This window comes from Salmo salar, chromosome ssa29 (genome assembly GCF_905237065.1).
Source record: "Salmo salar chromosome ssa29, Ssal_v3.1, whole genome shotgun sequence".
Lineage (NCBI taxonomy): Eukaryota > Metazoa > Chordata > Actinopteri > Salmoniformes > Salmonidae > Salmo > Salmo salar.
In genome coordinates, this window is record NC_059470.1 from 35,368,761 (window position 1) to 35,512,939 (window position 144,179).

At 43.0% G+C, this 144,179-nt stretch overlaps 3 protein-coding genes and 1 long non-coding RNA gene across 4 annotated transcripts; 2 read left to right on the plus strand and 2 right to left on the minus strand.

Annotated features, from left to right (window-relative positions):
* The first annotated feature begins 3,538 nt into the window (after positions 1-3,538).
* Positions 3,539-98,468, plus strand: LOC106590647 (ATP-binding cassette sub-family D member 3). The gene is made up of 20 exons (XM_045710587.1): positions 3,539-3,826; positions 5,221-5,257; positions 5,358-5,459; positions 78,476-78,564; positions 81,123-81,192; positions 81,712-81,809; positions 88,865-88,988; positions 89,413-89,469; positions 89,649-89,791; positions 89,929-89,998; positions 90,124-90,193; positions 91,054-91,243; positions 91,477-91,641; positions 91,806-91,869; positions 92,189-92,266; positions 92,406-92,471; positions 94,091-94,300; positions 96,081-96,185; positions 96,357-96,413; positions 96,744-98,468. The coding sequence occupies exons 1-20, from the start codon at positions 3,720-3,722 to the stop codon at positions 96,819-96,821; spliced, it is 1,980 nt and encodes a 659-aa protein (XP_045566543.1). The 5' UTR covers positions 3,539-3,719; the 3' UTR covers positions 96,822-98,468.
* Positions 98,469-101,739: 3,271 nt separating this feature from the next.
* Positions 101,740-106,194, plus strand: LOC106590648 (tartrate-resistant acid phosphatase type 5). Its single transcript, XM_014181784.2, has 6 exons — positions 101,740-102,037; positions 102,247-102,437; positions 103,465-103,592; positions 103,837-104,028; positions 105,290-105,437; positions 105,574-106,194. Exons 1-6 carry the CDS (start codon positions 101,965-101,967, stop codon positions 105,811-105,813), a joined length of 972 nt encoding a protein of 323 aa, XP_014037259.2. The 5' UTR covers positions 101,740-101,964; the 3' UTR covers positions 105,814-106,194.
* On the minus strand, positions 106,120-108,055 carry LOC123731553 (uncharacterized). Its single transcript, XR_006762719.1, has 2 exons — positions 107,807-108,055; positions 106,120-107,663 (listed from the first exon to the last, which is right to left on the minus strand). It is a non-coding gene; the product is annotated as an uncharacterized lncRNA (long non-coding RNA).
* A 5,385-nt stretch (positions 108,056-113,440) lies between these two features.
* LOC106590649 (tissue factor) lies at positions 113,441-131,721 on the minus strand. Its single transcript, XM_014181785.2, has 6 exons — positions 131,523-131,721; positions 129,082-129,190; positions 116,479-116,672; positions 116,063-116,247; positions 114,934-115,108; positions 113,441-113,628 (listed from the first exon to the last, which is right to left on the minus strand). The coding sequence occupies exons 1-6, from the start codon at positions 131,593-131,595 to the stop codon at positions 113,483-113,485; spliced, it is 882 nt and encodes a 293-aa protein (XP_014037260.1). The 5' UTR covers positions 131,596-131,721; the 3' UTR covers positions 113,441-113,482.
* Between the last annotated feature and the right edge of the window lie 12,458 nt (positions 131,722-144,179).

The window sequence follows — 144,179 nt, forward strand, 5'->3', positions numbered from 1 at the left end:
CTGACTGATCTACAAATAATAATGAGCAGTTATTTATGATGCAAGGTTCTTTGTAGATCTGTCAGTCGGCTGTCGCCTGCACTTTCGGCTGCAATGTCGAACAAACCCAATATTTAACATTTAAATAGGCCTGTGTGACGTGTGTTGAAGAGTGCCCATTACCTCAGACAGTTCACTCCTTTATTTTCATGGAACAACAAAAATATGAGGGCGCGTTGGAGCGGATCACTTTTGTCAAGTCAGTGACCATCATTGATCACCGCTTGTCAGTGTGTTGCATTATGGGGATTTATACTTGAAAAAAAAAAAAAGAATGGTCCCACATATCGATTGCATGAACTTTGCAACAACCATGTGATTAAAGGTCATGACGTTTTGACTGTAGTCGATTTACATTTTCTGCAGTATGTTGCGTTTCATATGGCATGTATTAATTTGTCATAGGTTACAAATTTCCAAAACGTATATGTTACGAATTCTAGCTAGCTTGCTAACGTTAGCTAGGCTAGGGGTTAGGGATTAGGGTTAAGTTTAGGCGTTAGGTTAAAGGGTTATGGTTAGGGGTATTTTTCTAATGTCTATTTGTTGAATGTTTATGTGAATTATGTTGAAGGGTAGGCCTATTACTGTACATACAGTTCTGGCCAGTAATATGATAACTATTTAGAAATATTGATTATAGAGGGGGGATATTCATATTAATTAAATACCTGTTTATGTTCATTTTTGGGCTGTCTGTTCATGAACGCTGAACTCAGACCCCTTCAAAGGAGCCCCGAACTGAGACCATCTCCAGAGGTGGTCTGAGTTCGGTTTGCTTGAATTCCGCCGGTCCAGTTCCCTTTTTTTAAGGGCAATGTTCAAGTGGATTTTTCCCCAGTCGTATGTGATAAATTCCCACTTGGTTACGAACGTAGCATTACATGTGGTCCCAGAGCTCTCTTTAAATGAAATAAACTGTGTGAATTGTTCAAAGTTAGGAGCCCATTGAATCGTCAGTTATTGGCTATTTGGATGAATGTTTTTGAAGTGTAAATCAGCTGTGTAGTAGTGTTAGGGAAACAACCAAAACCGTGCAGCATTACACAGCTGATTCCAATAACCAACTCTTTATGAAGCTTTGTTTCAGCTGTGGGGTGCTAGGGCAAAACGTGCAGAATTACACAGCTGATTCCAATAACCAACTCAGTATGAAGCTTTTATTCAGCTGTGGGGTGCTAGGGAAAACCGTGCAGAATTACACAGCTGATTCAAATAACCAACTCATTATGAAGCTTTTATTCAGCTGTGGGGTGCTAGGGAAAACCGTGCAGAATTACACAGCTGATTCCAATAACCAATTCATTATCAAGCGTTGATGATTTGATTCCGCTGTGGGGTGCTAGGGAAAAACGTGCGGGGCTCCAGGACAGAGTTTGTTTACGTATCTTAATAATTAGAGAAATTGCTCAGAAAACCAGGTGTTTTAATCAGCATATGCTTACTTCGATTTTGACCTTACACCGATTAAGATAATGTATTTAAATGACTATTTCCATAAATCAGTTTAATATTTAATAATATTGTTTCATTATTAGTGTTCGTGTAAACGTACTCACTAAAGCATGGTTACATCTATTGCCACTTGCGGTATCAGTTCGAGTCGCAAAACAAATCTTTGAAATGTGGACTCACATTTATTGCGGTATTCTGTTGGGAAGTAAAGTGCAATCATCACCTTAAATTAAGATTAGAGGCTCAAATCCATCCAACCCTCATTAGTGTGTACGCAGTAGGTATTTTTTTCCCCCCAATGATCAAATGAACACAGATTGGTATTGAGTAGCCTACTGAATGTAAACGTACAAATACAACCAGCGCGACCCCTCTCACAGGTAAATTTATCCGCATGTGGGATTAGAATTATTGAACTAAAAATTAAACTGTTTTAGCGGACTGCGCCGCCAATCAGTCGTAACAGATAAACAATACAAGTAGTTGACATGATCATCATAGTTATCTAATGCTTGTTACGATGGATGTAGCTATACAAATACATGAGTCACACTAAAATATATATAAATATATATATATATCCCAGTAATGTATTGGGTAAACATTCAGGGTGACCCTGAAGAAAGCACAGTGATGCGAAAACGTAGTCTACATGTTTTTTTTCTTCTTCGTAAAAACACATAGATGTGAAGCAAATAAACGGTAAGCAAATACGATACATTTGGTCATATGCAGAAATGTGCCTTACTTTTGAATGTAGGGGTCGGTAAGGAGTCTAGTAAGCATCACGCAAAATATACTGAGTGTACAAAACATTAAGAACACCTTCCTAATATTGAGTTTGCCTCAGGACAGCCAATTCGTCGGAGCGTGGACTGACTACATGGTCTCAAAAGCGTTCCACAGGTATACTTGGCCCATGTTGACTCCAATAGTTCCCACAGTTGGGTCAAATTGGCTGGATGTCCTTTGGGTGGTGGTGGAGCATTCTTGATAAACACGGGAAACTGTTGAGCGTGGTTGACACAAACCGGTCCGCCTGGCACCTACCATACCCTGTTCAAAGGCACTTAAATATTTTGTCTTCCCCATTCACCCTCTGAATGACACACACACAATCCATGTCTGAAGTCTTTAAAAAAATCCTTATTTAACCTGTCTCCTCCCTTTCATCTACACTGAATAAAGTGGATTTATTAACAAGTGACATCAATAAGGGATAATAGTTTTCACCTGGTCAAGTCTGTCATGGAAAGAGCACGTGTTCCTAATGTTTTGTTAAACTCAGTTTATATTGGCACACTCCACTTAGCAAAACCATTGTGAAATAATAAACCGTGCAGTAATCTTTGAGATGGTACCACGCACCAGCACATCTAGAGGTGAGTGTACTGCATACCGAACCCCGTCCTAGAGATGACGTAGCAGCAGGCACCCCATATCACGATTTCAATGGTGGAGTTGAACCACTTGGGGCAAAAATAGCTCGATTTACTACTGAATGACCAAAATCACTCTTGTAACGGAGCTGTCAAAATGAAGACGAGACTTGACGTGTTTCACTATAACTAAGCCTAAAATTATGGTTTACGATAAATAAAATAAAAAAACATGTTTCTCCATGAAAGTGACTCTTTCGTTCTCCAAAGGGGTAGGCTAGAGAGACCAATAACCCAACCAATCCAGAAAAAAAGTGTTTTCTGTGGATGATTTTCGGCGATATGTCATGCCATTGTTTATTTCTATGTCCTTGCTATAACCGAGCCTATATCAAAGGAGCACTCCCACTTGCAATACAGCTTGTTCATTTTAATATCGTCATGTCATATAATTATCCATGGGTTTTAGAATAGGCTACATAGCCGGGATAAAGGGATTATTCTGAGGTGTTCTGCATTTTTCTAAGCCATAGCAGTTATTTGAACCATCCCCTCTATCCTACTAACCTATGCTCCCACTCGTCCGCGGTGAGGGACTCCTCTCATTTGTTCCCTTCCCACTACCCAGCATGCTAGTCGGTGCGTGGTGAGGGACTCCTCTCATTTGTTCCCTTCCCACTACCCAGCATGCTAGTCGGTGCGCGGTGAGGGACTCCTCTCATTTGTTCCCTTCCCACTACCCAGCATGCTAGTCGGTGCGCGGTGAGGGACTCCTCTCATTTGTTCCCTTCACACTACCCAGCATGCTAGTCGGTGCGCACTTGGTCCACTGATACTGTAGGTAATATGGCGGCGGTCAGTAAATACTTGACAGCTAAAAACTCTTCGATAGCTGGTGGAGTCCTACTCGTTTTATACATCCTGAAGCAACGAAGAAGAGGCAAGTCAAGCGGGTATGTTGCTGAAAACAAAACTGGAATCGAGTCTCTGTTGTACTTTAATTATGCGTAGCTAGACTGCCCATGCTATGGGTTACTGTTTCACAGAACTTGTGGCCAGCAAGCCAAGAAACCTTGTCCCATTTGACGGGTGTAAAGTCTGAAAGTCAGTGAGATATTGTAGTTGTTTTATATCGCAGGTATCTATAAGAAACAGGAGTTGATGGCTGTGCATATCGCATGTTGTAACAATAAGTTTGTGTTGTTATATCTCTGTCAATGTAAATTTCCAGCCTCATTAGCAAACAATAGAGGTCTTTATGCCCCGGTGCAGCGGGAATAGTCGCAATGATGTGTATAAACCCTGAATAGCTAGTTTTACTTCATATTAATGAGGCGTTGATGCCACCTGCAGCCATATTGGTACTCCTCAGAAGGAGCAGTCCTTCCAATGAGCTCTGTCTTATATCAGAGTTAGACGTTCATCCATCTTTCTCAAACGTCGAAGTGTTTTATGGGTAAGTTTAGGTAGGCATTAACTCTGAAATCGTACAGTTAGGCATTAACTCTGAATGGTTAATGTTTGGGATAGGCTTAAAACAAAAATCTCAAAAACAACTTTCTAACACTGGATTTGAACTTGCAGCCTTTGGAGTCAGAGACAGATGCTTACTCCCATCCCCATATCGAATACTGCCTTGTATCACAGGTGACCTGGCTGGTCCTCCATTGGATAATTTTTTTTTGAATTCTACAGTATTTCAATGAAAATGTTTTAAGAACAAAATGACATGCATTTAAGTATGTCTTTGTTGTAGTGTGGATAGTAACATAGTACTTTAACAAATGTTTTTATATATATTTTTGTATGTTCTGTTCACATAATATAACTTAAGTATGTAATAAGATGTAATATATAACTGTAATATATAATATACTTTTCAAAAATGAATATAGATGTTGATAAATGCATTTCTATAATTTTCAGATTTTTTTTTTTTACAAAGGAGGGAGGAGTACCAAAATGGCTGTGTGGCGGTTTCAATACCGCCCCCCCAGTCAGTCATCTAGGGTTAAACCTCGATATATCATTGGCTAATCAGGGCTAATATTGCAACAATGTAACAGACGTCACTATTTCTTATTAGCAGCTTGCTGCCCTTTTGATGCAATTTTTGAAAAGGTTCTTGGGACAGTTTAAAAATAGCACATTCCTTAGAAGTGAAATGCTATGCCAAGACTACATGTGATCTCTTTTTACATTCAACCTACACACCATACACTCGATTTTATGACGATAATGAAACTAAATCAATTTTGCCTTTGGTATTGTGTTCATTGCATGACGTTGCACTTGTTCTAATTGGAACATTGTACCTGACTATGTGCCGTTTGTATATCGTTTACAGTAAAAAAGGGGGCTCTGAACTGGTGTTGAGAAATGACGTAAGTATACAAGCACATACATCCAACAAATGTATAAAATGTCCAACTACATGCCACATTTATCCCCTGACGCCTGCATTTGGCTCTGTTATTTGTGCAGGACAAAGCAGCTAAGAAAGACCGTGCGGCGGTGGACTATGTCTTCTTCCTCAGAATCAGCAAGATCATCCGGATCATGGTGCCTCGATGGTTCTGCAAAGAGGTGGGCCTTGTGGTTGGGTTGTTGTTGTTGTTTACAGACCAATATTGTCACATATTGAGCAAAAAAAACAAAAAAAAAACAAGCTCAGAGTAGTTCCCAGTGGCATTTTATAAGTCTGTTATTATGTAATGTGAATAATATTATTAAAGGGGAAGTTCCCCTATTTTTACATGTGGCCTTATTTTCATTCTGTGCTCGTAGCAGATCCCCCCCCACCCATTTAGAATTTTTTTTAATGTATGTTTTGTTACATCGGAAATTGGTTGTCACATTTTGCTGAGTCATCAGTTGCGATTGACTACAATGCATTATGAAAATGTGTCTAAGCATGTTATAAAACACTCTAAACCAACTCCTATTACATCAGAATCTCATTCTGGATAATGTCTCTGCACAAAATGTTAGAATTTTTTTTTTTCCCCTCCTGTGCCATAAATCCATGTTTGAATGATGCTGTTTACAACAACAAAAAAAAATCTGGATTTATGAGACAGAGGAATTTCTTTTCAAGAATTGAGTGCAGAGACATTATCCAGAATGAGATTCTGATGTAATATAAGTTGGTTTGGAGTGTTTTATAACATGCTTAGATACATTTTCATAATGCATTGCAGTCAATCGCAAGTGAGGACTCTAACAAAACAAAATATATTTATAAAATAATAACGGTTTGGGGATCAACTACATGCACAGAAAGAGTGCAAATAAGGCCACATGTAAAACTGGATGAACTTCCCTGGTAAGTAGATGTCTAGGACGATAAGTTGTGTTCTGTAGCACCACATGATAAGCATTAAACCTTGAAGTAATTAGTCTCTGTGGTAATCGGCCATGGCCTTTGTGTTCCTTCATTGCGTCACTTTTATGGCCACAACTTATCTCTTCCTCTATGCACGTGTGTGTCTCTCAACAGATATTTAGTTCGTTAAGTGTGATCATTGACAATTTTAATTTGCGAAGGTTGTTCTAGTTTACATGTTCTATAATATTGCCTGAGTTTGTGTGTTGTATAAAAACCAAACCAGCCACAGAGCCCAAGCAGACCTGTCATACTGATCAGTTTGTTTGATAAGCCAAGGTCTCGATGACATGAAGTCTGTTGGTGTAACAGAGTTCATCCTCTACTGAGTTAACTCTAAAATGACTGAATTAACTCTAAAATGACGAGTTGTTAGTTAAGGACAGGTCTATTCTACTGGTCATGTTGTTAGTTAAGGACAGGTCTATTCTACCGGTCATGTTGTTAGTTATTAAGGACAGGTCTATTCTACTGGTCATGTTGTTAGTTATTAAGGACAGGTCTATTCTACTGGTCATGTTGTTAGTTAAGGACAGGTCTATTCTACCGGTCATGTTGTTAGTTAAGGACAGGTCTATTCTACCGGTCATGTTGTTGGTTATTAAGGACAGGTCTATTCTACCGGTCATGTTAGTTAAGGACAGGTCTATTCTACCGGTCATGTTGTTAGTTATTAAGGACAGGTCTATTCTACCGGTCATGTTGTTAGTTATTAAGGACAGGTCTATTCTACCGGTCATGTTAGTTAAGGACAGGTCTATTCTACCGGTCATGTTGTTAGTTATTAAGGACAGGTCTATTCTACCGGTCATGTTAGTTAAGGACAGGTCTATTCTACCGGTCATGTTGTTGGTTATTAAGGACAGGTCTATTCTACCGGTCATGTTGTTAGTTATTAAGGACAGGTCTATTCTACCGGTCATGTTGTTAGTTATTAAGGACAGGTCTATTCTACCGGTCATGTTGTTAGTTAAGGACAGGTCTATTCTACCGGTCATGTTAGTTAAGGACAGGTCTATTCTACCGGTCATGTTGTTAGTTATTAAGGACAGGTCTATTCTACCGGTCATGTTAGTTAAGGACAGGTCTATTCTACCGGTCATGTTAGTTAAGGACAGGTCTATTCTACCGGTCATGTTAGTTAAGGACAGGTCTATTCTACCGGTCATGTTGCTAGTTAAGGGACAGGTCTATTCTACCGGTCATGTTGTTAGTTATTAAGGACAGGTCTATTCTACCGGTCATGTTGTTAGTATTAAGGACAGGTCTATTCTACCGGTCATGTTGCTAGTTAAGGACAGGTCTATTCTACCGGTCATGTTGTTAGTTAAGGACAGGTATATTCTACCGGTCATGTTGTTAGTTAAGGACAGGTCTATTCTACTGTTCATGTTGTTAGTTATTAAGGACAGGTCTATTCTACCGGTCATGTTGTTAGTTATTAAGGACAGGTCTATTCTACCGGTCATGTTGTTAGTTATTAAGGACAGGTCTATTCTACCGGTCATGTTGCTAGTTAAGGACAGGTCTATTCTACCGGTCATGTTAGTTAAGGACAGGTCTATTCTACCGGTCATGTTAGTTAAGGACAGGTCTATTCTACCGGTCATGTTGTTAGTTATTAAGGACAGGTCTATTCTACCGGTCATGTTGTTAGTTATTAAGGACAGGTCTATTCTACCGGTCATGTTGTTAGTTAAGGACAGGTCTATTCTACCGGTCATGTTGTTAGTTATTAAGGACAGGTCTATTCTACCGGTCATGTTAGTTAGTTAAGGACAGGTCTATTCTACCGGTCATGTTAGTTATTAAGGACAGGTCTATTCTACCGGTCATGTTAGTTAAGGACAGGTCTATTCTACCGGTCATGTTGTTAGTTAAGGACAGGTCTATTCTACCGGTCATGTTAGTTAAGGACAGGTCTATTCTACCGGTCATGTTAGTTAAGGACAGGTCTATTCTACCGGTCATGTTGCTAGTTAAGGACAGGTCTATTCTACCGGTCATGTTGTTAGTTAAGGACAGGTCTATTCTACCGGTCATGTTGTTGGTTATTAAGGACAGGTCTATTCTACCGGTCATGTTAGTTAAGGACAGGTCTATTCTACCGGTCATGTTGTTAGTTATTAAGGACAGGTCTATTCTACCGGTCATGTCGTTAGTTATTAAGGACATGTCTATTCTACTGGTCATGTTGTTAGTTATTAAGGACAGGTCTATTCTACCGGTCATGTTAGTTAAGGACAGGTCTATTCTACCGGTCATGTTGTTGGTTATTAAGGACAGGTCTATTCTACCGGTCATGTTGTTAGTTATTAAGGACAGGTCTATTCTACCGGTCATGTTAGTTAAGGACAGGTCTATTCTACCGGTCATGTTGTTGGTTATTAAGGACAGGTCTATTCTACCGGTCATGTTGTTAGTTAAGGACAGGTCTATTCTACTGGTCATGTTGTTAGTTATTAAGGACAGGTCTATTCTACCGGTCATGTTAGTTAAGGACAGGTCTATTCTACCGGTCATGTTGTTAGTTATTAAGGACAGGTCTATTCTACCGGTCATGTTGTTAGTTAAGGACAGGTCTATTCTACCGGTCATGTTGTTAGTTAAGGACAGGTCTATTCTACCGGTCATGTTGTTGGTTATTAAGGACAGGTCTATTCTACCGGTCATGTTAGTTAAGGACAGGTCTATTCTACCGGTCATGTTGTTGGTTATTAAGGACAGGTCTATTCTACCGGTCATGTTAGTTAAGGACAGGTCTATTCTACCGGTCATGTTGTTAGTTATTAAGGACAGGTCTATTCTACCGGTCATGTTGTTAGTTATTAAGGACATGTCTATTCTACTGGTCATGTTGTTAGTTAAGGACAGGTCTATTCTACCGGTCATGTTAGTTAAGGACAGGTCTATTCTACCGGTCATGTTAGTTAAGGACAGGTCTATTCTACCGGTCATGTTGTTAGTTAAGGACAGGTCTATTCTACCGGTCATGTTGTTAGTTATTAAGGACAGGTCTATTCTACTGGTCATGTTGTTAGTTATTAAGGACAGGTCTATTCTACCGGTCATGTTGTTAGTTATTAAGGACAGGTCTATTCTACTGGTCATGTTGTTAGTTATTAAGGACAGGTCTATTCTACCGGTCATGTTAGTTAAGGACAGATCTATTCTACCGGTCATGTTGTTAGTTATTAAGGACAGGTCTATTCTACCGGTCATGTTAGTTAAGGACAGGTCTATTCTACCGGTCATGTTGTTAGTTAAGGACAGGTCTATTCTACCGGTCATGTTGTTAGTTAAGGACAGGTCTATTCTACCGGTCATGTTGTTAGTTAAGGACAGGTCTATTCTACCGGTCATGTTGTTAGTTAAGGACAGGTCTATTCTACCGGTCATGTTGTTAGTTAAGGACAGGTCTATTCTACCGGTCATGTTGTTAGTTAAGGACAGGTCTATTCTACCGGTCATGTTGTTAGTTAAGGACAGGTCTATTCTACCGGTCATGTTGTTAGTTAAGGACAGGTCTATTCTACCGGTCATGTTGTTAGTTAAGGACAGGTCTATTCTACCGGTCATGTTGTTGGTTATTAAGGACAGGTCTTTTCTACCGGTCATGTTGTTAGTTATTAAGGACATGTCTATTCTACCGGTCATGTTAGTTAAGGACAGGTCTATTCTACCGGTCATGTTGTTAGTTAAGGACAGGTCTATTCTACCGGTCATGTTGTTGGTTATTAAGGACAGGTCTATTCTACCGGTCATGTTAGTTAAGGACAGGTCTATTCTACCGGTCATGTTGTTGGTTATTAAGGACAGGTCTATTCTACCGGTCATGTTAGTTAAGGACAGGTCTATTCTACCGGTCATGTTGTTAGTTATTAAGGACAGGTCTATTCTACCGGTCATGTTGTTAGTTATTAAGGACAGGTCTATTCTACTGGTCATGTTGTTAGTTAAGGACAGGTCTATTCTACTGGTCATGTTGTTAGTTATTAAGGACAGGTCTATTCTACCGGTCATGTTAGTTAAGGACAGGTCTATTCTACCGGTCATGTTGTTAGTTATTAAGGACAGGTCTATTCTACCGGTCATGTTAGTTAAGGACAGGTCTATTCTACCGGTCATGTTGTTAGTTAAGGACAGGTCTATTCTACTGGTCATGTTGTTAGTTAAGGACAGGTCTATTCTACCGGTCATGTTGTTAGTTAAGGACAGGTCTATTCTACCGGTCATGTTGTTAGTTAAGGACAGGTCTATTCTACCGGTCATGTTGTTAGTTAAGGACAGGTCTATTCTACCGGTCATGTTGTTAGTTAAGGACAGGTCTATTCTACCGGTCATGTTGTTAGTTAAGGACAGGTCTATTCTACCGGTCATGTTGTTAGTTAAGGACAGGTCTATTCTACCGGTCATGTTGTTGGTTATTAAGGACAGGTCTTTTCTACCGGTCATGTTGTTAGTTATTAAGGACAGGTCTATTCTACTGGTCATGTTGTTAGTTAAGGACAGGTCTATTCTACCGGTCATGTTGTTAGTTAAGGACAGGTCTTTTCTACCGGTCATGTTGTTAGTTATTAAGGACATGTCTATTCTACTGGTCATGTTGTTAGTTAAGGACAGGTCTATTCTACCGGTCATGTTGTTAGTTATTAAGGACAGGTCTATTCTACCGGTCATGTTGTTAGTTAAGGACAGGTCTATTCTACCGGTCATGTTGTTAGTTATTAAGGACAGGTCTATTCTACCGGTCATGTTGTTAGTTAAGGACAGGTCTATTCTACTGGTCATGTTGTTAGTTATTAAGGACAGGTCTATTCTACCGGTCATGTTGTTAGTTAAGGACAGGTCTATTCTACCGGTCATGTGTTAGTTAAGGACAGGTCTATTCTACCGGTCATGTTAGTTAAGGACAGGTCTATTCTACCGGTCATGTTAGTTAAGGACAGGTCTATTCTACCGGTCATGTTGCTAGTTAAGGACAGGTCTATTCTACCGGTCATGTTGTTAGTTATTAAGGACAGGTCTATTCTACCGGTCATGTTGTTAGTTATTAAGGACAGGTCTATTCTACCGGTCATGTTGTTAGTTAAGGACAGGTCTATTCTACCGGTCATGTTGTTAGTTATTAAGGACAGGTCTATTCTACCGGTCATGTTAGTTAGTTAAGGACAGGTCTATTCTACCGGTCATGTTAGTTATTAAGGACAGGTCTATTCTACCGGTCATGTTAGTTAAGGACAGGTCTATTCTACCGGTCATGTTGTTAGTTAAGGACAGGTCTATTCTACCGGTCATGTTAGTTAAGGACAGGTCTATTCTACCGGTCATGTTAGTTAAGGACAGGTCTATTCTACCGGTCATGTTGCTAGTTAAGGACAGGTCTATTCTACCGGTCATGTTGTTAGTTAAGGACAGGTCTATTCTACCGGTCATGTTGTTGGTTATTAAGGACAGGTCTATTCTACCGGTCATGTTAGTTAAGGACAGGTCTATTCTACCGGTCATGTTGTTAGTTATTAAGGACAGGTCTATTCTACCGGTCATGTCGTTAGTTATTAAGGACAGGTCTATTCTACTGGTCATGTTGTTAGTTAAGGACAGGTCTATTCTACTGGTCATGTTGTTAGTTATTAAGGACAGGTCTATTCTACCGGTCATGTTAGTTAAGGACAGGTCTATTCTACCGGTCATGTTGTTAGTTATTAAGGACAGGTCTATTCTACCGGTCATGTTGTTAGTTAAGGACAGGTCTATTCTACCGGTCATGTTGTTAGTTATTAAGGACAGGTCTATTCTACCGGTCATGTTGTTAGTTATTAAGGACAGGTCTATTCTACCGGTCATGTTGTTAGTTATTAAGGACAGGTCTATTCTACCGGTCATGTTGTTAGTTATTAAGGACAGGTCTATTCTACCGGTCATGTTGTTAGTTACGGACAGGTCTATTCTACCGGTCATGTTAGTTAAGGACAGGTCTATTCTACCGGTCATGTTGTTAGTTATTAAGGACAGGTCTATTCTACCGGTCATGTTAGTGAAGGACAGGTCTATTCTACCGGTCATGTTGTTAGTTATTAAGGACAGGTCTATTCTACCGGTCATGTTGCTAGTTAAGGACAGGTCTATTCTACCGGTCATGTTGTTAGTTAAGGACAGGTCTATTCTACCGGTCATGTTGTTAGTTAAGGACAGGTCTATTCTACCGGTCATGTTAGTTAAGGACAGGTCTGTTCTACCGGTCATGTGTTAGTTAAGGACAGGTCTGTTCTACCGGTCATGTTAGTTAAGGACAGGTCTGTTCTACCGGTCATTGTTAGTTAAGGACAGGTCTATTCTACCGGTCATGTTGTTAGTTAAGGACAGGTCTATTCTACCGGTCATGTTGTTAGTTAAGGACAGGTCTGTTCTACCGGTCATGTTAGTTAAGGACAGGTCTGTTCTACCGGTCATGTTAGTTAAGGACAGGTCTGTTCTACCGGTCATGTTAGTTAAGGACAGGTCTATTCTACCGGTCATGTTGTTAGTTAAGGACAGGTCTATTCTACCGGTCATGTTGTTAGTTAAGGACAGGTCTATTCTACCGGTCATGTTGTTAGTTAAGGACAGGTCTATTCTACCGGTCATGTTAGTTAAGGACAGGTCTATTCTACCGGTCATGTTGTTAGTTATTAAGGACAGGTCTATTCTACCGGTCATGTTAGTTAAGGACAGGTCTATTCTACCGGTCATGTTGTTAGTTAAGGACAGGTCTATTCTACTGGTCATGTTGTTAGTTAAGGACAGGTCTATTCTACCGGTCATGTTGTTAGTTAAGGACAGGTCTATTCTACCGGTCATGTTGTTACTTAAGGACAGGTCTATTCTACCGGTCATGTTGTTAGTTAAGGACAGGTCTATTCTACCGGTCATGTTGTTAGTTAAGGACAGGTCTATTCTACCGGTCATGTTGTTAGTTAAGGACAGGTCTATTCTACCGGTCATGTTGTTAGTTAAGGACAGGTCTATTCTACCGGTCATGTTGTTAGTTATTAAGGACAGGTCTATTCTACCGGTCATGTTAGTTAGTTAAGGACAGGTCTATTCTACCGGTCATGTTAGTTAAGGACAGGTCTATTCTACCGGTCATGTTGTTAGTTAAGGACAGGTCTATTCTACCGGTCATGTTAGTTAAGGACAGGTCTATTCTACCGGTCATGTTAGTTAAGGACAGGTCTATTCTACCGGTCATGTTGTTGGTTATTAAGGACAGGTCTATTCTACCGGTCATGTTAGTTAAGGACAGGTCTATTCTACCGGTCATGTCGTTAGTTATTAAGGACAGGTCTATTCTACTGGTCATGTTGTTAGTTAAGGACAGGTCTATTCTACTGGTCATGTTGTTAGTTATTAAGGACAGGTCTATTCTACCGGTCATGTTAGTTAAGGACAGGTCTATTCTACCGGTCATGTTGTTAGTTATTAAGGACAGGTCTATTCTACCGGTCATGTTGTTAGTTAAGGACAGGTCTATTCTACCGGTCATGTTGTTAGTTATTAAGGACAGGTCTATTCTACCGGTCATGTTGTTAGTTATTAAGGACAGGTCTATTCTACCGGTCATGTTGTTAGTTACGGACAGGTCTATTCTACCGGTCATGTTAGTTAAGGACAGGTCTATTCTACCGGTCATGTTGTTAGTTATTAAGGACAGGTCTATTCTACCGGTCATGTTAGTGAAGGACAGGTCTATTCTAACGGTCATGTTGTTAGTTATTAAGGACAGGTCTATTCTACCGGTCATGTTAGTTAAGGACAGGTCTATTCTACTGGTCATGTTGTTAGTTACGGACAGGTCTATTCTACCGGTCATGTTAGTTAAGGACAGGTCTATTCTACCGGTCATGTTGCTAGTTAAGGACAGGTCTATTCTACTGGTCATGTTGTTAGTTATTAAGGACAGGTCTATTCTACCGGTCATGTTGTTAGTTATTAAGGACAGGTCTATTCTACCGGTCATGTTGTTAGTTAAGGACAGGTCTATTCTACCGGTCATGTTGTTAGTTAAGGACAGGTCTATTCTACCGGTCATGTTGTTAGTTAAGGACAGGTCTATTCTACCGGTCATGTTAGTTAAGGACAGGTCTGTTCTACCGGTCATGTTAGTTAAGGACAGGTCTGTTCTACCGGTCATGTTAGTTAAGGACAGGTCTGTTCTACCGGTCATGTTAGTTAAGGACAGGTCTATTCTACCGGTCATGTTGTTAGTTATTAAGGACAGGTCTATTCTACTGGTCATGTTGTTAGTTATTAAGGACAGGTCTATTCTACCGGTCATGTTAGTTAAGGACAGATCTATTCTACCGGTCATGTTGTTAGTTATTAAGGACAGGTCTATTCTACCGGTCATGTTAGTTAAGGACAGGTCTATTCTACCGGTCATGTTGTTAGTTAAGGACAGGTCTGTTCTACCGGTCATGTTGTTAGTTATTAAGGACAGGTCTATTCTACCGGTCATGTTAGTTAAGGACAGGTCTATTCTACCGGTCATGTTGTTAGTTATTAAGGACAGGTCTATTCTACCGGTCATGTTAGTTAAGGACAGGTCTATTCTACCGGTCATGTTGTTGGTTATTAAGGACAGGTCTATTCTACCGGTCATGTTGTTAGTTATTAAGGACAGGTCTATTCTACCGGTCATGTTGTTAGTTATTAAGGACATGTCTATTCTACCGGTCATGTTGTTAGTTAAGGACAGGTCTATTCTACCGGTCATGTTAGTTAAGGACAGGTCTATTCTACCGGTCATGTTGTTAGTTATTAAGGACAGGTCTATTCTACCGGTCATGTTAGTTAAGGACAGGTCTATTCTACCGGTCATGTTAGTTAAGGACAGGTCTATTCTACCGGTCATGTTAGTTAAGGACAGGTCTATTCTACCGGTCATGTTGCTAGTTAAGGACAGGTCTATTCTACCGGTCATGTTGTTAGTTATTAAGGACAGGTCTATTCTACCGGTCATGTTGTTAGTTATTAAGGACAGGTCTATTCTACCGGTCATGTTGCTAGTTAAGGACAGGTCTATTCTACCGGTCATGTTGTTAGTTAAGGACAGGTCTATTCTACCGGTCATGTTGTTAGTTAAGGACAGGTCTATTCTACCGGTCATGTTGTTAGTTAAGGACAGGTCTATTCTACCGGTCATGTTGTTAGTTAAGGACAGGTCTATTCTACCGGTCATGTTGTTACTTAAGGACAGGTCTATTCTACCGGTCATGTTGTTAGTTAAGGACAGGTCTATTCTACCGGTCATGTTGTTACTTAAGGACAGGTCTATTCTACCGGTCATGTTGTTAGTTAAGGACAGGTCTATTCTACCGGTCATGTTGTTGGTTATTAAGGACAGGTCTATTCTACCGGTCATGTTGTTAGTTAAGGACAGGTCTATTCTACCGGCCATGTTGTTAGTTATTAAGGACAGGTCTATTCTACCGGTCATGTTGTTAGTTAAGGACAGGTCTATTCTACTGGTCATGTTGTTAGTTATTAAGGACAGGTCTATTCTACCGGTCATGTTGTTAGTTAAGGACAGGTCTATTCTACCGGTCATGTCGTTAGTAAAGGACAGGTCTATTCTACCGGTCATGTTAGTTAAGGACAGGTCTGTTCTACCGGTCATGTTAGTTAAGGACAGGTCTATTCTACCGGTCATGTTAGTTAAGGACAGGTCTGTTCTACCGGTCATGTTAGTTAAGGACAGGTCTATTCTACCGGTCATGTTGTTAGTTATTAAGGACAGGTCTATTCTACTGGTCATGTTGTTAGTTATTAAGGACAGGTCTATTCTACCGGTCATGTTAGTTAAGGACAGGTCTATTCTACCGGTCATGTTGTTAGTTATTAAGGACAGGTCTATTCTACCGGTCATGTTAGTTAAGGACAGGTCTATTCTACCGGTCATGTTGTTAGTTAAGGACAGGTCTATTCTACCGGTCATGTTGTTAGTTAAGGACAGGTCTATTCTACCGGTCATGTTAGTTAAGGACAGGTCTATTCTACCGGTCATGTTGTTAGTTAAGGACAGGTCTATTCTACCGGTCATGTTAGTTAAGGACAGGTCTATTCTACCGGTCATGTTGTTAGTTAAGGACAGGTCTATTCTACCGGTCATGTTGTTAGTTATTAAGGACAGGTCTATTCTACCGGTCATGTTGTTAGATTAAGGACATGTCTATTCTACCGGTCATGTTGTTAGTTAAGGACAGGTCTATTCTACCGGTCATGTTAGTTAAGGACAGGTCTATTCTACCGGTCATGTTGTTAGTTATTAAGGACAGGTCTATTCTACCGGTCATGTGTTAGTTAAGGACAGGTCTATTCTACCGGTCATGTTGTTAGTTAAGGACAGGTCTATTCTACCGGTCAGTGTTAGTTAAGGACAGGTCTATTCTACCGGTCATGTTGTTAGTTAAGGACAGGTCTATTCTACCGGTCATGTTGTTAGTTAAGGACAGGTCTATTCTACCGGTCATGTTGTTAGTTAAGGACAGGTCTATTCTACCGGTCATGTTGTTAGTTAAGGACAGGTCTATTCTACCGGTCATGTTGTTAGTTAAGGACAGGTCTATTCTACCGGTCATGTTGTTAGTTAAGGACAGGTCTATTCTACCGGTCATGTTGTTAGTTAAGGACAGGTCTATTCTACCGGTCATGTTGTTAGTTAAGGACAGGTCTATTCTACCGGTCATGTTGTTAGTTAAGGACAGGTCTATTCTACCGGTCATGTTGTTAGTTAAGGACAGGTCTATTCTACCGGTCATGTTGTTAGTTAAGGACAGGTCTATTCTACCGGTCATGTTGTTAGTTAAGGACAGGTCTATTCTACCGGTCATGTTGTTAGTTAAGGACAGGTCTATTCTACCGGTCATGTTGTTAGATTAAGGACAGGTCTATTCTACCGGTCATGTTGTTAGTTAAGGACAGGTCTATTCTACCGGTCATGTGTTAGTTAAGGACAGGTCTATTCTACCGGTCATGTTGTTAGTTAAGGACAGGTCTATTCTACCGGTCATGTTGTTAGTTAAGGACAGGTCTATTCTACCGGTCATGTTGTTAGTTAAGGACAGGTCTATTCTACCGGTCATGTTGTTAGTTAAGGACAGGTCTATTCTACCGGTCATGTTGTTAGTTAAGGACAGGTCTATTCTACCGGTCATGTTGTTAGTTAAGGACAGGTCTATTCTACCGGTCATGTTGTTAGTTACGGACAGGTCTATTCTACCGGTCATGTTGTTAGTTAAGGACAGGTCTATTCTACCGGTCATGTTGTTAGTTAAGGACAGGTCTATTCTACCGGTCATTGTTAGTTATTAAGGACAGGTCTATTCTACCGGTCATGTTGTTAGTTAAGGACAGGTCTATTCTACCGGTCATGTTAGTTAAGGACAGGTCTATTCTACCGGTCATGTTGTTAGTTAAGGACAGGTCTATTCTACCGGTCATGTTGTTAGTTAAGGACAGGTCTATTCTACCGGTCATGTTGTTAGTTATTAAGGACAGGTCTATTCTACCGGTCATGTTGTTAGATTAAGGACAGGTCTATTCTACCGGTCATGTTGTTAGTTAAGGACAGGTCTATTCTACCGGTCATGTTAGTTAAGGACAGGTCTATTCTACCGGTCATGTTGTTAGTTAAGGACAGGTCTATTCTACCGGTCATGTTGTTAGTTAAGGACAGGTCTATTCTACCGGTCATGTTGTTAGTTAAGGACAGGTCTATTCTACCGGTCATGTGTTAGTTAAGGACAGGTCTATTCTACCGGTCATGTTGTTAGTTAAGGACAGGTCTATTCTACCGGTCATGTTGTTAGTTAAGGACAGGTCTATTCTACCGGTCATGTTGTTAGTTAAGGACAGGTCTATTCTACCGGTCATGTGTTAGTTAAGGACAGGTCTATTCTACCGGTCATGTTGTTAGTTAAGGACAGGTCTATTCTACCGGTCATGTTGTTAGTATTAAGGACAGGTCTATTCTACCGGTCATGTTGTTAGTTAAGGACAGGTCTATTCTACCGGTCATGTTGTTAGTTAAGGACAGGTCTATTCTACCGGTCATGTTGTTAGTTAAGGACAGGTCTATTCTACCGGTCATGTTAGTTAAGGACAGGTCTATTCTACCGGTCATGTTGTTAGTTAAGGACAGGTCTATTCTACCGGTCATGTTGTTAGTTATTAAGGACAGGTCTATTCTACCGGTCATGTTGTTAGTTAAGGACAGGTCTATTCTACCGGTCATGTTGTTAGTTAAGGACAGGTCTATTCTACCGGTCATGTTGTTAGTTAAGGACAGGTCTATTCTACCGGTCATGTTGTTAGTTAAGGACAGGTCTATTCTACCGGTCATGTTGTTAGTTAAGGACAGGTCTATTCTACCGGTCATGTTGTTAGTTAAGGACAGGTCTATTCTACCGGTCATGTTGTTAGTTAAGGACAGGTCTATTCTACCGGTCATGTTGTTAGTTAAGGACAGGTCTATTCTACCGGTCATGTTGTTAGTTAAGGACAGGTCTATTCTACCGGTCATGTGTTAGTTAAGGACAGGTCTATTCTACCGGTCATGTTGTTAGTTAAGGACAGGTCTATTCTACCGGTCATGTTGTTAGTTAAGGACAGGTCTATTCTACCGGTCATGTTGTTAGTTAAGGACAGGTCTATTCTACCGGTCATGTTGTTAGTTAAGGACAGGTCTATTCTACCGGTCATGTTGTTAGTTAAGGACAGGTCTATTCTACCGGTCATGTTGTTAGTTAAGGACAGGTCTATTCTACCGGTCATGTTGTTAGTTAAGGACAGGTCTATTCTACCGGTCATGTTAGTTAAGGACAGGTCTATTCTACCGGTCATGTTGTTAGTTAAGGACAGGTCTATTCTACCGGTCATGTGTTAGTTAAGGACAGGTCTATTCTACCGGTCATGTTGTTAGTTAAGGACAGGTCTATTCTACCGGTCATGTGTTAGTTAAGGACAGGTCTATTCTACCGGTCATGTTGTTAGTTGAGGACAGGTCTATTCTACCGGTCATTGTTAGTTAAGGACAGGTCTATTCTACCGGTCATGTTGTTAGTTAAGGACAGGTCTATTCTACCGGTCATTGTTAGTTAAGGACAGGTCTATTCTACCGGTCATGTTGTTAGTTAGGGACAGGTCTATTCTACCGGTCATGTTGTTAGTTAAGGACAGGTCTATTCTACCGGTCATGTTGTTAGTTAAGGACAGGTCTATTCTACCGGTCATGTTGTTAGTTAAGGACAGGTCTATTCTACCGGTCATGTTGTTAGTTAAGGACAGGTCTATTCTACCGGTCATGTTGTTAGTTAAGGACAGGTCTATTCTACCGGTCATGTTGTTAGTTAAGGACAGGTCTATTCTACCGGTCATGTTGTTAGTTAAGGACAGGTCTATTCTACCGGTCATGTTGTTAGTTAAGGACAGGTCTATTCTACCGGTCATGTTGTTAAGGACAGGTCTATTCTACCGGTCATGTTGTTAGTTAAGGACAGGTCTATTCTACCGGTCATGTTGTTAGTTAAGGACAGGTCTATTCTACCGGTCATGTTGTTAGTTAAGGACAGGTCTATTCTACCGGTCATGTTGTTAGTTAAGGACAGGTCTATTCTACCGGTCATGTTGTTAGTTAAGGACAGGTCTATTCTACCGGTCATGTTGTTAGTTAAGGACAGGTCTATTCTACCGGTCATGTTGTTAGTTAAGGACAGGTCTATTCTACCGGTCATGTTAGTTAAGGACAGGTCTATTCTACCGGTCATGTTGTTAGTTAAGGACAGGTCTATTCTACCGGTCATGTTGTTAGTTATTAAGGACAGGTCTATTCTACCGGTCATGTTGTTAGTTAAGGACAGGTCTATTCTACCGGTCAGTTGTTAGTTAAGGACAGGTCTATTCTACCGGTCATGTTGTTAGTTAAGGACAGGTCTATTCTACCGGTCATGTTGTTAGTTAAGGACAGGTCTATTCTACCGGTCATGTTGTTAGTTAAGGACAGGTCTATTCTACCGGTCATGTTGTTAGTTAAGGACAGGTCTATTCTACCGGTCATGTTGTTAGTTAAGGACAGGTCTATTCTACCGGTCATGTTGTTAGTTAAGGACAGGTCTATTCTACCGGTCATGTTGTTAATTAAGGACAGGTCTATTCTACCGGTCATGTTGTTAGTTAAGGACAGGTCTATTCTACCGGTCATGTTAGTTAAGGACAGGTCTATTCTACCGGTCATGTTGTTAGTTAAGGACAGGTCTATTCTACCGGTCATGTTAGTTAAGGACAGGTCTATTCTACCGGTCATGTTGTTAGTTAAGGACAGGTCTATTCTACCGGTCATGTTGTTAGTTAAGGACAGGTCTATTCTACCGGTCATGTTGTTAGTTAAGGACAGGTCTATTCTACCGGTCATGTTGTTAGTTAAGGACAGGTCTATTCTACCGGTCATGTTGTTAGTTAAGGACAGGTCTATTCTACCGGTCATGTTGTTAGTTAAGGACAGGTCTATTCTACCGGTCATGTTGTTAGTTAAGGACAGGTCTATTCTACCGGTCATGTTGTTAGTTAAGGACAGGTCTATTCTACCGGTCATGTTGTTAGTTAAGGACAGGTCTATTCTACCGGTCATGTTGTTAGTTAAGGACAGGTCTATTCTACCGGTCATGTGTTAGTTAAGGACAGGTCTATTCTACCGGTCATGTTGTTAGTTAAGGACAGGTCTATTCTACCGGTCATGTTGTTAGTTAAGGACAGGTCTATTCTACCGGTCATGTTGTTAGTTAAGGACAGGTCTATTCTACCGGTCATGTTGAGTTAAGGACAGGTCTATTCTACCGGTCATGTTAGTTAAGGACAGGTCTATTCTACCGGTCATGTTGTTAGTTAAGGACAGGTCTATTCTACCGGTCATGTTGTTAGTTAAGGACAGGTCTATTCTACCGGTCATGTTGTTAGTTAAGGACAGGTCTATTCTACCGGTCATGTTGTTAGTTAAGGACAGGTCTATTCTACCGGTCATGTGTTAGTTAAGGACAGGTCTATTCTACCGGTCATGTTGTTAGTTAAGGACAGGTCTATTCTACCGGTCATGTTGTTAGTGTTAAGGACAGGTCTATTCTACCGGTCATGTTGTTAGTTAAGGACAGGTCTATTCTACCGGTCATGTTGTTAGTTAAGGACAGGTCTATTCTACCGGTCATGTTGTTAGTTAAGGACAGGTCTATTCTACCGGTCATGTTGTTAGTTAAGGACAGGTCTATTCTACCGGTCATGTTGTTAGTTAAGGACAGGTCTATTCTACCGGTCATGTTGTTAGTTAAGGACAGGTCTATTCTACCGGTCATGTTAGTTAAGGACAGGTCTATTCTACCGGTCATGTTGTTAGTTAAGGACAGGTCTATTCTACCGGTCATGTTAGTTAAGGACAGGTCTATTCTACCGGTCATGTTGTTAGTTAAGGACAGGTCTATTCTACCGGTCATGTTGTTAGTTAAGGACAGGTCTATTCTACCGGTCATGTTGTTAGTTAAGGACAGGTCTATTCTACCGGTCATGTTGTTAGTTATAGGACAGGTCTATTCTACCGGTCATTGTTAGTTAAGGACAGGTCTATTCTACGGTCATGTTGTTAGTTAAGGACAGGTCTATTCTACCGGTCATGTTAGTTAAGGACAGGTCTATTCTACCGGTCATGTTGTTAGTTAAGGACAGGTCTATTCTACCGGTCATGTTGTTAGTTTAAGGACAGGTCTATTCTACCGGTCATGTTGTTAGTTAAGGACAGGTCTATTCTACCGGTCATGTTGTTAGTTAAGGACAGGTCTATTCTACCGGTCAGTTGTTAGTTAAGGACAGGTCTATTCTACCGGTCATGTTGTTAGTTAAGGACAGGTCTATTCTACCGGTCATGTTGTTAGTTAAGGACAGGTCTATTCTACCGGTCATGTTGTTAGTTAAGGACAGGTCTATTCTACCGGTCATGTTGTTAGTTAAGGACAGGTCTATTCTACCGGTCATGTTGTTAGTTAAGGACAGGTCTATTCTACCGGTCATGTTGTTAGTTAAGGACAGGTCTATTCTACCGGTCATGTTAGTTAAGGACAGGTCTATTCTACCGGTCATGTTGTTAGTTAAGGACAGGTCTATTCTACCGGTCATGTTGTTAGTTAAGGACAGGTCTATTCTACCGGTCATGTTGTTAGTTAAGGACAGGTCTATTCTACCGGTCATGTTGTTAGTTAAGGACAGGTCTATTCTACCGGTCATGTTGTTAGTTAAGGACAGGTCTATTCTACCGGTCATGTTGTTAGTTAAGGACAGGTCTATTCTACCGGTCATGTTGTTAGTGGGACAGGTCTATTCTACCGGTCATGTTGTTAGTTAAGGACAGGTCTATTCTACCGGTCATGTTGTTAGTTAAGGACAGGTCTATTCTACCGGTCATGTTGTTAGTTAAGGACAGGTCTATTCTACCGGTCATGTTAGTTAAGGACAGGTCTATTCTACCGGTCATGTTGCTAGTTAAGGACAGGTCTATTCTACCGGTCATGTTGTTAGTTAAGGACAGGTCTATTCTACCGGTCATGTTGTTAGTTAAGGACAGGTCTATTCTACCGGTCATGTTGTTAGTTAAGGACAGGTCTATTCTACCGGTCATGTTGTTAGTTAGGACAGGTCTATTCTACCGGTCATGTTAGTTAAGGACAGGTCTATTCTACCGGTCATGTTGTTAGTTAAGGACAGGTCTATTCTACCGGTCATTTGTTAGTTAAGGACAGGTCTATTCTACCGGTCATGTTAGTTAAGGACAGGTCTATTCTACTGGTCATGTTGTTAGTTAAGGACAGGTCTATTCTACCGGTCATGTTGTTAGTTAAGGACAGGTCTATTCTACCGGTCATGTTGTTAGATTAAGGACAGGTCTATTCTACCGGTCATGTTGTTAGTTAAGGACAGGTCTATTCTACCGGTCATGTTGTTAGTTAAGGACAGGTCTATTCTACCGGTCATGTTAGTTAAGGACAGGTCTATTCTACCGGTCATGTTGTTAGTTAAGGACAGGTCTATTCTACCGGTCAGTTGTTAGTTAAGGACAGGTCTATTCTACCGGTCATGTTGTTAGTTAAGGACAGGTCTATTCTACCGGTCATTGTTAGTTAAGGACAGGTCTATTCTACCGGTCATGTTGTTAGTTAAGGACAGGTCTATTCTACCGGTCATGTTGTTAGTTAAGGACAGGTCTATTCTACCGGTCATTGTTAGTTAAGGACAGGTCTATTCTACCGGTCATGTTGTTAGTTAAGGACAGGTCTATTCTACCGGTCATGTTAGTTAAGGACAGGTCTATTCTACCGGTCAGTTGTTAGTTAAGGACAGGTCTATTCTACCGGTCATGTTGTTAGTTAAGGACAGGTCTATTCTACCGGTCATGTGTTAGTTAAGGACAGGTCTATTCTACCGGTCATGTTGTTAGTTAAGGACAGGTCTATTCTACCGGTCATGTTAGTTAAGGACAGGTCTATTCTACCGGTCATGTTGTTAGTAAGGACAGGTCTATTCTACCGGTCATGTTAGTTAAGGACAGGTCTATTCTACCGGTCATGTTGTTAGTTAAGGACAGGTCTATTCTACCGGTCATGTGTTAGTTAAGGACAGGTCTATTCTACCGGTCATGTTGTTAGTTACGGACAGGTCTATTCTACCGGTCATGTTGTTAGTTAAGGACAGGTCTATTCTACCGGTCATGTTGTTAGTTAAGGACAGGTCTATTCTACCGGTCATGTTGTTAGTTAAGGACAGGTCTATTCTACCGGTCATGTTAGTTAAGGACAGGTCTATTCTACCGGTCATGTTGTTAGTTAAGGACAGGTCTATTCTACCGGTCATGTTGTTAGTTAAGGACAGGTCTATTCTACCGGTCATTGTTAGTTAAGGACAGGTCTATTCTACCGGTCATTGTTAGTTAAGGACAGGTCTATTCTACCGGTCAGTTGTTAGTTAAGGACAGGTCTATTCTACGGTCAGTTGTTAGTTAAGGACAGGTCTATTCTACCGGTCATGTTGTTAGTTAAGGACAGGTCTATTCTACCGGTCATGTTGTTAGTTAAGGACAGGTCTATTCTACCGGTCATGTTGTTAGTTGGACAGGTCTATTCTACCGGTCATGTTAGTTAAGGACAGGTCTATTCTACCGGTCATGTTGTTAGTTAAGGACAGGTCTATTCTACCGGTCATGTTGAGTTAAGGACAGGTCTATTCTACCGGTCATGTTAGTTAAGGACAGGTCTATTCTACCGGTCATTGTTAGTTAAGGACAGGTCTATTCTACCGGTCAGTGTTAGTTAAGGACAGGTCTATTCTACCGGTCATGTTAGTTAGGACAGGTCTATTCTACCGGTCATGTTGTTAGTTAAGGACAGGTCTATTCTACCGGTCATGTTAGTTAAGGACAGGTCTATTCTACCGGTCATGTGTTAGTTAAGGACAGGTCTATTCTACCGGTCATGTTAGTTAAGGACAGGTCTATTCTACCGGTCATGTTAGTTGTTAAGGACAGGTCTATTCTACCGGTCATGTTGTTAGTTAAGGACAGGTCTATTCTACCGGTCATTGTTAGTTAAGGACAGGTCTATTCTACCGGTCATGTTGTTAGTTAAGGACAGGTCTATTCTACCGGTCATGTTGTTAGTTAAGGACAGGTCTATTCTACCGGTCATGTGTTAGTTAGAGGACAGGTCTATTCTACCGGTCATGTTGTTAGTTAAGGACAGGTCTATTCTACCGGTCATGTTAGTTAAGGACAGGTCTATTCTACCGGTCATGTTGTTAGTTAAGGACAGGTCTATTCTACCGGTCATGTTGTTAGTTAAGGACAGGTCTATTCTACCGGTCATGTTGTTAGTTAAGGACAGGTCTATTCTACCGGTCATGTTGTTAGTTAAGGACAGGTCTATTCTACCGGTCATGTTGTTAGTTAAGGACAGGTCTATTCTACCGGTCATGTTGTTAGTTAAGGACAGGTCTATTCTACCGGTCATGTTGTTAGTTAAGGACAGGTCTATTCTACCGGTCATGTTGTTAGTTAAGGACAGGTCTATTCTACCGGTCATGTTGTTAGTTAAGGACAGGTCTATTCTACCGGTCATGTTGTTAGTTAAGGACAGGTCTATTCTACCGGTCATGTTGTTAGTTAAGGACAGGTCTATTCTACCGGTCATGTTGTTAGTTAAGGACAGGTCTATTCTACCGGTCATGTTGTTAGTTATGGGACAGGTCTATTCTACCGGTCATGTTAGTTAGGGACAGGTCTATTCTACCGGTCATGTTGCTAGTTAAGGACAGGTCTATTCTACCGGTCATGTTAGTTGAGGACAGGTCTATTCTACCGGTCATGTTGTTAGATTAAGGACAGGTCTATTCTACCGGTCATGTTAGTTAAGGACAGGTCTATTCTACCGGTCATGTTGTTAGTTACGGACAGGTCTATTCTACCGGTCATGTTGTTAGTTAAGGACAGGTCTATTCTACCGGTCATGTTGTTAGTTACGGACAGGTCTATTCTACCGGTCATGTTGTTAGTTAAGGACAGGTCTATTCTACCGGTCATGTTAGTTAAGGACAGGTCTATTCTACCGGTCATGTTGTTAGTTAAGGACAGGTCTATTCTACCGGTCATGTTAGTTAAGGACAGGTCTATTCTACTGGTCATGTTGTTAGTTAAGGACAGGTCTATTCTACCGGTCATGTTAGTTATTAAGGACAGGTCTATTCTACCGGTCATTGTTAGTTAAGGACAGGTCTATTCTACCGGTCATTGTTAGTTAAGGACAGGTCTATTCTACTGGTCATGTTGTTAGTTAAGGACGGGTCTATTCTACCGGTCATGTTAGTTAAGGACAGGTCTATTCTACCGGTCATGTTGTTAGTTAAGGACAGGTCTATTCTACCGGTCATGTTTGTTAAGGACAGGTCTATTCTACCGGTCATGTTAGTTAAGGACAGGTCTATTCTACCGGTCATGTTGTTAGTTAAGGACAGGTCTATTCTACCGGTCATGTTGTTAGTTATGGACAGGTCTATTCTACCGGTCATGTTAGTTAAGGACAGGTCTATTCTACCGGTCAGTGTTAGTTAAGGACAGGTCTATTCTACCGGTCATGTTAGTTAAGGACAGGTCTATTCTACCGGTCATGTTAGTTAAGGACAGGTCTATTCTACCGGTCATGTTGTTAGTTGAGGACAGGTCTATTCTACCGGTCATGTTAGTTGTTAAGGACAGGTCTATTCTACTGGTCATGTTGTTAGTTAAGGACAGGTCTATTCTACCGGTCATGTGTTAGTTAAGGACAGGTCTATTCTACGGTCATGTTGTTAGTTAAGGACAGGTCTATTCTACCGGTCATGTTAGTTAAGGACAGGTCTATTCTACCGGTCATGTTGTTAGTTAAGGACAGGTCTATTCTACCGGTCATGTTGTTAGTTAAGGACAGGTCTATTCTACCGGTCATGTTGTTAGTTGAGGACAGGTCTATTCTACCGGTCATGTTAGTTAAGGACAGGTCTATTCTACCGGTCATGTTAGTTAAGGACAGGTCTATTCTACCGGTCATGTTGTTAGTTAAGGACAGGTCTATTCTACCGGTCATGTTAGTTGGGGACAGGTCTATTCTACCGGTCATGTTGTTAGTTAAGGACAGGTCTATTCTACCGGTCATGTTGTTAGTTAAGGACAGGTCTATTCTACCGGTCATGTTGTTAGTTAAGGACAGGTCTATTCTACCGGTCATGTGTTAGATTAAGGACAGGTCTATTCTACGGTCATGTTAGTTAAGGACAGGTCTATTCTACCGGTCATGTTGTTAGTTAAGGACAGGTCTATTCTACCGGTCATGTTGTTAGTTAAGGACAGGTCTATTCTACCGGTCATGTTAGTTAAGGACAGGTCTATTCTACCGGTCATGTTGTTAGTTAAGGACAGGTCTATTCTACCGGTCATGTTAGTTAAGGACAGGTCTATTCTACCGGTCATGTTGTTAGTTAAGGACAGGTCTATTCTACCGGTCATGTGTTAGTTAAGGACAGGTCTATTCTACCGGTCATGTTAGTTAAGGACAGGTCTATTCTACCGGTCATGTTAGTTGAGGACAGGTCTATTCTACCGGTCATGTTGTTAGTTAAGGACAGGTCTATTCTACCGGTCATGTTAGTTAAGGACAGGTCTATTCTACCGGTCATGTTGTTAGTTAAGGACAGGTCTATTCTACCGGTCATGTGTTAGTTAAGGACAGGTCTATTCTACCGGTCATGTTGTTAGTTAAGGACAGGTCTATTCTACCGGTCATGTTGTTAGTTAAGGACAGGTCTATTCTACCGGTCATGTTGTTAGTTAAGGACAGGTCTATTCTACCGGTCATGTTGTTAGTTAAGGACAGGTCTATTCTACCGGTCATTGTTAGTTAAGGACAGGTCTATTCTACCGGTCATGTTGTTAGTTATAAGGACAGGTCTATTCTACCGGTCATGTTAGTTGAAGGACAGGTCTATTCTACCGGTCATGTTGTTAGTTAAGGACAGGTCTATTCTACCGGTCATGTTAGTTAAGGACAGGTCTATTCTACTGGTCATGTTGTTAGTTACGGACAGGTCTATTCTACCGGTCATGTTAGTTAAGGACAGGTCTATTCTACCGGTCATGTTAGTTAAGGACAGGTCTATTCTACCGGTCATGTTGTTAGTTAAGGACAGGTCTATTCTACCGGTCATGTGTTAGTTAAGGACAGGTCTATTCTACCGGTCATGTTGTTAGTTAAGGACAGGTCTATTCTACCGGTCATGTTGTTAGTTAAGGACAGGTCTATTCTACCGGTCATGTTGTTAGTTAAGGACAGGTCTATTCTACCGGTCATTGTTAGTTAAGGACAGGTCTATTCTACCGGTCATGTTGTTAGTTAAGGACAGGTCTATTCTACCGGTCATGTTAGTTAAGGACAGGTCTATTCTACCGGTCATGTTGTTAGTTAAGGACAGGTCTATTCTACCGGTCATGTTAGTTAAGGACAGGTCTATTCTACCGGTCATGTTGTTAGTTAAGGACAGGTCTATTCTACCGGTCATGTTAGTTAAGGACAGGTCTATTCTACCGGTCATGTTAGTTAAGGACAGGTCTATTCTACCGGTCATGTTGTTAGTTAAGGACAGGTCTATTCTACCGGTCATTTGTTAGTTATGGGACAGGTCTATTCTACCGGTCATGTTAGTTAAGGACAGGTCTATTCTACCGGTCATGTGTTAGTTAAGGACAGGTCTATTCTACCGGTCATGTTGTTAGTTAAGGACAGGTCTATTCTACCGGTCATGTTAGTTAAGGACAGGTCTATTCTACTGGTCATGTTGTTAGTTAAGGACAGGTCTATTCTACCGGTCATGTTGTTAGTTAAGGACAGGTCTATTCTACCGGTCATGTTAGTTAAGGACAGGTCTATTCTACCGGTCATGGTTAGTTAAGGACAGGTCTATTCTACCGGTCATGTTAGTTAAGGACAGGTCTATTCTACCGGTCATGTTGTTAGTTAAGGACAGGTCTATTCTACTGGTCATGTTGTTAGTTAAGGACAGGTCTATTCTACCGGTCATGTTGTTAGTTAAGGACAGGTCTATTCTACCGGTCATGTTGTTAGTTAAGGACAGGTCTATTCTACCGGTCATGTGTTAGTTGAGGACAGGTCTATTCTACCGGTCATGTTGTTAGTTAAGGACAGGTCTATTCTACCGGTCATGTTGTTAGTTAAGGACAGGTCTATTCTACCGGTCATGTTGTTAGTTAAGGACAGGTCTATTCTACCGGTCAGTGTTAGTTAAGGACAGGTCTATTCTACCGGTCATGTTGTTAGTTAAGGACAGGTCTATTCTACCGGTCATGTTAGTTAAGGACAGGTCTATTCTACCGGTCATGTTGTTAGTTAAGGACAGGTCTATTCTACCGGTCATGTTAGTTAAGGACAGGTCTATTCTACCGGTCATGTTGTTAGTTAAGGACAGGTCTATTCTACCGGTCATGTTAGTTAAGGACAGGTCTATTCTACCGGTCATGTTGTTAGTTAAGGACAGGTCTATTCTACCGGTCATGTTAGTTAAGGACAGGTCTATTCTACCGGTCATGTTGTTAGTTAAGGACAGGTCTATTCTACCGGTCATGTTAGTTAAGGACAGGTCTATTCTACCGGTCATGTTGTTAGTTACGGACAGGTCTATTCTACTGGTCATGTTGGTTAAGGACAGGTCTATTCTACCGGTCATGTTGTTAGTTAAGGACAGGTCTATTCTACCGGTCATGTTGTTAGTTAAGGACAGGTCTATTCTACCGGTCATGTTAGTTGAGGACAGGTCTATTCTACCGGTCATGTTGTTAGTTAAGGACAGGTCTATTCTACCGGTCATGTTAGTTAAGGACAGGTCTATTCTACCGGTCATGTTGTTAGTTAAGGACAGGTCTATTCTACCGGTCATGTTAGTTAAGGACAGGTCTATTCTACCGGTCATGTTGTTAGTTAAGGACAGGTCTATTCTACCGGTCATGTTAGTTAAGGACAGGTCTATTCTACCGGTCATGTTGTTAGTTAAGGACAGGTCTATTCTACCGGTCATGTTAGTTAAGGACAGGTCTATTCTACCGGTCATGTTGTTAGTTACGGACAGGTCTATTCTACTGGTCATGTTGTTAGTTAAGGACAGGTCTATTCTACCGGTCATGTTGTTAGTTAAGGACAGGTCTATTCTACTGGTCATGTTGTTAGTTAAGGACAGGTCTATTCTACCGGTCATGTTAGTTAAGGACAGGTCTATTCTACCGGTCATGTTAGTTAAGGACAGGTCTATTCTACCGGTCATTGTTAGTTAAGGACAGGTCTATTCTACCGGTCATGTTGTTAGTTAGGACAGGTCTATTCTACCGGTCATTGTTAGTTAAGGACAGGTCTATTCTACCGGTCATGTTAGTTAAGGACAGGTCTATTCTACTGGTCATGTTGTTAGTTAAGGACAGGTCTATTCTACCGGTCATGTTAGTTGGGACAGGTCTATTCTACCGGTCATGTTGTTAGTTAAGGACAGGTCTATTCTACCGGTCATGTTAGTTAAGGACAGGTCTATTCTACCGGTCATGTTGTTAGTTAAGGACAGGTCTATTCTACCGGTCATGTGTTAGTTAAGGACAGGTCTATTCTACCGGTCATGTTGTTAGTTAAGGACAGGTCTATTCTACCGGTCATGTTAGTTAAGGACAGGTCTATTCTACCGGTCATGTTGTTAGTTAAGGACAGGTCTATTCTACCGGTCATGTTAGTTAAGGACAGGTCTATTCTACCGGTCATGTTGTTAGTTAAGGACAGGTCTATTCTACCGGTCATGTTGTTAATTAAGGACAGGTCTATTCTACCGGTCATGTTGTTAGTTAAGGACAGGTCTATTCTACCGGTCATGTTGTTAGTTAAGGACAGGTCTATTCTACCGGTCATGTTAGTTAAGGACAGGTCTATTCTACCGGTCATGTTGTTAGTTAAGGACAGGTCTATTCTACCGGTCATGTTGTTAGTTAAGGACAGGTCTATTCTACCGGTCATGTTAGTTAAGGACAGGTCTATTCTACCGGTCATTGTTAGTTAAGGACAGGTCTATTCTACTGGTCATGTTGTTAGTTAAGGACAGGTCTATTCTACCGGTCATGTTAGTTAAGGACAGGTCTATTCTACCGGTCATGTTAGTTAAGCGACAGGTCTATTCTACCGGTCATGTTGTTAGTTAAGGACAGGTCTATTCTACCGGTCATGTTGTTACTTAAGGACAGGTCTATTCTACCGGTCATGTTGTTAGTTAAGGACAGGTCTATTCTACCGGTCATGTTGTTAGTTAGGACAGGTCTATTCTACCGGTCATGTGTTAGTTGAGGACAGGTCTATTCTACCGGTCATGTTGTTAGTTAAGGACAGGTCTATTCTACCGGTCATGTTGTTAGTTAAGGACAGGTCTATTCTACCGGTCATGTTAGTTAAGGACAGGTCTATTCTACCGGTCATGTTGTTAGTTAAGGACAGGTCTATTCTACCGGTCATGTTGTTAGTTAAGGACAGGTCTATTCTACCGGTCATGTTGTTAGTTAAGGACAGGTCTATTCTACCGGTCATGTGTTAGTTAAGGACAGGTCTATTCTACCGGTCATGTTGTTAGTTATAAGGACAGGTCTATTCTACCGGTCATGTTAGTTAAGGACAGGTCTATTCTACCGGTCATGTTGTTAGTTAAGGACAGGTCTATTCTACCGGTCATGTTAGTTAAGGACAGGTCTATTCTACTGGTCAAGTTGTTAGTTACGGACAGGTCTATTCTACCGGTCATGTTAGTTAAGGACAGGTCTATTCTACCGGTCATGTTAGTTGAGGACAGGTCTATTCTACCGGTCATGTTGGTTAAGGACAGGTCTATTCTACCGGTCATGTTAGTTAAGGACAGGTCTATTCTACCGGTCATGTTGTTAGTTAAGGACAGGTCTATTCTACCGGTCATGTTAGTTAAGGACAGGTCTATTCTACCGGTCATGTTGTTAGTTTTAAGGACAGGTCTATTCTACCGGTCATGTTAGTTAAGGACAGGTCTATTCTACCGGTCATGTTGTTAGTTAAGGACAGGTCTATTCTACCGGTCATGTTAGTTAAGGACAGGTCTATTCTACCGGTCATGTTGTTAGTTAAGGACAGGTCTATTCTACCGGTCATGTTGTTAGTTAAGGACAGGTCTATTCTACCGGTCATGTTAGTTAAGGACAGGTCTATTCTACCGGTCATTGTTAGTTGAGGACAGGTCTATTCTACCGGTCATGTTAGTTAAGGACAGGTCTATTCTACTGGTCATGTTGTTAGTTAAGGACAGGTCTATTCTACCGGTCATGTTAGTTAAGGACAGGTCTATTCTACCGGTCATGTTAGTTAAGGACAGGTCTATTCTACCGGTCATGTTGTAGTTAAGGACAGGTCTATTCTACCGGTCATGTGTTAGTTAAGGACAGGTCTATTCTACTGGTCATGTTGTTAGTTAAGGACAGGTCTATTCTACTGGTCATGTGTTAGTTAAGGACAGGTCTATTCTACCGGTCATGTTAGTTAAGGACAGGTCTATTCTACCGGTCATGTTAGTTAAGGACAGGTCTATTCTACCGGTCATGTTAGTTAAGGACAGGTCTATTCTACTGGTCATGTTAGTTAAGGACAGGTCTATTCTACCGGTCATGTTGTTAGTTAAGGACAGGTCTATTCTACTGGTCATGTTGTTAGTTAAGGACAGGTCTATTCTACCGGTCATGTTAGTTAAGGACAGGTCTATTCTACCGGTCAGTGTTAGTTAGGGACAGGTCTATTCTACCGGTCATGTTGTTAGTTAAGGACAGGTCTATTCTACCGGTCATGTTAGTTAAGGACAGGTCTATTCTACCGGTCATGTTGTTAGTTAAGGGACAGGTCTATTCTACCGGTCATGTGTTAGTTAAGGACAGGTCTATTCTACCGGTCATGTTGTTAGTTAAGGACAGGTCTATTCTACCGGTCAGTGTTAGTTAAGGACAGGTCTATTCTACCGGTCATGTTGTTAGTTAAGGACAGGTCTATTCTACCGGTCATGTTAGTTAAGGACAGGTCTATTCTACTGGTCATGTTGTTAGTTACGGACAGGTCTATTCTACCGGTCATGTTAGTTAAGGACAGGTCTATTCTACCGGTCATGTTAGTTAAGGACAGGTCTATTCTACCGGTCATGTTGTTAGTATTAAGGACAGGTCTATTCTACCGGTCATGTGTTAGTTAAGGACAGGTCTATTCTACCGGTCATGTTGTTAGTTAAGGACAGGTCTATTCTACCGGTCATGTTAGTTAAGGACAGGTCTATTCTACCGGTCATGTTGTTAGTTAAGGACAGGTCTATTCTACCGGTCATGTTGTTAGTTAAGGACAGGTCTATTCTACCGGTCATGTTGTTAGTTAAGGACAGGTCTATTCTACCGGTCATGTTGTTAGTTAAGGACAGGTCTATTCTACCGGTCATGTTAGTTAAGGACAGGTCTATTCTACCGGTCATGTTGTTAGTTAAGGACAGGTCTATTCTACCGGTCATGTTGTTAGTTAAGGACAGGTCTATTCTACCGGTCATGTTGTTAGTTAAGGACAGGTCTATTCTACCGGTCATGTTAGTTAAGGACAGGTCTATTCTACCGGTCATGTTGTTAGTTAGGACAGGTCTATTCTACCGGTCATGTTAGTTAAGGACAGGTCTATTCTACTGGTCATGTTGTTAGTTAAGGACAGGTCTATTCTACCGGTCATGTTAGTTAAGGACAGGTCTATTCTACCGGTCATGTTAGTTAAGGACAGGTCTATTCTACCGGTCATGTTGTTAGTTAAGGACAGGTCTATTCTACCGGTCATGTTAGTTATTAAGGACAGGTCTATTCTACCGGTCATGTTAGTTAAGGACAGGTCTATTCTACCGGTCATGTTAGTTTTAAGGACAGGTCTATTCTACCGGTCATGTTAGTTGAGGACAGGTCTATTCTACCGGTCATGTTGTTAGTTACGGACAGGTCTATTCTACCGGTCATGTTAGTTAAGGACAGGTCTATTCTACTGGTCATGTTGTTAGTTAAGGACAGGTCTATTCTACCGGTCATGTGTTAGTTAAGGACAGGTCTATTCTACCGGTCATGTTAGTTAAGGACAGGTCTATTCTACCGGTCATGTTGTTAGTTAAGGACAGGTCTATTCTACCGGTCATGTTGTTAGTTATAGGACAGGTCTATTCTACCGGTCATGTTGTTAGTTAAGGACAGGTCTATTCTACCGGTCATGTTAGTTAAGGACAGGTCTATTCTACCGGTCATGTTGTTAGTTAAGGACAGGTCTATTCTACCGGTCATGTTAGTTAAGGACAGGTCTATTCTACCGGTCATGTTAGTTAAGGACAGGTCTATTCTACCGGTCATGTTAGTTAAGGACAGGTCTATTCTACTGGTCATGTTAGTTAAGGACAGGTCTATTCTACCGGTCATGTTAGTTAAGGACAGGTCTATTCTACTGGTCATGTTGTTAGTTAAGGACAGGTCTATTCTACCGGTCATGTTAGTTTGTTATTAAGGACAGGTCTATTCTACTGGTCATGTTGTTAGTTAAGGACAGGTCTATTCTACCGGTCATGTTAGTTAAGGACAGGTCTATTCTACCCGGTCATGTTGTTAGTTAAGGACAGGTCTATTCTACCGGTCATGTTGTTAGTTAAGGACAGGTCTATTCTACCGGTCATGTTAGTTAAGGACAGGTCTATTCTACCGGTCATGTTAGTTAAGGACAGGTCTATTCTACTGGTCATGTTGTTAGTTAAGGACAGGTCTATTCTACCGGTCATGTTAGTTAAGGACAGGTCTATTCTACTGGTCATGTTGTTAGTTACGGACAGGTCTATTCTACCGGTCATGTTAGTTAAGGACAGGTCTATTCTACCGGTCATGTTGTTAGTTAAGGACAGGTCTATTCTACCGGTCATGTTAGTTAAGGACAGGTCTATTCTACCGGTCATGTTGTTAGTTATTAAGGACAGGTCTATTCTACCGGTCATGTTAGTGAAGGACAGGTCTATTCTCCCGGTCATGTTGTTAGTGAAGGACAGGTCTATTCTACCGGTCATGTTAGTTAAGGACAGGTCTATTCTACTGGTCAAGTTGTTAGTTACGGACAGGTCTATTCTACTGGTCATGTTAGTTAAGGACAGGTCTATTCTACCGGTCATGTTAGTTAAGGACAGGTCTATTCTACTGGTCATGTTGTTAGTTAAGGACAGGTCTATTCTACCGGTCATGTTCGTTAAGGACAGGTCTATTCTACCGGTCATGTTGCTAGTTAAGGACAGGTCTATTCTACCGGTCATGTTGTTAGTTAAGGACAGGTCTATTCTACCGGTCATGTTGTTAGTTTTAAGGACAGGTCTATTCTACCGGTCATTGTTAGTTAAGGACAGGTCTATTCTACCGGTCATGTTGTTAGTTAAGGACAGGTCTATTCTACCGGTCATGTTAGTTAAGGACAGGTCTATTCTACTGGTCAAGTTGTTAGTTATGGACAGGTCTATTCTACTGGTCATGTTAGTTAAGGACAGGTCTATTCTACCGGTCATGTTGTTAGTTAAGGACAGGTCTATTCTACCGGTCATTTGTTAGTTAAGGACAGGTCTATTCTACTGGTCAGTGTTAGTTAAGGACAGGTCTATTCTACCGGTCATGTTGTTAGTTAAGGACAGGTCTATTCTACCGGTCATGTTAGTTAAGGACAGGTCTATTCTACTGGTCATGTTGTTAGTTAAGGACAGGTCTATTCTACCGGTCATGTGTTAGTTAAGGACAGGTCTATTCTACCGGTCATGTTAGTTAAGGACAGGTCTATTCTACCGGTCAGTGTTAGTTAAGGACAGGTCTATTCTACCGGTCATGTTAGTTAAGGACAGGTCTATTCTACCGGTCATGTTAGTTAAGGACAGGTCTATTCTACCGGTCATGTTAGTTTGTTAAGGACAGGTCTATTCTACTGGTCATGTTGTTAGTTAAGGACAGGTCTATTCTACTGGTCATGTTAGTTAAGGACAGGTCTATTCTACCGGTCATGTTAGTTAAGGACAGGTCTATTCTACCGGTCATGTTAGTTAAGGACAGGTCTATTCTACTGGTCATGTTAGTTAAGGACAGGTCTATTCTACTGGTCATGTTAGTTAAGGACAGGTCTATTCTACCGGTCATGTTAGTTAGTTATTAAGGACAGGTCTATTCTACTGGTCATGTTAGTTAAGGACAGGTCTATTCTACCGGTCATGTTAGTTAAGGACAGTTCTATTCTACTGGTCATGTTGTTAGTTAAGGACAGGTCTATTCTACCGGTCATGTTAGTTAAGGACAGGTCTATTCTACTGGTCATGTTGTTAGTTAAGGACAGGTCTATTCTACCGGTCATGTTGCTAGTTAAGGACAGGTCTATTCAACCGGTCATGTTAGTTAAGGACAGGTCTATTCTACCGGTCATGTTAGTTAAGGACAGGTCTATTCTACTGGTCATGTTGTTAGTTATTAAGGACAGGTCTATTCTACCGGTCATGTTGTTAGTTAAGGACAGGTCTATTCTACCGGTCATGTTGTTAGTTATTAAGGACAGGTCTATTCTACCGGTCATGTTAGTGAAGGACAGGTCTATTCTCCCGGTCATGTTGTTAGTGAAGGACAGGTCTATTCTACCGGTCATGTTAGTTAAGGACAGGTCTATTCTACTGGTCATGTTGTTAGTTAAGGACAGGTCTATTCTACCGGTCATGTTAGTTAAGGACAGGTCTATTCTACCGGTCATGTTGTTAGTTACGGACAGGTCTATTCTACCGGTCATGTTAGTTAAGGACAGGTCTATTCTACCGGTCATGTTGTTAGTTAAGGACAGGTCTATTCTACCGGTCATGTTAGTTAAGGACAGGTCTATTCTACTGGTCATGTTGTTAGTTAAGGACAGGTCTATTCTACCGGTCATGTTAGTTAAGGACAGGTCTATTCTACCGGTCATGTTAGTTAAGGACAGGTCTATTCTACTGGTCAAGTTGTTAGTTACGGACAGGTCTATTCTACTGGTCATGTTAGTTAAGGACAGGTCTATTCTACCGGTCATGTTAGTTAAGGACAGGTCTATTCTACTGGTCATGTTGTTAGTTAAGGACAGGTCTATTCTACCGGTCATGTTGGTTAAGGACAGGTCTATTCTACCGGTCATGTTGTTAGTATTAAGGACAGGTCTATTCTACCGGTCATGTTAGTTAAGGACAGGTCTATTCTACCGGTCATGTTGCTAGTTAAGGACAGGTCTATTCAACCGGTCATGTTAGTTAAGGACAGGTCTATTCTACCGGTCATGTTGTTAGTTATTAAGGACAGGTCTATTCTACCGGTCATGTTAGTGAAGGACAGGTCTATTCTACCGGTCATGTTGTTAGTTATTAAGGACAGGTCTATTCTACCGGTCATGTTAGTTAAGGACAGGTCTATTCTACTGGTCAAGTTGTTAGTTACGGACAGGTCTATTCTACTGGTCATGTTAGTTAAGGACAGGTCTATTCTACCGGTCATGTTAGTTAAGGACAGGTCTATTCTACTGGTCATGTTGTTAGTTAAGGACAGGTCTATTCTACCGGTCATGTTAGTTAAGGACAGGTCTATTCTACTGGTCATGTTGTTAGTTACGGACAGGTCTATTCTACCGGTCATGTTGTTAGTTATTAAGGACAGGTCTATTCTACCGGTCATGTTAGTTAAGGACAGGTCTATTCTACCGGTCATGTTAGTTAAGGACAGGTCTATTCTACTGGTCATGTTGTTAGTTAAGGACGGGTCTATTCTACCGGTCATGTTAGTTAAGGACAGGTCTATTCTACCGGTCATGTTAGTTAAGGACAGGTCTATTCTACCGGTCATGTTAGTTAAGGACAGGTCTATTCTACTGGTCATGTTAGTTAAGGACAGGTCTATTCTACCGGTCATGTTAGTTAAGGACAGGTCTATTCTACCGGTCATGTTAGTTAAGGACAGGTCTATTCTACCGGTCATGTTAGTGATTAAGGACAGGTCTATTCTACTGGTCATGTTGTTAGTTAAGGACAGGTCTATTCTACTGGTCATGTTAGTTTGTAAGGACAGGTCTATTCTACTGGTCATGTGTTAGTTAAGGACAGGTCTATTCTACCGGTCATGTTAGTTAAGGACAGGTCTATTCTACTGGTCATGTTAGTTAAGGACAGGTCTATTCTACTGGTCATGTGTTAGTTAAGGACAGGTCTATTCTACCGGTCATGTTAGTTAGTTATTAAGGACAGGTCTATTCTACCGGTCATGTTAGTTAAGGACAGGTCTATTCTACTGGTCATGTTGTTAGTTAAGGACAGGTCTATTCTACCGGTCATGTTAGTTAAGGACAGGTCTATTCTACTGGTCATGTTGTTAGTTAAGGACAGGTCTATTCTACCGGTCATGTTGCTAGTTAAGGACAGGTCTATTCAACCGGTCATTGTTAGTTAAGGACAGGTCTATTCTACCGGTCATGTTAGTTAAGGACAGGTCTATTCTACTGGTCATGTTGTTAGTTATTAAGGACAGGTCTATTCTACCGGTCATGTTGTTAGTTAAGGACAGGTCTATTCTACCGGTCATGTTGTTAGTTATTAAGGACAGGTCTATTCTATCGGTCATGTTAGTGAAGGACAGGTCTATTCTACCGGTCATGTTGTTAGTGAAGGACAGGTCTATTCTACCGGTCATGTTAGTTAAGGACAGGTCTATTCTACTGGTCATGTTGTTAGTTAAGGACAGGTCTATTCTACCGGTCATGTTAGTTAAGGACAGGTCTATTCTACCGGTCATGTTGTTAGTTAAGGACAGGTCTATTCTACCGGTCATGTTAGTTAAGGACAGGTCTATTCTACCGGTCATGTTGTTAGTTATTAAGGACAGGTCTATTCTACCGGTCATGTTAGTGAAGGACAGGTCTATTCTCCCGGTCATGTTGTTAGTGAAGGACAGGTCTATTCTACCGGTCATGTTAGTTAAGGACAGGTCTATTCTACTGGTCAAGTTGTTAGTTACGGACAGGTCTATTCTACTGGTCATGTTAGTTAAGGACAGGTCTATTCTACCGGTCATGTTAGTTAAGGACAGGTCTATTCTACCGGTCATGTTGTTAGTTAAGGACAGGTCTATTCTACCGGTCATGTTCGTTAAGGACAGGTCTATTCTACCGGTCATGTTGTTAGTATTAAGGACAGGTCTATTCTACCGGTCATGTTAGTTAAGGACAGGTCTATTCTACCGGTCATGTTAGTTAAGGACAGGTCTATTCTACCGGTCATGTTAGTTAAGGACAGGTCTATTCTACCGGTCATGTTGTTAGTTATTAAGGACAGGTCTATTCTACCGGTCATGTTAGTGAAGGACAGGTCTATTGTCCCGGTCATGTTGTTAGTTACGGACAGGTCTATTCTACCGGTCATGTTAGTTAAGGACAGGTCTATTCTACTGGTCAAGTTGTTAGTTACGGACAGGTCTATTCTACTGGTCATGTTAGTTAAGGACAGGTCTATTCTACCGGTCATGTTAGTTAAGGACAGGTCTATTCTACTGGTCATGTTGTTAGTTACGGACAGGTCTATTCTACCGGTCATGTTGTTAGTTATTAAGGACAGGTCTATTCTACCGGTCATGTTAGTTAAGGACAGGTCTATTCTACCGGTCATGTTAGTTAAGGACAGGTCTATTCTACTGGTCATGTTGTTAGTTAAGGACAGGTCTATTCTACCGGTCATGTTAGTTAAGGACAGGTCTATTCTACCGGTCATGTTAGTTAAGGACAGGTCTATTCTACCGGTCATGTTAGTTAAGGACAGGTCTATTCTACCGGTCATGTTAGTTAAGGACAGGTCTATTCTACCGGTCATGTTAGTTAAGGACAGGTCTATTCTACCGGTCATGTTAGTTAAGGACAGGTCTATTCTACCGGTCATGTTAGTTGTTATTAAGGACAGGTCTATTCTACCGGTCATGTTAGTTAAGGACAGGTCTATTCTACCGGTCATGTTAGTTAAGGACAGGTCTATTCTACCGGTCATGTTAGTTAAGGACAGGTCTATTCTACTGGTCATGTGTTAGTTAAGGACAGGTCTATTCTACCGGTCATGTTAGTTAAGGACAGGTCTATTCTACCGGTCATGTTGTTAGTTAAGGACAGGTCTATTCTACCGGTCATGTTAGTTAAGGACAGGTCTATTCTACCGGTCATGTTAGTTGAGGACAGGTCTATTCTACTGGTCATGTTGTTAGTTAAGGACAGGTCTATTCTACCGGTCATGTTAGTTAAGGACAGGTCTATTCTACCGGTCATGTTAGTTAAGGACAGGTCTATTCTACCGGTCATGTTAGTTAAGGACAGGTCTATTCTACCGGTCATGTTAGTTAAGGACAGGTCTATTCTACCGGTCATGTTAGTTAAGGACAGGTCTATTCTACCGGTCATGTTGTTAGTTAAGGACAGGTCTATTCTACCGGTCATGTTAGTTAAGGACAGGTCTATTCTACCGGTCATGTTGTTAGTTAAGGACAGGTCTATTCTACCGGTCATGTTAGTTAAGGACAGGTCTATTCTACCGGTCATGTTGTTAGTTAAGGACAGGTCTATTCTACCGGTCATGTTGTTAGTTAAGGACAGGTCTATTCTACCGGTCATGTTGTTAGTTAAGGACAGGTCTATTCTACCGGTCATGTTGTTAGTTAAGGACAGGTCTATTCTACCGGTCATGTTAGTTAAGGACAGGTCTATTCTACCGGTCATGTTGTTAGTTAAGGACAGGTCTATTCTACCGGTCATGTTAGTTAAGGACAGGTCTATTCTACCGGTCATGTTAGTTAAGGACAGGTCTATTCTACCGGTCATGTTAGTTAAGGACAGGTCTATTCTACCGGTCATGTTAGTTAAGGACAGGTCTATTCTACCGGTCATGTTAGTTAAGGACAGGTCTATTCTACCGGTCATGTTAGTTAAGGACAGGTCTATTCTACCGGTCATGTGTTAGTTAAGGACAGGTCTATTCTACCGGTCATGTTAGTTAAGGACAGGTCTATTCTACTGGTCATGTTGTTAGTTAAGGACAGGTCTATTCTACCGGTCATGTTGTTAGTTAAGGACAGGTCTATTCTACCGGTCATGTTAGTTAAGGACAGGTCTATTCTACCGGTCATGTTAGTTAAGGACAGGTCTATTCTACTGGTCATGTTGTTAGTTAAGGACAGGTCTATTCTACCGGTCATGTTGTTAGTTAAGGACAGGTCTATTCTACCGGTCATGTTGTTAGTTAAGACAGGTCTATTCTACCGGTCATGTTAGTTAAGGACAGGTCTATTCTACCGGTCATGTTGTTAGTTAAGGACAGGTCTATTCTACCGGTCATGTTAGTTAAGGACAGGTCTATTCTACTGGTCATGTTGTTAGTTAAGGACAGGTCTATTCTACCGGTCATGTTAGTTAAGGACAGGTCTATTCTACCGGTCATGTTGTTAGTTACGGACAGGTCTATTCTACCGGTCATGTTAGTTAAGGACAGGTCTATTCTACCGGTCATGTTGTTAGTTAAGGACAGGTCTATTCTACCGGTCATGTTAGTTAAGGACAGGTCTATTCTACCGGTCATGTTGTTAGTTAAGGACAGGTCTATTCTACCGGTCATGTTAGTTAAGGACAGGTCTATTCTACCGGTCATGTTAGTTAAGGACAGGTCTATTCTACTGGTCATGTTGTTAGTTAAGGACAGGTCTATTCTACCGGTCATGTTAGTTAAGGACAGGTCTATTCTACCGGTCAGTGTTAGTTAAGGACAGGTCTATTCTACTGGTCATGTTGTTAGTTAAGGACAGGTCTATTCTACCGGTCATGTTAGTTAAGGACAGGTCTATTCTACCGGTCATGTTGTTAGTTAAGGACAGGTCTATTCTACCGGTCATGTTAGTTAAGGACAGGTCTATTCTACCGGTCATGTTGTTAGTTAAGGACAGGTCTATTCTACCGGTCATGTTAGTTAAGGACAGGTCTATTCTACCGGTCATGTTGTTAGTTATTAAGGACAGGTCTATTCTACCGGTCATGTTAGTGAAGGACAGGTCTATTGTCCCGGTCATGTTGTTAGTTACGGACAGGTCTATTCTACCGGTCATGTTAGTTAAGGACAGGTCTATTCTACTGGTCAAGTTGTTAGTTAAGGACAGGTCTATTCTACTGGTCATGTTAGTTAAGGACAGGTCTATTCTACCGGTCATGTTAGTTAAGGACAGGTCTATTCTACTGGTCATGTTGTTAGTTAAGGACAGGTCTATTCTACCGGTCATGTTAGTTAAGGACAGGTCTATTCTACTGGTCATGTTGTTAGTTAAGGACAGGTCTATTCTACCGGTCATGTTGTTAGTTAAGGACAGGTCTATTCTACCGGTCATGTTAGTTAAGGACAGGTCTATTCTACCGGTCATGTTAGTTAAGGACAGGTCTATTCTACCGGTCATGTTGTTAGTTAAGGACGGGTCTATTCTACCGGTCATGTTGTTAGTTAAGGACAGGTCTATTCTACCGGTCATGTTAGTTAAGGACAGGTCTATTCTACCGGTCATGTTAGTTAAGGACAGGTCTATTCTACCGGTCATGTTAGTTAAGGACAGGTCTATTCTACCGGTCATGTTAGTTAAGGACAGGTCTATTCTACCGGTCATGTTAGTTAAGGACAGGTCTATTCTACCGGTCATGTTAGTTGATTAAGGACAGGTCTATTCTACTGGTCATGTTGTTAGTTAAGGACAGGTCTATTCTACTGGTCATGTTAGTTAAGGACAGGTCTATTCTACCGGTCATGTTAGTTAAGGACAGGTCTATTCTACCGGTCAGTGTTAGTTAAGGACAGGTCTATTCTACCGGTCATGTTGTTAGTTAAGGACAGGTCTATTCTACCGGTCATGTTAGTTAAGGACAGGTCTATTCTACTGGTCATGTTGTTAGTTAAGGACAGGTCTATTCTACCGGTCATGTTAGTTAAGGACAGGTCTATTCTACTGGTCATGTTGTTAGTTACGGACAGGTCTATTCTACCGGTCATGTTGTTAGTTAAGGACAGGTCTATTCTACCGGTCATGTTGTTAGTTAAGGACAGGTCTATTCTACCGGTCATGTTAGTTAAGGACAGGTCTATTCTACCGGTCATGTTGTTAGTTATTAAGGACAGGTCTATTCTACCGGTCATGTTGTTAGTTAAGGACAGGTCTATTCTACCGGTCATGTTGTTAGTTATTAAGGACAGGTCTATTCTACCGGTCATGTTAGTTGAAGGACAGGTCTATTCTACCGGTCATGTTGTTAGTTAAGGACAGGTCTATTCTACCGGTCATGTTAGTTAAGGACAGGTCTATTCTACCGGTCATGTTGTTAGTTAAGGACAGGTCTATTCTACCGGTCATGTTAGTTAAGGACAGGTCTATTCTACCGGTCATGTTGTTAGTTAAGGACAGGTCTATTCTACCGGTCATGTTAGTTAAGGACAGGTCTATTCTACCGGTCATGTTGTTAGTTAAGGACAGGTCTATTCTACCGGTCATGTTAGTTAAGGACAGGTCTATTCTACTGGTCATGTTGTTAGTTAAGGACAGGTCTATTCTACCGGTCATGTTAGTTAAGGACAGGTCTATTCTACTGGTCAAGTTGTTAGTTACGGACAGGTCTATTCTACTGGTCATGTTAGTTAAGGACAGGTCTATTCTACCGGTCATGTTAGTTAAGGACAGGTCTATTCTACTGGTCATGTTGTTAGTTAAGGACAGGTCTATTCTACCGGTCATGTTAGTTAAGGACAGGTCTATTCTACTGGTCATGTTGTTAGTTACGGACAGGTCTATTCTACCGGTCATGTTAGTTAAGGACAGGTCTATTCTACCGGTCATGTTGTTAGTTAAGGACAGGTCTATTCTACCGGTCATGTTAGTTAAGGACAGGTCTATTCTACCGGTCATGTTGTTAGTTATTAAGGACAGGTCTATTCTACCGGTCATGTTAGTTAAGGACAGGTCTATTCTACCGGTCATGTTGTTAGTTAAGGACAGGTCTATTCTACCGGTCATGTTAGTTAAGGACAGGTCTATTCTACTGGTCAAGTTGTTAGTTAAGGACAGGTCTATTCTACTGGTCATGTTAGTTAAGGACAGGTCTATTCTACCGGTCATGTTAGTTAAGGACAGGTCTATTCTACTGGTCATGTTGTTAGTTAAGGACAGGTCTATTCTACCGGTCATGTTGTTAGTTAAGGACAGGTCTATTCTACCGGTCATGTTAGTTAAGGACAGGTCTATTCTACCGGTCATGTTAGTTAAGGACAGGTCTATTCTACTGGTCATGTTGTTAGTTAAGGACAGGTCTATTCTACCGGTCATGTTAGTTAAGGACAGGTCTATTCTACCGGTCATGTGTTAGTTAAGGACAGGTCTATTCTACCGGTCATGTTGTTAGTTAAGGACAGGTCTATTCTACTGGTCAGTTGTTAGTTAAGGACAGGTCTATTCTACCGGTCATTGTTAGTTAAGGACAGGTCTATTCTACCGGTCATGTTAGTTAAGGACAGGTCTATTCTACCGGTCATGTTAGTTGTTAAGGACAGGTCTATTCTACCGGTCATGTTGTTAGTTAAGGACAGGTCTATTCTACCGGTCATGTTAGTTAAGGACAGGTCTATTCTACTGGTCATGTTGTTAGTTAAGGACAGGTCTATTCTACCGGTCAGTGTTAGTTAAGGACAGGTCTATTCTACCGGTCATGTTAGTTAAGGACAGGTCTATTCTACCGGTCATGTTGTTAGTTAAGGACAGGTCTATTCTACCGGTCATGTGTTAGTTAAGGACAGGTCTATTCTACCGGTCAGTGTTAGTTAAGGACAGGTCTATTCTACCGGTCATGTTAGTTAAGGACAGGTCTATTCTACCGGTCATGTTAGTTAAGGACAGGTCTATTCTACCGGTCATGTTAGTTAAGGACAGGTCTATTCTACGGTCATGTTTTAGTTAAGGACAGGTCTATTCTACCGGTCATGTTGTTAGTTAAGGACAGGTCTATTCTACCGGTCATGTTAGTTAAGGACAGGTCTATTCTACTGGTCATGTTGTTAGTTAAGGACAGGTCTATTCTACCGGTCATGTTAGTTAAGGACAGGTCTATTCTACCGGTCATGTTGTTAGTTAAGGACAGGTCTATTCTACCGGTCATGTGTTAGTTAAGGACAGGTCTATTCTACCGGTCATGTTAGTTAAGGACAGGTCTATTCTACCGGTCATGTTAGTTAAGGACAGGTCTATTCTACCGGTCATGTTGTTAGTTAAGGACAGGTCTATTCTACCGGTCATGTGTTAGTTAAGGACAGGTCTATTCTACCGGTCATGTTGTTAGTTAAGGACAGGTCTATTCTACCGGTCATGTTAGTTAAGGACAGGTCTATTCTACCGGTCATGTTGTTAGTTAAGGACAGGTCTATTCTACCGGTCATGTTGTTAGTTAAGGACAGGTCTATTCTACTGGTCATTGTTAGTTAAGGACAGGTCTATTCTACCGGTCATGTTAGTTAAGGACAGGTCTATTCTACTGGTCATGTTAGTTAAGGACAGGTCTATTCTACCGGTCATGTTAGTTAAGGACAGGTCTATTCTACTGGTCATGTTAGTTGAGGACAGGTCTATTCTACCGGTCATGTTAGTTAAGGACAGGTCTATTCTACCGGTCATGTGTTAGTTAAGGACAGGTCTATTCTACCGGTCATGTTAGTTAAGGACAGGTCTATTCTACTGGTCATGTTGTTAGTTAAGGACAGGTCTATTCTACCGGTCATGTTGTTAGTTAAGGACAGGTCTATTCTACTGGTCATGTTAGTTAAGGACAGGTCTATTCTACCGGTCATGTGTTAGTTAAGGACAGGTCTATTCTACCGGTCATGTTAGTTAAGGACAGGTCTATTCTACTGGTCATGTTGTTAGTTAAGGACAGGTCTATTCTACCGGTCATGTTAGTTAAGGACAGGTCTATTCTACCGGTCATGTTGTTAGTTAAGGACAGGTCTATTCTACCGGTCATGTTAGTTAAGGACAGGTCTATTCTACCGGTCATGTTGTTAGATTAAGGACAGGTCTATTCTACCGGTCATGTTAGTTAAGGACAGGTCTATTCTACCGGTCATGTTGTTAGTGAAGGACAGGTCTATTCTACCGGTCATGTTAGTTAAGGACAGGTCTATTCTACTGGTCATGTTGTTAGTTAAGGACAGGTCTATTCTACCGGTCATGTTAGTTAAGGACAGGTCTATTCTACCGGTCAGTGTTAGTTAAGGACAGGTCTATTCTACCGGTCATGTTGTTAGTTAAGGACAGGTCTATTCTACCGGTCATGTTGGTTAAGGACAGGTCTATTCTACCGGTCATGTTGTTAGTTAAGGACAGGTCTATTCTACCGGTCATGTTGTTGGTAAGGACAGGTCTATTCTACCGGTCAGTTGTTAGTTAAGGACAGGTCTATTCTACCGGTCATGTTAGTTAAGGACAGGTCTATTCTACCGGTCATTGTTAGTTAAGGACAGGTCTATTCTACTGGTCATGTTGTTAGTTAAGGACAGGTCTATTCTACCGGTCATGTTAGTTAAGGACAGGTCTATTCTACCGGTCATGTTGTTAGTTAAGGACAGGTCTATTCTACCGGTCATGTTAGTTAAGGACAGGTCTATTCTACCGGTCATGTTGTTAGTTAAGGACAGGTCTATTCTACCGGTCATGTTAGTTAAGGACAGGTCTATTCTACCGGTCATGTTGTTAGTTATTAAGGACAGGTCTATTCTACCGGTCATGTTAGTGAAGGACAGGTCTATTCTACCGGTCATGTTGTTAGTGAAGGACAGGTCTATTCTACCGGTCATGTTAGTTAAGGACAGGTCTATTCTACTGGTCAAGTTGTTAGTTACGGACAGGTCTATTCTACTGGTCATGTTAGTTAAGGACAGGTCTATTCTACCGGTCATGTTAGTTAAGGACAGGTCTATTCTACTGGTCATGTTGTTAGTTAAGGACAGGTCTATTCTACCGGTCATGTTGTTAGTTAAGGACAGGTCTATTCTACCGGTCATGTTGTTAGTTAAGGACAGGTCTATTCTACCGGTCATGTTAGTTAAGGACAGGTCTATTCTACCGGTCATGTTGTTAGTTAAGGACAGGTCTATTCTACCGGTCATGTTAGTTAAGGACAGGTCTATTCTACCGGTCAGTTGTTAGTTAAGGACAGGTCTATTCTACCGGTCATGTTAGTTAAGGACAGGTCTATTCTACTGGTCATGTTAGTTAAGGACAGGTCTATTCTACCGGTCATGTTAGTTAAGGACAGGTCTATTCTACTGGTCATGTTAGTTAAGGACAGGTCTATTCTACCGGTCATGTTAGTTTGTTATTAAGGACAGGTCTATTCTACTGGTCATGTTGTTAGTTAAGGACAGGTCTATTCTACCGGTCATGTTAGTTAAGGACAGGTCTATTCTACTGGTCATGTTGTTAGTTAAGGACAGGTCTATTCTACCGGTCATGTTAGTTAAGGACAGGTCTATTCTACCGGTCATGTTAGTTAAGGACAGGTCTATTCTACCGGTCATGTTGTTAGTTAAGGACAGGTCTATTCTACTGGTCATGTTGTTAGTTAAGGACGGGTCTATTCTACCGGTCATGTTAGTTAAGGACAGGTCTATTCTACCGGTCATGTGTTAGTTAAGGACAGGTCTATTCTACCGGTCATGTTAGTTAAGGACAGGTCTATTCTACCGGTCATGTTAGTTAAGGACAGGTCTATTCTACCGGTCATGTTAGTTAAGGACAGGTCTATTCTACCGGTCATGTTAGTTTGTTATTAAGGACAGGTCTATTCTACTGGTCATGTTGTTAGTTAAGGACAGGTCTATTCTACTGGTCATGTTAGTTAAGGACAGGTCTATTCTACTGGTCATGTTAGTTAAGGACAGGTCTATTCTACCGGTCATGTTAGTTAAGGACAGGTCTATTCTACTGGTCATGTTAGTTAAGGACAGGTCTATTCTACTGGTCATGTTAGTTAAGGACAGGTCTATTCTACCGGTCATGTTAGTTAGTTATTAAGGACAGGTCTATTCTACTGGTCATGTTAGTTAAGGACAGGTCTATTCTACCGGTCATGTTAGTTAAGGACAGGTCTATTCTACTGGTCATGTTGTTAGTTAAGGACAGGTCTATTCTACCGGTCATGTTAGTTAAGGACAGGTCTATTCTACTGGTCATGTTGTTAGTTAAGGACAGGTCTATTCTACCGGTCATGTTGTTAGTTAAGGACAGGTCTATTCTACCGGTCATGTTAGTTAAGGACAGGTCTATTCTACCGGTCATGTTAGTTAAGGACAGGTCTATTCTACTGGTCATGTTGTTTGTTATTAAGGACAGGTCTATTCTACCGGTCATGTTGTTAGTTAAGGACAGGTCTATTCTACCGGTCATGTTGTTAGTTATTAAGGACAGGTCTATTCTACCGGTCATGTTAGTGAAGGACAGGTCTATTCTCCCGGTCATGTTGTTAGTGAAGGACAGGTCTATTCTACCGGTCATGTTAGTTAAGGACAGGTCTATTCTACTGGTCATGTTGTTAGTTAAGGACAGGTCTATTCTACCGGTCATGTTAGTTAAGGACAGGTCTATTCTACTGGTCATGTTGTTAGTTACGGACAGGTCTATTCTACCGGTCATGTTAGTTAAGGACAGGTCTATTCTACCGGTCATGTTGTTAGTTAAGGACAGGTCTATTCTACCGGTCATGTTAGTTAAGGACAGGTCTATTCTACTGGTCAAGTTGTTAGTTAAGGACAGGTCTATTCTACTGGTCATGTTAGTTAAGGACAGGTCTATTCTACCGGTCATGTTAGTTAAGGACAGGTCTATTCTACTGGTCAAGTTGTTAGTTACGGACAGGTCTATTCTACTGGTCATGTTAGTTAAGGACAGGTCTATTCTACCGGTCATGTTAGTTAAGGACAGGTCTATTCTACTGGTCATGTTGTTAGTTAAGGACAGGTCTATTCTACCGGTCATGTTCGTTAAGGACAGGTCTATTCTACCGGTCATGTTGTTAGTTATTAAGGACAGGTCTATTCTACCGGTCATGTTAGTTAAGGACAGGTCTATTCTACCGGTCATGTTGCTAGTTAAGGACAGGTCTATTCAACCGGTCATGTTAGTTAAGGACAGGTCTATTCTACCGGTCATGTTGTTAGTTATTAAGGACAGGTCTATTCTACCGGTCATGTTAGTGAAGGACAGGTCTATTGTCCCGGTCATGTTGTTAGTTACGGACAGGTCTATTCTACCGGTCATGTTAGTTAAGGACAGGTCTATTCTACTGGTCAAGTTGTTAGTTACGGACAGGTCTATTCTACTGGTCATGTTAGTTAAGGACAGGTCTATTCTACCGGTCATGTTAGTTAAGGACAGGTCTATTCTACTGGTCATGTTGTTAGTTAAGGACAGGTCTATTCTACCGGTCATGTTAGTTAAGGACAGGTCTATTCTACTGGTCATGTTGTTAGTTACGGACAGGTCTATTCTACCGGTCATGTTGTTAGTTATTAAGGACAGGTCTATTCTACCGGTCATGTTAGTTAAGGACAGGTCTATTCTACCGGTCATGTTAGTTAAGGACAGGTCTATTCTACTGGTCATGTTGTTAGTTAAGGACGGGTCTATTCTACCGGTCATGTTAGTTAAGGACAGGTCTATTCTACCGGTCATGTTAGTTAAGGACAGGTCTATTCTACCGGTCATGTTAGTTAAGGACAGGTCTATTCTACTGGTCATGTTAGTTAAGGACAGGTCTATTCTACCGGTCATGTTAGTTAAGGACAGGTCTATTCTACCGGTCATGTTAGTTAAGGACAGGTCTATTCTACCGGTCATGTTAGTTTGTTATTAAGGACAGGTCTATTCTACTGGTCATGTTGTTAGTTAAGGACAGGTCTATTCTACTGGTCATGTTAGTTAAGGACAGGTCTATTCTACTGGTCATGTTAGTTAAGGACAGGTCTATTCTACCGGTCATGTTAGTTAAGGACAGGTCTATTCTACTGGTCATGTTAGTTAAGGACAGGTCTATTCTACTGGTCATGTTAGTTAAGGACAGGTCTATTCTACCGGTCATGTTAGTTAGTTATTAAGGACAGGTCTATTCTACCGGTCATGTTAGTTAAGGACAGTTCTATTCTACTGGTCATGTTGTTAGTTAAGGACAGGTCTATTCTACCGGTCATGTTAGTTAAGGACAGGTCTATTCTACTGGTCATGTTGTTAGTTAAGGACAGGTCTATTCTACCGGTCATGTTGCTAGTTAAGGACAGGTCTATTCAACCGGTCATGTTAGTTAAGGACAGGTCTATTCTACCGGTCATGTTAGTTAAGGACAGGTCTATTCTACTGGTCATGTTGTTAGTTATTAAGGACAGGTCTATTCTACCGGTCATGTTGTTAGTTAAGGACAGGTCTATTCTACCGGTCATGTTGTTAGTTATTAAGGACAGGTCTATTCTATCGGTCATGTTAGTGAAGGACAGGTCTATTCTCCCGGTCATGTTGTTAGTGAAGGACAGGTCTATTCTACCGGTCATGTTAGTTAAGGACAGGTCTATTCTACTGGTCATGTTGTTAGTTAAGGACAGGTCTATTCTACCGGTCATGTTAGTTAAGGACAGGTCTATTCTACCGGTCATGTTGTTAGTTAAGGACAGGTCTATTCTACCGGTCATGTTAGTTAAGGACAGGTCTATTCTACCGGTCATGTTGTTAGTTATTAAGGACAGGTCTATTCTACCGGTCATGTTAGTGAAGGACAGGTCTATTCTACCGGTCATGTTGTTAGTGAAGGACAGGTCTATTCTACCGGTCATGTTAGTTAAGGACAGGTCTATTCTACTGGTCAAGTTGTTAGTTACGGACAGGTCTATTCTACTGGTCATGTTAGTTAAGGACAGGTCTATTCTACCGGTCATGTTAGTTAAGGACAGGTCTATTCTACTGGTCATGTTGTTAGTTAAGGACAGGTCTATTCTACCGGTCATGTTCGTTAAGGACAGGTCTATTCTACCGGTCATGTTGTTAGTTATTAAGGACAGGTCTATTCTACCGGTCATGTTAGTTAAGGACAGGTCTATTCTACCGGTCATGTTGCTAGTTAAGGACAGGTCTATTCAACCGGTCATGTTAGTTAAGGACAGGTCTATTCTACCGGTCATGTTGTTAGTTATTAAGGACAGGTCTATTCTACCGGTCATGTTAGTGAAGGACAGGTCTATTGTCCCGGTCATGTTGTTAGTTAAGGACAGGTCTATTCTACCGGTCATGTTAGTTAAGGACAGGTCTATTCTACTGGTCAAGTTGTTAGTTACGGACAGGTCTATTCTACTGGTCATGTTAGTTAAGGACAGGTCTATTCTACCGGTCATGTTAGTTAAGGACAGGTCTATTCTACTGGTCATGTTGTTAGTTACGGACAGGTCTATTCTACCGGTCATGTTGTTAGTTATTAAGGACAGGTCTATTCTACCGGTCATGTTAGTTAAGGACAGGTCTATTCTACCGGTCATGTTAGTTAAGGACAGGTCTATTCTACTGGTCATGTTGTTAGTTAAGGACGGGTCTATTCTACCGGTCATGTTAGTTAAGGACAGGTCTATTCTACCGGTCATGTTAGTTAAGGACAGGTCTATTCTACCGGTCATGTTAGTTAAGGACAGGTCTATTCTACTGGTCATGTTAGTTAAGGACAGGTCTATTCTACCGGTCATGTTAGTTAAGGACAGGTCTATTCTACCGGTCATGTTAGTTAAGGACAGGTCTATTCTACCGGTCATGTTAGTTTGTTATTAAGGACAGGTCTATTCTACTGGTCATGTTGTTAGTTAAGGACAGGTCTATTCTACCGGTCATGTTAGTTAAGGACAGGTCTATTCTACCGGTCATGTTAGTTAAGGACAGGTCTATTCTACCGGTCATGTTAGTTAAGGACAGGTCTATTCTACTGGTCATGTTAGTTAAGGACAGGTCTATTCTACTGGTCATGTTGTTAGTTAAGGACAGGTCTATTCTACCGGTCATGTTAGTTAAGGACAGGTCTATTCTACTGGTCATGTTAGTTAAGGACAGGTCTATTCTACTGGTCATGTGTTAGTTAAGGACAGGTCTATTCTACCGGTCATGTTAGTTAAGGACAGGTCTATTCTACTGGTCATGTTAGTTAAGGACAGGTCTATTCTACCGGTCATGTTAGTTATGGACAGGTCTATTCTACCGGTCATGTGTTAGTTAAGGACAGGTCTATTCTACCGGTCATGTTAGTTAAGGACAGGTCTATTCTACTGGTCATGTTAGTTAAGGACAGGTCTATTCTACCGGTCATGTTAGTTAAGGACAGGTCTATTCTACCGGTCATGTTGTTAGTTAAGGACAGGTCTATTCTACCGGTCATGTTGTTAGTTAAGGACAGGTCTATTCTACCGGTCATGTTGCTAGTTAAGGACAGGTCTATTCTACCGGTCATGTTAGTTAAGGACAGGTCTATTCTACCGGTCATGTTGTTAGTTAAGGACAGGTCTATTCTACCGGTCATGTTGTTAGTTAAGGACAGGTCTATTCTACCGGTCATGTTGCTAGTTAAGGACAGGTCTATTCTACTGGTCATGTTAGTTAAGGACAGGTCTATTCTACCGGTCATGTTAGTTAGTTAAGGACAGGTCTATTCTACTGGTCATGTTAGTTAGTTATTAAGGACAGGTCTATTCTACTGGTCATGTTAGTTAAGGACAGGTCTATTCTACTGGTCATGTTAGTTAAGGACAGGTCTATTCTACTGGTCATGTTAGTTAAGGACAGGTCTATTCTACCGGTCATGTTAGTTAAGGACAGGTCTATTCTACTGGTCATGTTAGTTAAGGACAGGTCTATTCTACCGGTCATGTTAGTTAAGGACAGGTCTATTCTACTGGTCATGTTAGTTAAGGACAGGTCTATTCTACCGGTCATGTTAGTTAAGGACAGGTCTATTCTACTGGTCATGTTAAGGACAGGTCTATTCTACTGGTCATGTTAGTTAAGGACAGGTCTATTCTACCGGTCATGTTAGTTAGTTATTAAGGACAGGTCTATTCTACTGGTCATGTTAGTTATTAAGGACAGGTCTATTCTACAGGTCATGTTAGTTAAGGACAGGTCTATTCTACTGGTCATGTTAGTTAAGGACATGTCTATTCTACCGGTCATGTTGCTAGTTAAGGACAGGTCTATTCTACCGGTCATGTTAGTTAAGGACAGGTCTATTCTACCGGTCATGTTGTTAGTTAAGGACAGGTCTATTCTACCGGTCATGTTAGTTAAGGACAGGTCTATTCTACCGGTCATGTTGTTAGTTATTAAGGACAGGTCTATTCTACCGGTCATGTTAGTTAAGGACAGGTCTATTCTACCGGTCATGTTGTTAGTTAAGGACAGGTCTATTCTACCGGTCATGTTAGTTAAGGACAGGTCTATTCTACTGGTCAAGTTGTTAGTTACGGACAGGTCTATTCTACTGGTCATGTTAGTTAAGGACAGGTCTATTCTACCGGTCATGTTGTTAGTTAAGGACAGGTCTATTCTACCGGTCATGTGTTAGTTAAGGACAGGTCTATTCTACCGGTCATGTTAGTTAAGGACAGGTCTATTCTACTGGTCATGTTGTTAGTTAAGGACAGGTCTATTCTACCGGTCATGTTAGTTAGTTATTAAGGACAGGTCTATTCTACTGGTCATGTTAGTTAGTTATTAAGGACAGGTCTATTCTACTGGTCATGTTAGTTAAGGACAGGTCTATTCTACTGGTCATGTTAGTTAAGGACAGGTCTATTCTACTGGTCATGTTAGTTAAGGACAGGTCTATTCTACTGGTCATGTTAGTTTGTTATTAAGGACAGGTCTATTCTACTGGTCATGTTGTTAGTTAAGGACAGGTCTATTCTACCGGTCATGTTAGTTAAGGACAGGTCTATTCTACCGGTCATGTTAGTTAAGGACAGGTCTATTCTACTGGTCATGTTGTTAGTTAAGGACAGGTCTATTCTACCGGTCATGTTAGTTAAGGACAGGTCTATTCTACTGGTCATGTTGTTAGTTACGGACAGGTCTATTCTACCGGTCATGTTAGTTAAGGACAGGTCTATTCTACCGGTCATGTTGTTAGTTAAGGACAGGTCTATTCTACCGGTCATGTTAGTTAAGGACAGGTCTATTCTACCGGTCATGTTGTTAGTTATTAAGGACAGGTCTATTCTACCGGTCATGTTAGTGAAGGACAGGTCTATTCTACCGGTCATGTTGTTAGTTAAGGACAGGTCTATTCTACCGGTCATGTTAGTTAAGGACAGGTCTATTCTACTGGTCATGTTGTTAGTTAAGGACAGGTCTATTCTACTGGTCATGTTAGTTAAGGACAGGTCTATTCTACCGGTCATGTTAGTTAAGGACAGGTCTATTCTACTGGTCATGTTGTTAGTTAAGGACAGGTCTATTCTACCGGTCATGTTCGTTAAGGACAGGTCTATTCTACCGGTCATGTTGTTAGTTAAGGACAGGTCTATTCTACCGGTCATGTTAGTTGAAGGACAGGTCTATTCTACCGGTCATGTTGTTAGTTAAGGACAGGTCTATTCTACCGGTCATGTTAGTTAAGGACAGGTCTATTCTACTGGTCAAGTTGTTAGTTAAGGACAGGTCTATTCTACTGGTCATGTTAGTTAAGGACAGGTCTATTCTACCGGTCATGTTAGTTAAGGACAGGTCTATTCTACTGGTCATGTTGTTAGTTAAGGACAGGTCTATTCTACCGGTCATGTTAGTTAAGGACAGGTCTATTCTACTGGTCATGTTGTTAGTTAAGGACAGGTCTATTCTACTGGTCATGTTGTTAGTTAAGGACAGGTCTATTCTACCGGTCATGTTAGTTAAGGACAGGTCTATTCTACCGGTCATGTTAGTTAAGGACAGGTCTATTCTACTGGTCATGTTGTTAGTTAAGGACGGGTCTATTCTACCGGTCATGTTAGTTAAGGACAGGTCTATTCTACCGGTCATGTTAGTTAAGGACAGGTCTATTCTACCGGTCATGTGTTAGTTAAGGACAGGTCTATTCTACCGGTCATGTTAGTTAAGGACAGGTCTATTCTACCGGTCATGTTAGTTAAGGACAGGTCTATTCTACCGGTCATGTTAGTTTGTTAAGGACAGGTCTATTCTACTGGTCATGTTGTTAGTTAAGGACAGGTCTATTCTACTGGTCATGTTGTTAGTTAAGGACAGGTCTATTCTACTGGTCATGTTAGTTAAGGACAGGTCTATTCTACCGGTCATGTTAGTTAAGGACAGGTCTATTCTACCGGTCATGTTAGTTAAGGACAGGTCTATTCTACCGGTCATGTTGTTAGTTATTAAGGACAGGTCTATTCTACCGGTCATGTTAGTGAAGGACAGGTCTATTCTCCCGGTCATGTTGTTAGTGAAGGACAGGTCTATTCTACCGGTCATGTTAGTTAAGGACAGGTCTATTCTACTGGTCAAGTTGTTAGTTACGGACAGGTCTATTCTACTGGTCATGTTAGTTAAGGACAGGTCTATTCTACCGGTCATGTTAGTTAAGGACAGGTCTATTCTACTGGTCATGTTGTTAGTTAAGGACAGGTCTATTCTACCGGTCATGTTCGTTAAGGACAGGTCTATTCTACCGGTCATGTTGCTAGTTAAGGACAGGTCTATTCAACCGGTCATGTTAGTTAAGGACAGGTCTATTCTACCGGTCATGTTGTTAGTTATTAAGGACAGGTCTATTCTACCGGTCATGTTAGTGAAGGACAGGTCTATTGTCCCGGTCATGTTGTTAGTTACGGACAGGTCTATTCTACCGGTCATGTTAGTTAAGGACAGGTCTATTCTACTGGTCAAGTTGTTAGTTATGGACAGGTCTATTCTACTGGTCATGTTAGTTAAGGACAGGTCTATTCTACCGGTCATGTTAGTTAAGGACAGGTCTATTCTACTGGTCATGTTGTTAGTTAAGGACAGGTCTATTCTACCGGTCATGTTAGTTAAGGACAGGTCTATTCTACTGGTCATGTTGTTAGTTAAGGACAGGTCTATTCTACCGGTCATGTTGTTAGTATTAAGGACAGGTCTATTCTACCGGTCATGTTAGTTAAGGACAGGTCTATTCTACCGGTCATGTTAGTTAAGGACAGGTCTATTCTACTGGTCATGTTGTTAGTTAAGGACGGGTCTATTCTACCGGTCATGTTAGTTAAGGACAGGTCTATTCTACCGGTCATGTTAGTTAAGGACAGGTCTATTCTACCGGTCATGTTAGTTAAGGACAGGTCTATTCTACCGGTCATGTTAGTTAAGGACAGGTCTATTCTACCGGTCATGTTAGTTAAGGACAGGTCTATTCTACCGGTCATGTTAGTTTGTTATTAAGGACAGGTCTATTCTACTGGTCATGTTGTTAGTTAAGGACAGGTCTATTCTACTGGTCATGTTAGTTAAGGACAGGTCTATTCTACTGGTCATGTTAGTTAAGGACAGGTCTATTCTACCGGTCATGTTAGTTAAGGACAGGTCTATTCTACTGGTCATGTTAGTTAAGGACAGGTCTATTCTACTGGTCATGTTAGTTAAGGACAGGTCTATTCTACCGGTCATGTTAGTTAGTTATTAAGGACAGGTCTATTCTACTGGTCATGTTAGTTAAGGACAGGTCTATTCTACCGGTCATGTTAGTTAAGGACAGGTCTATTCTACTGGTCATGTTGTTAGTTAAGGACAGGTCTATTCTACCGGTCATGTTAGTTAAGGACAGGTCTATTCTACTGGTCATGTTGTTAGTTAAGGACATGTCTATTCTACCGGTCATGTTGCTAGTTAAGGACAGGTCTATTCAACCGGTCATGTTAGTTAAGGACAGGTCTATTCTACCGGTCATGTTAGTTAAGGACAGGTCTATTCTACTGGTCATGTTGTTAGTTATTAAGGACAGGTCTATTCTACCGGTCATGTTGTTAGTTAAGGACAGGTCTATTCTACCGGTCATGTTGTTAGTTATTAAGGACAGGTCTATTCTACCGGTCATGTTAGTGAAGGACAGGTCTATTCTCCCGGTCATGTTGTTAGTGAAGGACAGGTCTATTCTACCGGTCATGTTAGTTAAGGACAGGTCTATTCTACTGGTCATGTTGTTAGTTAAGGACAGGTCTATTCTACCGGTCATGTTAGTTAAGGACAGGTCTATTCTACTGGTCATGTTGTTAGTTACGGACAGGTCTATTCTACCGGTCATGTTAGTTAAGGACAGGTCTATTCTACCGGTCATGTTGTTAGTTAAGGACAGGTCTATTCTACCGGTCATGTTAGTTAAGGACAGGTCTATTCTACTGGTCAAGTTGTTAGTTACGGACAGGTCTATTCTACTGGTCATGTTAGTTAAGGACAGGTCTATTCTACCGGTCATGTTAGTTAAGGACAGGTCTATTCTACTGGTCAAGTTGTTAGTTACGGACAGGTCTATTCTACTGGTCATGTTAGTTAAGGACAGGTCTATTCTACCGGTCATGTTAGTTAAGGACAGGTCTATTCTACTGGTCATGTTGTTAGTTAAGGACAGGTCTATTCTACCGGTCATGTTCGTTAAGGACAGGTCTATTCTACCGGTCATGTTGTTAGTTATTAAGGACAGGTCTATTCTACCGGTCATGTTAGTTAAGGACAGGTCTATTCTACCGGTCATGTTGCTAGTTAAGGACAGGTCTATTCAACCGGTCATGTTAGTTAAGGACAGGTCTATTCTACCGGTCATGTTGTTAGTTATTAAGGACAGGTCTATTCTACCGGTCATGTTAGTGAAGGACAGGTCTATTGTCCCGGTCATGTTGTTAGTTACGGACAGGTCTATTCTACCGGTCATGTTAGTTAAGGACAGGTCTATTCTACTGGTCAAGTTGTTAGTTACGGACAGGTCTATTCTACTGGTCATGTTAGTTAAGGACAGGTCTATTCTACCGGTCATGTTAGTTAAGGACAGGTCTATTCTACTGGTCATGTTGTTAGTTAAGGACAGGTCTATTCTACCGGTCATGTTAGTTAAGGACAGGTCTATTCTACTGGTCATGTTGTTAGTTACGGACAGGTCTATTCTACCGGTCATGTTGTTAGTTATTAAGGACAGGTCTATTCTACCGGTCATGTTAGTTAAGGACAGGTCTATTCTACCGGTCATGTTAGTTAAGGACAGGTCTATTCTACTGGTCATGTTGTTAGTTAAGGACGGGTCTATTCTACCGGTCATGTTAGTTAAGGACAGGTCTATTCTACCGGTCATGTTAGTTAAGGACAGGTCTATTCTACCGGTCATGTTAGTTAAGGACAGGTCTATTCTACTGGTCATGTTAGTTAAGGACAGGTCTATTCTACCGGTCATGTTAGTTAAGGACAGGTCTATTCTACCGGTCATGTTAGTTAAGGACAGGTCTATTCTACCGGTCATGTTAGTTTGTTATTAAGGACAGGTCTATTCTACTGGTCATGTTGTTAGTTAAGGACAGGTCTATTCTACTGGTCATGTTAGTTAAGGACAGGTCTATTCTACTGGTCATGTTAGTTAAGGACAGGTCTATTCTACCGGTCATGTTAGTTAAGGACAGGTCTATTCTACTGGTCATGTTAGTTAAGGACAGGTCTATTCTACTGGTCATGTTAGTTAAGGACAGGTCTATTCTACCGGTCATGTTAGTTAGTTATTAAGGACAGGTCTATTCTACCGGTCATGTTAGTTAAGGACAGTTCTATTCTACTGGTCATGTTGTTAGTTAAGGACAGGTCTATTCTACCGGTCATGTTAGTTAAGGACAGGTCTATTCTACTGGTCATGTTGTTAGTTAAGGACAGGTCTATTCTACCGGTCATGTTGCTAGTTAAGGACAGGTCTATTCAACCGGTCATGTTAGTTAAGGACAGGTCTATTCTACCGGTCATGTTAGTTAAGGACAGGTCTATTCTACTGGTCATGTTGTTAGTTATTAAGGACAGGTCTATTCTACCGGTCATGTTGTTAGTTAAGGACAGGTCTATTCTACCGGTCATGTTGTTAGTTATTAAGGACAGGTCTATTCTATCGGTCATGTTAGTGAAGGACAGGTCTATTCTCCCGGTCATGTTGTTAGTGAAGGACAGGTCTATTCTACCGGTCATGTTAGTTAAGGACAGGTCTATTCTACTGGTCATGTTGTTAGTTAAGGACAGGTCTATTCTACCGGTCATGTTAGTTAAGGACAGGTCTATTCTACCGGTCATGTTGTTAGTTAAGGACAGGTCTATTCTACCGGTCATGTTAGTTAAGGACAGGTCTATTCTACCGGTCATGTTGTTAGTTATTAAGGACAGGTCTATTCTACCGGTCATGTTAGTGAAGGACAGGTCTATTCTCCCGGTCATGTTGTTAGTGAAGGACAGGTCTATTCTACCGGTCATGTTAGTTAAGGACAGGTCTATTCTACTGGTCAAGTTGTTAGTTACGGACAGGTCTATTCTACTGGTCATGTTAGTTAAGGACAGGTCTATTCTACCGGTCATGTTAGTTAAGGACAGGTCTATTCTACTGGTCATGTTGTTAGTTAAGGACAGGTCTATTCTACCGGTCATGTTCGTTAAGGACAGGTCTATTCTACCGGTCATGTTGTTAGTTATTAAGGACAGGTCTATTCTACCGGTCATGTTAGTTAAGGACAGGTCTATTCTACCGGTCATGTTGCTAGTTAAGGACAGGTCTATTCAACCGGTCATGTTAGTTAAGGACAGGTCTATTCTACCGGTCATGTTGTTAGTTATTAAGGACAGGTCTATTCTACCGGTCATGTTAGTGAAGGACAGGTCTATTGTCCCGGTCATGTTGTTAGTTACGGACAGGTCTATTCTACCGGTCATGTTAGTTAAGGACAGGTCTATTCTACTGGTCAAGTTGTTAGTTACGGACAGGTCTATTCTACTGGTCATGTTAGTTAAGGACAGGTCTATTCTACCGGTCATGTTAGTTAAGGACAGGTCTATTCTACTGGTCATGTTGTTAGTTACGGACAGGTCTATTCTACCGGTCATGTTGTTAGTTATTAAGGACAGGTCTATTCTACCGGTCATGTTAGTTAAGGACAGGTCTATTCTACCGGTCATGTTAGTTAAGGACAGGTCTATTCTACTGGTCATGTTGTTAGTTAAGGACGGGTCTATTCTACCGGTCATGTTAGTTAAGGACAGGTCTATTCTACCGGTCATGTTAGTTAAGGACAGGTCTATTCTACCGGTCATGTTAGTTAAGGACAGGTCTATTCTACTGGTCATGTTAGTTAAGGACAGGTCTATTCTACCGGTCATGTTAGTTAAGGACAGGTCTATTCTACCGGTCATGTTAGTTAAGGACAGGTCTATTCTACCGGTCATGTTAGTTTGTTATTAAGGACAGGTCTATTCTACTGGTCATGTTGTTAGTTAAGGACAGGTCTATTCTACTGGTCATGTTAGTTAAGGACAGGTCTATTCTACTGGTCATGTTAGTTAAGGACAGGTCTATTCTACCGGTCATGTTAGTTAAGGACAGGTCTATTCTACTGGTCATGTTAGTTAAGGACAGGTCTATTCTACTGGTCATGTTGTTAGTTAAGGACAGGTCTATTCCACTGGTCATGTTGTTAGTTAAGGACGGGTCTATTCTACCGGTCATGTTAGTTAAGGACAGGTCTATTCTACCGGTCATGTTAGTTAAGGACAGGTCTATTCTACCGGTCATGTTAGTTAAGGACAGGTCTATTCTACCGGTCATGTTAGTTAAGGACAGGTCTATTCTACCGGTCATGTTAGTTAAGGACAGGTCTATTCTACCGGTCATGTTAGTTTGTTATTAAGGACAGGTCTATTCTACTGGTCATGTTGTTAGTTAAGGACAGGTCTATTCTACTGGTCATGTTAGTTAAGGACAGGTCTATTCTACTGGTCATGTTAGTTAAGGACAGGTCTATTCTACCGGTCATGTTAGTTAAGGACAGGTCTATTCTACTGGTCATGTTAGTTAAGGACAGGTCTATTCTACTGGTCATGTTAGTTAAGGACAGGTCTATTCTACCGGTCATGTTAGTTAGTTATTAAGGACAGGTCTATTCTACTGGTCATGTTAGTTAAGGACAGGTCTATTCTACCGGTCATGTTAGTTAAGGACAGTTCTATTCTACTGGTCATGTTGTTAGTTAAGGACAGGTCTATTCTACCGGTCATGTTAGTTAAGGACAGGTCTATTCTACTGGTCATGTTGTTAGTTAAGGACATGTCTATTCTACCGGTCATGTTGCTAGTTAAGGACAGGTCTATTCAACCGGTCATGTTAGTTAAGGACAGGTCTATTCTACCGGTCATGTTAGTTAAGGACAGGTCTATTCTACTGGTCATGTTGTTAGTTATTAAGGACAGGTCTATTCTACCGGTCATGTTGTTAGTTAAGGACAGGTCTATTCTACCGGTCATGTTGTTAGTTATTAAGGACAGGTCTATTCTACCGGTCATGTTAGTGAAGGACAGGTCTATTCTCCCGGTCATGTTGTTAGTGAAGGACAGGTCTATTCTACCGGTCATGTTAGTTAAGGACAGGTCTATTCTACTGGTCATGTTGTTAGTTAAGGACAGGTCTATTCTACCGGTCATGTTAGTTAAGGACAGGTCTATTCTACTGGTCATGTTGTTAGTTACGGACAGGTCTATTCTACCGGTCATGTTAGTTAAGGACAGGTCTATTCTACCGGTCATGTTGTTAGTTAAGGACAGGTCTATTCTACCGGTCATGTTAGTTAAGGACAGGTCTATTCTACTGGTCAAGTTGTTAGTTACGGACAGGTCTATTCTACTGGTCATGTTAGTTAAGGACAGGTCTATTCTACCGGTCATGTTAGTTAAGGACAGGTCTATTCTACTGGTCAAGTTGTTAGTTACGGACAGGTCTATTCTACTGGTCATGTTAGTTAAGGACAGGTCTATTCTACCGGTCATGTTAGTTAAGGACAGGTCTATTCTACTGGTCATGTTGTTAGTTAAGGACAGGTCTATTCTACCGGTCATGTTCGTTAAGGACAGGTCTATTCTACCGGTCATGTTGTTAGTTATTAAGGACAGGTCTATTCTACCGGTCATGTTAGTTAAGGACAGGTCTATTCTACCGGTCATGTTGCTAGTTAAGGACAGGTCTATTCAACCGGTCATGTTAGTTAAGGACAGGTCTATTCTACCGGTCATGTTGTTAGTTATTAAGGACAGGTCTATTCTACCGGTCATGTTAGTGAAGGACAGGTCTATTGTCCCGGTCATGTTGTTAGTTACGGACAGGTCTATTCTACCGGTCATGTTAGTTAAGGACAGGTCTATTCTACTGGTCAAGTTGTTAGTTACGGACAGGTCTATTCTACTGGTCATGTTAGTTAAGGACAGGTCTATTCTACCGGTCATGTTAGTTAAGGACAGGTCTATTCTACTGGTCATGTTGTTAGTTAAGGACAGGTCTATTCTACCGGTCATGTTAGTTAAGGACAGGTCTATTCTACTGGTCATGTTGTTAGTTACGGACAGGTCTATTCTACCGGTCATGTTGTTAGTTATTAAGGACAGGTCTATTCTACCGGTCATGTTAGTTAAGGACAGGTCTATTCTACCGGTCATGTTAGTTAAGGACAGGTCTATTCTACTGGTCATGTTGTTAGTTAAGGACGGGTCTATTCTACCGGTCATGTTAGTTAAGGACAGGTCTATTCTACCGGTCATGTTAGTTAAGGACAGGTCTATTCTACCGGTCATGTTAGTTAAGGACAGGTCTATTCTACTGGTCATGTTAGTTAAGGACAGGTCTATTCTACCGGTCATGTTAGTTAAGGACAGGTCTATTCTACCGGTCATGTTAGTTAAGGACAGGTCTATTCTACCGGTCATGTTAGTTTGTTATTAAGGACAGGTCTATTCTACTGGTCATGTTGTTAGTTAAGGACAGGTCTATTCTACTGGTCATGTTAGTTAAGGACAGGTCTATTCTACTGGTCATGTTAGTTAAGGACAGGTCTATTCTACCGGTCATGTTAGTTAAGGACAGGTCTATTCTACTGGTCATGTTAGTTAAGGACAGGTCTATTCTACTGGTCATGTTAGTTAAGGACAGGTCTATTCTACCGGTCATGTTAGTTAGTTATTAAGGACAGGTCTATTCTACCGGTCATGTTAGTTAAGGACAGTTCTATTCTACTGGTCATGTTGTTAGTTAAGGACAGGTCTATTCTACCGGTCATGTTAGTTAAGGACAGGTCTATTCTACTGGTCATGTTGTTAGTTAAGGACATGTCTATTCTACCGGTCATGTTGCTAGTTAAGGACAGGTCTATTCAACCGGTCATGTTAGTTAAGGACAGGTCTATTCTACCGGTCATGTTAGTTAAGGACAGGTCTATTCTACTGGTCATGTTGTTAGTTATTAAGGACAGGTCTATTCTACCGGTCATGTTGTTAGTTAAGGACAGGTCTATTCTACCGGTCATGTTGTTAGTTATTAAGGACAGGTCTATTCTATCGGTCATGTTAGTGAAGGACAGGTCTATTCTCCCGGTCATGTTGTTAGTGAAGGACAGGTCTATTCTACCGGTCATGTTAGTTAAGGACAGGTCTATTCTACTGGTCATGTTGTTAGTTAAGGACAGGTCTATTCTACCGGTCATGTTAGTTAAGGACAGGTCTATTCTACCGGTCATGTTGTTAGTTAAGGACAGGTCTATTCTACCGGTCATGTTAGTTAAGGACAGGTCTATTCTACCGGTCATGTTGTTAGTTATTAAGGACAGGTCTATTCTACCGGTCATGTTAGTGAAGGACAGGTCTATTCTCCCGGTCATGTTGTTAGTGAAGGACAGGTCTATTCTACCGGTCATGTTAGTTAAGGACAGGTCTATTCTACTGGTCAAGTTGTTAGTTACGGACAGGTCTATTCTACTGGTCATGTTAGTTAAGGACAGGTCTATTCTACCGGTCATGTTAGTTAAGGACAGGTCTATTCTACTGGTCATGTTGTTAGTTAAGGACAGGTCTATTCTACCGGTCATGTTCGTTAAGGACAGGTCTATTCTACCGGTCATGTTGTTAGTTATTAAGGACAGGTCTATTCTACCGGTCATGTTAGTTAAGGACAGGTCTATTCTACCGGTCATGTTGCTAGTTAAGGACAGGTCTATTCAACCGGTCATGTTAGTTAAGGACAGGTCTATTCTACCGGTCATGTTGTTAGTTATTAAGGACAGGTCTATTCTACCGGTCATGTTAGTGAAGGACAGGTCTATTGTCCCGGTCATGTTGTTAGTTACGGACAGGTCTATTCTACCGGTCATGTTAGTTAAGGACAGGTCTATTCTACTGGTCAAGTTGTTAGTTACGGACAGGTCTATTCTACTGGTCATGTTAGTTAAGGACAGGTCTATTCTACCGGTCATGTTAGTTAAGGACAGGTCTATTCTACTGGTCATGTTGTTAGTTACGGACAGGTCTATTCTACCGGTCATGTTGTTAGTTATTAAGGACAGGTCTATTCTACCGGTCATGTTAGTTAAGGACAGGTCTATTCTACCGGTCATGTTAGTTAAGGACAGGTCTATTCTACTGGTCATGTTGTTAGTTAAGGACGGGTCTATTCTACCGGTCATGTTAGTTAAGGACAGGTCTATTCTACCGGTCATGTTAGTTAAGGACAGGTCTATTCTACCGGTCATGTTAGTTAAGGACAGGTCTATTCTACTGGTCATGTTAGTTAAGGACAGGTCTATTCTACCGGTCATGTTAGTTAAGGACAGGTCTATTCTACCGGTCATGTTAGTTAAGGACAGGTCTATTCTACCGGTCATGTTAGTTTGTTATTAAGGACAGGTCTATTCTACTGGTCATGTTGTTAGTTAAGGACAGGTCTATTCTACTGGTCATGTTAGTTAAGGACAGGTCTATTCTACTGGTCATGTTAGTTAAGGACAGGTCTATTCTACCGGTCATGTTAGTTAAGGACAGGTCTATTCTACTGGTCATGTTAGTTAAGGACAGGTCTATTCTACTGGTCATGTTGTTAGTTAAGGACAGGTCTATTCTACTGGTCATGTTAGTTAAGGACAGGTCTATTCTACTGGTCATGTTAGTTAAGGACAGGTCTATTCTACTGGTCATGTTAGTTAAGGACAGGTCTATTCTACCGGTCATGTTAGTTAAGGACAGGTCTATTCTACTGGTCATGTTAGTTAAGGACAGGTCTATTCTACCGGTCATGTTAGTTATGGACAGGTCTATTCTACCGGTCATGTTAGTTAAGGACAGGTCTATTCTACCAGTCATGTTAGTTAAGGACAGGTCTATTCTACTGGTCATGTTAGTTAAGGACAGGTCTATTCTACCGGTCATGTTAGTTAAGGACAGGTCTATTCTACCGGTCATGTTGTTAATTAAGGACAGGTCTATTCTACCGGTCATGTTGTTAGTTAAGGACATGTCTATTCTACCGGTCATGTTGCTAGTTAAGGACAGGTCTATTCTACTGGTCATGTTAGTTAAGGACAGGTCTATTCTACCGGTCATGTTGTTAATTAAGGACAGGTCTATTCTACCGGTCATGTTGTTAGTTAAGGACATGTCTATTCTACCGGTCATGTTGCTAGTTAAGGACAGGTCTATTCTACTGGTCATGTTAGTTAAGGACAGGTTTATTCTACCGGTCATGTTAGTTAGTTATTAAGGACAGGTCTATTCTACTGGTCATGTTAGTTAGTTATTAAGGACAGGTCTATTCTACTGGTCATGTTAGTTAAGGACAGGTCTATTCTACTGGTCATGTTAGTTAAGGACAGGTCTATTCTACTGGTCATGTTAGTTAAGGACAGGTCTATTCTACCGGTCATGTTAGTTAAGGACAGGTCTATTCTACTGGTCATGTTAGTTAAGGACAGGTCTATTCTACCGGTCATGTTAGTTAAGGACAGGTCTATTCTACTGGTCATGTTAGTTAAGGACAGGTCTATTCTACCGGTCATGTTAGTTAAGGACAGGTCTATTCTACTGGTCATGTTAAGGACAGGTCTATTCTACTGGTCATGTTAGTTAAGGACAGGTCTATTCTACCGGTCATGTTAGTTAGTTATTAAGGACAGGTCTATTCTACTGGTCATGTTAGTTATTAAGGACAGGTCTATTCTACAGGTCATGTTAGTTAAGGACAGGTCTATTCTACTGGTCATGTTAGTTAAGGACATGTCTATTCTACCGGTCATGTTGCTAGTTAAGGACAGGTCTATTCAACCGGTCATGTTAGTTAAGGACAGGTCTATTCTACCGGTCATGTTGTTAGTTAAGGACAGGTCTATTCTACCGGTCATGTTAGTTAAGGACAGGTCTATTCTACCGGTCATGTTGTTAGTTATTAAGGACAGGTCTATTCTACCGGTCATGTTAGTGAAGGACAGGTCTATTCTCCCGGTCATGTTGTTAGTGAAGGACAGGTCTATTCTACCGGTCATGTTAGTTAAGGACAGGTCTATTCTACTGGTCAAGTTGTTAGTTACGGACAGGTCTATTCTACTGGTCATGTTAGTTAAGGACAGGTCTATTCTACCGGTCATGTTCGTTAAGGACAGGTCTATTCTACCGGTCATGTTGTTAGTTATTAAGGACAGGTCTATTCTACCGGTCATGTTAGTTAAGGACAGGTCTATTCTACTGGTCATGTTGTTAGTTATTAAGGACAGGTCTATTCTACCGGTCATGTTGTTAGTTATTAAGGACAGGTCTATTCTACCGGTCATGTTGTTAATTAAGGACAGGTCTATTCTACCGGTCATGTTGTTAGTTAAGGACATGTCTATTCTACCGGTCATGTTGCTAGTTAAGGACAGGTCTATTCAACCGGTCATGTTAGTTAAGGACAGGTCTATTCTACCGGTCATGTTGTTAGTTAAGGACAGGTCTATTCTACCGGTCATGTTAGTTAAGGACAGGTCTATTCTACCGGTCATGTTGTTAGTTATTAAGGACAGGTCTATTCTACCGGTCATGTTAGTTAAGGACAGGTCTATTCTACCGGTCATGTTAGTTAAGGACAGGTATATTCTACTGGTCATGTTATTAGTTATTAAGGACAGGTCTTCTACCGGTCATGTTAGTTAGTTATTAAGGACAGGTCTATTCTACTGGTCATGTTAGTTAAGGACAGGTCTATTCTACCGGTCATGTTAGTTAAGGACAGGTCTATTCTACCGGTCATGTTAGTTAAGGACAGGTCTATTCTACTGGTCATGTTAGTTAGTTATTAAGGACAGGTCTATTCTACTGGTCATGTTAGTTAAGGACAGGTCTATTCTACCGGTCATGTTAGTTAAGGACAGGTCTATTCTACCGGTCATGTTAGTTAAGGACAGGTCTATTGTACTGGTCATGTTGTTAGTTAAGGACAGGTCTATTCTACCGGTCATGTTGTTAGTTAAGGACATGTCTATTCTACCGGTCATGTTGCTAGTTAAGGACAGGTCTATTCAACCGGTCATGTTAGTTAAGGACGGGTCTATTCTACCGGTCATGTTGTTAGTTATTAAGGACAGGTCTATTCTACCGGTCATGTTAGTTAAGGACAGGTCTATTCTACTGGTATTGTTGTTAGTTATTAAGGACAGGTCTATTCTACCGGTCATGTTGTTAGTTAAGGACAGGTCTATTCTACCGGTCATGTTGTTAATTAAGGACAGGTCTATTCTGCCGGTCATGTTGTTAGTTAAGGACATGTCTATTCTACCGGTCATGTTGCTAGTTAAGGACAGGTCTATTCAACCGGTCATGTTAGTTAAGGACAGGTCTATTCTACCGGTCATGTTGTTAGTTAAGGACAGGTCTATTCTACCGGTCATGTTAGTTAAGGACAGGTCTATTCTACCGGTCATGTTGTTAGTTATTAAGGACAGGTCTATTCTACCGGTCATGTTAGTTAAGGACAGGTCTATTCTACCGGTCATGTTGTTAGTTAAGGACAGGTCTATTCTACTGGTCATGTTAGTTAAGGACAGGTATATTCTACTGGTCATGTTAGTTAAGGACAGGTCTATTCTACTGGTCATGTTAGTTAGTTATTAAGGACAGGTCTTCTACCGGTCATGTTAGTTAAGGACAGGTCTATTCTACCGGTCATGTTAGTTAAGGACAGGTCTATTCTACCGGTCATGTTAGTTAGTTATTAAGGACAGGTCTATTCTACTGGTCATGTTGTTAGTTAAGGACAGGTCTATTCTACTGGTCATGATGTTAGTTAAGGACAGGTCTATTCTACTGGTCATGATGTTAGTTAAGGACAGGTCTATTCTACTGGTCATGTTATTTAAGGACAGGTCTATTCTACCGGTCATGTTAGTTAAGGACAGGTCTATTCTACCGGTCATGTTAGTTAGTTATTAAGGACAGGTCTATTCTACTGGTCATGTTGTTAGTTAAGGACAGGTCTATTCTACTGGTCATGTTAGTTAAGGACAGGTCTATTCTACTGGTCATGTTAGTTAAGGACAGGTCTATTCTACCGGTCATGTTAGTTAAGGACAGGTCTATTCTACTGGTCATGTTAGTTAAGGACAGGTCTATTCTACCGGTCATGTTAGTTATGGACAGGTCTATTCTACCGGTCATGTTAGTTAAGGACAGGTCTATTCTACCAGTCATGTTAGTTAAGGACAGGTCTATTCTACCGGTCATGTTAGTTAAGGACAGGTCTATTCTACTGGTCATGTTAGTTAAGGACAGGTCTATTCTACCGGTCATGTTGTTAATTAAGGACAGGTCTATTCTACCGGTCATGTTGTTAGTTAAGGACAGGTCTATTCAACCGGTCATGTTAGTTAAGGACAGGTCTATTCTACCGGTCATGTTGTTAGTTATTAAGGACAGGTCTATTCTACCGGTCATGTTAGTGAAGGACAGGTCTATTCTCCCGGTCATGTTGTTAGTGAAGGACAGGTCTATTCTACCAGTCATGTTAGTTAAGGACAGGTCTATTCTACTGGTCATGTTGTTAGTTAAGGACAGGTCTATTCTACTGGTCATGTTAGTTAAGGACAGGTCTATTCTACCGGTCATGTTAGTTAAGGACAGGTCTATTCTACCGGTCATGTTAGTTAAGGACAGGTCTATTCTACTGGTCATGTTAGTTAAGGACAGGTCTATTCTACCGGTCATGTTAGTTAAGGACAGGTCTATTCTACTGGTCATGTTAGTTAGTTATTAAGGACAGGTCTATTCTACTGGTCATGTTGTTAGTTAAGGACAGGTCTATTCTACTGGTCATGTTAGTTAAGGACAGGTCTATTCTACTGGTCATGTTAGTTAAGGACAGGTCTATTCTACTGGTCATGTTAGTTAAGGACAGGTCTATTCTACTGGTCATGTTAGTTAAGGACAGGTCTATTCTACCGGTCATGTTAGTTAGTTATTAAGGACAGGTCTATTCTACTGGTCATGTTAGTTAGTTATTAAGGACAGGTCTATTCTACTGGTCATGTTAGTTAAGGACAGGTCTATTCTACTGGTCATGTTAGTTAAGGACAGGTCTATTCTACTGGTCATGTTAGTTAAGGACAGGTCTATTCTACCGGTCATGTTAGTTAAGGACAGGTCTATTCCACTGATCATGTTAGTTAAGGACAGGTCTATTCTACCGGTCATGTTAGTTAAGGACAGGTCTATTCTACTGGTCATGTTAAGGACAGGTCTATTCTACTGGTCATGTTAAGGACAGGTCTATTCTACTGGTCATGTTAGTTAAGGACAGGTCTATTCTACCGGTCATGTTAGTTAGTTATTAAGGACAGGTCTATTCTACTGGTCATGTTAGTTATTAAGGACAGGTCTATTCTACTGGTCATGTTAGTTAAGGACAGGTCTATTCTACTGGTCATGTTAGTTAAGGACAGGTCTATTCTACCGGTCATGTTAGTTAAGGACAGGTCTATTCTACTGGTCATTTTAAGGACAGGTCTATTCTACTGGTCATGTTAGTTAAGGACAGGTCTATTCTACCGGTCATGTTAGTTAAGGACAGGTCTATTCTACCGGTCATGTTAGTTAAGGACAGGTCTATTCTACTGGTCATGTTAGTTAAGGACAGGTCTATTCTACCGGTCATGTTAGTTAGTTATTAAGGACAGGTCTATTGTACTGGTCATTTTAGTTAAGGACAGGTCTATTCTACTGGTCATTTTAGTTAAGGACAGGTCTATTCTACTGGTCATGTTTGTTAAGGACAGGTCTATTCTACTGGTCATGTTGTTAGTTAAGGACAGGTCTATTCTACTGGTCATGTTAGTTAAGGACAGGTCTATTCTACTGGTCATGTTAGTTAAGGACAGGTCTATTCTACTGGTCATGTTAGTTAAGGACAGGTTTATTCTACCGGTCATGTTAGTTAGTTATTAAGGACAGGTCTATTCTACTGGTCATGTTAGTTAGTTATTAAGGACAGGTCTATTCTACTGGTCATGTTAGTTAAGGACAGGTCTATTCTACTGGTCATGTTAGTTAAGGACAGGTCTATTCTACTGGTCATGTTAGTTAAGGACAGGTCTATTCTACTGGTCATGTTAGTTAAGGACAGGTCTATTCTACCGGTCATGTTAGTTAAGGACAGGTCTATTCCACTGATCATGTTAGTTAAGGACAGGTCTATTCTACCGGTCATGTTAGTTAAGGACAGGTCTATTCTACTGGTCATGTTAGTTAAGGACAGGTCTATTCTACCGGTCATGTTGTTAGTTAAGGACAGGTCTATTCTACCGGTCATGTTAGTTAAGGACAGGTCTATTCTACCGGTCATGTTAGTTAAGGACAGGTCTATTCTACTGGTCATGTTAAGGACAGGTCTATTCTACTGGTCATAGTTAGTTAAGGACAGGTCTATTCTACCGGTCATGTTAGTTAAGGACAGGTCTATTCTACCGGTCATGTTAGTTAAGAACAGGTCTATTCTACCGGTCATGTTAGTTAAGGACAGGTCTATTCTACCGGTCATGTTAGTTAAGGACAGGTCTATTCTACCGGTCATGTTAGTTAAGGACAGGTCTATTCTACCGGTCATGTTAGTTAAGGACAGGTCTATTCTACCGGTCATGTTAGTTAGTTATTAAGGACAGGTCTATTCTACTGGTCATGTTAGTTAGTTATTAAGGACAGGTCTATTCTACTGGTCATGTTAGTTAGTTATTAAGGACAGGTCTATTCTACTGGTCATGTTGTTAGTTAAGGACAGGTCTATTCTACTGGTCATGTTGTTAGTTAAGGACAGGTCTATTCTACCGGTCATGTTAGTTAAGGACAGGTCTATTCTACTGGTCATGTTGTTAGTTATTAAGGACATGTCTATTCTACCGGTCATGTTAGTTAAGGACAGGTCTATTCTACTGGTCATGTTAGTTAAGGACAGGTCTATTCTACTGGTCATGTTAGTTAAGGACAGGTCTATTCTACTGGTCATGTTAGTTAGTTATTAAGGACAGGTCTATTCTACTGGTCATGTTAGTTAGTTATTAAGGACAGGTCTATTCTACTGGTCATGTTGTTAGTTAAGGACAGGTCTATTCTACTGGTCATGTTAGTTAAGGACAGGTCTATTCTACTGGTCATGTTAGTTAAGGACAGGTCTATTCTACTGGTCATGTTAGTTAAGGACAGGTCTATTCTACCGGTCATGTTAGTTAAGGACAGGTCTATTCTACTGGTCATGTTAGTTAAGGACAGGTCTATTCTACCGGTCATGTTAGTTATGGACAGGTCTATTCTACCGGTCATGTTAGTTAAGGACAGGTCTATTCTACCAGTCATGTTAGTTAAGGACAGGTCTATTCTACTGGTCATGTTAGTTAAGGACAGGTCTATTCTACCGGTCATGTTAGTTAAGGACAGGTCTATTCTACCGGTCATGTTGTTAATTAAGGACAGGTCTATTCTACCGGTCATGTTGTTAGTTAAGGACAGGTCTATTCTACCGGTCATGTTGCTAGTTAAGGACAGGTCTATTCTACTGGTCATGTTAGTTAAGGACAGGTCTATTCTACCGGTCATGTTGTTAATTAAGGACAGGTCTATTCTACCGGTCATGTTGTTAGTTAAGGACATGTCTATTCTACCGGTCATGTTGCTAGTTAAGGACAGGTCTATTCTACTGGTCATGTTAGTTAAGGACAGGTTTATTCTACCGGTCATGTTAGTTAGTTATTAAGGACAGGTCTATTCTACTGGTCATGTTAGTTAGTTATTAAGGACAGGTCTATTCTACTGGTCATTGTTAGTTAAGGACAGGTCTATTCTACTGGTCATGTTAGTTAAGGACAGGTCTATTCTACTGGTCATGTTAGTTAAGGACAGGTCTATTCTACCGGTCATGTTAGTTAAGGACAGGTCTATTCTACTGGTCATGTTAGTTAAGGACAGGTCTATTCTACCGGTCATGTTAGTTAAGGACAGGTCTATTCTACTGGTCATGTTAGTTAAGGACAGGTCTATTCTACCGGTCATGTTAGTTAAGGACAGGTCTATTCTACTGGTCATGTTAAGGACAGGTCTATTCTACTGGTCATGTTAGTTAAGGACAGGTCTATTCTACCGGTCATGTTAGTTAGTTATTAAGGACAGGTCTATTCTACTGGTCATGTTAGTTATTAAGGACAGGTCTATTCTACAGGTCATGTTAGTTAAGGACAGGTCTATTCTACTGGTCATGTTAGTTAAGGACATGTCTATTCTACCGGTCATGTTGCTAGTTAAGGACAGGTCTATTCAACCGGTCATGTTAGTTAAGGACAGGTCTATTCTACCGGTCATGTTGTTAGTTAAGGACAGGTCTATTCTACCGGTCATGTTAGTTAAGGACAGGTCTATTCTACCGGTCATGTTGTTAGTTATTAAGGACAGGTCTATTCTACCGGTCATGTTAGTGAAGGACAGGTCTATTCTCCCGGTCATGTTGTTAGTGAAGGACAGGTCTATTCTACCGGTCATGTTAGTTAAGGACAGGTCTATTCTACTGGTCAAGTTGTTAGTTACGGACAGGTCTATTCTACTGGTCATGTTAGTTAAGGACAGGTCTATTCTACCGGTCATGTTCGTTAAGGACAGGTCTATTCTACCGGTCATGTTGTTAGTTATTAAGGACAGGTCTATTCTACCGGTCATGTTAGTTAAGGACAGGTCTATTCTACTGGTCATGTTGTTAGTTATTAAGGACAGGTCTATTCTACCGGTCATGTTGTTAGTTATTAAGGACAGGTCTATTCTACCGGTCATGTTGTTAATTAAGGACAGGTCTATTCTACCGGTCATGTTAGTTAAGGACAGGTCTATTCTACCGGTCATGTTAGTTAAGGACAGGTCTATTCTACCGGTCATGTTAGTTAAGGACAGGTCTATTCTACTGGTCATGTTAGTTAGTTATTAAGGACAGGTCTATTCTACTGGTCATGTTAGTTAAGGACAGGTCTATTCTACCGGTCATGTTAGTTAAGGACAGGTCTATTCTACCGGTCATGTTAGTTAAGGACAGGTCTATTGTACTGGTCATGTTGTTAGTTAAGGACAGGTCTATTCTACCGGTCATGTTGTTAGTTAAGGACAGGTCTATTCTACCGGTCATGTTGTTAGTTAAGGACAGGTCTATTCTACCGGTCATGTTAGTTAAGGACGGGTCTATTCTACCGGTCATGTTGTTAGTTATTAAGGACAGGTCTATTCTACCGGTCATGTTAGTTAAGGACAGGTCTATTCTACTGGTATTGTTGTTAGTTATTAAGGACAGGTCTATTCTACCGGTCATGTTGTTAGTTAAGGACAGGTCTATTCTACCGGTCATGTTGTTAATTAAGGACAGGTCTATTCTGCCGGTCATGTTGTTAGTTAAGGACATGTCTATTCTACCGGTCATGTTGCTAGTTAAGGACAGGTCTATTCAACCGGTCATTGTTAGTTAAGGACAGGTCTATTCTACCGGTCATGTTGTTAGTTAAGGACAGGTCTATTCTACCGGTCATTGTTAGTTAAGGACAGGTCTATTCTACCGGTCATGTTGTTAGTTATTAAGGACAGGTCTATTCTACCGGTCATGTTAGTTAAGGACAGGTCTATTCTACCGGTCATGTTGTTAGTTAAGGACAGGTCTATTCTACTGGTCATGTTAGTTAAGGACAGGTCTATTCTACTGGTCATGTTAGTTAAGGACAGGTCTATTCTACTGGTCATGTTGTTAGTTATTAAGGACAGGTCTTCTACCGGTCATGTTAGTTAAGGACAGGTCTATTCTACCGGTCATGTTAGTTAAGGACAGGTCTATTCTACCGGTCATGTTAGTTAGTTATTAAGGACAGGTCTATTCTACTGGTCATGTTGTTAGTTAAGGACAGGTCTATTCTACTGGTCATGATGTTAGTTAAGGACAGGTCTATTCTACTGGTCATGATGTTAGTTAAGGACAGGTCTATTCTACTGGTCATGTTATTTAAGGACAGGTCTATTCTACCGGTCATGTTAGTTAAGGACAGGTCTATTCTACCGGTCATGTTAGTTAGTTATTAAGGACAGGTCTATTCTACTGGTCATGTTGTTAGTTAAGGACAGGTCTATTCTACTGGTCATGTTAGTTAAGGACAGGTCTATTCTACTGGTCATGTTAGTTAAGGACAGGTCTATTCTACTGGTCATGTTGTTAGTTAAGGACAGGTCTATTCTACTGGTCATGTTAGTTAAGGACAGGTCTATTCTACTGGTCATGTTAGTTAAGGACAGGTCTATTCTACCGGTCATGTTAGTTAAGGACAGGTCTATTCTACCGGTCATGTTAGTTAAGGACAGGTCTATTCTACTGGTCATGTTAGTTAAGGACAGGTCTATTCTACCGGTCATGTTAGTTATGGACAGGTCTATTCTACCGGTCATGTTGTTAATTAAGGACAGGTCTATTCTACCGGTCATGTTGTTAGTTAAGGACAGGTCTATTCTACCGGTCATGTGTTAGTTAAGGACAGGTCTATTCTACCGGTCATGTTGTTAGTTATTAAGGACAGGTCTATTCTACCGGTCATGTGTTAGTTAAGGACAGGTCTATTCTCCCGGTCATGTTGTTAGTTAAGGACAGGTCTATTTTACCGGGCATGTTAGTTAAGGACAGGTCTATTCTACCGGTCATGTTGTTAGTTAAGGACAGGTCTATTCTACCGGTCATGTTAGTTAAGGACAGGTCTATTCTACTGGTCATGTTGTTAGTTATTAAGGACAGGTCTATTCTACCGGTCATGTTGTTAGTTATTAAGGACAGGTCTATTCTACTGGTCATTGTTAGTTAAGGACAGGTCTATTCTACCGGTCATGTTGTTAGTTAAGGACAGGTCTATTCTACCGGTCATGTTAGTTAAGGACAGGTCTATTCTACTGGTCATGTTAGTTAAGGACAGGTCTATTCTACCGGTCATGTTAGTTAGTTATTAAGGACAGGTCTATTCTACTGGTCATGTTAGTTAGTTATTAAGGACAGGTCTATTCTACCGGTCATGTTAGTTAAGGACAGGTCTATTCTACTGGTCATGTTAGTTAAGGACAGGTCTATTCTACCGGTCATGTTAGTTAAGGACAGGTCTATTCTACCGGTCATGTTAGTTAAGGACAGTTCTATTCTACTGGTCATGTTGTTAGTTAAGGACAGGTCTATTCTACCGGTCATGTTAGTTAAGGACAGGTCTATTCTACTGGTCATGTTAAGGACAGGTCTATTCTACTGGTCATGTTAAGGACAGGTCTATTCTACTGGTCATGTTAGTTAAGGACAGGTCTATTCTACCGGTCATGTTAGTTAGTTATAGGGACAGGTCTATTCTACCGGTCATGTTAGTTATTAAGGACAGGTCTATTCTACTGGTCAGTGTTAGTTAAGGACAGGTCTATTCTACTGGTCATTGTTAGTTAAGGACAGGTCTATTCTACCGGTCATGTTAGTTAAGGACAGGTCTATTCTACTGGTCATTTTAAGGACAGGTCTATTCTACTGGTCATGTTGTTAGTTAAGGACAGGTCTATTCTACCGGTCATTGTTAGTTAAGGACAGGTCTATTCTACCGGTCATGTTGTTAGTTATTAAGGACAGGTCTATTCTACCGGTCATGTGTTAGTTAAGGACAGGTCTATTCTACTGGTCATGTTGTTAGTTAAGGACAGGTCTATTCTACCGGTCATGTTAGTTAAGGACAGGTCTATTCTACCGGTCATGTTGTTAGTTAAGGACAGGTCTATTCTACCGGTCATGTGTAGTTAAGGACAGGTCTATTCTACCGGTCATGTTAGTTAAGGACAGGTCTATTCTACCGGTCATGTTGTTAGTTAAGGACAGGTCTATTCTACCGGTCATGTTAGTTAAGGACAGGTCTATTCTACCGGTCATGTGTTAGTTAAGGACAGGTCTATTCTACCGGTCATGTTAGTTAAGGACAGGTCTATTCTACTGGTCATGTTAGTTAAGGACAGGTCTATTCTACCGGTCATGTTGTTAGTTATTAAGGACAGGTCTATTCTACCGGTCATGTTAGTTAAGGACAGGTCTATTCTACTGGTCATTTTAGTTAAGGACAGGTCTATTCTACCGGTCATGTTTGTTAAGGACAGGTCTATTCTACTGGTCATGTGTTAGTTAAGGACAGGTCTATTCTACTGGTCATGTTAGTTAAGGACAGGTCTATTCTACCGGTCATGTTAGTTAAGGACAGGTCTATTCTACTGGTCATGTTAGTTAAGGACAGGTCTATTCTACCGGTCATGTTGTTAGTTATTAAGGACAGGTCTATTCTACCGGTCATGTTAGTTAGTTATTAAGGACAGGTCTATTCTACCGGTCATGTTAGTTGAGGACAGGTCTATTCTACTGGTCATTGTTAGTTAAGGACAGGTCTATTCTACTGGTCATGTTAGTTAAGGACAGGTCTATTCTACTGGTCATGTTAGTTAAGGACAGGTCTATTCTACCGGTCATGTGTTAGTTAAGGACAGGTCTATTCTACCGGTCATGTTGTTAGTTAAGGACAGGTCTATTCTACCGGTCATGTTAGTTAAGGACAGGTCTATTCTACCGGTCATGTTAGTTAAGGACAGGTCTATTCTACCGGTCATGTTGTTAGTTAAGGACAGGTCTATTCTACCGGTCATGTTGTTAGTTAAGGACAGGTCTATTCTACCGGTCATGTTAGTTAAGGACAGGTCTATTCTACTGGTCATGTTAAGGACAGGTCTATTCTACTGGTCATAGTTAGTTAAGGACAGGTCTATTCTACCGGTCATGTTAGTTAAGGACAGGTCTATTCTACCGGTCATGTTAGTTAAGGACAGGTCTATTCTACCGGTCATGTTAGTTAAGGACAGGTCTATTCTACCGGTCATGTTAGTTAAGGACAGGTCTATTCTACCGGTCATGTTAGTTAAGGACAGGTCTATTCTACCGGTCATGTTAGTTAAGGACAGGTCTATTCTACCGGTCATGTTAGTTAGTTAAGGACAGGTCTATTCTACTGGTCATGTTAGTTAGATTAAGGACAGGTCTATTCTACTGGTCATGTTAGTTAGTTATTAAGGACAGGTCTATTCTACTGGTCATGTTGTTAGTTAAGGACAGGTCTATTCTACTGGTCATGTTGTTAGTTAAGGACAGGTCTATTCTACCGGTCATGTGTTAGTTAAGGACAGGTCTATTCTACCGGTCATGTTGTTAGTTATTAAGGACAGGTCTATTCTACCGGTCATGTTAGTTAAGGACAGGTCTATTCTACTGGTCATGTTAGTTAAGGACAGGTCTATTCTACTGGTCATGTTAGTTAAGGACAGGTCTATTCTACTGGTCATGTTAGTTAGTTATTAAGGACAGGTCTATTCTACCGGTCATGTTAGTTAGTTAAGGACAGGTCTATTCTACTGGTCATGTTGTTAGTTAAGGACAGGTCTATTCTACTGGTCATGTTAGTTAAGGACAGGTCTATTCTACCGGTCATGTTAGTTAAGGACAGGTCTATTCTACTGGTCATGTTAGTTAGATTAAGGACAGGTCTATTCTACCGGTCATGTTAGTTAAGGACAGGTCTATTCTACCGGTCATGTTAGTTAAGGACAGGTCTATTCTACTGGTCATGTTAGTTAAGGACAGGTCTATTCTACATTTGAACTGCCATGTATTAGTCATTCATCTAGTTTACTCATATTATTTACAATACAACATGACATTGATTTGCTTAAGAACTGTCCATTGTATTGTTTAACCTGTGTATTTAATCTGCTAGATTTGCTCATCTGGTCTGTTCCACTTCTCTATTCCCTTCGTTGTCATCACAGACAGGATACCTTGTCCTCATAGCTGCCATGTTGGTGGCCAGGACATACTGTGATGTATGGATGATCCAGAACGGAACCATGATTGAAAGGTGAGAATCACTGAGGTAGAATACAGCGTTCTGATTCTGTGGTTAGAACACTGACTTGCCATGTGACCTGTGATTCTTCACACTAGCTAGATGACCAATGAGTTTGGTGGTAGTGTTGACAGGGTGTTAAGATATGATGTTCAGGTTCCCCATACACAGATTCAGCCTAATACTGGACTATGACACATGTTCAATGGAGATAATCATTTTAAAGTGTGTTTTAGTCCAGGATGAGGCTTATTCCAGGTCCGGGATATCAGCCCCATATCATATGTCTTTTCCTGTGCAGGAATTGATTGATGTCTTTCAATCTCCCACAGTGGTATCATTAGTAGACATATCAATCTGTTCAAGAAGCACTTTTATTCCTACATTGCTGTCATACCTGGGGTAACTCTCCCCCCACGTGGTGGTTCACACAACTCAAACCCATATAATTCGTTTTTTAATGTTTCTGATTGTTTTAACATAGCACATGACTAGGCTCATCAGGCCATAACACTTACCCTGTATGGCTATTTATGATTGGTTATTCCAATGGCGCAGCGGTCTAAGGCACTGCATCTCAGTGCTAGAGGCGTCACTACAGTCCCTGGTTCGAATCCAGGCTGTGTCACATCCGGCCGTGATTGGAGTACCATAGGGTTGGCGCACAATTGGACCAGCGTCACTCTGGTTTGACCGGGGTTGGCCATCATTGGGAATAAGAATTTGTTCTTAACTGACTTGCCTTTAGTATAATCAGAAATCGCTCATATCAGCGCTCCTCTGCTTCCACACATCTCATGGCCAATACAGCAACACTAGGCTGTAAAGGGGAATAATCAAAGTCCTCTATCTAAATTTCCCGCTCTCCATGACTGCTAGCCTGGTCACCTGCTATGTACAGTGCCAGTCAAAAGTTTAGACACACCTACTCATTCCAGGGTTTCTTTATTTTTACTATTTTCTACATTGTAGAATAATAGTGAAGACATCAAAACTATGAAATAACACATATGGAATCATGAAGGAACCAAAAAAGTGTTAAACAATGTATTTTATATTTTATATTCTTCAAAGTAGCCACCCTTTGCCTTGATGACAGCTTTGCGCACTCTTGGCATTCTCTCAACCAGCTTCATAAGGAATGCTTTTCCAACAGTCTTGAAGGAGTTCCCAACATATGCTGAGCACTTGTTGGCTGCCAACTCATCCCAAACCATCTCAATTGGGTTGAGTTCGGGTGGTTGTGGAGGCCAGGTCATCTGATGCAGCACTCCATCACTCTCCTTGGTCAAATAGCCCTTACACAGCCTGGAGGTGTGTTTTGGGTCATTGTCCTGTTGGAAAAACAAATTATAGTCCCACTAAGTGTAAGCCAGATGGGATGATGTATCGCTGCAGAATGCTGTGGTATCCATGGTGTTTAAGTGTGCCTTGAATTCTAAATAAATCACAGACTGTGTCACCAACAAAGCACCGCCACACCACCTCCTCCATGCTTCACGGTGGGAACCACACATGAAGATCATCCGTTCACCTACTCTGTGTCTCACAGACACGGCGGTGACTCATCAGACCAAAGGACAGATTTCCACCGGTCTAATGTCCATTGTTTCTTGGCCCAAGCAAGTCTCTTTGCAGCAATTCGACCATAAAGGCGTTATTATCCTCTGAACAGTTGATGTTGAGATGTGTCTGTTACTTGAACTCTGTGAAGCATTTATTTGGGCTGCAATCTGAGGCTGGTAACTCTAATGAACTTATCCTCTGCAGCAGAGGTAACTCTGGGTCTTCCTTTCCTGTGGCGGTCCTCATGAGAGCCAGTTTCATCATAGTGCTTGATGGTTTTTGCGACTGCACTTGAAGGAACTTTCAAAGTTCTTGACATTTTCTGGATTGACTGACCTTCATGTCTTAAAATAATGATGGACTGTCATTTCTCTTTGCTTATTTGAGCTGTTGTTGCCATAATATGGACTTGGTCTTTTACCAAATAGGGCTATCTTCTGTATACCACCCCTACCTTGTCACAACACAACAGTTTGGTTCAAACGCATTAAGAAGGAAATAAATTCCAAAAATTAACTTTTAACAAGGCACACCTGTTAAGAAATGCATTCCAGGTGACTACCTCATGAAGCTGGTTGAGAGAATGCCAAGAGTGTTCAAAGCTGTCATCAAGGCAGAGGGTGGCTATGTTGAAGAATCTCAAATATAAAGTATATTTTGATTTGTTGAACACTTTTTTTTTTTTTTTTTTTGGTTACTACATGATTCTATGTGTTATTTCATAGTTTTGATGTCTTCACTATTATTCTACAATATAAAGAAATACCCTGGAATGAGTACGTGTGTCCAGACTTTTGACTGGTACTGTATGTGCTTGAGTTGACGTGTTTTTCCATGACCATCATGGCAGAGGAGTTGGCTGAAGCATAGACAGATCTGACTGAGGCTAGTACCTAGGCACTACTGTTACAGGTGAAATTCATTAATCTGCCAATATCTTGCCTAGCTTTGTGTCCCATTCACTGACCAAGTTGGTTCGTTCTTGTGCATGTTTTGGTCTGCAGCGCAATTATCGGTCGTTCCAACACCGATTTCAAGAACTACTTGTTCAACTTTTGCAAAGTCATGCCACTTGTAAGTGTGTTTTCGGTATTTCATTGCATCCAATATTGACTCGTTTTATAGATGTCTGTTGATTTTATTTTCCTCCTGATTATAAATGTCATACTACAGTAGTTTGTTGGTTGTACAGCGACGACTACAGTAGCCTTCCTAATTTCTCTTTTGTTGTGAATTCTCAGAGGAGGTCTGATATTATTAGCATGATGATAATATTGACTGAATATTATTCGTAACGTCCCTTTACACTGAAACTCATCACTTCCCAATATAATTTTGCAATAACCATATAACACGATCGATCATACATTACCTGGAAAACTGGAGAATATTATGTTTATATGTACATTTTTACAGAATGTATCTTATCCTCTAGACAACTGGTATTTAATTTTCTCTGCATGCTTTGTATTAAACCGTCCCTTTGCTCATGGGTTGAACAAATCCAGATTTCATCTGTGTTTGGACAGTAGACTAAGCTTGTAGGTTGTGTTTTGATGAAGAGCTGATTTGTGTATGTTTTGTGACTGACAGATTGCATTGGTGAATAACTTCTTGAAGCTGGGTCTGAATGAGCTGAAGCTGAGGTTCAGAGTGAGGCTAACCAAACACCTCTACGACGAGTACCTCAAGTAAGCACTGTCTACCGCACTGTCTACCGCACTGTCTAACGCGTCTACCGCACTGTTTACCGTCTGCAGCACTGTTTACCGCACTGTTTACCGCACTGTCTACCGCACTGTCTACCGCACTGTCTACCGCACTGTCTACCGCACTGTTTACCGCACTGTCTACCGTCTGCAGCACTGTTTACCGTCTGCAGCACTGTTTACCGTCTACCGCACTGTTTACCGTCTACTGCACTGTTTACCGTCTACCGCACAGTAGACGGCAGACGGCGCAGCAGACAGCGCAGTAGACAGCGCGGTAGTAGGTCTACCGCACTGTCTACCGTCTACCGCGCTGTCTACCGCGCTGTCTACCGTCTATCGCGCTGTCTACCGTCTACCGCGCTGTCTACCGTCTTCCGCGCTGTCTACCGTCTTCCGCGCTGTCTACCGTCTACTGTCTACCGCACCGTCTACTGTCTGCCGCGCTGTCTGCTGCGCTGTCTACCGTCTGCCGCGCTGTCTGCCGCGCTGCCTACCGAGCGCGCTGTCTACCACGCGCAGCACTGTCTACAGTCTACTGTCTACCGCACCGTCTACCATCTACTGTCTGCCGCACTGTCTACCGCGCCGTCTACTGTCTACCGCATCGTCTGTCTACCGCATCGTCTGTCTACCGCATCGTCTGTCTACCGCATCGTCTGTCTGCCGCACTGTCTACTGTCTACCGCACCGTCTACTGCGCTGTCTACTGTCTACCGCACTGTCTACTGTCTACCGCGCTGTCTACTGTCTACCGCGCTGTCTACTGTCTACCGCGCTGTCTTCCGCGCTGTCTACTGTCTGCCACACTGTCTACCGCACCGTCTACTGTCTGCCGCGCTGTCTGCTGCGCGCTGTCTACCGTCTGCCGCACTGTCTACCACGCTGCCTACCGCGCTGCCTACCGAGCGCGCTGCCTACCGAGCGCGCTGCCTACCGAGCGCGCTGTCTACCGCGCGCCGCACTGTCTACTGTCTGCCGCAACGTCTACTGTCTACTGCACCGTCTGCTGCACTGTCTGCCGCGCCGTCTACTGCCTACCGCGCCGTCTACTGTCTACCGCATCGTCTGTCTACCGCACCGTCTGTCTGCCGCACTGTCTACCGTCTACTGTCTACCGCACCGTCTATTGCACCGTCTACTGTCTACCGCGTTGTCTACTGTCTACCGCGCTGTCTACCGTCTGCCGCGCTGTCTACTGTCTACCACGCTGTCTACTGTCTACCACGCTGTCTACCATCTACTGTCTGCCGTGCTGTCTGCCCCGTTGTACTGTCTCCCGCGCTGTCTCCCGCGCTGTCTCCCGCGCTGTCTCCCGCGCTGTCTCCCGCGCTGTCTCCCGCGCTGTCTACCGCGCTGTTTCCCGCACTGTTTACCGCACTGTTTACCGTCTGCAGCACTGTTTACCGTCTACCGCACTGTTTACCGTCTACCGCACTGTTTACCGTCTACCGCACTGTTTACCGTCTACCGCACAGTAGACGGCAGACGGCGCAGCAGACAGCGCAGTAGACAGCGCGGTAGTAGGTCTACCGCACTGTCTACCGTCTACCGCGCTGTCTACCGTCTACCGCGCTGTCTACCGCGCTGTCTACCGTCTACCGCGCTGTCTACCGCGCTGTCTACCGTCTACCGCGCTGTCTACCGTCTGCCACACTGTCTACCGTCTACTGTCTACCGCACCGTCTACTGTCTGCCGCGCTGTCTGCTGCGCTGTCTACCGTCTGCCGCACTGTCTGCCGCGCTGTCTGCCGCGCTGCCTACCGAGCGCGCTGTCTACCGCGCGCAGCACTGTCTACAGTCTACTGTCTGCCGCACTGTCTACCGCGCCGTCTACTGCCTACCGCATCGTCTGTCTACCGCATCGTCTGTCTACCGCATCGTCTGTCTGCCGCACTGTCTACTGTCTACCGCACCGTCTACCGCACTGTCTACTGTCTACCGCGCTGTCTACTGTCTACCGCGCTGTCTACTGTCTACCGCGCTGTCTACTGTCTACCGCGCTGTCTACTGTCTACCGCGCTGTCTTCCGCGCTGTCTACTGTCTGCCACACTGTCTACCGCACCGTCTACTGTCTGCCGCGCTGTCTGCTGTGCTGTCTACCGTCTGCCGCACTGTCTGCCGCGCTGTCTGCTGCGCGCTGTCTACCGTCTGCCGCACTGTCTACCACGCTGCCTACCGCGCTGCCTACCGAGCGCGCTGCCTACCGAGCGCTGCCTACCGGAGCGCTGTCTACCGCGCGCCGCACTGTCTACTGTCTGCCGCAACGTCTACTGTCTACTGCACCGTCTACCGCACTGTCTACTGTCTACCGCACTGTCTACTGTCTACCGCGCTGTCTACTGTCTACCGCGCTGTCTACTGTCTACCGCGCTGTCTACTGTCTACCGCGCTGTCTTCCGCGCTGTCTACTGTCTGCCACACTGTCTACCGCACCGTCTACTGTCTGCCGCGCTGTCTGCTGTGCTGTCTACCGTCTGCCGCACTGTCTGCCGCGCTGTCTGCTGCGCGCTGTCTACCGTCTGCCGCACTGTCTACCACGCTGCCTACCGCGCTGCCTACCGAGCGCGCTGTCTACCGCGCGCCGCACTGTCTACTGTCTGCCGCAACGTCTACTGTCTACTGCACCGTCTGCTGCACTGTCTGCCGCGCCGTCTACTGCCTACCGCGCCGTCTACTGTCTACCGCATCGTCTGTCTACCGCACCGTCTGTCTGCCGCACTGTCTACCGTCTACTGTCTACCGCACCGTCTATTGCACCGTCTACTGTCTACCGCGCTGTCTACTGTCTACCGCGCTGTCTACCGTCTGCCGCGCTGTCTACTGTCTACCACGCTGTCTACTGTCTACCACGCTGTCTACCATCTACTGTCTGCCGTGCTGTCTGCCCCGTTGTACTGTCTCCCGCGCTGTCTCCTGCGCTGTCTCCCGCGCTGTCTACCGCACCGTCTGCCACACTGTCTACTGTCTGCCGCACCGTCTACTGTCTGTTTACCCCACCGTCTGTCTACCGCACTGTCTACTGTCTACCGCGCTGTCTACTGTCTACCGCGCTGTCTACTGTCTGCCGCGCTGTCTACCGTCTACTGTCTGCCGCGCCGTCTACTGTCTGCCGCGCCGTCTACTGTCTGCCGCGCCGTCTACTGCACGGTCTACCGCGCTGTCTACTGCACGGTCTACCGCGCTGTCTACTGTACCGCGCTGTCTACCGTCTACTGTCTGCCGCACGGTCTACCGCGCTGTCTACTGTACCGCGCTGTCTACCGTCTACTGTCTGCCGCACTGTCTACCGTCTACTGTCTACCGCACTGTCTACCGTCTACTGTCTACCGCGCTGTCTGCCGTCTACTGTCTGCCGCGCCGTCTACTGTCTGCCGCGCCGTCTACTGTCTGCCGCGCCGTCTACTGTCTACCGTGCCGTCTACCGCGCTGTGTACTGTCTACCGCGCTGTCTACCGTCTACCGCGTTGTCTACTGTACCGCGCTGTCTACTGTCTGCCGCGCTGTCTACCGCGCTGTCTGCCGCACTGTCTACTGTCTGCCGCGCTGTCTGCCGCGCTGTCTGCCGCACCGTCTACTGTCTGCCGCACCGTCTACTGTCTGCCGCGCCGTCTACTGTCTGCCGCGCCGTCTACCGTCCACTGTCTGCCGCACCGTCCACTGTCTGCCGCGCTGTCTACCGTCTATCACGCTTTCTACTGTCTACCGCGCTGTCTACCGTCTACTGTCTGCCGCACTGTCTACCATCTACTGTCTCCCGCACTGCCTGCCGCGCTGCCTGTCTGCTGCACCGTCTACTGTCTGCTGCGCCGTCTGCTGCGCCGTCTACTGCGCCGTCTACTGCGCCGTCTACTGTGCCGTCTACCGCGCCGTCTGTCTACCGCGCCGTCTGTCTACCGCGCCGTCTGTCTACCGCGCCGTCTGTCTACCGCGCCGTCTGTCTACCGCGCCGTCTGTCTACCGCGCCGTCTGTCTACCGCGCCGTCTACTGTCTACCGCGCTGTCTGCTGCGCTGTCTACCGTCTACTGTCTGCTGCGCTGTCTACCGTCTACCGCACCGTCTACTTTCTGCCTTGCTGTCTGCCGCGTTGTCTGCCGCACCGTCTACCGCGCTGTCTACCGTCTACCACGCTGTCTACCGTCTACCGCGCTGTCTACCGCACGGTCTACCGCGCTGTCTACTGTCTACCGCGCTGTCTACTGCACTGTCTACCGCGCTGTCTACTGTCTACCGCGATCTCTACTGTCTGCCGCGCCATCTGTCTGCCGCACTGTCTACCGCACCGTCTACCATCTACTGTCTACCGCGCTGTCTGCCGCACCGTCTACTGTCTGCCGCACCGTCTACTGTCTGCCGCACCGTCTACTGTCTGCCGCGCCGTCTACTGTCTGCCGTGCCGTCTACTGTCTGCCGCGCCGTCTTCTGTCTACCGCACCGTCTACTGCCTACCGTCTACTATCTACTGTCTACCATCTACTATCTACTGTCTACCGCGCTGTCTACTGTCTACCGCGCTGTCTACTGTCTACCGCACCGTCTACTGCCTACCGTCTACTATCTACTGTCTACTATCTACTGTCTACCGCGCTGTCTACTGTCTACCGCGCTGTCTACTGCACTGTCTACCGTCTACTGCACCGTCTGCTGCACCGTCTGCTGCACTGTCTGCCGCGCTGTCTACCATGCTGTCTACTGTCTACCGCACTGGTTACCGTCTACTGTCTACCGCACCGTCTACTGTCTGCCGCGCTGTCTACCGTCTGTCTGCTGCACTGTCTACCGCACTGGTTACCGTCTACTGTCTACCGCACCGCTACTGTCTGCCGCACTGTCTACTGTCTGCCTACCGCACCGTCTGTCTACCGCACCGTCTGTCTACCGCACCGTCTGTCTACCGCACCGTCTGTCTACCGCACCGTCTGTCTACCGCACCGTCTGTCTACCGCACCGTCTGTCTACCGCACCGTCTGTCTACCGCACCGTCTGTCTACCGCGCCGTCTGTCTACCGCGCCGTCTGTCTACCGCGCCGTCTGTCTACCGCGCTGTCTGTCTACCGCGCTGTCTGTCTACCGCGCTGTCTACCGTCTACTGTCTACCGCGCTGTCTACCATCTACTGTCTACCACGCTGTCTACTGTCTACCGCGTTGTCTACCGTCTACTGTCTGCCGCGCTGTCTACCATCTACTGTCTGCCGTGCTGACTGCCCCGTTGTACTGTCTCCCGCACTGTCTGCCGCGCTGCCTACCGTGCTGTCTGCTGTCTACCGCACTGGTTACCGTCTACTGTCTGCCGCACCGTCTACTGTCTGCCGCACCGTCTACTGTCTGCCGCGCTGTCTACCGTCCACTGTCTGCCGCACCGTCTACTGTCTACCGCGCTGTCTACCGTCTATCACGCTTTCTACTGTCTACTGTGCTGTCTACCGTCTACTGTCTGCCGCACTGTCTAACATCTACTGTCTGCCGCGCTGTCTGCCCCATTGTACTGTCTCCCGCACTGCCTGCCGCGCTGCCTACCGCGCTGCCTACCGCACTGGTTACCGTCTACTGTCTACCGCTCCGTCTACCGCGCCGTCTACCGCGCCGTTTACTGTCTACCGCGCCGTTTACTGTCTACCACACTGTCTACTGCACTGTCTACTGTCTACCGCGCTGTCTACTGCGCTGTCTACCGTCTGCCGCGCTGTCTACCATCTACTGTCTGCCGTGCTGACTGCCCCGTTGTACTGTCTCCCGCACTGTCTGCCGCGCTGCCTACCGCGCTGTCTACCGCGCTGTCTACTGTCTACCGCACTGGTTACCGTCTACTATCTGCCGCACCGTCTACTGTCTGCCGCACCGTCTACTGTCTGCCGCACCGTCTACTGTCTGCCGCACCGTCTACTGTCTGCCGCGCTGTCTACCGTCCACTGTCTGCCGCACCGTCTACTGTCTACCGCGCTGTCTACCGTCTATCACGCTTTCTACTGTCTACTGTGCTGTCTACCGTCTACTGTCTGCCGCACTGTCTAACATCTACTGTCTGCCGCGCTGTCTGCCCCATTGTACTGTCTACCGCGCTGCCTACCGCGCTGCCTACCGCACTGGTTACCGTCTACTGTCTACCGCGCCGTCTACCGCGCCGTCTACCGCGCCGTTTACTGTCTACCGCGCCGTTTACTGTCTACCGCGCCGTTTACTGTCTACCGCGCCGTCTACTGTCTTTCCGCGCTGTCTACCACACTGTCTACTGCACTGTCTACTGTCTACCGCGCTGTCTACTGCACTGTCTACTGTCTACCGCGCTGTCTACTGTCTACCGCGCTGTCTACTGTCTGCTGCGCTGTCTACCATCTACCACACTGTCTACTGCACTGTCTACTGTCTACCACACTGTCTACTGCACTGTCTACTGTCTACCGCGCTGTCTACTGCACTGTCTACTGTCTACCGCGCTGTCTACTGCGCTGTCTACCGTCTACCGCACCGTCTACTTTCTGCCTTGCTGTCTGCCGCGCTGTCTGCCGCACCGTCTACCGTCTACTTTCTACCGCACCGTCTACCGTCTACCGCGCTGTCTACCGCGCTGTCTACCGCGCTGTCTATCGTCTACCGTCTACCGCGCTGTCTACTGCACGGTCTACCGCGCTGTTTCCCGTCTACCACGCTGTCTACCGCGCTGTCTACTGTCTACCGCGCTGTCTACTGCACTGTCTACCGCGCTGTCTACTGTCTACCGCGATCTCTACTGTCTGCCGCGCTGTCTGCTGTACTGTCTACCGTCTACTGTCTACCGCGCTGTCTACCGCGCCATCTACTGTCTACTGCACTGGTTACCGTCTACCGCACCGTCTACCGTCTACTGTCTACCGCACCGTCTACCGTCTACTGCACCGTCTACCGTGCCGTCTACTGTTTGCCGCACTGTCTACCGTCTACTGTTTGCCGCACCGTCTGCCGCACTGTCTACCGTCTACGGCCTCTTCTCATAACCTTACATTCCCATAGTCAGTCTGTCTGTAAATGAACTCACTCAAAATGTCTGTCATCCCCAGAGGATACACGTACTACAAAATGGGCAACCTGGATAACCGCATCGCTAACGCTGACCAGCTGCTGACTCAGGACGTGGAGAGGTTCTGTAACAGCGTGGTGGATCTCTACTCCAACCTCAGCAAGGTACTTTAGCGTACACCTAAACTATCATGCTGACTACTGTTTAAGACCAAAGTATACATTCTTGTCTATAGCTTCTTGTGTGTGTGTGTGTGTGTGTGTGTGTGTGTGTGTGTGTGTGTGTGTGTGTGTTTCCAAGGTGTCCGTTAGGAATTTGTATGGTTGTTGTAGTACACCTTAGTCGATCATTAACTTGTTGTGTAAATCATGATATTGCTGAAAGCTGCTATTTGTATTTATTATTGATCCCCATTGGTTCCTGCCAAGGCAGCAGCAACTCCTCCTGAAATCCAGCAAAATGAAGGCAGTTTATATCATTTCACAATATATTGCCAGATTTCACAACACACTGTGCCCTCAGGCCCTTACTCCACCAGGGAGGTCAGGGAGGTCTACACATGTTAACACTACTGCATATCCCCTTTAGCCTCTCTTGGACATTGGACTGTACATCTTCAAGCTGACGTCTGCCATCGGTGCCCAGGTGAATACGAATTCAGATTCCAGAAGCAACCAATAGATTCCATTCAGGTTTTAGAATGTTCTGAAATACTATCTCTCTATCTCTCTATCTATCTATCTATCTATCTATCTATCTATCTATCTTCTATCTATATTTGCGCATTGGCATTAACAGGATGTGATGTCACTGTTTCCCCTCAGGGCCCTGCGAGTATGATGGCCTACCTGCTGGTCTCAGGCCTGTTCCTGACCAGACTGCGGCGGCCCATCGGTAAGATGACGGTGACAGAGCAGCGCTACGAGGGAGAGTACCGATATGTCAACTCACGACTCATCACCAACAGGTGTGAAGGCCTGGATCTGAGTACATCATGGCTTGGCAATACAGTGCTTTTTGATTTTGAAGTTAAGACTTGTTAAATCACCTCTGCCATGGTGTTTAAAAAGACAACTAAATGATGTTTAACATGTTATGTCTTAGTGAGGAGATTGCCTTCTACAACGGGAACATGAGAGAAAAACAGACGATTCACTCGACATTTAAGAAACTGGTGAGTGCTGTTTGTCAGTCCAAGGTACATTAAAGATCCGTGTTCACTTCTGTCTACACGGACAAACTGCTGATTTGTGAGTTTAAAAGTGTTTATTAATGCTGTGATACCTTCTGTCTTCTCAGGTCGACCATTTGCACAAGTTTATCTTCTTCCGGTTCTCCATGGGCTTCGTGGACAGCCTGATCGCCAAGTGTAAAATCTGACTTTTCAACCCTACAGATTAATATGGTGATATCATCAGTTACATAGACAGAGATCTGATGTTTTAACCCTACAGATTAATATGGTGATATCATCAGTTACATAGACAGAGATCTGATGTTTTAACCCTACAGATTAATATGGTGATATCATCAGTTACATAGACAGAGATCTGATGTTTTAACCCTACAGATTAATATGGTGATATCATCAGTTACATAGACAGAGATCTGATGTTTTAACCCTACAGATTAATATGGTGATATCATCAGTTACATAGACAGAGATCTGATGTTTTAACCCTACAGATTAATATGGTGATATCATCAGTTACATAGACAGAGATCTGATGTTTTAACCCTACAGATTAATATGGTGATATCATCAGTTACATAGACAGAGATCTGATGTTTTAACCCTACAGATTAATATGGTGATATCATCAGTTACATAGACAGAGATCTGATGTTTTAACCCTACAGATTAATATGGTGATATCATCAGTTACATAGACAGAGATCTGATGTTTTAACCCTACAGATTAATATGGTGATATCATCAGTTACATAGACAGAGATCTGATGTTTTAACCCTACAGATTAATATGGTGATATCATCAGTTACATAGACAGAGATCTGATGTTTTAACCCTACAGATTAATATGGTGATATCATCAGTTACATAGACAGAGATCTGTAAATGGTGGTCAGTTTGGTTTCTGCACTTCTCCAACTTGCCACTGTGTCCAGCCGCCACATTTTATTGTTGCTTGGCCAGGCGAACATAATAACATTGTTCAATGTATCACCTCTATACTTAACCCAGTGCTTGGGTCTCTTCCTTCCCTCAGACATAGCCACTGTGGTGGGCTACCTGGTGGTGAGTAGACCCTTCCTCAACCTAGCCGACCCCCGCCACATGAACAGCAGCCAACCTGAGCTGCTGGAAGACTACTACCAGAGTGGCAGGATGCTGCTGAGAATGTCCCAGGCTCTGGGAAGGATCGTACTGGCTGGTAGAGAGATGACCAGGCTTTCTGGGTGAGACTTCTCTCTTCCCAAAACACTTTATGTTCCCATCACATATTCAATTTCATTTTTATTCAGTTCCATTTATAATTCAAAGTAGTAGCCTGCTCTAGCCATAGATGACAAAACTCCCTTATCTTTCCATGACCACTTCATTCTTCCATCAGCGCTGTCCATGCTTTCCCTCCGTAGTGCTTTGGGTAGGAGGTGTTCTGAGCTAGGCTTGGTCTCCCTTCTTCTCCCAGGTTCACCATGCGTATCACTGAACTCATGAAGGTCCTGAAGGAACTGAACTCTGGGAAGTACGAGCGCACCATGGTCTCTCATCAGGACAAGGAATCAGAAGCCGTAGAAAGAGTCCCGCTGGTCCCGGGCGGCGGACAGATCATCAACGTTGACCACATCATCAAGTATGTGTGACAAGCCTCAGGTCATTTCTGTACATAATATTGGCTGCATATAATCTCTTTTAATATGTTTACCTCACTGAAGTTGTCCACGGCCAAACCGCCAAGGGGTTTTCTGAGGATGAGTGGTCAGTAAGAGAAGTGTCTTGACTGTTTTGGTGCTGCAGGTTTGAACACACACCACTAGCAACACCCAACGGAGATATCCTGATCAAGGACCTGACCTTTGAAGTAGGCATCTCTTTCATTTCTTTATCCTAGTTAGTCTCACTGAGAACATCTGGTTAGCAAAATAAACGTGTGTGTGTGTGTGTTACCAAGATCATTTTAACTAACATAACAGTGGAGTCCCTCTCTAATGAATGTGTGCCACTAGTTTAGTCATTCAGTCAGTTTGACATAAAGAACATTTTGTATTTTAAAGTTGGGAATGTTCACACCACTTTGATTTTAATGAGTGATGTTGACGTTCAAAGTTTGAAGGGTCACACCGGATGTTACAATGAGGTTATTCTCTCTCTTTTTTTTTTTTTTTTTTTTACCCCCCCAGGTGAGGTCTGGTACCAATGTGTTAGTGTGTGGGCCCAATGGCTGTGGCAAGAGTTCACTCTTCAGAGTCCTGGGAGAGGTGAAGAATGTTCCGTTTTATGTTCTATTGATATGACTGTGCCAGTGGGAATGGAAGTACTGCAACAAAATCAATTATTTTGGTTTTAGTAAGTTAAGAGTAAACCCTGGAGATAATAACATTGTGTGTTTCTCCATAGCTCTGGCCTCTGTTTGGAGGACAGCTGACCAAGCCTGAGAGAGGGAAGCTTTTCTATGTTCCTCAGGTCAATGGACACCTTGAGTATTTTATATTACCAATAACGTATTTGTACCAAACCGTTGGGTATGGAACCTCGGTTTGGTCCGCACTGTGAACCCAACTGCGTCGTAGGCCTATGCCTGTTGAGTAAAACCGAGCTGGGAAAAAAACCTTTTTCGAACTTTACCGTTAAAACAACTAGAGCCTATGCACACGTTATCAAAATTCAAATATCAACTGGCACATTTCAAACTGCCGGGAAGTAGTTCTGTACTATGGTGAGTGGTGGGGTCGATCCTCAATCTTCGTTTAAATTTCCATTTTAGGAACATTTTGTCTTCCCAGTAGATTAGAACCGCGATGGACAGAGAGTGGTGGATGAAATGTTAACAGTATGTCGCCACGCTCTAAAAGAATAGCCAATGCAACTGCCAACACTACAAATATGGTTGACACATTTTACACCGACATCAGCCCAGTATACCAGAACAAGACGGAAACGCAAAGAAACAACAACACAACATGGTCTCCCTCTGCATTCAAGCAGCCCTTGGCAGCTGATTCTGACCGGCCCAAAGAAATTACAAGAGTGATAGGCTATGTTTTATATTTTTTACAGTCTTTGGGTTTATAGCCGCGGATATACGCCCATTCTCGGTGGTTGAGAATACGGGATTTTCAGCACCTCGTGAAAGAGACTCACTCATTTCAGTAAAACGGGTCATACCCGCTCTATATAAGCAACCCAAAGCCAAAGTTTTCAATGAATTGGCTAATGCACCCTGTGTTACACTTACTTAAGCGACAGCCCGTCACATGACCCCGGAGTGGGGGATTTACTGTGCTACAGACACGCCCCGTTTATGAGAGTCACAAGTGTGAATCTGGCACTGAAGAAGGTAGTGTCATGGTGCGTTTTAACCAAGTGGGAAGTGGGAATTTACCACATGCTACTGGGAAAAATCCACTTGAACGGCCCTCCAACTGGTAGTTACTAGTGGGAAACTCATCTATCATGCAGAGCACGCACTCCTCCACACATGGTGACCTCTGACATCACCTACTAAGGAAATGGTCCCTATAACAGCATTTTCGGCAGTTTAAATGCAACAACACATTATTTATAAAAAGCAATCTATTAAATACATTTTTGAACTCTGTCGTTTTTTTTTGTTTACGAGCTTGACAGCTGTACTTTTAGTTTACGGTTGACACAGCTTGTTGGCCATTAGCCAATCGGCGTTTCTCAACTAGTTCAATCACATGAATGCGTCCAACTAGTATTTACAACTTCAAAACCGGTAAATTCCCACATAGTTACAAACGCAGCATCAGAGTGAAAACTTGAGAAGCCCAAAATGACAATCCTGTCACAACAGACGATGGAAGGAACGCTGAACTTTGTGAACGTTGTGAATGGCAGTTAATTCCCCTGCTGTACTGAAACCGAACCGTGGGTTTGGTGAACCGTTACACCCCTATTACCATATTCTATTCCATGTTTTGGCAAATTGTGAATTGGCAGCCAACTCTAGTCTGTCTATTAAGATGCATCTCATTGTAGAGACCCTCCATGACCCCTGACCTCTTCCATCTTATTGCACAGACCCTACATGAACTTTGACTTATTGAATCCTATTATAGAGACCGTACATGACCCTTGGCACGCTGAGGGATCAGGTGATTTACCCTGACACCTATGAGGAACAGAAGAGAAAAGGAATCTCTGACCAGGTGTTGAAGGAGTACCTGGACAATGTCCAGCTGGGTCACATCCTGGACAGGGAGGGGACCTGGGACACTGTACAGGACTGGATGGACGTCCTCAGTGGAGGAGAAAAGCAGAGGATGGCGGTAAGATGGATGAGAGGAATACTTCTTCCTGAATGGAATAGTTTTCTTAATAATAATTACAATCAAAATGGTTTCTCATACCTCATTGGAGATACTTTACCATCTATTAGTTCACACGCTCCTATGTTATCACAGAGTGCCACCCATACTGGCCTTCTAATAGTAGGCATTTAGGGGATATGAACAGAACGTTTTATAGGATGTGACATTTCAAATGTAGGAGGAGCCTAGTATGTGTTGCTTATTGCATTAGATTAAACTAAATAGTACCATTAGTACTTAGTATGTACACTGAACAAAAATATAAACGCAACATGTAAAGTGTTGGTTTCATGACTAGAAATTTTCCATACGCACAAAAAAGCTTATTTTTCACAAAATTTGGGCACAAATTTGTTTACGTCCCTGTTAGTGAGTATTTCTCCTTTGCCAAGATAATCCATTCACCTGACAGGTGTGGTATATCAAGAAGCTGATTAAACAGCATGATCATTACACATGTGCACCTTGTGCTGGGGGGACAATAAAAGGCCACTCTAAAATGTGCAGTTTTGTCACACAACACAATGCCACAGATGTCACCAAGTTTTGAAGGAGCGTGTAATTGGCATGCTGACTGTAGGAATGTTCACCAGAGCTGTTGCCAGATAATTGAATGTTAATTTCTCTACCATAAGCCGCCTCCAACGTCATTTTAGAGAATTTGGCCGTACATCCAACCGGCCTCAACCACGTGTATGACGTCGTGTGGGCGAGCGGTTTGCTGATGTCCTTGTTGTGAACAGAGAGCCCCATGGTGGGGTTATGGTATGGGCAGGCATAAGCTATGGACAACGAACACAATTGCATTTTATCGATAGCAATTTGAATGCACAGAGATACCGTAACGAGATCCTTAGGCCCATTATTTAATTTTTTTATGTATCTGTGACAGACAGATGGATGTCTGTATTCCCAGTCATGTGAAATCCATAGATTAGGGCCTAATTTCTATTTTTAAAATTTTTTAATTTCAATTGAACCATTTCCTGATATGAACTGTAACTCAGTAAAATCTTTGAAATTGTTGCTTTTTATTTTTGTTCAGTGTAGTTTTAGTAAGTAGTAGGCAAGACAGATTTGGGACATAAACATTGACTTTGTTTGGTTTGCTTCACGTGTGTCTGTATATGGCCATTGACTTTGTTTGGTGTTATGTGAATTTAAGTTATCAATGTTCTTAAACCGAACTTCAATTAAACTACTCAGTCTGCCCCCTCCAGAGTGTGTAAGATTCTGGTTGAATGACGCAGACGGAAAACCAGCCAACAAGGGTCAAAATGTTTATTTATGAGAGCTCTGCCCTCCTTACAATGTACAAAGCCTTTTATATTAACACACACACACACACAACACACACACACACACACACACACACCAGTAGAGAACTCCACCCCGATTTAGACGGCTGTACTTTTCCACAGTACACATACATTCCTTATCAACCTTGCTACCTGTCTTCTAATCTCCTGCCAACTAGCCGTTCCCAGGCCGTTGTTACTCTCCCTAACTGAGGGAGACCTCTTCTGTTTCTTTCCCAAGGCTGTCTTATCAACTCTGCCCTGCTCATTTTAACTGTCTTATTCACACACAGTATTGGAATATAGTTTTTTAACCCATTATTATAGCCTTATTTCCAATACATTTCAACAGGTTATAAGGTTTCTGAGTGAAATCATTTAGTCAAACCTTTAATCATATAATTTCCGTTACATTTGGTCTGCTTCACGTGTGTCTGTAGATGGCCCGGTTGTTCTACCACAAGCCCCAGTTTGCCATCCTGGATGAGTGCACCAGTGCTGTAAGCGTTGATGTGGAGGACTTCATCTACAGCCACTGCAGAACGGTACGGACTCCAGCCTTTAGCCTGGACTCGTAGCATATACTGCTATATGCCTGAGTGTTTACTTCTAAATCCGTCTTTCTAATTCTCCAGTTTTAATAAATAATAATACAGGTTACGTACAAGTTGTTTGGTGTGGTTGTCTAGCTGCTAATGCCTGGTCTGTTTCAATAGGTTGGCATCAGTCTGTTCACTGTCTCTCACAGAAAGTCTTTGTGGAAACACCATGAGGTAAGATCGCAACCTTTTCTGGAAACACTGGGACATGGGGAATTGTGTCTATTGATGTGTCCGTATACTGTTGGGAGTCCTCTGGGAGATTATTGTGGGGAAACTCCTTCTGGCAGTTTTTTTTTAAAATATGTATCTTTTTGTTGAATTTGTGGCATGTAAGCAATGGTTTATTAAAGTTCCCATGGTGCAGCTGCAACCATGCACTTTCTACCGAATGTGCTTTTTTTTTTACTTATTGTTGCACGTGATCAACAATTCAAGAAGTGAATCCTGTTTGGCTGAAATGAGACTGAGCTTTTTTTCTTCTTTTTCTTTCAATTTTTCCAGTACTACCTTCACATGGACGGGAGAGGGAACTACGACTTCAAACCCATCACCGAGGAGACCATTGAGTTTGGCTCCTAGACGAACAACACACACACACACACACTATCATTTGGCCTAGAGAAAGTTGCTCACTAATTCTGCACTTAAAACAAGTTTTTGAAATAACCCTCTTTTTGTTAGTTTTCTTTTTGACAAAGCTGTATTTAAAATATCTTGTTAGTCTGATCGAGAAAGCATTTGTCCACGGTGATTGTATATAACTTGTCATTTATGGTCCAAATTGGTCCAAACTCAATCAGATTACAGAATGGGCTAATCCAATCCAGATGAATTATGTTTGTTATACAACTGTGAACTGAATCATGCTTCATAATGATTAAGATGAGTTAGCCCCTACAGAGGACTCTTATGTGATGAATTAAAACAGGGAGGTGGAGCCCAGCTGATGGTTTAGTGGTCTCTTAGACAAGTCACTGAGGGCAGGTAACAGTATAACTGTTATCTTGTCTTTTTTTTTTTTAAGGTATATGTATAATATGCAAATGAAGCTGCTCGTTTCCTCTGTTGGGGTGAAATCCTTCCATGTGCTTTCCTAGTCTGGTCCCAGAGTTGGCAGCGTTGACCAGGATCTGTCTAGGACCAGGATCTGTCTAGGACCAGGCTAGTACATCTAGGCCTTTTGTATCTTGGTCCCTGATATGTTTGTACTGTCTGGGACGAGGCTAGTCCTATGCCTTTTTGTATAGTGGTCCCTGGTGTTTGTACTGGCTGGGAACCGGCTAGTCTATCTAGGCCTTTCGTATCCTGGTCCCTGATCTGTTTGTACTGTCTAGGACCAGGCTTGTCCATCTAGGCCTTTCCTAGCCTGATCCCTGATCTGTTTGTACTGTCTGGGACCAGGCTAGTACTATGCCTTTCATAGCCTGCTCCCTGATCTGTTTGTACTGTCTGGGACCAGGCTAGTACTATGCCTTTCATAGCCTGGTCCCATGATCAGATTGTACTGTCTAGGACCAGGCTAGTCTTCCTAGGCCTTGGGTTATGAAGCCTGACCTACTGTAGAGTAAAGAGGAAGTGTTGCCTGAAGCTGGAGAATCCCTGTCCCCAGGTGCTTCCTCTGTGGCTTTTTCTCAGTTTGTCTTTTCAGCGTGTCCTCTCCTCACCTCCCTCTGAAAACGCATTGAAAGAGAAGGTCTGAGGAGAGGGTCCTTGGATCTTCTCCAATGCAGTTTGAGAAAGAGATGAGGAAAGGGCCAATGAGAAAGGGATCCAGCAAGGCTCTGATTTCCCTCATTTACAAATCATCTATCACAAATAAGTATCTGCACAGCACTTGGTGGAATCCCCTGGACCAGGTCTCCTGTCTTAAGCATTACATCCATAATCAGTCATTCTCCAGCTGCTTATAGCAGTATGTGGAATTGGCACTAGATAACTGATCATTTGATGTATGAAATGTGACACGTGTTGCTCTTCCTTGGATCAGGGTGGTGCAGTCGCTCTGCAGACACCAGAAGGCTTCCTTCTTTTATCACAGCAGTAACTACTGCTATAATATACTGACTGTAGCAATGGTGTCCGTCTCTTGTTGTTTTAAAAACTGAACTGTAAAGAACAGGCTCTGTAGAACTGGTTATATAGGACAGAGAATGTAATATAGTGATTTGACTCTAAAAAGTGCATGCACCTACAATAAACTGTATCAACAATGCATTTTCATTAAAACAGAGCGACTGCAGTGTGTTTATTACCACAGGGTTACCTGTGGGGAACAGGGACTCTTTCAGTTGTTGAATGTTGTTGCAGGTGGAAATGCTGTGAATAGAGACAACGTAATTCCTCGTTCTAGCTGTCGGATAGGCATGTTTGTTCTACATAACATTTTGGAACATTCCAGAGAACATATTTCTATGTTCTGCAAACAGTGTTTAGTGGGCTTCTGGTTTATGTCCTTTAAAATCCCTGAAGGATTCAGTATCAAATAGAAAATAACACAATGTGAAGGGTAGGGAGGGAGAGAGGTAACTGAGGTAAGTAGCTAACATGAGGTAGGTGGGTAGGTAACACTGTAGTGGGTACAGTTGAAGTCAGTAGTTTACATACACTTAGGTTGGAGTCATTAAAACTCGTTTTTCAACCACTCCACAAATGTCTTTTTACAAACTATAGTTTTGGCAAGTCAGTTAGGACATCTACTTCGTGCATGACACAAGTAATTTTTCCAACAATTGTTTACAGACAGATTACTTCACTTTATAACAATTCCAGTGGGTCAGAAGTTTACATACACCAAGTTGACTGTGCCTTTTAACAGCTTGGAAAATTCCAGAAAATTGTCATGCCTTTAGAAGCTTCTGATAGGCTAGTTGACATAATTTGAGTCAATTGGAGGTGTACCTGCGGATGTATTTCAAGGCCTACCTTCAAACTCAGTGCCTCTTTGCTTGACATCATGGGAAAATCAAAAGAAATCAGCCAAGACCTCTGACAAAATTGTAGACCTTCACAAGTCTGGTTCATCCTTGGGAGGAATTTCCAAAGACCTGAAGGTACCACGTTAATCTGTACAAACGATAGTACGCAAGTATAAACACCATGGGACCACGCAGCCATCATACCGCTCAGGAAGGGGACGCGTTCTGTCTCCTAGAGATGAACATACTTTGGTGCGAAAAGTGCAAATCAATCCCAGAACAACAGCAAAGGACTTTGTGAAGATGCTGGAGGAAACAGGTACAAAAGTATCTATATCCACAGTAAAACGAGTCCTGTATCGACATAACCTGAAAGGCCGCTCAGCAAGGAAGAAGCCACTGCTCCAAAAACGCCATAAAAAAAGCCAGACTACGATTTGCAATGCAGGCTTAAAAAGCAACTGCCGGAATGAACAACGAAAATGTCTACAACTGAGCACAGGGAGGCGCACATGGGGACAAAGATCGTACTTTTTGAAGAAATGTCCTCTGGTCTGATGAAACAAAAATAGAACTGTTTTGCCATAATGACCATCGTTATGTTTGGAGGAAAAAGGGGGAGGCTTGCAAGCCAAAAAACACAATCCCAACTGTGAAGCACTGGGGTGGCAGCATCATGTTGTGGGGGTGCTTTGCTGCAGGAGGGACTGGTGCACTTCACAAAATAGATGGCATCGTGAGGTAGGAAAATTATGTGGATATATTGAAGCAACATCTCAAGACATCAGTCAGGAAGTTAAAGCTTGGTCGCAAATGGGTCTTCCAAATGGACAATGACTCCAAGCATACTTCCTAAGTTGTGGTAAAATGGCTTAAGGACAACAACGTCAAGGTATTGGAGTGGCCGTCACAAAGCCCTGACCTCAATCCTATAGAAAATTTGTGGGCAGAACTGAAAAAGTGTGTGCGAGCAAGGAGGCCTACAAACCTGACTCAGTTACACCAGCTCTGTCAGGAGGAATGGGCCAAAATTCACCCAACTTATTGTGGGAAGCTTGTGGAAGGCTTCCCGAAACGTTTGACCCAAGTTAAACTATTTAAAGGCAATGCTACCAAATACTAATTGAGTGTATGTAAACTTCTTACCCACTGGGAATGTGATGAAAGAAATAAAAGCTGAAATAAATCATTCTCTCTACTATTATTCTGACATTTCACATTGTTAAAATAAAGTGGTGATCCTAACTGACCTAAGACAGGACATTTTTACTAGGATTAAATATCAGGAATTGTGAAAAACTGAGTTTAAATGTATTTGGCTGAGGTGTATGTAAACTTCCGACTTCAACTGTAGATAGGTAACACTGTGCTAGGTAGATAGCACTGTGGTAAGTATAGGTAGTTGTAATTGAACCCTGAGCTTGGGTCACATGATGGGAGGACAGAAACACACCTCCCTGAAGAATGATTGGATATTGAGCTTGACGCCCCCTGAATAATGATTAGATATTGAGCATGACACCTCCCTGAATAATGATTTGATTTTGAGGATGACGCCTCCCTGAATGATGATTAGATATTGAGCATGACACCTCCCCGAAGGGTAAAGGTTAAAAATGCACCTCTTCAAACAATACCTGTGTTCTGTTCTCTGTGACATGTCACCGCTCTGAATGAACTCCATAGACTTTGTTATCCTTCATAGATTTAGCTTGATGAGAGCTGTGACTTCACAGTATATATTTGCTTTATGAGGACACTTGAGTAGCTCATAGATTTGTTTCATACAGGGACATAATGTAATGTAACTAAGGACTTTGCAGCAAGGACTTTTCTAATTCCAAATTTGAACCTTGGCGCAGAGTCATAAAGAAAAAGTAACCTGAGTCGTAAAAATGTTTGTTTTTTGTTGCCTTGAACACGGCCTTTCTTCGTACGCTTCTCGGTCTTACTGGGTGAAAGGTCAATGATATCCACTACAGACTTTTGGGGCGTAGAACTAAAGTACACACATGATGTGGCCTGACCATTCTTTCCATCAAAATCATTAGATCAAGAGACATACTGAGTGAACCCTTATAGTCAGGCTATAGATTAAGTCAGGTGTTAAAGTTCAGGTGAAAAAAATAATCTGTTTTTTATTTATTTATGTACTAAATTTCTTGTTTTCATGTAATTGTATTCATTCCAGGGCTTTCCTTTATTTTTACTATTTTCTACATTGTAGAATAATAGTGAAGACATCAAAACTATGAAATAACACATATGGAATCATGTAGTAACCAAAACAGTGTTAAACAAATTAAAATATATTTTCTATTTGTTATTCTTCAAAGTAGCCACCCTTTGTCTTGATGACAGCTTTGCACACTCTTAGCATTCTCTCAACCAGCTTCACCTGGAATGCTTTTCCAACCTATGCTGAGCACTTGTTTGTAGCTCATTTATTTACATTCCAAATATACTATTGCATTCTTATACACCCCCATTGTATGCTACTTTGATCACTTAAATTGATTGTCTATACTGGTCGGCATTGGTTTCTAGTTTTAAAGGTAACTCAAAGTTCCTGTTTGCAGAGTAGATCGACATTGCTTAGCCAATCAGCTGTTGTTCTGAGTCTTTTCTTCTCAGATGGCTCAATGCAGGAAGTTATTCTGAAACCACAATACTGCTTCCTCTTTATAAACAGTTCTAAAGAGAACCATAAAGAAAGTTGTTTCTGTTACAGCGTGTGCCACTTTGACTGACTGCTCAACCGAATCATAGTCTTTGTTGGTAGGTCTACACGTCTCCATACTGGTGGAATGGATCGCCTTCAGCTGCTGCCTCTGCTGTGCCTACTTTCATTCTGGCCACACTGCCAGCCACTGGAACAAGGTACACTTTTCTATCTTACCAGATCTCTATCAACTTCATTACTTTATTACTGTGTGGTTGTTTCCTGATATCCATTTAAATTCAGGCCGTAATGTAATTATACCAAAGAGTGTCTTTCGTTCAAGCACATGAGATGGTATGAAATAGAAAAGAAAATAAGAATTGAGATTTTGGTTCTGCTGTGTATATATGTGTCACCTGTCCTTTAGCATCGCTGCGGTTTGTTGGGCTGGGGGACTGGGGAGGCATTCCGTTATTCCCCTACTACACCCCTCACGAGAAGGCCATCGCTAAAGAGCTCTCCTGGACGGCCCAGACTCTGGGATTGGACTTTGTGCTCAGTCTGGGAGATCATTTCTACTACCATGGAGTGAAGGACGTGAATGACCACCGCTTCAAGGTCACTTCACATTACAGTTTGCAATACAGTCGCTCTGCAACACTGTTCACACTGCAACACATAGGCTGCGTTTACACAGGCAGCCCAGATCTGATTTGTTTGCTCAAAATACCAATTATTGGCAATGTACTACCTGTGTAAACGCAGCCATAGGCGTGGGTTGAAACGCCACACGACAGCAAACATTATTGTGATGACAAACTCATCAACTGTTGTGACAACAGCTAGTAAACATATCTTACCATAGGCAGTTAGATTGTAACTTAACATCTCAACATATCTAACCTATCTGTCGTGTGTGGCATTGTGAAGAACACGCATACAACAGTCATACTGAAGGACTTTGAAAATTGCAAGAAAGCAAACTAAATATCTAATGCTCCAGACTGTGAAATATGCGGTGAGATAAGAAGTGTTGCATCACAGTTGTTCCCTGTTTCTAGGCAGCTAGCCAACTTTGTGAGAGAGAGAGAATGTGTTTAAAAAAAAAACCTAGGCAAGTCAGTTAAGAACAAATTCTTATTTACAATGGCGGTCTACCCAGGCCAAACCCTAACCCAGAAGACTCTGGGTCCAATTGTGCGTCGCCCTATGGGACTCCCAATAACGGCCGGTTGTGATACAGCCTGGAATCGAACCCAGGGTCTGTAGTGACGCCTCTTGTTAGTTGAAGGACAAAGTGATGTAACACAAACTGACAGATGGAGCTGTGTTCAGATCACCCGTGTTCTTGTATAGTGAAGAGGACACTTTCTTTTCTCACTCCTAGAGCATGTGATTCTCATTTTCTTTCTGAAATAAAGTGAAGCACTATGCCCTCTTGTGGTAGAATATTGTAGATCAACTGTTTCTTCAGAGGATTCAGAATGTATCAGTGTTGCAGCACACAGAATGTTATGCATTATAACATGACTATTGATGTGTTATATATATCAGTTATATATAATATCGCTCTAGTTTTTCATCCTTCAGTCATTTTCCTGGGTTGGTAATTATCTTTTTCTTTTCTTTCTTTTTTCTCATGCAGTGTACCTTTGAGGGTGTCTTCTCTCAAGCCTCACTGGTTGACATCCCTTGGTACTTGGTGGCGGGGAATCATGACCACCATAGCAACGTTTCCGCTCAGATCGCTTACTCCAGCAGATCGAAGAGATGGTGAGAATCTCAGTAAAGATCTTTTAACTATGCGTTTTAATTGTTTACGCCACGCATCCTGAATACAACATTCATACGCCAATTAGGCAGATGCTTTCATTCAAATAGTGTATACATTTAGAGTATGTGATCTCTGTTGGAATTCAACCCACAACCTTCTTGTTGTTGCTAGCGACACGCTCTTACCAACTGAGCCACACAAAACAGGACCTTCTGGTGTTGTTCTCTCCTCTTGTTACCTCAGGAGGTTCCCGGAGTTATACTATGAGCTCCAGTTCAAGGTTCCCCAGAGTAACGCGTCGATGACCGTCCTGATGATTGACACAGTGGTGCTATGTGGGAACACCTATGAGGGGACCCAGCCCAAAGGAGAGGAAGACCTGGAGGCTTCTGCCAAGCAGTTAGACTGGATCAACTCCAGACTGGCAAACAGCAAGTACGTCCATATGGTCCAGTTTCCTGGAACCAGATTAAGCATAGATAGTCTAGGACTATGCTTAATCTGGGTTTGAGAAACTGGCCCTGAAAGACAAAAGGTCAAACACAGCCTCTCATTAAGTATACACTGTTCAAGCACATCGGTGAAACATCAGACAACTTGTTCTGTGAGTAAATAATGGCTTGGATGGATTAAATGTTTTTCAAGGTTGAGGAAAATAAAATTATTTGATCTAATAAGTTGAAAAAAGAATGTGAAGATTTCAGACCATGAAGAAATCCCCGACTGACCACACCCTTCTTTTAGAGATCCCCGACTGGCCACACCCTTCTTTTAGAGATCCCCGACTGGCCACACCCTCTTTTAGAGATCCCTGACTGACCACACCCCTCTTTTAGAGATCCCTGACTGGCCACACCCCTCTTTTAGAGATCCCCGACTGACCACACCCCTCTTTTAGAGATCCGTGACTGGCCACACCCCTCTTTTAGAGATCCGTGACTGGCCACACCCCTCTTTTAGAGATCCCTGACTGGCCACACCCCTCTTTTAGAGATCCCTGACTGGCCACACCCTTCTTTTAGAGATCCCCGACTGACCACACCCCTCTTTTAGAGATCCGTGACTGGCCACACCCCTCTTTTAGAGATCCCTGACTGACCACACCCCTCTTTTAGAGATCCCTGACTGGTCACACCCCTCTTTTAGAAATCCCTGACTGACCACACCCCTCTTTTAGAAATCCCTGACTGACCACACCCCTCTTTTAGAGATCCCTGACTGACCACACCCCTCTTTTAGAGATCCCTGACTGGCCACACCCCTCTTTTAGAGATCCCTGACTGGCCACACCCCTCTTTTAGAGATCCCTGACTGGTCACACCCCTCTTTTAGAGATCCCTGACTGGCCACACCCCTCTTTTAGAGATCCCTGACTGACCACACCCCTCTTTTAGAGATCCCTGACTGGCCACACCCCTCTTTTAGAGATCCCTGACTGACCACACCCCTCTTTTAGACTCCTCGACTCTCATCACTATTTGAATCAAGAAATACCTTCACACTGCTACACACACATTCCTCAACTATTACTGAATGTGGAATGAAAACTCCTGTAACAGAGTTGGTTTGTTGAACCACACGAGCATGATGAGTAAACTTGCCTGAGACATGAAGACTTGTGCTAGCTCCCAGAAGATAATATCTTTGCTTTAGCTCAGGTGGCTAACACAGTCTTGTATCTGTCCTTCTCTCCCAGGTCAGAGTTCATTGTGGTGGCTGGTCACTATCCTGTGTGGTCCATTGGTCATCATGGCCCTACAAAGTGTCTTGTGCGTAGACTACGGCCTCTGCTGAAGAAGTATGACGTCACAGTCTACCTGAGTGGCCATGACCACAGCATACAGGTGGTTATTATACATGTTATGACCATACATATACATACAATAACAAAGTGACCGTTTGAATAGACAAATGTTACCTTTTTTTACAGTCACTTATATGAACAACTGATGTTGACCTGACTCTCTGTACTCTCACCAGTTTATCAGAGAGGGCGATGGGAGTTCCTATGTGGTCAGCGGGAGCGGGAACTTTGAAGACATATCCACCAAAAACGCCAAGACCTTCCCGTCATCATGGCAACGGTTCTCCAACGCTGTCGACCGTACATACGGAGGATTCGCTTACTTTGTAGTCACAGAGCACAGTATGACTATCAGCTACATTCAGACTGATGGGAAATGTGTTTACCAAACAGCACTGGCAAAACGCAAGGTCTGACAGACACAGAGGCATCGCCAGATAGTCAACAATGAACTACTATAGGTCTAATATGCTGTCTGTTTTTAACCTCTTACACTCTGACATTGTTGACCAAACCAACGCGTAATATTGTATACTACCTTCATAAAGTACATTTCAGTTTCAGAACTGTAAGTCCTACAAAACACATGCTTAGTACTGTTAGAAAGGTAGGAACTGATAAAGGTGTCAGAAACTGTGACTACAACAGAGCCTGAGGTGCAGCAGGCCAAAACAACTGAAATTCATATTCCTATTAAAAAAAATCTGGGAGTGGGGGAGGGGTCCCCCAATTGTCCCCATGTTAGTGAATAAGAGACTTAAAATGTCTAAATTTCAAATAAAATACGTCACCAATTACTGGTCTAAAAGATAACACTTTTTTTTATTAGATATTTTACCTAATGGTGGCCCTCTACACATTTACAAATACCCATTTGAACACAGCCATTGTAAAAGCGCAGCTGTTTTTCAACTTGCCAAGCTGAAGTCTATCCATTGATTTAAATGTATATATCCCCTGTCTGATAGCCAGTTTGTCCCCTAGATGGCAGTAAGAGATCACATGACGTCTCTTGGCCACTTGGAAACCAGTTGGTCTGGTTTGGGTAGTGAGTCACTGTACCAAAATGGTTTAATGTTTTTCTCGATTGTTTACACACATTTTCTGAAAGCATGCCTCATATTCTCAGAACTCTACACACAAATCAAAAAACACACACACAATGGGCAAAACCCCTCAATTCTCCAGCAAAATGAAACTTTACATTCAAAACAATGTTATTTCTTATCAAAATGGTATTTTGTTTTCAAATGACACACACAAACCATCATATGAATAGACATAAGAACCAATTGAACACTGATGTGCTCAATGTAAAACACTATGATGAATGGAAAACACTTCTTCTCCATTCATCATAATGACTTAGGCCATTTTTTGGTTCAGTGTTGCCATCACTACAGACAGTACATTACATAAGTGTGTTGTAAAATATTTGAGAATATTGTTTTTATACTCAGAACACACAAATACACGGTAACAAATATATTTCATTTTCCCCAGAAAAACAATGTACACAGTGTACATCCCATTCCCAACCAACACAAAGTTGCACATACAGTGGTCTACATACAAAACAGAAGAATTTAATGTACACAGAAAACTATGCTGCATCCTCTATTCTGTTGCGGTCTGGCCACAGCACCTCATCCACATCACAAGCGACGTTTTCCCTGGCCAAGCAGCGGGGGAAATATGGCCTAGCATGGCGATTCCAGCCATGAAAAGCATCAGCTGCTACATCTTCACATGCGTCTTTCATAGCTTGGAGAAGAGGTATACGCGTTTGTGGATTTCGGTCATACACTTTCCATCTCCAGGCAGAAAAAACAATGCCTCAATAGGATGTAGGAATGGAGAATATGGAGGGAGATAAACAACTAAAGAGCGTAGCTGGGCAGTGAACCAGTTACGAACCAGAGCAGCCCTGTGGAAACTTACCTTGTCCCAAATGACAACGTACCTGAGCTGCTCTGGGCCATCTACCTGATCTGGTGGAATGAGTGTGTTGTGTAGGGTGTCCAGGAATGTGATCAGATGGGCGGTGTTGTAGGGGCCAAGGATAGCATGGTGATGGATGACGCCGTGGTGGGTAATCGCTGCACACATTGTGATGTTCCCTCCTTGCTGGCCAGGGACTTGAACAATGGAAACGCTGGCCGATGATATTCCTTCCTCTCTTTCGTCTTTTTGTGAGGTTGAATCCAACCTCATCAATGAAGATGAACTGGTGCTCCACTGCAGCCACCTCTAGCTCAAGGACTCTCTGAAACACACATGACAATATCAGAAATAGACATGGAGTGGTCACTATTGTGAAGCACAATCATTATGATTACAATACCGAAGTATGTATAATTTATACAGTGTCGAGAGTATGCATCAATGGTGGGATTGTATAGGACTCACTTGCACATAGTTATATCGCAATTCTTTGACTCTTTCTGAATTGCGTTGAAATGGCACATTGTAGACCTGCTTCATCCTGAGATTATTTCTGCGCAAGACACGGTCCAGTGTTGAAAAGTTTACCCTATCAATATTTTGAAATATCTCATTGTTTTCTATTATTTTTCTTTGTATTTGCCGTAATGTTATGGCGTTATTTTCTAGGACCATGTTGATGATTTCAGTTTCCTGTTCAGGAGACAGAACACGTTCCCGACCACCTTGTGTTGGTAATCTTTCAGTTCTGCCAAACAAATAGTAAAATACTGTAAATACAAAGTAGGAATACATTTCCCAAATACTTGAAACATACTTTAATTTTTACAGTCCTACAGAACAGTCCACAGACAATACTGTACTACTGTACTCATTGAGTACTGTATTGATATGCAGTACTGCAATTTTCTAGTGAGAGTAGATTTCTTACCTATTCTCATTTCGGAATGTCCGGATGATGGATGCTACAGTGTACCTGCTCAAATTTGTCTGTACTCTTTGCCCAGCCTCCCTCATTGTTAGACCATGGTTGACCACATGATCAACCAAAGTGGCTCGGATCTCATCAGAGATTACGGTCCTTGGCCTTCCTCGTCCTTGTCCTCCCCGTCCTCCTCCTCTTACTCTCACTCCTCTGGCTCTGCCTCTGTTTCCAATGTTGGCATCCATTGTTCCAAAACAGAAGAGCTCACCTGTTGCCCGTTTATGCTAAAGGTCTGATTGCTAATTGTAAAACTGTGTGACGGGTGTTTGCCCATGTGATGAGTCAGTGTGCATATTTGAATGGCAGTGTGTTCATTGTGAAAAACAAGAGATTTTCTGCATGAAAATTGTGCCAAATGCAAAGAATTGTGTATAGTGTTTTGAAAAAAAGTCTGTTTTACAACTGCAATTTGAGTGTAAAGCAGGAATTGTGCTTGTAGTTTAGCAGAATTGGTTCAGGGGGTTGGTGCATGAGTTACATGTTGTGGTCATTGTGTCTCAAGTACCAGTATTTGTGTGTAAACAATTGAGAAAAACTGTAATGTATTTTCAAGCCTGACATCTTAAAATGAACCTAGCAATCAGGCCTTTCATGTTATATAGTTTATTTATTGAAGTAAAACACAGACAGATGAGGAAACTTCAAATGTAAACGAGTGAGCTATCTAAATGGAGCATACAAAGTCATTTGGAAGTAAATGCAGTGTTTTACAATGACCATCAGGATGTACCCTTTTCCACGCAGTGGTAGTGGTAGTGTTTTACAATGACCATCAGGATGTACCCTTTCCAAGCATACTACATGTTTGGAATTTTGGTGACTTGACCTACATCGCATACTCTATGAATTTGACCATAGTGTATGATTTATGGCTTTTACTTTTAAGTATTTGCCTAACTGTTTGGTATAAATATATATTAAATCTCCAGACAATACTATTTAGTGATCACTCAAACCTCTAAACCAGGGTTCCCCAACTGGTGGCACGCGGGCCGAATTTGGCCTGTGGGTGTTTTTCTGAGCAAAATAACAAATAAAAAAATTATTTTATTTTGTGGACATAATAGACTGTAAAAACACCAGGAAATCAGCTCCTAGTGATTTTAATTTAAGAAATCTGTTCCCAAGTATTCCCACGCATAATAGAGAGAAATGTGATCTTATACCAATGTAAGCAAGGTTTGAAATGACTATCTGTTTGGGCTTCTTGTGGTCAATTTACAGTCTTCAAATTATTTGTAATTATGTTCCAGCCCCCCGACCATCCGCTCAAGAAAGGAAATCAGCCGGCGGCTGAATCTAGTTGTTGATCCCTGCTCTACAACATAAATATATATTAAAATAACCTAATGAACAATAAGTACTTCCAGAATGACTACACATAATACATTAGGGATCTTCATAAAACATGATATATCCTACTAATCATCATTTCCCATATCATTTCGTTTTCAGCCGTCTCCCAATATCAAGATATATTTTCCCAAAGATAATATCAAGTTAAAAAACGATATAAAACACAATAAAATACGTTGGTAGTGGTATTGGTAGTGTTATTGGTAGTGGTAGTGTTATTGGTAGTGGTATTGGTAGTGGTAGTGTTATTGGTAGTGGTATTGGTAGTGGTAGTGTTATTGGTAGTGGTAGTGGTAGTGTTATTGGTAGTGGTAGTGTTATTGGTAGTGGTAGTGGTAGTGGTAGTGTTATTGGTATTGGTAGTGTTATTGGTAGTGTTATTGGTAGTGGTATTGGTAGTGGTAGTGGTATTGGTAGTGGTAGTGGTATTGGTAGTGGTAGTGGTAGTGTTATTGGTAGTGGTATTGGTAGTGTTATTGGTAGTGGTAGTGTTATTGGTAGTGGTAGTGGTAGTGTTATTGGTAGTGGTAGTGTTATTGGTAGTGGTATTGGTAGTGGTAGTGTTATTGGTAGTGGTATTGGTAGTGGTAGTGTTATTGGTAGTGGTAGTGTTATTGGTAGTGTTATTGGTAGTGGTAGTGGTATTGGTAGTGGTAGTGGTAGTGGTAGTGTTATTGGTAGTGTTATTGGTAGTGGTAGTGGTATTGGTAGTGGTAGTGGTAGTGTTATTGGTAGTGGTATTGGTAGTGGTAGTGTTATTGGTAGTGGTATTGGTAGTGGTAGTGTTATTGGTAGTGGTATTGGTAGTGTTATTGGTAGTGGTAGTGGTAGTGTTATTGGTAGTGGTATTGGTAGTGGTAGTGGTATTAGTAGTGGTATTGGTAGTGGTAGTGGTAGTGGTATTGGTAGTGTTATTGGTAGTGGTAGTGGTAGTGTTATTGGTAGTGGTAGTGTTATTGGTAGTGGTAGTGTTATTGGTATTGGTAGTGGTAGTGGTATTGGTAGTGGTAGTGGTATTGGTAGTGGTAGTGTTATTGGTAGTGGTAGTGGTAGTGTTATTGGTAGTGGTATTGGTAGTGGTAGTGTTATTGGTAGTGGTAGTGGTAGTGTTATTGGTAGTGGTAGTGGTAGTGGTAGTGTTATTGGTAGTGGTAGTGTTATTGGTAGTGGTAGTGTTATTGGTAGTGTTATTGGTAGTGGTAGTGTTATTGGTAGTGTTATTGGTAGTGGTAGTGTTATTGGTAGTGGTAGTGTTATTGGTAGTGGTATTGGTAGTGTTATTGGTAGTGTTATTGGTAGTGGTAGTGGTAGTGTTATTGGTAGTGGTAGTGTTATTGGTAGTGTTATTGGTAGTGGTAGTGTTATTGGTAGTGGTAGTGTTATTGGTAGTGGTATTGGTAGTGGTAGTGTTATTGGTAGTGTTATTGGTAGTGGTATTGGTAGTGGTAGTGTTATTGGTAGTGGTAGTGGTATTGGTAGTGGTAGTGGTATTGGTAGTGGTATTGGTATTGGTAGTGTTATTGGTAGTGGTAGTGGTAGTGGTATTGGTAGTGGTATTGGTATTGGTAGTGTTATTGGTAGTGGTAGTGTTATTGGTAGTGGTAGTGGTAGTGGTAGTGTTATTGGTAGTGTTATTGGTAGTGGTATTGGTAGTGTTATTGGTAGTGTTATTGGTAGTGGTAGTGTTATTGGTAGTGGTAGTGTTATTGGTAGTGGTAGTGTTATTGGTAGTGTTAGTGGTAGTGGTAGTGTTATTGGTAGTGTTATTGGTAGTAGTAGTGTTAGTGGTAGTGGTAGTGGTAGTGTTATTGGTAGTGGTATTGGTAGTGGTAGTGTTATTGGTATTGGTAGTGGTAGTGGTAGTGGTAGTGTTATTGGTAGTGGTAGTGTTATTGGTAGTGTTATTGGTAGTGGTAGTGTTATTGGTAGTGGTAGTGTTATTGGTAGTGGTATTGGTAGTGGTAGTGTTATTGGTAGTGTTATTGGTAGTGGTATTGGTAGTGGTAGTGGTATTGGTAGTGGTAGTGGTATTGGTAGTGGTATTGGTATTGGTAGTGTTATTGGTAGTGGTAGTGGTAGTGGTATTGGTAGTGGTAGTGGTATTGGTAGTGGTAGTGGTATTGGTAGTGGTATTGGTATTGGTAGTGTTATTGGTAGTGGTAGTGGTAGTGGTATTGGTAGTGGTAGTGGTAGTGGTATTGGTATTGGTAGTGTTATTGGTAGTGGTAGTGTTATTGGTAGTGGTAGTGGTAGTGGTAGTGTTATTGGTAGTGTTATTGGTAGTGGTATTGGTATTGGTAGTGTTATTGGTAGTGTTATTGGTAGTGGTAGTGTTATTGGTAGTGGTAGTGTTATTGGTAGTGTTAGTGGTAGTGGTAGTGTTATTGGTAGTGTTATTGGTAGTAGTAGTGTTAGTGGTAGTGGTAGTGGTAGTGGTAGTGTTATTGGTAGTGGTAGTGGTAGTGGTAGTGGTATTGGTAGTGGTAGTGGTAGTGGTATTGGTAGTGGTATTGGTAGTGGTAGTGGTAGTGGTAGTGTTATTGGTAGTGTTATTGGTAGTGTTATTGGTAGTGTTATTGGTAGTGGTAGTAGTAGTGTTAGTGGTAGTGGTAGTGGTAGTGTTATTGGTAGTGGTATTGGTAGTGTTATTGGTATTGGTAGTGGTAGTGGTAGTGGTAGTGTTATTGGTAGTGGTAGTGTTATTGGTAGTGTTATTGGTAGTGGTAGTGTTATTGGTAGTGGTAGTGTTATTGGTAGTGGTATTGGTAGTGGTAGTGTTATTGGTAGTGTTATTGGTAGTGGTATTGGTAGTGGTAGTGGTATTGGTAGTGGTAGTGGTATTGGTAGTGGTATTGGTATTGGTAGTGTTATTGGTAGTGGTAGTGGTAGTGGTATTGGTAGTGGTAGTGGTATTGGTAGTGGTAGTGGTATTGGTAGTGGTATTGGTATTGGTAGTGTTATTGGTAGTGGTAGTGGTAGTGGTATTGGTAGTGGTAGTGGTAGTGGTATTGGTATTGGTAGTGTTATTGGTAGTGGTAGTGTTATTGGTAGTGGTAGTGGTAGTGGTAGTGTTATTGGTAGTGTTATTGGTAGTGGTATTGGTATTGGTAGTGTTATTGGTAGTGTTATTGGTAGTGGTAGTGTTATTGGTAGTGGTAGTGTTATTGGTAGTGTTAGTGGTAGTGGTAGTGTTATTGGTAGTGTTATTGGTAGTAGTAGTGTTAGTGGTAGTGGTAGTGGTAGTGGTAGTGTTATTGGTAGTGGTAGTGGTAGTGGTAGTGGTATTGGTAGTGGTAGTGGTAGTGGTATTGGTAGTGGTATTGGTAGTGGTAGTGGTAGTGGTAGTGTTATTGGTAGTGTTATTGGTAGTGTTATTGGTAGTGTTATTGGTAGTGGTAGTGGTAGTGGTATTGGTAGTGTTATTGGTAGTGGTATTGGTAGTGTTATTGGTAGTGGTAGTGGTAGTGTTAGTGGTAGTGGTATTGGTAGTGTTATTGGTAGTGGTAGTGGTAGTGGTATTGGTAGTGGTATTGGTAGTGTTATTGGTAGTGTTATTGGTAGTGGTAGTGGTAGTGTTAGTGGTAGTGTTTCTGAAAGCTAATATTCACAGCAGTAGAAGTGCCACTCAACAAATAAAAAGGGAAATATTTGCAGCATTGCACGGAAACAAAATATACACTCCAGTATGTGTAACATATTCCCTGTGCGATTTCACAACAGAATGTTGACCTGCAGCCTCCATTTCAAAGTCCAGTTTAGCTGTACATTGTGTTCCCGATTCTGTGTCGACGATACATTTTTTACACACTTCTTAGTGGCACTCCTTCTTTCCCACTTGTGTGGGCTTTCCTTGTGCGTTGGCAGCACACCACTGTGACTACGATAGCCACTACTATGATCGTAATGACGAGGAGGATGAACCCAGCGATAACACCGATTCCAAACTCTGGAGAGAAAACGGGATAGTGGAGTGTTATTGGGCTGCATGATGATTCACATATGCACACACACACAATCACACACGGGCGCACGCACACACACACACACACGAACGCACGTACACACACGAGCGCACACGCACTCAGGAATTTTTGCAGTGTTGTGAGTCTAAACAAGAGTCAATAATATTTATTTCACCCTTTGCATCCCATACACATCGACTCACTATGACAAATGATAAGCACCGAAAACCCTCTTCTCCTCATCACTCACAGTGAGTAATGATAAGCACCTAAAACCCTCTTCTCCTCATCACTCACAGTGAGTAATGATAAGCACCGAAAACCCTCTTCTCCTCATCACTCACAGTGAGTAATGATAAGCACCTAAAACCCTCTTCTCCTCATCACTCACAGTGAGTAATGATAAGCACCGAAAACCCTCTTCTCCTCATCACTCACAGTGATTAATGATAAGCACCTAAAACCCTATTCTCCTCATCACTCACAGTGAGTAATGATAAGCACCGAAAACCCTCTTCTCCTCATCACTCACAGTGAGTAATGATAAGCACCTAAAACCCTCTTCTCCTCATCACTCACAGTGAGTAATGATAAGCACCTAAAACCCTCTTCTCCTCATCACTCACAGTGAGTAATGATAAGCACCTAAAACCCTCTTCTCCTCATCCCTCACAGTGAGTAATGATAAGCACCTAAAACCCTATTCTCCTCATCACTCACAGTGAGTAATGATAAGCACCTAAAACCCTCTTCTCCTCATCACTCACAGTGAGTAATGATAAGCACCTAAAACCCTCTTCTCCTCATCACTCACAGTGAGTAATGATAAGCACCTAAAACCCTCTTCTCCTCATCACTCACAGTGAGTAATTCTATATTTGTAATACCAGGTCTTGGCATTAGCTAAGTGTTCGATATTCTCAGTATCACAGATGCATATCAACTCCCTTCATTATAATGTCCAACATGAATTATGGAGTTACAGAATATATTAAAACAGGGCCAGATTTCCTTAATGAATGCAGTAACATGCTACTTAACAGATACAAAGCCACCTACAGTACAGTGACAGCACAGGAGGTTGGTGGAACCTTAATTGGGGAGGACGGGCTTGTTCAATGACGGGAACGGTATAAGTGGAATGGTTTCATTCCATTTGCTCCGTTCCAGCCATTATTATGAGCTGTCCTCCCCTCACCAGCCACCTGTGAGTGACAGCATCCATTATTATTAGCATGTGATCCCTGTGGGACTTGAACCGATAACCTTGGCATTGCTAGTATCCTTACCTTCAAAGAAGGACTTATTGGCACCCGGTGAACACTGTGTTTGACTGAGCTCTCCCAGCTGTTTGTCTGTGCTGCGGGAGGGGATGTAGGCCTGGACGTTGAAGCAGTAGCTCACCCCAGGATCTATATCCCTCCTGTCTAGCTCTATCTCACTGCTGGCAGAAATCCTGGTTTTCTAGAGGGACGATTACATAAAGAAGGGCTTGTATTAGCTCTATCTCACTGCTGGCAGACATCTTGGTTTTCTAGAGGGACGATTACATAAAGAAGGGCTTGTATTAACTCTATCTCACTGCTGGCAGACATCTTGGTTTTCTAGAGGGACGATTACATAAAGAAGGGCTTGTATTAGCTCTGTCTCACTGCTGGCAGAAATCTTGGTTTTCTAGAGGGACGATTACATAAAGAAGGGCTTGTATTATGTCTTCTTCTGTAGTTCAATTTCTATTACTTGTTCAATACTGTTGTAACGTCATTAAAATGGTATATATTAATGACACACATGGAGAGATTTCCCATGCAATATAATCAGAAGTTTCACGTTTGCCAAACTCATATCATCCACTGCATTTTATTTCATTACATTCCTTGACTTGCTCAATTTAAAGGAGCCTACACCATTGAGAAATGTCCTCTATCTCACTGGGTTCAGCCCCAGTGTCACGGCTTTCTGAAGGATCGGACCAAAACGCAGCGTGTTCATAGTTCCACATCTTTTTATTTAATCGTGAAACTAGATGCAATACAACAACCACTTTAACCAACAAAACAACAACGCCGTAACGCAGAGCAGGCAAACACTACTCAAAAATTAACAACCCACACAAGGAAAACAGGCTACCTAAGTATGGCTTCCAATCAGAGACAACGATAGACAGCTGCCTCTGATTGGAAACCATACCTGGCCAACGCATAGAAAAGGAAAAACATAGAAATAGAAATCTAGAAACTCCACAATGAAACAGAAACCCCAAAAACACCCAAAACACCCCCCCCTGTCACGCCCTGACCACTCTACTATGGAAAATGACATCTTACAAGGGTCAGGATGTGACACCCAGGCCCTAGAGTACTCTGAGGAACTGTAAATATTACTCTAGTGTAGATCTGTCCTCCCGTTTGAGCTTACCTTGCCCGTGCTTGTTGCTTTCCCAAAGGTGACTTTGTACTGCAGCTCATCAGCGAAGACATCCCGCATGGTCTTTAGTTTGTTCTGCTCGTTGAACAGGGCTATGGGAGGGTCTTCTACATACAGGGTGATCTTCCTCTTATCTTTGCTCACCTCAATCTTGAACTCAGGCCTGCCTATAAGAGCTGGAAGGGAAATACCATGAGACGTTGACATGCTTCCTTGTCACACCTGGCGCCCACTTGGTGACACTGACATGCTGTTGAACTACAAAATAAAGTATTTTCCCAGTGATTTATAGAAGAACCCTCTTTTCCCAGTGATTTTAAAGAAGAACCAATATTTTGACACTGGCATGTGGAAAATATGTCACTGTATGACTGTAGTCAGGTGGTTGTTACAGCTGGAGTACCTACTGTCTTGGTAAGGGGTAAACCCTTCCGAACTGGTGTGGGGGAAATCTGTGAGGTCAGAGTTTACTCTGTGTAGGGGTTCTGAGAGGACATCCGCTGAGTATGTGGCCTTCAGGTCAGTCAGAACGTTGGACAGGTCACACTCAGTCTCCATGGTCCGAATACAGTGTTGGTTCCACTCTCTTATCTGACCAACACTTAAATAGACGTAATGGTAGGGTTATCATTATCTTCAAACATGTTTGTTTTGTTGCATTAGGTCATTCATTGGGTCTGAATTAGCATCTCAAATCAAGTTGTATTTGTCACATGCTTCGTAGACAACAGGTGTAAACTAACAGTTAAATGCTTAGTTGAACACTAAGAAAAGTACAAAATTGCAATCTTTCAACTTGAGTTATATTCTTGATCTCAATGCACCACGTCACACACATTGTACTTCAATTAAACAGAAACTAGTATTCCTTCTCCCTCCTACTGCCCTCCAACACATCGACCTGAGTCTTCAAGGTCAGAGACTGAGTCTCCAACACATCGACCTGACTCTTCAGAGACTGAGTCTCCAACACATCAACCTGACTCTTCAGAGACTGAGTCTCCAACACATCAACCTGACTCTTCAGAGACTGAGTCTCCAACACATCGACCTGACTCTTCAGAGACTGAGTCTCCAACACATCGACCTGACTCTTCAAGGTCAGAGACTGAGTCTCCAACACATCGACCTGACTCTTCAAGGTCAGAGACTGAGTCTCCAACACATCGACCTGACTCTTCAAGGTCAGAGACTGAGTCTCCAACACATCAACCTGACTCTTCAGAGACTGAGTCTCCAACACATCGACCTGACTCTTCAGAGACTGAGTCTCCAACACATCGACCTGACTCTTCAAGGTCAGAGACTGAGTCTCCAACACATCAACCTGACTCTTCAAGGTCAGAGACTGAGTCTCCAACACATCGACCTGACTCTTCAGAGACTGAGTCTCCAACACATCGACCTGACTCTTCAAGGTCAGAGACTAAGTCTCCAACACATCGACCTGACTCTTCAGAGACTGAGTCTCCAACACATCGACCTGACTCTTCAAGGTCAGAGACTGAGTCTCCAACACATCGACCTGACTCTTCAGAGACTGAGTCTCCAACACATCGACCTGACTCTTCAGAGACTGAGTCTCCAACACATCGACCTGACTCTTCAAGGTCAGAGACTGAGTCTCCAACACATCAACCTGACTCTTCAAGGTCAGAGACTGAGTCTCCAACACATCGACCTGACTCTTCAAGGTCAGAGACTGAGTCTCCAACACATCGACCTGACTCTTCAAGGTCAGAGACTGAGTCTCCAACACATCGACCTGACTCTTCAGAGACTGAGTCTCCAACACATCGACCTGACTCTTCAAGGTCAGAGACTGAGTCTCCAACACATCAACCTGACTCTTCAGAGACTGAGTCTCCAACACATCGACCTGACTCTTCAAGGTCAGAGACTGAGTCTCCAACACATCGACCTGACTCTTCAAGGTCAGAGACTGAGTCTCCAACACATCGACCTGACTCTTCAAGGTCAGAGACTGAGTCTCCAACACATCGACCTGACTCTTCAAGGTCAGAGACTGAGTCTCCAACACATCGACCTGACTCTTCAGAGACTGAGTCTCCAACACATCGACCTGACTCTTCAAGGTCAGAGACTGAGTCTCCAACACATCGACCTGACTCTTCAGAGACTGAGTCTCCAACACATCGACCTGACTCTTCAGAGACTGAGTCTCCAACACATCGACCTGACTCTTCAAGGTCAGAGACTGAGTCTCCAACACATCGACCTGACTCTTCAGAGACTGAGTCTCCAACACATCGACCTGACTCTTCAAGGTCAGAGACTGAGTCTCCAACACATCAACCTGACTCTTCAAGGTCAGAGACTGAGTCTCCAACACATCGACCTGACTCTTCAAGGTCAGAGACTGAGTCTCCAACACATCGACCTGACTCTTCAAGGTCAGAGACTGAGTCTCCAACACATCGACCTGACTCTTCAAGGTCAGAGACTGAGTCTCCAAAACATCAACCTGACTCTTCAGAGACTGAGTCTCCAACACATCGACCTGACTCTTCAAGGTCAGAGACTGAGTCTCCAACACATCAACCTGACTCTTCAGAGACTGAGTCTCCAACACATCGACCTGACTCTTCAAGGTCAGAGACTGAGTCTCCAACACATCAACCTGACTCTTCAAGGTCAGAGACTGAGTCTCCAACACATCGACCTGACTCTTCAAGGTCAGAGACTGAGACTCCAACACATCGACCTGACTCTTCAAGGTCAGAGACTGAGTCTCCAACACATCGACCTGACTCTTCAAGGTCAGAGACTGAGTCTCCAACACATCGACCTGACTCTTCAAGGTCAGAGACTGAGTCTCCAACACATCGACCTGACTCTTCAAGGTCAGAGACTGAGTCTCCAACACATCGACCTGACTCTTCAAGGTCAGAGACTGAGTCTCCAACACATCGACCTGACTCTTCAAGGTCAGAGACTGAGTCTCCAACACATCGACCTGACTCTTCAAGGTCAGAGACTGAGTCTCCAACATATCGACCTGACTCTTCAAGGTCAGAGACTGAGTCTCCAACACATCGACCTGACTCTTCAGAGACTGAGTCTCCAACACATCGACCTGACTCTTCAGAGACTGAGTCTCCAACACATCGACCTGACTCTTCAGAGACTGAGTCTCCAACACATCGACCTGACTCTTCAAGGTCAGAGACTGAGTCTCCAACACATCAACCTGACTCTTCAAGGTCAGAGACTGAGTCTCCAACACATCGACCTGACTCTTCAAGGTCAGAGACTGAGTCTCCAACACATCGACCTGACTCTTCAAGGTCAGAGACTGAGTCTCCAACACATCGACCTGACTCTTCAGAGACTGAGTCTCCAACACATCGACCTGACTCTTCAAGGTCAGAGACTGAGTCTCCAACACATCAACCTGACTCTTCAGAGACTGAGTCTCCAACACATCGACCTGACTCTTCAAGGTCAGAGACTGAGTCTCCAACACATCGACCTGACTCTTCAAGGTCAGAGACTGAGTCTCCAACACATCGACCTGACTCTTCAAGGTCAGAGACTGAGTCTCCAACACATCGACCTGACTCTTCAAGGTCAGAGACTGAGTCTCCAACACATCGACCTGACTCTTCAAGGTCAGAGACTGAGTCTCCAACACATCGACCTGACTCTTCAGAGACTGAGTCTCCAACACATCGACCTGACTCTTCAAGGTCAGAGACTGAGTCTCCAACACATCGACCTGACTCTTCAGAGACTGAGTCTCCAACACATCGACCTGACTCTTCAGAGACTGAGTCTCCAACACATCGACCTGACTCTTCAAGGTCAGAGACTGAGTCTCCAACACATCGACCTGACTCTTCAGAGACTGAGTCTCCAACACATCGACCTGACTCTTCAAGGTCAGAGACTGAGTCTCCAACACATCAACCTGACTCTTCAAGGTCAGAGACTGAGTCTCCAACACATCGACCTGACTCTTCAAGGTCAGAGACTGAGTCTCCAACACATCGACCTGACTCTTCAAGGTCAGAGACTGAGTCTCCAACACATCGACCTGACTCTTCAAGGTCAGAGACTGAGTCTCCAACACATCAACCTGACTCTTCAGAGACTGAGTCTCCAACACATCGACCTGACTCTTCAAGGTCAGAGACTGAGTCTCCAACACATCAACCTGACTCTTCAGAGACTGAGTCTCCAACACATCGACCTGACTCTTCAAGGTCAGAGACTGAGTCTCCAACACATCAACCTGACTCTTCAAGGTCAGAGACTGAGTCTCCAACACATCGACCTGACTCTTCAAGGTCAGAGACTGAGACTCCAACACATCGACCTGACTCTTCAAGGTCAGAGACTGAGTCTCCAACACATCGACCTGACTCTTCAAGGTCAGAGACTGAGTCTCCAACACATCGACCTGACTCTTCAAGGTCAGAGACTGAGTCTCCAACACATCGACCTGACTCTTCAAGGTCAGAGACTGAGTCTCCAACACATCGACCTGACTCTTCAAGGTCAGAGACTGAGTCTCCAACACATCGACCTGACTCTTCAAGGTCAGAGACTGAGTCTCCAACACATCGACCTGACTCTTCAAGGTCAGAGACTGAGTCTCCAACATATCGACCTGACTCTTCAAGGTCAGAGACTGAGTCTCCAACACATCGACCTGACTCTTCAGAGACTGAGTCTCCAACACATCGACCTGACTCTTCAACGTCAGAGACTGAGTCTCCAACACATCGACCTGACTCTTCAGAGACTGAGTCTCCAACACATCAACCTGACTCTTCAAGGTCAGAGACTGAGTCTCCAACACATCAACCTGACTCTTCAAGGTCAGAGACTGAGTCTCCAACACATCGACCTGACTCTTCAGAGACTGAGTCTCCAACACATCGACCTGACTCTTCAGAGACTGAGTCTCCAACACATCGACCTGACTCTTCAAGGTCAGAGACTGAGTCTCCAACACATCAACCTGACTCTTCAAGGTCAGAGACTGAGTCTCCAACACATCAACCTGACTCTTCAAGGTCAGAGACTGAGTCTCCAACACATCGACCTGACTCTTCAAGGTCAGAGACTGAGTCTCCAACACATCAACCTGACTCTTCAAGGTCAGAGACTGAGTCTCCAACACATCGACCTGACTCTTCAGAGACTGAGTCTCCAACACATCGACCTGACTCTTCAAGGTCAGAGACTGAGTCTCCAACACATCGACCTGACTCTTCAGAGACTGAGTCTCCAACACATCGACCTGACTCTTCAGAGACTGAGTCTCCAACACATCGACCTGACTCTTCAGAGACTGAGTCTCCAACACATCGACCTGACTCTTCAGAGACTGAGTCTCCAACACATCGACCTGACTCTTCAAGGTCAGAGACTGAGTCTCCAACACATCGACCTGACTCTTCAGAGACTGAGTCTCCAACACATCGACCTGACTCTTCAGAGACTGAGTCTCCAACACATCGACCTGACTCTTCAGAGACTGAGTCTCCAACACATCGACCTGACTCTTCAAGGTCAGAGACTGAGTCTCCAACACATCGACCTGACTCTTCAGAGACTGAGTCTCCAACACATCGACCTGACTCTTCAGAGACTGAGTCTCCAACACATCGACCTGACTCTTCAGAGACTGAGTCTCCAACACATCGACCTGACTCTTCAAGGTCAGAGACTGAGTCTCCAACACATCGACCTGAATCTTCAGAGACTGAGTCTCCAACACATCGACCTGACTCTTCAAGGTCAGAGACTGAGTCTCCAACACATCGACCTGACTCTTCAGAGACTGAGTCTCCAACACATCGACCTGACTCTTCAAGGTCAGAGACTGAGTCTCCAACACATCGACCTGACTCTTCAAGGTCAGAGACTGAGTCTCCAACACATCGACCTGACTCTTCAAGGTCAGAGACTGAGTCTCCAACACATCGACCTGACTCTTCAAGGTCAGAGACTGAGTCTCCAACACATCGACCTGACTCTTCAAGGTCAGAGACTGAGTCTCCAACACATCGACCTGACTCTTCAGAGACTGAGACTCCAACACATCGACCTGACTCTTCAGAGACTGAGTCTCCAACACATCGACCTGACTCTTCAGAGACTGAGTCTCCAACACATCGACCTGACTCTTCAGAGACTGAGTCTCCAACACATCGACCTGACTCTTCAGAGACTGAGTCTCCAACACATCGACCTGACTCTTCAAGGTCAGAGACTGAGTCTCCAACACATCGACCTGACTCTTCAGAGACTGAGTCTCCAACACATCGACCTGACTCTTCAAGGTCAGAGACTGAGTCTCCAACACATCGACCTGACTCTTCAAGGTCAGAGACTGAGTCTCCAACACATCGACCTGACTCTTCAAGGTCAGAGACTGAGTCTCCAACACATCGACCTGACTCTTCAAGGTCAGAGACTGAGTCTCCAACACATCGACCTGACTCTTCAGAGACTGAGTCTCCAACACATCAACCTGACTCTTCAAGGTCAGAGACTGAGTCTCCAACAAATCGACCTGACTCTTCAGAGACTGAGTCTCCAACACATCGACCTGACTCTTCAAGGTCAGAGACTGAGTCTCCAACACATCGACCTGACTCTTCAGAGACTGAGTCTCCAACACATCAACCTGACTCTTCAAGGTCAGAGACTGAGTCTCCAACACATCGACCTGACTCTTCAGAGACTGAGTCTCCAACACATCGACCTGACTCTTCAGAGACTGAGTCTCCAACACATCGACCTGACTCTTCAAGGTCAGAGACTGAGTCTCCAACACATCGACCTGACTCTTCAAGGTCAGAGACTGAGTCTCCAACACATCGACCTGACTCTTCAAGGTCAGAGACTGAGTCTCCAACACATCAACCTGACTCTTCAGAGACTGAGTCTCCAACACATCGACCTGACTCTTCAAGGTCAGAGACTGAGTCTCCAACACATCAACCTGACTCTTCAGAGACTGAGTCTCCAACACATCGACCTGACTCTTCAAGGTCAGAGACTGAGTCTCCAACACATCAACCTGACTCTTCAAGGTCAGAGACTGAGTCTCCAACACATCGACCTGACTCTTCAAGGTCAGAGACTGAGTCTCCAACACATCGACCTGACTCTTCAAGGTCAGAGACTGAGTCTCCAACACATCGACCTGACTCTTCAAGGTCAGAGACTGAGTCTCCAACACATCGACCTGACTCTTCAAGGTCAGAGACTGAGTCTCCAACACATCGACCTGACTCTTCAAGGTCAGAGACTGAGTCTCCAACACATCGACCTGACTCTTCAGAGACTGAGTCTCCAACACATCGACCTGACTCTTCAGAGACTGAGTCTCCAACACATCGACCTGACTCTTCAAGGTCAGAGACTGAGTCTCCAACACATCGACCTGACTCTTCAGAGACTGAGTCTCCAACACATCGACCTGACTCTTCAGAGACTGAGTCTCCAACACATCAACCTGACTCTTCAAGGTCAGAGACTGAGTCTCCAACACATCAACCTGACTCTTCAAGGTCAGAGACTGAGTCTCCAACACATCAACCTGACTCTTCAGAGACTGAGTCTCCAACACATCGACCTGACTCTTCAGAGACTGAGTCTCCAACACATCGACCTGACTCTTCAAGGTCAGAGACTGAGTCTCCAACACATCAACCTGACTCTTCAAGGTCAGAGACTGAGTCTCCAACACATCAACCTGACTCTTCAAGGTCAGAGACTTAGTCTCCAACACATCGACCTGACTCTTCAAGGTCAGAGACTGAGTCTCCAACACATCAACCTGACTCTTCAAGGTCAGAGACTGAGTCTCCAACACATCGACCTGACTCTTCAGAGACTGAGTCTCCAACACATCGACCTGACTCTTCAAGGTCAGAGACTGAGTCTCCAACACATCGACCTGACTCTTCAGAGACTGAGTCTCCAACACATCGACCTGACTCTTCAGAGACTGAGTCTCCAACACATCGACCTGACTCTTCAGAGACTGAGTCTCCAACACATCGACCTGACTCTTCAGAGACTGAGTCTCCAACACATCGACCTGACTCTTCAAGGTCAGAGACTGAGTCTCCAACACATCGACCTGACTCTTCAGAGACTGAGTCTCCAACACATCGACCTGACTCTTCAGAGACTGAGTCTCCAACACATCGACCTGACTCTTCAGAGACTGAGTCTCCAACACATCGACCTGACTCTTCAAGGTCAGAGACTGAGTCTCCAACACATCGACCTGACTCTTCAGAGACTGAGTCTCCAACACATCGACCTGACTCTTCAGAGACTGAGTCTCCAACACATCGACCTGACTCTTCAGAGACTGAGTCTCCAACACATCGACCTGACTCTTCAAGGTCAGAGACTGAGTCTCCAACACATCGACCTGACTCTTCAGAGACTGAGTCTCCAACACATCGACCTGACTCTTCAAGGTCAGAGACTGAGTCTCCAACACATCGACCTGACTCTTCAAGGTCAGAGACTGAGTCTCCAACACATCGACCTGACTCTTCAAGGTCAGAGACTGAGTCTCCAACACATCGACCTGACTCTTCAAGGTCAGAGACTGAGTCTCCAACACATCGACCTGACTCTTCAGAGACTGAGTCTCCAACACATCGACCTGACTCTTCAGAGACTGAGTCTCCAACACATCGACCTGACTCTTCAGAGACTGAGTCTCCAACACATCGACCTGACTCTTCAGAGACTGAGTCTCCAACACATCGACCTGACTCTTCAAGGTCAGAGACTGAGTCTCCAACACATCGACCTGACTCTTCAGAGACTGAGTCTCCAACACATCGACCTGACTCTTCAGAGACTGAGTCTCCAACACATCGACCTGACTCTTCAAGGTCAGAGACTGAGTCTCCAACACATCGACCTGACTCTTCAAGGTCAGAGACTGAGTCTCCAACACATCGACCTGACTCTTCAGAGACTGAGTCTCCAACACATCGACCTGACTCTTCAAGGTCAGAGACTGAGTCTCCAACACATCGACCTGACTCTTCAGAGACTGAGTCTCCAACACATCGACCTGACTCTTCAAGGTCAGAGACTGAGTCTCCAACACATCGACCTGACTCTTCAAGGTCAGAGACTGAGTCTCCAACACATCGACCTGACTCTTCAAGGTCAGAGACTGAGTCTCCAACACATCGACCTGACTCTTCAAGGTCAGAGACTGAGTCTCCAACACATCGACCTGACTCTTCAGAGACTGAGTCTCCAACACATCGACCTGACTCTTCAGAGACTGAGTCTCCAACACATCGACCTGACTCTTCAGAGACTGAGTCTCCAACACATCGACCTGACTCTTCAAGGTCAGAGACTGAGTCTCCAACACATCAACCTGACTCTTCAGAGACTGAGTCTCCAACACATCGACCTGACTCTTCAAGGTCAGAGACTGAGTCTCCAACACATCAACCTGACTCTTCAGAGACTGAGTCTCCAACACATCGACCTGACTCTTCAAGGTCAGAGACTGAGTCTCCAACACATCAACCTGACTCTTCAAGGTCAGAGACTGAGTCTCCAACACATCGACCTGACTCTTCAAGGTCAGAGACTGAGTCTCCAACACATCGACCTGACTCTTCAAGGTCAGAGACTGAGTCTCCAACACATCGACCTGACTCTTCAAGGTCAGAGACTGAGTCTCCAACACATCGACCTGACTCTTCAAGGTCAGAGACTGAGTCTCCAACACATCGACCTGACTCTTCAAGGTCAGAGACTGAGTCTCCAACACATCGACCTGACTCTTCAAGGTCAGAGACTGAGTCTCCAACACATCGACCTGACTCTTCAAGGTCAGAGACTGAGTCTCCAACACATCGACCTGACTCTTCAAGGTCAGAGACTGAGTCTCCAACACATCGACCTGACTCTTCAAGGTCAGAGACTGAGTCTCCAACACATCGACCTGACTCTTCAGAGACTGAGTCTCCAACACATCGACCTGACTCTTCAGAGACTGAGTCTCCAACACATCGACCTGACTCTTCAAGGTCAGAGACTGAGTCTCCAACACATCGACCTGACTCTTCAGAGACTGAGTCTCCAACACATCGACCTGACTCTTCAGAGACTGAGTCTCCAACACATCAACCTGACTCTTCAAGGTCAGAGACTGAGTCTCCAACACATCAACCTGACTCTTCAAGGTCAGAGACTGAGTCTCCAACACATCAACCTGACTCTTCAGAGACTGAGTCTCCAACACATCGACCTGACTCTTCAGAGACTGAGTCTCCAACACATCGACCTGACTCTTCAAGGTCAGAGACTGAGTCTCCAACACATCAACCTGACTCTTCAAGGTCAGAGACTGAGTCTCCAACACATCAACCTGACTCTTCAAGGTCAGAGACTTAGTCTCCAACACATCGACCTGACTCTTCAAGGTCAGAGACTGAGTCTCCAACACATCAACCTGACTCTTCAAGGTCAGAGACTGAGTCTCCAACACATCGACCTGACTCTTCAGAGACTGAGTCTCCAACACATCGACCTGACTCTTCAAGGTCAGAGACTGAGTCTCCAACACATCGACCTGACTCTTCAGAGACTGAGTCTCCAACACATCGACCTGACTCTTCAGAGACTGAGTCTCCAACACATCGACCTGACTCTTCAGAGACTGAGTCTCCAACACATCGACCTGACTCTTCAGAGACTGAGTCTCCAACACATCGACCTGACTCTTCAAGGTCAGAGACTGAGTCTCCAACACATCGACCTGACTCTTCAGAGACTGAGTCTCCAACACATCGACCTGACTCTTCAGAGACTGAGTCTCCAACACATCGACCTGACTCTTCAGAGACTGAGTCTCCAACACATCGACCTGACTCTTCAAGGTCAGAGACTGAGTCTCCAACACATCGACCTGACTCTTCAGAGACTGAGTCTCCAACACATCGACCTGACTCTTCAGAGACTGAGTCTCCAACACATCGACCTGACTCTTCAGAGACTGAGTCTCCAACACATCGACCTGACTCTTCAAGGTCAGAGACTGAGTCTCCAACACATCGACCTGACTCTTCAGAGACTGAGTCTCCAACACATCGACCTGACTCTTCAAGGTCAGAGACTGAGTCTCCAACACATCGACCTGACTCTTCAAGGTCAGAGACTGAGTCTCCAACACATCGACCTGACTCTTCAAGGTCAGAGACTGAGTCTCCAACACATCGACCTGACTCTTCAAGGTCAGAGACTGAGTCTCCAACACATCGACCTGACTCTTCAGAGACTGAGTCTCCAACACATCGACCTGACTCTTCAGAGACTGAGTCTCCAACACATCGACCTGACTCTTCAGAGACTGAGTCTCCAACACATCGACCTGACTCTTCAGAGACTGAGTCTCCAACACATCGACCTGACTCTTCAAGGTCAGAGACTGAGTCTCCAACACATCGACCTGACTCTTCAGAGACTGAGTCTCCAACACATCGACCTGACTCTTCAGAGACTGAGTCTCCAACACATCGACCTGACTCTTCAAGGTCAGAGACTGAGTCTCCAACACATCGACCTGACTCTTCAAGGTCAGAGACTGAGTCTCCAACACATCGACCTGACTCTTCAGAGACTGAGTCTCCAACACATCGACCTGACTCTTCAAGGTCAGAGACTGAGTCTCCAACACATCGACCTGACTCTTCAGAGACTGAGTCTCCAACACATCGACCTGACTCTTCAAGGTCAGAGACTGAGTCTCCAACACATCGACCTGACTCTTCAAGGTCAGAGACTGAGTCTCCAACACATCGACCTGACTCTTCAAGGTCAGAGACTGAGTCTCCAACACATCGACCTGACTCTTCAAGGTCAGAGACTGAGTCTCCAACACATCGACCTGACTCTTCAGAGACTGAGTCTCCAACACATCGACCTGACTCTTCAGAGACTGAGTCTCCAACACATCGACCTGACTCTTCAGAGACTGAGTCTCCAACACATCGACCTGACTCTTCAGAGACTGAGTCTCCAACACATCGACCTGACTCTTCAAGGTCAGAGACTGAGTCTCCAACACATCGACCTGACTCTTCAGAGACTGAGTCTCCAACACATCGACCTGACTCTTCAAGGTCAGAGACTGAGTCTCCAACACATCGACCTGACTCTTCAAGGTCAGAGACTGAGTCTCCAACACATCGACCTGACTCTTCAAGGTCAGAGACTGAGTCTCCAACACATCGACCTGACTCTTCAAGGTCAGAGACTGAGTCTCCAACACATCGACCTGACTCTTCAAGGTCAGAGACTGAGTCTCCAACACATCGACCTGACTCTTCAGAGACTGAGTCTCCAACACATCAACCTGACTCTTCAAGGTCAGAGACTGAGTCTCCAACACATCGACCTGACTCTTCAGAGACTGAGTCTCCAACACATCGACCTGACTCTTCAAGGTCAGAGACTGAGTCTCCAACACATCGACCTGACTCTTCAGAGACTGAGTCTCCAACACATCAACCTGACTCTTCAAGGTCAGAGACTGAGTCTCCAACACATCGACCTGACTCTTCAGAGACTGAGTCTCCAACACATCGACCTGACTCTTCAGAGACTGAGTCTCCAACACATCGACCTGACTCTTCAGAGACTGAGTCTCCAACACATCGACCTGACTCTTCAAGGTCAGAGACTGAGTCTGGGAAGAATAGATTAGTGCAGACCCCCCATGATCATGGGATTATTGGCACCGTCTTTTTTATATTTCATGGAGACATTTCATTTCATGAATAGCAGTAGGAAGTAATAAAAGCATTTGGTAATTACCTGATATGTAGGAAACTGAGTTTTTTCAATGTTTAGTTAATAATAATTGAAGTGGCAGATAAATACACTACTTGGCAATTGAATGGAATGATTGGAATTGTTCGGTCTTCCTATAAGTGCAAAACATTGTAATATCAGCATGTAAATGATTTACTTACACAGAATATTCAACAGTGTATGAATAGTTGAAAGGTTTAGGATCCCACATAAGCAGTGTTTTGAAGTTGATAGACAACCAGGAAACATTCTGTGCCTTGGGATAGTTACCTACATGAAGAACAAGATCAGTTACCTACACGAAGAACAAGATCAGTTACCTACATGAAGAACAAGATCAGTTAACTACATGAAGAACAAGATCAGTTACCTACATGAAGAACAAGATCAGTTACCTACATGAAGAACAAGATCAGTTACCTACATGAAGAACAAGATCAGTTAACTACACGAAGAACAAGATCAGTTAACTACATGAAGAACAAGATCAGTTACCTACATGAAGAACAAGATCAGTTACCTACATGAAGAACAAGATCAGTTACCTACATGAAGAACAAGATCAGTTACCTACATGAAGAACAAGATCAGTTAACTACATGAAGAACAAGATCAGTTAACTAACTACATGTAATGTTAGACAATGACAATGAGTGAAAGTGAAATAATTAGGACAGTGTGCCTTTCCATAAGAGCATCACATGGGACACTCCCTGTACTAAGCCAGCCTGATCCAAGAAGTTGCCAACAAAAAGTTAGGAAATTGTGGCTTTTAAATACAGTACGTGATTTATCCATATAGGCTGGTGTGTTGTTTAGCAACAAAACCAACAGGTGTGCAAAACAGACAGGATTGGCTTAGGTTGTTGACAACATGTAAACTATATTTAGTCTCCTATGTTTATTGAAAACATAAATACATTTGCACAATGAGCACTTGTCTCTCAAATACATCGTTACAGTTGTTGGTTTGGCTAGCTAGCGAATTTTTTGACACATTAGCATAGATATGACATCAGTCAAAACACATCAAAACAAGACATGGTATCAAGAACAACAAGATAAAACTATCTGAATTGAGACACCTGATTCTCCACAAGGCAGTTTCTTGTCATTGACCCGTTTACATGCACACCAATATCCCGTTGTTATTATTATTATTATTCAGGATACTCAAGTATTCCGTTTCACATGTCATGTGTGTTGTGTGATGTCTCTGTCTGAATGTCAATCAAATTACTTCAAAAAGTAGGTTACCTGAGCATTTCAATCCTCCATAATAATTCCATAATAATGTTTTTATTTTTTTGCCGAGACTCTGTACTGGACATTGTAGCCTAACATTACTTGCCCCTAATTTAGACAAGTTTCTGCTTATAATTTCCGACATTTGGTATGCCCTATTATAATTTCCCACATTTGGTATGCCCTATTATAATTTCCGACATTTGGTATGCCCTATTATAATTTCCCACATTTGGTATGCCCTATAATAATTTCCGACATTTGGTATGCCCTATTATAATTTCCCACATTTGGTATGCCCTATTATAATTTCCCACATTTGGTATGCCCTATTATAATTTCCCACATTTCGTATGCCCTATTATAATTTCCCACATTTGGTAGAACATTTGTTTGTCAGCTATAGTTAGATACAGGTAGCTTCTCTTCTGTCATAACTTGTTGCCCCAGAAGACTAAATACAGTAGTGCTCACCAGGATAATGTCTTACATTGATAGAATGAATGCATTAGTAATCAATTTAACACTGCTAAAGTTGTGTGTTTCATTTAGGGACCGGGGGAAAAATGCAAGAACTCCAAAAACAGTGGAAAGATTGATCCTGTGCAAAATGTACAAATGTCATCAGTTTGACCCGTTTTAAGGAAATGAAAAGTTGAGAAAACTTATGAAACACATTTCTGATAAGACTTCAGTTCATCTTGGGTGCATATTTGATCTGGTTGAAATACTGTCTGCTTGCATAACAGTGTTAAAGATAACATGTTACACTCACATTCCTATTTTCTCAAGAGATGCTGAAAGAAAGAAATCATAAGTAGCTCTGGATAAGAGTGTTTGTTAAATGACTCGAATGTAAAAAATATTTATCCGCTGCTGTTCCCGAGACAAAATTAACCTTTATTGTACCAATTCACTGCAAGAAATACATATTTCTGCAGGAGTTAATATTATATTATACATGTGAGAGGTTATAGGCCTAGAGTCATTGTCCAGATTTGAGTTACTATTCCATGTAACCCATATGAATTTAAATTAGGAATTGTCTTGATTTATGGTACTGGGATACTCGTGAGAGGGATTTTAAAAGTGCATGTTAACAGTTTATCCCGAATAAAATCTTAAACGGGATATGAGCTACTATCCCGGATACTGTGCGCATGTAAACATGTTCATTGTTGCTAACTATTTGAACATCCAGAATCACAACAACACATGGACTTCTGCCCCGTTGAAGGGTGAGTATCGTGTTCGTGATGTAGTCAGCTAAACCCGTATATACTATTTGTCTAGTGTACAGCTTTTAGGTTTGTAGGCTAGTTTTATATTTTAATTGCACGTGATGTTTTTGACTCACCTGAAACACAGTTTGTAAAAAATAGTACAGTACACAATCTCCTACAAAAAGTTGTCCTTTCCATTTTCAACATGCTATATTCCAACAGGTCCGTGTGAAAACAGTAATCCAGTGGAGGAAGAAGTGAAAAGTGACTCGGGTCTCGGCCAGCTACAGTCTGTCAGTGCTTCAACCTGCTGCCGAAAAAAGAAGAACAAGACGCGTGTAACGTGCAAATAAGGTTGTGGTTTATTACTCGGTGGGATGGGCTTCTGATACTAGTGTATGCAACTTGCTTAACTTTTTGTGATGACAAAAAAAACATCGTAGCCTACTGTATTACGAACAAGCTGGTGTATAGCTTCTTGTATGTAGCCTAGTAAAATGTGTCATTCATTTCAAAAAAAGTTGTATGCACATATAGTCAAAGAATAAGTCAAAGAATAATATTACATTTGCGCACAAGCATACGACATCATGCGAGAAAAAAACGATTTTAGTGGCCCCCTGTTGACAGCGGAGAGCAAATGTTATTTTTAAAGTTAATTTCCTGCAATTCTACACATTTTCCCCATGGGGTGTAGAGAAAATGTTGTAGTTTTAACACTAGAACCGCTAAAGAAGTCATTTCGACTGCCGATGAATGAATTAATCTGTCATTTGTTTTATCATGCCCACCTTCCGTCCACGAGTCTTCTTAAATAAGTCTATAAAACACACTATAAAACACATTAGAATCTTAATATCACATTCAGAACTGGATTTATAACCAGGTTTAGGAGGGCATGTCATTTTTTGAATGGATTTCCCTCGTCGGCTCTTCTTCTCCCGACAGTTGAAAGTGCAGTACCCCTAGCTGATAACCGAAACGAATTTCACACATATAACAACAGATGAGATAAATTAGGTAACCTATGATGGGGAGAAAGGATGCGAACGGGTGAGTTGATGAGTGAGGGGGAGGCGAAAGATGCATAATTACGTAATCATTGTGAATGAAGAACAGTGCTGGTCTTTCTATTGTATTGATCGTTTCTAATTCCACCGAACAAAAATATGAACGCAACATGCAACAATTTCAAAGATATTACTGAGTTACAGTTCATATAAGGAAATCAGTCAATTTAAATAAATTATTTAAGGCCTAATCAATGGATTTCACATGACTGGGAATACAGATATGCATCTGTTGGTCACAGATACAGGGTCAGTTAATACCATACTACATACAGGGTCAGTTAATACCATACTATATACGGGGTCAGTTAATACCATACTATATACAGGGTCAGTTAATACCATACTATATACAGAATCAGTTAATACCATACTATATACAGGGTCAGATAATACCATACTATATACAGGGTCAGTTAATACCATACTATATACAGGGTCAGTTCATACCATACTATATACAGGGTCAGTTAATACCATACTATATACAGTTAATACCATACTATATACAGGGTCAGTTCATACCATACTATATACAGGGTCAGGTAATACCATACTATATACAGGATCAGTTAATACCATACTATATACAGGGTCAGTTTAATACCATACTATATACAGGGTCAGTTTAATACCATACTATATACAGGGTCAGTTAATACCATACTATATACAGGGTCAGTTAATACCATACTATATACAGGGTCAGTTAATACCATACTATATACAGGGTCAGTTAATACCATACTATATACAGGGTCAGTTCATACCATACTATATACAGGGTCAGTTGATACCATACTATATACAGGGTCAGTTCATACCATACTATATACAGGGTCAGTTCATACCATACTATATACAGGATCAGTTGATACCATACTATATACAGGATCAGTTAATACCATACTATATACAGGGTCAGTTAATACCATACTATATACAGGATCAGTTGATACCATACTATATACAGGGTCAGTTAATACCATACTATATACAGGATCAGTTGATACCATACTATATACAGGGTCAGTTAATACCATACTATATACAGGATCAGTTAATACCATATTATATAGAGGATCAGTTATTACCATACTATATACAGTTAATAACATACTATATACAGGGTCAGTTAATACCATACTATGTGCAGGGTCAGTTCAATACCATATTGACAATATGCAGGGATACTGGAGTGATGGAGGTAGATATGTATAGGGGTAAGGTGACTATATACAGGATATAAAATAAACAGAGTAGCAGCAGCTTGTATGTAAGTGGGTGTGCGTGTGTTTAGTAAAAGGTCAATAAAGATACAAGATTAACTCAGATAGTCCATGTAGCTATTTTGGTAACTATATATCAGTCGTATTGCTTGGGGATAAAAGCTGTTCAAGAGCCTGTTAGTGTCAGACTTGATGCACCGGTACCGCCTGCCGTGTGAAAACAGAGAGAATAGTCCACGGCTTGGGTGGTTGGAGTCTTTAACGATTTTCCGGGCCTTCCTTCCACACCGCCTTATATTGATGTCCTGGATGGCAGGGAGCTCAGCCCCAGTGATGTACTGGGCTGTCCGCACCACCCTGTTTAGCACCATGCGATCGAGGGCGGTGCTATTGCCATACCAGGCAGTGATGCAGCCAGTCAAATGCTCTCAATGGTACAGCTGTAGAACTTTCTGAGGATTTGTGTGCCCATGACAAACTTTTTCAATCTCCCGAGGGGGAAGAGGTGCTGTTGCCCCTTCTTCACTACTGTGTGTGTGTGTGTGTTTGGACCATTTGGAGTCGTGTGTGGCCACGCAGTCGTGGGTGAACAGGGAGTACAGGAGGGGAATAAGCACACACCCTTGTGGAGCCCCTGTGTTGAGGGTCAGCGTTGGGGAGGTGATGTTGCCTACCCTCACCACCTGTGGTCAGCACGTCAGGAAGTCCAGGATCCAGTTGCAGAGGGAGGTGTTCAGACCCAGAGTCCTAAGCTCGGTGACGAGCTTTGAGGGGACAATGGTGTTGAAAGCTGAGCTGTAGTCAATGAACAACATTCTCACTTCAAATCAAATCAAATGTTATTTGTCACATGCTCCGAATACAACAGGTATAGACCTTACAGTGAAATGCTGAATACAACAGGTGTAGACCTTACCGTGTAATGCTGAATACAACAGATGTAGACCTTACCGTGAAACGCTGAATACAACAGGTGTAGACCTTACAGTGAAATGCTGACTAACAAGCCCTTAACCAACAATGCAGTTCAAGAAATAGAGTAAAGAAAATGTTTACTAAATAAACTAAAGTAAAAAAGAAAATGACATAGCAATAACGAGGCTATATACTTGGGGTACCAAGTCAAAGTGCTGGGGTACAGGATTGGTCGAGGCAATTTGTAAAATGACTATGCATAGATAATAAACAGCGAGTAGCAGCAGTGTAAAAACAAAGGGGAGAGGTGGGGGTGGTGTCAATTTAAATAATCCTGGTGGCCATTTGATTAGCTGTTCAGGAGTCTTATGGCTTTTGGGTAGGAGCCTTTTGGACCTAGACTTGGTGCTCCGGTACCGCTTGCTGTGCAGTAGGAGAGAGAACAGTCTATGAGTAGGGTGGCTGGAGTCTTTGGCAATATTTAGGGCCTTCCTCTGACACCGCCTGGTATAGAGGTCCTGGATGGCAGGAAGCTTGGCCTCAGTAATGTACTGGGTCATATGCACTACCCTCTGTAGTGCCTTGCGGTCGGACGCTGAGCAGTTGCCATACCAGGCGGTGATGCAACCAGTCCGGATGCTCTCGATGGTGCAGCTGTAGAACTTTTTGAGGATCTGAGGACCCATGCCAAATATTTCCAGTCACCTGAGGGGGAATAGGCATTGTCATGGCCTCTTCACAACTGTCTTGTGTTTGGATCATGATAGTTTGTTGGTGATGTGGACACCAAGGAACTTGAAGCGCTCAACCTGCTCCACTACAGCCCCGTCGATGAGAATGGGAGCGGGCTCGGCCCTCCTTTTCCTGTAGTCCACAATCATCTCCTTTGTCTTGATCACGTTGAGGGAGAGGTTGTTATCCTGGTACCACACTGCCAGGTCTCTGACCTCCTCCCTATAGGTTGTCTCATCGTTGTCGGTTATCAGGCCTACCACTGTTGTGTCATCGGCAAACTTAATGATGATGTTGGAGTTGGGCTTGGACATGCAGTCATGGATGAACAGGGAGTACAGGAGGGGACTGAGCACGCAGATGTGTTATTACCTCCCCTTACCACCTGGGGGTCATCCGTCAGGAAGTCCAGGATCCAGTTGCAGAGGGAGGTGTTTAGTCCCAGGGTCCTTAGCTTAGTGATGAGCTTTGAAGGCACTACATGGCTACAGACATGAGTACTACAGGTCAGTAGTCATTTGGGCATGTTACCTTGGTGTTCTTGGGCACAGGGAATATGGTGGTCTGCTTGAAACATGCTGGTATTACGGACTCGGTCAGGGAGAGGTTAAAAATGTCAGTGAAGACACTTGCCAGTTGGTCAGCGCATGCTCGGAGTACACGTCCTGGTAATCCGTCTGGCCCTGTGGCCTTGTGAATGTTGACCTGTTTAAAGTTCTTCCTCACATCGGCTACGGAGAGCTTGATCACACAGTCGTCTGAAACAGCTGGTGCTTTCATGCATGTTTCAGTGTTGCTTGCCTCAAAGTGTGCATAGAAGTCTTGTAGCTTGTCTGGTAGACTCGTGTCACTGGGCAGCTCGCGGCTGTGCTTCCCTTTGTAGTCCATAATAGTTTGCAAGCCCTGCCACATCCGAAGAGCGTCGGAGCCGGTGTAGTAGGATTCAATCTTAGTCTTGTATTGACACTTTGCCTGTTTGATGGTTCGTCGGAGGGCATAGCGGGATTTCTTATAAGCGTCCGGGTTAGAGTCCCGCTCCTTGAAAGCGACAGCTCTACCCATTAGCTCAGTGCGGATGTTGCCTGTAATCCATGACTTCTGGTTGGGGTATGTACGTACAGTTACTGTGGGGACGACGTCATTGATGGACTTATTGATGAAGCCAGTCACTGATGTGGTGTACTCCTCCATGAAATCAGAAGAATCCTGGAACATATTCAAGTCTGTGCTAGCAAAACAGTAGCTTAGAATCTGCATCATCTGACAACTTCCGTATTGAGCGAGTCACTGGAACTTCCTGCTTTAGTTTTTGCTTGTAAGCAGGAATCAGGAGGATAGAGTTATGGTCAGATTTGCCAAATGGAGGGCGAGGGAGAGCTTTGTACGCGTCTCTGTGTGTGGAGTAAAGGTGAGCTAGAGTTTCTTTCCTCTGGTTGCTCATGTAACATGCTGGTAGAAATTAGGAAAAACAGATTTGAGTTTCCCTGCATTAAAGTCCCAGGTCACATGGAGCGCCAATCCTGGATGTGCATTTTCTTGTTTACTTATGTCTTTATACAGCTCATTGAATGTGGTCTTAGTGCCAGCATCGGTTTGGGGTGGTAAATAGACAGCTACGAAGAATATAGATGAAAACTCTTTTGGTAGATATTGTGGTCTACAGCTTATCATGAGAGACTCTACCTCGAGCGATCAAAACCTTGAGACTTCCTTAGTATTAGATTTTGTGCACCAGCTGTTATTTACAAATAGACACAGACCGCCACCCCTTGTCTTAACAGAGGCAGCTGTGCTGTCTTCCCGATGGACTGAAAACCCAGCCAGCTGTATGTTATCCATTTCGTCGTTCAGCCACGACTCGGTGAAACATGAGATATTACAGTTTTTAATGTCCCGTTGGTAGGATAGTCTTGATTGGACCTCATCCAGTTAATAGGACGGATGGTAGAGGCAGATTATCCACTCGCCGTTGGATCCACGTTGGCTAATAGGATGGATGGTAGAGGCAGATTACCCACTCGCCGTTGGATCCACGTTGGCTAATAGGACGGATGGTAGAGGCAGATTACCCACTCGCCATCGGATCCACGTTGGCTAATAGGACGGATGGTAGAGGCAGATTACCCATTCGCCGTTGGATCCACGTTGGCTAATAGGACGGATGGTAGGGGCAGATTACCCACTCGCTGTCGGATCCACATTGGCCAATAGGAAGGATGGTAGAGGCAGATTACCCACTCGCTGTCGGATCCTTACAAGGCACCCTACTACTTTGAAGAATCTCAAATCTCAAATATATTTTGATTTGTTTAACCCTTTTTTGATTACTAAATGATTCCATATGTGTTATTTCATAGTTTTGATGTCTTCACTATTATTCTACAATGTAGAAAATAGTAAAAGATAAAGAAAAGCCCTTGAATGAGTAGGTGTCTCTTCTTCATGCGAATGACGGGGATTTGGGCCTTGCCCGGTGTCTGAAGTAAATCCTTTGCATCCGACTCGTTAAGAAACCTTCATCCAGTTTGAGATGAGTAATCTCTGTCCTGATGTCCAGAAGCTCTTTTCGGTCATAAGAGACGGGGGCAGAAACATTATGTACAAAATAAGTTACAAATAACGCAACCAAAACACACACACAGTAGCAGAATTGGTTAGGAGCCCGTTAAACGGCAGCCATCTCCTTCGGCGCCGTCCTTCATTATGGGGTATTGTGATGTCATTATGGGGTATTGTGATGTCATTATGGGGTATTGTGATGTCATTATGGGGTATTGTGTGTAGACTGATGAGAAAAAACAACAAATAATTAATTCATTTTAGAATAAGGCTGTAACGTAACAAAATGTGGAAAAAGTCAAGGGATCTGAATACTTTCCAAATGCCTTGTATGGCCAATATACCACGGCTAAGGGCTGTTGTTGGGCACGACGCGACATGGAGTGCCTGGACACAGCCCTTAGCCGTGGTATATTGGCCATATATCACAAACCCCTGAGGTGCCTTATTGCTATTAGAAACTGTTTATCAAGAGCAGTAAAAATAAATGTTTTGTCATACCCATGTTATACGGTCTGATATAACATTGCTGTCAGCGCATCAACATTCAGGGCTCTAACCACCCAGTTTATAATTGTGTGTATATACAGACATAGTTCTTTTTCCCCCCACAATCCTCTGGCTGTACAACGTGTCCAGAAGATGATACCTGATATCTCGATGTAGCCCACTAGACTTCTGGAACATCTCTTAAATGTCCCAATGAGTAATATCTGAAGTTACATGATATAATGATACATGATATGTACACACTATGCTGTTACAGCAACAAGACACATGTTAACTGTACATCCTGCCAAATCAAGCAAACACCGCTATCTTACTGATCTCAACTTTGATAACATTGTTCCACAGCCAAATGAATGTTATGATAACAAACATGACTGATGAATAATGTCACAAGAGTAAACTGGGTGTGGGAAAACATACACACTATTGTCTCAACTATCATGTTCACCAATTGGGAATCCACACAGACGTCCACACCTCTGCTTACGCTGACTGCTCGTCTGAAATCCGACATACTATACAGTCTGACCGGGACCAGGAGTTTCCCCAACCACTGCTTGTGTGTGTGTGTGTGTGTGTGTGTGTGTGTGTGTGTGTGTGTGTGTGTGTGTGTGTGTGTGTGTGTGTGTGTGTGTGTGTGTGTGTGTGTGTGTGTGTGTGTGTGCGTGTGCGTGCGTGGACGTGTTTAACTATTCTTGACCTTCCGAATACTGCCCCCTAGCCCTAAGAAGTTTTAAACACCACATACTGTAACACCTACTTACTGTAGGCTATATCATAGAAACCAAAAGCTATTTCCATGTGAAAATGTTCTGGTATTTGCTCAATTGGCTTTGTTGGTACACCCACATTATGCTCAAATAGTTCAGTCAACACACTCTGTGTTGTGACTTCTGTATACCCTCTATGTTGTGACTGCTGTATATCCTCTGTGTTGACTGCTGTATATCCTCTGTGTTGACTGCTGTATACCCTCTGTGTTGTGACTGCTGTATACCCTCTGTGTTGTGACTGCTGTATACTCTCTGTGTTGTGACTGCTGTATACCCTCTGTGTTGTGACTGCTGTATACCCTCTGTGTTGTGACTGCTGTATACCCTCTGTGTTGTGACTGCTGTATATCCTCTGTGTTGACTGCTGTATACCCTCTGTGTTGTGACTGCTGTATACCCTCCATGTTGTGACTGCTGTATACCCTCTGTGTTGTGACTGCTGTATACCCTCTGTGTTGTGACTGCTGTATACCCTCTGTGTTGTGACTGCTGTATACCCTCTGTGTTGTGACTGCTGTATACCCTCTGTGTTGTGACTGCTGTATACCCTCTGTGTTGTGACTGCTGTATACCCTCTGTGTTAACTGCTGTATACCCTCTGTGTTGTGAATGCTGTATACCCTCTGTGTTAACTGCTGTATACCCTCTGTGTTGTGAATGCTGTATACCCTCTGTGTTAACTGCTGTATACCCTCTGTGTTGTGACTGCTGTAGACCCTCTGTGTTGTGACTGCTGTAGACCCTCTGTGTTGTGACTGCTGTATACCCTCTGTGTTAACTGCTGTATACCCTCTGTGTTGTGAATGCTGTATACCCTCTGTGTTAACTGCTGTATACCCTCTGTGTTGTGAATGCTGTATACCCTCTGTGTTAACTGCTGTATACCCTCTGTGTTGTGACTGCTGTATACCCTCTGTGTTGTGACTGCTGTATACCCTCTGTGTTGTGACTGCTGTAGACCCTTTGTGTTGTGACTGAAACCATATACAGTTGAAGTCAGAAGTTTACATACACCTTAGGTTGGAGTCATTAAAACTCGTTTTTCAACCACTCCACAAATGTCTTGTTAACAAACTATAGTTTTGGCAAGTCGGTTAGGACATCTTGAAGCAACATCTCAGTCAGGAAGTTAAAGCTTGGTCGCAAATGGGTCTTCCAAATGGACAATGACCCCAAGCATACTTCCAAAGTTGTGGCAAAATGGCTTAAGGACAACAAAGTCAAGGTATTGGAGTCGCCATCACAAAGCCCTGACCTCAATCCCATAGAAAATTTGTGGGCAGAACTGAAAAAGCATGTGCGAGCAAGGAGGCCTACAAACCTGACTCAGTTACACGAGCTCTGTCAGGAGGAATGGGCCAAAATTCACCCAACTTATTGTGGGAAGCTTGTAGAAGGCTACCCTAAACGTTTGACCCAAGTTAAACAATTTAAAGGCAATGCTACCAAATACTAATTGAGTGTATGTAAACTTCTGACCCACTGGGAATGTGATGAAAGAATTAAAAGCTGAAATAAATCATTCTCTCTGCTATTATTCTGACATTTCACATTGTTAAAATCAAGTGGTGATCCTAACTGACCTAAGACATTTTTACTAGGATTAAATGTCAGGAATTGTTACAAACTAAATGTATTTGGCTAAGGTGTATGTAAACGTCCGACTTCAACTGTAAGTTAAACCTTCTTATCTCTACATTGATTCTCTGATTCTCTGGGTGGGACACGCCGTGGGGAGATGCCCCTCCTTTTCTTCTCATCGTCACTGCAGTGTGACTTCCTTTTATGCATATGTGAATCTCTGAGGGAGGTGGAGGAGAGCCCCCTCCTTACCTCGATGATACACCCAGGAAACAATGCCCCCTGCCAGGGCCCCATCCTGCCAGGGCCCCATCCTGCCAGGGACCCATCCTGCCAGGGCCCATTCCTGCCAGGGCCCCATCCCACCAGGGCAACATCCTGCCAGGGTCCCATCCTGCCAGGGCCCCATCCTGCCAGGGACCCATCCTGCCAGGGCCCCATCCCGCCAGGTCCCCATCCCACCAGGGCCCCATCCCGCCAGGGCCCCATCCTGCCAGCGCCCCATCCTGCCAGGTCCTCATGCCCCCTGCCAGGGCTCCATCCTGCCAGGGCCCCATCCTGCCAGGGCCCCATCCTGCCAGGGCTCCATCCTGCCAGGGCCCCATGCCCCCTGCCAGGGCTCCATGCTGCCAGGGCCCCATGCCCCCTGCCAGGGCCCCATGCCCCCTGCCAAGGCCCCTTGCTTGAAGGGGGATGGGTGTGTCAGGCAGGTGTCACTGAATGCACGATGGATAGGCTTCTTTCCTGCTGGGACAGGTCGATTTTATTATTTGTAAATATTTAGTAAATGCTTTAGTGCGTTAGTCTGCCGGCATTGTGACAGGGACATTTTTTTTTAAAGGTAAGGTCATGACAGATACTCCAACCTATAATATCACTCATACTGTCATGGCCATGGTTTTATCCATATAGACCTATTCTAGATGACTAGACTACACTTAGTCAGTAACAGATGTAATAATCTAACAAATTATTAACCTCCTGCTACGTAAATTCCAATATTTCACCACATTTATGACTACCATTGTTTAAGCTCTTACGGTCATAGTCGTAGGATTTGTCTTTACAACACAAACAGATCTGGGACAAGGTCTGAGTTTGTCCCAATGAGATTGGGTACCTGGCATGTCACATGGCTGTGTCTGCTTTGCCAAGACTGTAGAACAATACGGGGCTTTGTTCCTGTGGTGAGTGTCACCACCTCCCAGGAAGTAGCCAACCTGGTGCTTCTAGCCTGGTCTCAGATCTGTTTGTGCTGTCTTGTCCAGCTCCTATACAACGACCACAGGAGTTGACAAAACAGCACAAACAGATCGGGGAGCAGGCTATTGTAAATGTTCTATGGTCACAAGACGCAGGCCTCCTAATTGTCCCTAGAATTTCTAAGCAAACAGCTGAAGGCAGGGCTTTCTCCTATAGAGCTCCATTTTTATGGAATGGTCTGCCTATCCATGTGAGAGACGCAAACTCGGTCTCAACCTTTAAGTCTTTACTGAAGACTCATCTCTTCAGTAGGTCCTATGATTGAGTGTAGTCTGGCCCAGGAGTGTGAAGGTGAACGGAAAGGCTCTGGAGCAACGAACCGCCCTTGCTGTCTCTGACTGGCCGGTTCCCCTCTCTCCACTGGGATTCTCTGCCTCTAACCCTATTACAGGGGCTGAGTCACTGGCTTACAGGTGTTCTTCCATGCCGTCCCTAGGAGGGGTGCGTCACTTGAGTGGGTTGAGTCACTGACGTGGTCTTCCTGTCTGGGTTGGCGACCCCCCCTTGGGTTGTGCCGTGGCGGAGATCTTTGTGGGCTATACTCGGCCTTGTCTCAGGATGGTAAGTTGGTGGTTGAAGATATCCCTCTAGTGGTGTGGGGGCTGTGCTTTGGCAAAGTGGGTGGGGTTATATCCTGCCTGTTTGGCCCTGTCCGGGGGTATCATCGGATGGGGTCACAGTGTCTCCTGACCGCTCCTGTCTCAGCCTCCAGTATTTATGCTGCAGTAGTTTATGTGTCGGGGGGCTAGGGTCAGTCTGTTATATCTGGAGTATTTCTCCTGTCTTATCTGGTGTCCTGTGTGAATTTAAGTATGCTCTCTCTCTTTCTCTCTCTCGGAGGACCTGAGCCCTAGGACCATGCCCCAGGACTACCTGGCATGATGACTCCTTGCTGTCCCCAGTCCACCTGGCCATGCTGCTGCTCCAGTTTCAACTGTTCTGCCTGCGGCTATGGAACCCTGACCTGTTCACCGGACGTGCTACCTGTCCCAGACCTGCTGTTTTCAACTCTCTAGAGACAGCTCTTATTTGACCATGCTGGTCATTTATGAACATTTGAACATCTTGGCCATGTTCTGTTATAATCTCTACCCGGTACAGCCAGAAGAGGACTGGCCACCCCTCATAGCCTGGTTCCTCTCTAGGTTTCTTCCTGGGTTTTGGCCTTTCTAGGGAGTTTTTCCTAGCCACCGTGCTTCTACACCTGCATTACTTGCTGTTTGGGGTTTTAGGCTGGGTTTCTGTACAGCACTTATATCAGCTGATGTAAGAAGGGCTATATAAATGCATTTGATTTGATTTGATTAGAAAAGAGAGGGACTGAGTTCATTCACAACACACTGTAGAAAGGAGAGGGACTGAGTTCATTCACAACACACTGTAGAAAGGAGAGGGACTGAGTTCATTCAGACACTGTCTGCTATCCGCCCGGTACAATTTAAACCGGGATTGATCTATGAAGAATCACACTTCTCCAGCGTGCCAGTGGCCACCGAAGGTGAACATTTGCCCACTGAAGTCGGTTACGACGCCGAACGGCAGTCAGGTCAAGATCCTGGTGAGGACGACGAGCACGCAGATGTGCTTGTTGACCAGTAAGGGTTATTAAGAAGGTAGGGGCAGATATTGTTGAGCGGTTGTCATACCGCTGATAATAAAAGTTGATCAGGTGACCTGAAACACCTTGGAAAACCCTGGTCTAGAGGAGGATGATCTGGCCAATCAGCGGTCTACTCTCATGAATATTTTGAACGACTGGTATACGCCCACAACATTCCAACACATAAAATCTGCTTTTTAACATACAATAAAAGTTAAATGGTAATTAAGTAATTAATTATAGGTAATATTTCATAGAAATCTGGAAACACTGGACAGTAGCTTCGGGGTGGCAGGTAGCCTAGCGGTTAGCGCGTTGGGCCAGTAACCAAAAGGTTGCAAGATCAAATCCCTGAGCTGACAAGGTAAAAATCTGTTGTTCTGCCCCTGAACAAGTCAGTTAACCCACGGTTCCTAGGCTGTCATTGTAAATAAGAACTGGTTCTTAACAGACTTGCCTAGTTAAATAAAGGTCAAATAAAAATACATCTGAATGGAATGACAGCAAGAATAAGACAACCCCTGAAGGTGACAAGTCAAACCTCAATGATGAGATCAGA

What these genes read in the sequence shown, in the direction of transcription:
- LOC106590647 (XM_045710587.1), top strand. Translation starts at nt 3,720, where the DNA reads ATGGCGGCGGTCAGTAAATACTTGACAGCTAAAAACTCTTCGATAGCT. An exon ending in TCTACTCCAACCTCAGCAAG is followed by an intron (nt 88,989 to 89,412) that starts GTACTTTAGCGT and finishes TATCCCCTTTAG; the next exon opens with CCTCTCTTGGACATTGGACT. An exon ending in GAGATGACCAGGCTTTCTGG is followed by an intron (nt 91,244 to 91,476) that starts GTGAGACTTCTC and finishes TTCTTCTCCCAG; the next exon opens with GTTCACCATGCGTATCACTG.
- LOC106590648 (XM_014181784.2), top strand. Translation starts at nt 101,965, where the DNA reads ATGGATCGCCTTCAGCTGCTGCCTCTGCTGTGCCTACTTTCATTCTGG. An exon ending in TGAATGACCACCGCTTCAAG is followed by an intron (nt 102,438 to 103,464) that starts GTCACTTCACAT and finishes TTTCTCATGCAG; the next exon opens with TGTACCTTTGAGGGTGTCTT. An exon ending in GCCATGACCACAGCATACAG is followed by an intron (nt 105,438 to 105,573) that starts GTGGTTATTATA and finishes TACTCTCACCAG; the next exon opens with TTTATCAGAGAGGGCGATGG.
- LOC106590649 (XM_014181785.2), bottom strand. Translation starts at nt 131,595, where the DNA reads ATGTTGAAAATGGAAAGGACAACTTTTTGTAGGAGATTGTGTACTGTA. An exon ending in GTTTACCCCTTACCAAGACA is followed by an intron (nt 116,248 to 116,478) that starts GTAGGTACTCCA and finishes TTTCCCTTCCAG; the next exon opens with CTCTTATAGGCAGGCCTGAG. An exon ending in CAATAAGTCCTTCTTTGAAG is followed by an intron (nt 113,629 to 114,933) that starts GTAAGGATACTA and finishes TTTTCTCTCCAG; the next exon opens with AGTTTGGAATCGGTGTTATC.